This window comes from Thamnophis elegans, chromosome 10, assembly GCF_009769535.1.
Source record: "Thamnophis elegans isolate rThaEle1 chromosome 10, rThaEle1.pri, whole genome shotgun sequence".
NCBI classification, from domain to species: domain Eukaryota; kingdom Metazoa; phylum Chordata; class Lepidosauria; order Squamata; family Colubridae; genus Thamnophis; species Thamnophis elegans.
In genome coordinates this window covers 24618327-24762505 of record NC_045550.1, presented here as the reverse complement: position 1 = coordinate 24762505, position 144179 = coordinate 24618327, and the positions used below count along the sequence as shown (strand labels likewise).

Below are 144179 nucleotides of genomic sequence, written 5' to 3'. Positions count from 1 at the left end.
GCCTTCTTAGATGCAGTAAAAGTGGAGAAGACCTATTCAAAATGGGCATATTCAGAGTTCTTATTGGTGTCCAGTTACTTTTGTCCTTGATTTGAATACCAACCATGAGAATCATCTCATTCATTACACAGGTCTGCCAAAAAAAATTTTTCCAGAGCTGTTTGGTTATTCCATGTAATCTTTATGTTTTTTGGTGCACTGAATCCCAAAATGACCTCCATTTTGTCATAGGACATCACGTTTCCTGACAATTTAGGTAACTATGTTAAATAAGGCAATACCTCAAAATAAATGGAAATAGACTTATAAAATTAAAGTTTATTACATTTTCATGAAAATCCTTTTTTGAACTGAAATGAGCTCACCTACACATACTAAACTCGAGTCTTCTTCCTTGTGAGGCTCCTCTTGGTGCATTTACGCTTGTGAGTAGCATCTGGAATGTCTCTCTGAAGCATCCAACAGTAATCTGCCATCATTGTAATGCTCCATTTTCCCTGGTATCTCCTTTCCATCTCTTTAATGTCTTGGTGGAATCGTTCACCTTGTTCCTCACTCACAGCTCCCAAATTTTCCAGAAAGTAGTCAAGGTGGGAATGGAGGAAATGCACTTTAAAACTCATCAGGCAACCTAAAGCTTGAAATGCTTTCAGCATTCTTCTGACGAACTTTTTGTAATGAGGATCTTTGTTATTGCCTAAAAATTTCTGTACAACTTTTTAAAATGCAATCCACCCTTTTTTTTGAGGATCCGCCATGGTATTGACAAACTCATGATCAACTATAAGCCTTTTAATGTCTGGTCCGACGAACACACCTTCCTTCAATTTTGCCTCCGACAGGCATAGAAACTTGGTGACCAAGTATTTGAAGCATTCTCCATCTCTTGGAAGTGATTTTACAAATTGCTTCATCAATCCCAATTTTATGTGGAGAGGTGGTAGAAGAACTTTATGGGAAGGTACCAAAGTTTCTCGGAGGACATTTTTTTCACCGACTGTTAGCACCCTCGACTGTCAACTCTTCTTGGTACAGTGATTTTGTCGGTCTTGACTGTCCCATAGACACAGAAAACAAGGGTATTTGGTATACCCAGCTTGTTGTCTGAGCAGCATGCACAAGACCTTCAAGTCCCCACACACTTGCCAACCATGGTCTTCATATTTAAGTTTACAAAGAACCAATTCCAAGTTCTCGTAGGTTTCCTTCAAGTGTACGGAATGACTTACAGGTATGGAAGCGTAAAAACTGTTGTGGAGTAAAACTGCTTTGGGACTTCTTTTTGAAGAATCTATAAAAAGATGCCATTGGTCTGAATCATATTGGATTTTAAATTGACCCATCAGACCTTTAACATTGATGCAATAAACCAACTTGTCTTCCTGGGCGAAGTAAGGAACAAACTCCTTTTCACGATGTCTGAACCATGAAGATGGCACTCCTGGCAACAATAAATTCCTGCTTTTCAGCCTTGATCCGAGTAACTCAGCGGCATCTTTGGGAAGATTCAAGTCTCTTACCAAATCATTCATCTCCTCCTGAGAAAACAGTTTTGGTCTTGTATCATCTACAAAGTCAGAACTTGATTCATCATCTGGTTCAGGTATGACTTCACCTTCATTGGAGCTAGGTATCTCTTCCAAGGTAGCAGGGGGCTTGGGTACTGGTATATCTGCGCCATGGGGGATGGGACGAATTGCTGAGTGAAGATTGGGGTGTGAAATGGAATGTTTCCATTTGGAATTAAACCCTTTCACATCGCATGAACAAAAGTAACAGTCATCACTATGGTTCTTTTGTTCTCGCCATACCATAGGAATCCCATAACGGAAAGATTTTTTCTTACCCTTGAACCAGTTCCGGAGGTCCTCAACACACCGTTTGCACACTTTATGAGGTGCCCAAACTTTATCTTGATCTCTAATTTTTAGTCCAAAGTATGCAAAGTATACTTTTTTCACAAAGTCTGTAATATTCTGCTGTTGCTTCAGCACTGTATATTCACCACAGATGAAACAGAAACTGTCTGGCGAATTAATACACTTTCGCGGAGTCATAACATAATGGTTGAAGAATGATGAGCTAACATGAATTGCGATGAAAAAGTGTGAACAGCCTAGAACCACGCCCCCTACACTGACTGATGCTGCTGCTATCTGCCCTGTGTCTCCCTCCCACTGGATTCTTCAGGAAAGATTAACCCCTTCTACCATTAGAAGCACAGACTTAAAACTTGCTTAGCTTATGTATATATTGCTGACCATCAGATTTACAGTGCTATATTTTTTTTACATAACTCAGACAAACCCTTTAAGGTTTTTTTTGGCATTTTATATCTTAAATGCACTTATGTGAATTAATTAATAGTAATTTGGACTTTAAATTTGGTTAAAATTCCATAATATAAAAAAAAAACCCTAAAATTAAAAATTTGAAGACAGTGTTGTTTGTAACTAGTTGATCCAATCCCAGGTTAGTAACGGCATTGTGCATGGTTGTATGTATTGGTTCTGTTATACATTTTTTTAGGGTCCAATTAATAAGAGGTAGATTGAGGTCGCCAAGAAAGATAAGACTGGGACTTCCTGTGGTGACGTCATCATGCTTGGAGCTGAGGAACAGGAGTTCTCGTAACCTCTAACTCTAACTTCTTTATTTGAGCTCATTTCTGAGTGCTGTGGATCCTGAAGGGACCAGCAGATTAAGGGGGAAACTCTGAAGATGCTGGGGTGATAAGGCAAATCCCCCAGCGAGTAGGAGAAACCCACTAAACGCATGAGGATCTATCCTGCCACTTGGTCAGGACCGAAGCGATGGTGACCGCATATGAAGGAAGCAGAGAGAGAAAGCAGTTGAAATCAAGACATCTGTTATTATTATTGACAACCCAAAGAAAAGGAGGACAGCATGAAATTGTCAGAGAGGGTGATCTGGAAAGAAAAAGGCTTTGGGATGGAGACTGTTTTTGAAGTTCAGATTTTTGCCGAAAAGTAGTGAGAACTGAGATGCTGAGTTGGAATTGACAGTGTGATTAACTTGAATGAAAGTGGCCACAGTGAGAACGAAAACCCAGCGTGGACAACTGGAGTGGGACATAGTAACTGCTGAGAAGAATTGGAAAGCACATAAAGGATTGTTTAACAGTCGGGTTGGCTGTTGACTTTTTTCTTCTTCTTCCTTCTACTCTTTTGTTTTTCCAAAGAATAGCTGAACTTTGAGCTTTGAACAGTTTCAACTGTGAACAATAAACTCAGGTAACAAAGGGAGCAAGCGCTCTTTTTCTTTTTGGAGGGGACACCTTAGAAATATACGGTATTTATTCTCCTCGGAACTTGGAACGGTACCGGAGACAGTAGAGAGAGAATTGTTTTGGAACGATTAGAGGGCTTCTTTATCCCCCCCACTTTATTTTGCCTTTGCAGCTGGACTTGTTGTACTAACTGATTGTCACTAACAGTGATACTGAGGAGAGGGTGACACTTAGTGGATTATAAATTTGAACCGTGAAGTCTGATGCAAGAAAACCAACGGTGACATAAGCTGGAGTATATATATGTATGTATGTATGTATGTATGTATGTATGTATGTATGTATGTATATATATATATATATATATATATATATATATATATATATATATATATATATATATATATATATATATATATATATATATACTCCAAAATATATATGGAGAGAGAGAGAAAATAATTACTAGAATTGAGTACCTGTATAACTGATACAATTGAGAGATATCTATTTGTATGATAACAGTGCGATATATAACTCTATGATATATAATAATTAAGGATCAAAAACAGAATAGAATAATACATAGGAATGTTTAGATATTGAAACATGATATTAAGGAAGGTTAATTATTGTTAAATATTGAGATATATAATTATTGATACCACTGAGTGCTAGTAAAGTAGAATCTATATGCAATTGTGGACAAGGATAAATAGAGGGATAAAAATGGCAACTTCAATAAAGTTAGTGAAAAAAACAACATCCAATCTGTCTTCAGCAACATCCTTCCCCTCAAATCAAAGATCAATTGAGAGTGCATTGGGGCTGGAGAAAGGTGGAATGATGGCAGGAACAACGGGACCAGCACCAACAATGCAGAGTATGCAATTGATGCTCCAGATGATATAAGAGACATTGACGAAAAACCAAGAAGTGACAGCTACAAGGAAGAATCATGAAGAAATGAAAAATGAAATGGAAGAATTGAAAGGAAATATCAAAAACGTGGATGACAAAATTGAAAGGATACAGATACCTTAGCAATCAACGAACAGAAAATCCAGAACATCAAAACAAAAATAGAACAAACAGATCAGAAAATGGAAAAAATGTAGCTGAAATATAGAAAAGTTAATAAAGAATTAGAGTTATCAATAATTGAACTTGAAAATGAAACAGCTTTATTCTATCTAAGATTCAAAAACATTCCGGAAGAGAAGGAGGAAGACCTGTAAAGAAAAATGATCGAAATGTTCACTGAAATTCTACAGAGAAAAAAATAAGAGCTGAGAGGGGATATTGATGAAGCTTACCGTGTGCATACTAATTATGCCAGAAGACATAGGATCCCGAGAGAAGTGCATGTAAGATTTGCCAAAAAAACAACTAGAGATGAAATGTACAAAAAAACCAGAGAAGGGATGATTACATTCCAGGGAAAAGTGTTGATTAAACAGATTCAACAGAGAATTTGTGAACAACATAGACAATACCAATTTTTAACAAATCAGTTAAATAAAAACAGAATAATGTACAGATGGTTGGTACCAGAAGGGGTACTGGTATCTTGGCAAGGAAAAAGATATAAGATAAAGAATATAGAAGAAGTGCAGGAATTCTATGAAAAATACTGCACATGGGAAGAAGAACAAGGAAGTAAAGAGGACCTAGAAAGTAGAAGTCAAGAGGAAGAAACATCAGAAGACAAGGAAAGAAACAGGAAAGAAGAACTGAGGCAAGAAAGAAAGACAGCAGAAAGGGAAGGCGCAAGAGGGAAAAGTCAGATACAAACCAGAAGCAATAAAAAACACCCTATCTAAAGATGGACCAGGAAATAACAATTGTTTCGATAAACTTGAATGGACTGAACGCACCACAAAAAAGAGCGCAGATGTTTCATAAACTTAAAAAACTGAAGGTAAATATAACCTGTATACAGGAAGTGCATATTAAAAGGGAAAATAGGAATTTATTGGAAAACAAAAAACTAGGGAAATTATATACAGCACTGGCAGATAAAAAAAAAGAGGGATAGCAACCTATATAAAGGAAAAAAATAAACTCCAAAGCAGTCTACTCTGATGAACCAGGTAGGATGCTAATGATTGAATTGGAGACAACAGAAAAACTGATATTATTAAAAGTAATATATGCACCAAATCAGAAACAAGAGAAATTACATGGAAAATTACATAACAAAATAAACGAATTAGAATATGAAAATATTTGCTTAATTGGGGATTATAATGCAATAGTGGATAAAAAAATGTTTGATGTTTGATGTTGATGTTTAATAAATTTATAGGCCGCCCAATCCCGAAGGACTCCGGGCGGCTTGTAACAATACATTTAAAATAGAAGTTAAAAACACAAAAACATAGTTAAAAAGACCACAACATACACCCAGTCTAATCGGGGCTGGAACTCAATCGTGAGTTCAACAGCCTGGGGCCTGCCGGAATAGCCAGGTCTTAAGAGCCTTACGGAAGGCCATGAGAATGGGTAGGGTCCAGATCTCTGGGGGCAGTTTATTCCAGAGGGTTGGAGCGGCTACATTGTCTGGCTGACAGCACCTGGAGAAGGCCCTCCCTGTGTGATCTTATCGGTTGTTGGGAAGTATGTGGCAGAAGACAGTCCCGCAGATATCCGGGTCCTAGGCCATGTAGGGCTTTAAAGGTGATAACCAGCACCTTGAATTGCATCCGGAGACCAATGGGAAGCCAGTGCAGCTCGCGGAGGATAGGTGTGATGTGGGTGTACCTTGGTACACCCAATATCGCTCGTGCGGCTGCATTCTGGACTAATTGTAGTCTCTGAACACTTTTCAGGGGCAGCCCCATGTAGAGCGTGTTACAGTAGTCAAGCCTTGAGGTAACAAAGGCGTGAGTGACCATGTGAAGTGCCTCCCGATCCAGGTAGGGCCGCAACTGGTGCACCAGGCAAACCTGGGCAAAGGCCCCCCAGTCACAGCCGACAAGTGATACTCTAATGTCAGCTGTGGGTCCAGGAGGACTCCCAAGTTGCGGGCCCTCGCTGAGGGGAGTATATTTTCACCCCCCAGGCATAAGGATGTACTAATCGAACTGTCCTTGGGAGGCAACATCCATAGCCACTCGGTCTTGTCAGGATTGAGTGCGAATGGACTATGAAAGCAAAAAGAAAAATAAAACAAAAAATACAAAAATAAAACAAAAAATACAAAAATAAAACAAAAAATACGTTACCCAAATCCTTTTTTTGAGATGGCAATGGAATATAAACTACTTGATATTTGGAGAGAAAGGCACAAAACAAGAAAGCAATATACATTTTATTCAAACCCCCACCAGTCCCTATCAAGAACTGACATGGCTTGGATTTCATCTGGTCTATGTAATCAATTAGACGAAATTGAAATAGAAGCAAATGAGTGGGCAGATCATAATCCAATAAAATTAAGATGGAAAGGTCAAAGAAGAAAAAGATGGATGATGAATTCAAATATTGTAAATGAAATAGAATGCACTCAAAAGCTGGAGAAAGAATTAAAACTATTTTTTAGAATAAATAAAAAAGAAGACACCTCAATTCAATTCAATAAAATTAAAAAAGAAAAAAGAGATGATAAAACATAAGATCAACTTAATAACTCAAAAGGAATTAGCAAAGAAAATTAAAGTGGTCAGACAAAATTACTTTGAACAAGCCAACAAACCTGGATGATGGCTGGCATACAGATTGAACAATAAAAGAGAAAAAAGGATGATATACCAATTAAAAGATGATGAGGGTAGAATTCAATACAAAGCGGAAGAAAAGAAGCATATTATTCATAAATACTTCGCAAAACTATATGCGCAAGATAGTATGGAGGAAATAAAGATAAAACATTATTTAAACACAGAAAAGATAACACCAATCTCAAAAGAACAAAGGGAGGTGTTAGCCGAAGTGGAATTAGGCTAATAATGTTAGCCGAAGTGGAATTAGTCCTGAAAAACCAGAAAAATAATAAAACCCCAGGACTAGACCGAATACGGGTGGAGTTATACAAATATAATAAAATAATATTGGAAGAACTAGGAGTGGAAATGTTTAATGAAGTTTTAGGAAAAGCCAAGATGCCTGAATCATGGATGGAAGCAATAATATCGCTAATCCCAAAAGAAGAAACCAATCTACAAGAAATCCAAAACTACAGAGCAATTTCATTACTAAATTCCGATTATAAAATATTTGCAGCAATTATGACAGGAAGAATTAAACAGGTTTTAAATGAACGAATACACCCGGACCAAAACGGATTTTTACCTCACAGACACATTAAAAATAATACGAGAGTCATAATAGAATATTACGAGGCGCATCCAGAAAAGCAAAGGGTACTGGTTTTCCTTGATGCACAAAAAGCATTCAACAATGTAATTTGGAAATCTATAATAACACTATTAGATAGGATGAAATTTGGAGAAAAATTTACAAAAATGATAGAAAAACTTTATAACAGTCATACAGGCAAAGTTCTGATGAACGGAGAACTAACAGAGAAGATCAAAATAAAAAAGGGAGTTAGACAGGGATGCCCCCTCTCTCCTTTGCTGTTTATATTAACCCTGGAAATTTTATTAAATGAAATTAGGAAGGACCAGGAAATAAAAGGTTTGAGACTCAAAAATGAAGAATATAAGGACCAAGCTTATGCCGATAACTTAGTATTTGTTCTAGAAGATCCATTAGAATCCAGTCTGAAATTAATTAAAAATTAGAAGAATATGGCGAACTGGCAGGATTAAAAATCAATAAAGGCAAAACAAAAATGAGAACCAAGAATATGACAAAAAAGCAAGAAGAGGAATTGGAATCAGCAACTAGAATGCAAATAACTAAGAAAGTGAAATACTTGAGGATCTGGATGTCTGCAAAATGTTCCACAATTAAGGACGATAATTACAATAAACTAGTGACACAAATAAAGAAAGATTTAGAAAGCTGGAAAAATATTCAGCTATCACTAATGGGACGTATAGCCACAGTCAAAATGAATATTTTACCAAGAATCTTATTCTTGTTGCAAGCCGCACCTATTAACCTAGGTAAAACTTTCTTTCAAGAATTAAACAAAATGATGGCTAGGTTCATTTGGCAAGGACGAAAAGTGAGGATTAAACTAAAGTCAATGCAAGATAGCAAGGAGAGGGGAGTTTTAGCATTACCAAATTGGGAATTACATATACACATTAGCAGTAACAATAACATGGGTGAAAGATTGGATAGATCTAAAGAATAAAATAATTTTGACCTTAGAAGGCCATGATTTGCAAGCAGGTTGGCATACATTCCAATGGGATGATAAAAATGAAATGCACAAATACTTTCAAAAACATTTAATTAGAAGTGCGTTATTGGAAAACTGGATCAAAATAAAAAAAATCCACTATGTGAAAATCCCGAATTGGCTATCACCGACAGAAAGGACGATCCATCCAAATTTTATAGATATGTATAAAATGCTAAGATACAGAGACATAATTGATGGACAGGGAAATTTAAAAACAATTGAAGAATTGGCAGAACAAAACATGAAAGTTGACTGGCTAACCCACTTGCAAATCAAAACTAATGATACTAAAATATATGACATTGAAACAGAACCACATGAATTGGATAAAATAATTCATAGCTCAGATAGAAAGATGATAGGGAGAATATATAAATTTCTCCTGAAGCAAAAAATGGAAGAGGAAATCATGAAAGAACACATGATAAAATGGGCACAGAACTTTGGCTATAATATTGAATTGGATAAATGGGAAAAACTTTGGAGAACAAACTTAAAAATGACACTATTAGTTGCATAGAAGGAAAATCAGTACAAAATGTTTTACAGATGGCACCTGGCACCAACAAGGTTAGCTAAAATCTCAACAAATAGCTTCCCAAAATGCTGGAAATGTGAATCAATACATGGAATATACTACCACTTATGGTGGACCTGTGAGGAGGCTAAATTTTTTTGGAAAAGGATCAAAAAGTGGCTAGAGGTAATAACAGGTGTTAAAATAGAATGGAAACCTGAAGTTTTTTATTAGGAATAATGACTGTGAAATATAAAAAAGAAATTCAGTATTTAATATTACATATAATTACGGTGGCAAGGATTGCCTTTGCCTAGAAATGGAAAAATAAATTAATTCCAAGCAAAGGTGAAATAATAAGAAAGGTTATGGACGGTGCTGAAATGGACAAATTAACAAAAGAAATCCAGGGAAAAGAAGAAACAGAATACTACCAGATATGGGATAAATGGTATAGGTGGATGGAGGAAAGAAACAAGGATTAATGAAGGAAGACAACAAAGCCCAAAAATAGTAGTTAAAGAGAATTAACACACATATATGTATCCAAGTGGTTTAAACTTACTAGAGGTAATCAGCCAATATAACAGACAGAGGAGTAGGATAAGAGGGTTAAGAATGGTGAAATACAAATGAAATATAACAGAAGGGGAAACAATATAAGGTGAGCGATATCGATTGGAAATTGTTATTAGAAAGAACAGGAAGCTCCTGTTCGTATTGTATTGTGTAAATGTGGTGTACGTCTAAGTTTTGTGTGTGTGTTTTTTACATGTTTGTAAATAAAATTTAAAATAAAAAAAAGGATAAGACAATGTGGGCAAGAGGTTGCTCATGTTAGTGGTGAAGTTAGTTTGTTTCAGGGGTGGGTTCCTGCCAGTTCCACAAATCTACCGTGCTGTTTAGAACCAGTTCCAGCTCCCTCCCCACGCCCGTCCGCACCATGCTTAAACCTTAAAGTCTTAAAGCTGTCAAGTTTGAACATCCCTGGGGGTTTTTCCCCTAAAGGGTTAGGGGTGCAAGGGTCTTGTAACTTGACAGCTTTAAGACTTGCACACTTCAATGCCAGAGTTCCTGAGCCAACATGACTGGAGGAGGAATTCTGGCAGTTGAAGTCCACAAGTCTTAAAGCTGTCAAATTTGAACACCCCTGGGGTTTTTTTTCCTAAAGGGTTAGGGGTGCAAGGGTCTTGTAACTTGACAGCTTTAAGACTTGCGTGCTTCAAATGCCAGTGTTTCTGAACCAACATTTTGGTTGCTAAGCAAGAGCGTTGTTAAGTGAGTTTCACCACATTTTTACAAGTTGGCCATGCCCACCCAATCACATGACTGCCAAGCCACTCCCACTCAGTCACATAGCTGGCAAGCCACTCCTAGCCGGTCACATGGCCAGCAAGTCACTCCCACAAAGCAGGCCACACCTTCAGAAGAGGTTCTAAAAAATTTTGAAACCCACCACTGGTTTGTTCGCAATGTACAAGATCGTAATCAGGGGCTCTGTAACAAAGTAAGAAGCGAAATGTGGTGTTTAGGGACAGCTTGCATAAGAGTCAGGAAGAGTCAGGAAGAGGAAGCTGCTGTGTAACTTGAATGTTTTTTAGGTTAAGGGATTTTTTAATAGAAAATAGCAACACCACCCCTTCTAGAGATTTCTTGGTCGGACTGGTAAAAATGATAGTCTCTTACTGTGGTAGTGGAATCTGGGAGGGATTAATTCAGCCACGTTTCGCAGACAAATATAATGTTGAATATAACCATATTCAGTAAGTGGAGGAATTCTGGTATTTTATTTATGAGACTTCTCGTGTTAAGTAGCTTGCATTTAAGGTCTGTGGTGGTGGATCTTGAGGAAGTTAGGGGTGTGCATACCTAGTATTGGTTGTTGGGGGAGTGGTTGTTGAGGTGTGGGCTGTTATTCTTACTTTTAAAGCAGTTGGCACAGTAGTCAATGTATAAGTCAGTTTCTCCCTTTTCTGGGCATATTTTGAGTTTGGCGCATAGTTCATGGGAGCGGACTCATTGTAGTGTGGATGGGTCAGGCCTTGAGCGAAATTTATTATAGTTGGAGTTGCTTCCAGCAATTGAGTTGATAGTATGTACGAATTTGCATTTGCTGGTCTCATTTTTGCAGACGAGTCTGCAGAATCACATGACTCATCATACATTTTTATGGTGAAATTTAAAAAGCACTTTTTCATTGATTCTTCAAAAGAAAGATTTGTTGAAAAAATATTGCAATTGAAAAAAACTAGTCTTTCTGATGCTGGAAAAAGTAATTTCCAAACATATAGGCCTAAGTACATTTTTTGCTGTTTTTAGCTCTGGTTTTTGTTGCAGTTGCTTAGAAAGTTAAAGAAAAAGTTACTGTCTCTCCCCGCGTCTTCCTTTCCAATTGTCCACATCCTCCTTTATCTATTCAGATATTTGCAAACCCTACATGAGAATGGCTGTCAATCCAAAATAGTTGTAATTGGTGAACAAGATAGATATTTATTCATTAAATTTATATGGCTGCCAATCTCAGATGCAGGACTCTGAACAGCTAACAATTCAAACAGTAAAACAATAAACAAAACTGCACATAACCCAAAAAAAAAAAAAAAAGCAGCTGAGCAATGATACATAGGAAACATCCACAATCAATATGCCAAGAGATAGGCTTGCCCATATTATCCGGGCTCCAAGATGATAGCAAAAAAAAAGCCTTTTTTATTTTTATATTTTATTCATTTATAATATAAAATGCAAAAAAATGCAAAAGAAAATAGTGGGAAAGTAAGGGAGGCAAAGGAGAAGAGAAAAGTGTAGGGCAAAGGCAAAAAAGAAAGAAAAGGCATTGTTGTCTGACTCCCTTTGGTGCAGTAAAATAATTGCATCAAACTTCAACTTTTTACTTTTACCCAGTAATATAAATTGGCCATTTTATAACAACCAATCAGTATAACCCAAAATCAATGTTTCATTTTTTTTCACCTGAAGCACAAAATCCAGAAACGGTTTCCAAGTGGAAACAAAAGTACTCTCTGAAAGCCTCCGACCAAGCTATGCATGACCATTTTGGTGAAGGGGGCGGGGTTTCAGGAGGCAAAAAAATGCTGTATTCAGTGTACAAGACACACCCAGATTTTCAACCTCCTTTTGAGGGAAAAGGGTGCGTCTTATACTCCAAAAATAGAGTAATTGGGGTTTTTTTCTTTAATCAAAGTAGTCAATTTGGCCATCTCTGCTACCTCCATCAACTTTTGCAGCCATTCATCCATTGTGGAAATCAAAATGTCCTTCCATTTTTGTGCATAAAGTAATCTTGCTGTGGTCAATATTTATAACCAGGGTGTCAAACTAAGGTGACCAGATTTTCAGATTGGTAAAGAGGGACACCTTTGACCGGGGGGGGGGGGGGGCTTGATTAAAAATTTTATACGGAGCAACAAAAATTTTCATACACACCAAAAATAGTATTGTAATATTTTTTTTATTTCAACATAACTACAATTTACAAATATAAATTGTAACTGTTGCCAAACATCAAAATTTTGATCACGTGACCATGAGGATGCTGCAATGGTCGCTAAGTGTGAAAAATGGTCGCTAAGTGAGAAAAATGGTCATCAGTCACTTTTTTCAATGCCATTGTAACTTTGGTCACTAAGCCCATTATACCATCTTTCTTGTCACAGTTCTTAAGTGAATAACTGCAGCTGATAAGTTAGTAACATAAGTGAATCTGGTTTCCCCATTTGACTTTGTCAAAAGGTCACAAAATGCAATTACATGACCCCAGGACACTGAAACCATCATAAATACGAATCTGTTGCCAAACATCAAAATTTTGATCACGTGACCATGAGGATGCTGCAATGGTCGCTAAGTGTGAAAATGGTCGCTAAGTGTGAAAAATGGTCATCAGTCACTTTTTTCAATGCCATTGTAACTTTGGTCACTATACCACCTTTCTTGCCACAGTTCTTAAGTGAATAACTGCAGCTGGTATTTTGTATTTTGGATAGAATCTTTTTTTAAATAGTCTAAGACAATTAAAAAAAAAAAGAATCCACACAGAATAAATTGAAGTAAAACATTTCAAACTATTCCACACAGAATAAATAGAAGTAAAACTATTTTTAAAAATTCTATACACAATATATTTCAAAGTATTGTCCATAGAATTTTTTAAAATGGTTTCACTTCAATTTATTTTGGATAGAATCTTTTTTTAAATAGTCTAAGACAAATTAAAAAAAGAATCCACACAGAATAAAACTATTTTAAAAAATCCTATCACAATAAATAAAATATTATTTTAAAATACATTAAAAAAAACCAGCTCACTTACCAGCAGGCAGGCACTCCAAATCAATCCAGAATGATGTAGATGTTAATACAAAGAAATGAGCAAATTAAAATGGTGAAATTACTCCCAGGGAAATATTTTTCACCATTTTTCCCACACGAGCCGACCTCCAACCTCCATGCCCCTCCCCTCCGGGAAATCCAGGAAGGAGCACTTGCTATTTCTCTAGCCAAGTATTTCCTGGAGCTCTATGGTACTGGGTCATCTTTTCTTATAAAAGTAAGTAAAATGGGTGGGTGTGTGTGTCTGTTTTCTTGCTTTAACATTTTATCTTCAATGAAAGAACTGAGACATAGAGAGAGGTTAGACAGAGTGTCTTTTGTCTTGCCCCAGTTAGGATTTCTTAAGCAAATCCACTGGGCTTTCAACATGAAGCCAGAAAATCGGGACTTTTTTAAAACACCCCAGGACACGGGACAAATTGTTATAAATCGTGACTGTCCTGCCAAAATCGGGACATCTGGTCACCTTATGTCAAACTCAAGGCCTGCGGGCTGGACTTGGTGCGATGGGTGCTTAAATCTGGCCCATGGGGCTGTCCTGGAAACAGCGAAGGATTGGCCTGCGGTGTCTCCACCAGCGAAAACAGAGCTTGGGAAGGCTGTGCACTGACACCAGTGATGATGAGCTGGTCACGTCCACCCTGATCACACCCACCCAGCCCACTGAGATCAAACACAACTCTGATGTGACCCTCAGTGGAATCGAGTTTGACACCCCTGATTTATAACATCAAAGTTCCAATTTTTCCCCAAGTCTTTATCCATTAAACCCAAAAGAAAAAATTCTGGTTTTATCTTTATATTCACTTTGAGAATCTTCTGTATTAAGTTGTGAATCTTACTCCAATATTTCTTTGTTTTGTCACATGTCCACCATAAATGATAAAAGGTTCTTTTACACTTCCATTTCCAACATTCATTTAAAATGCCTTTATACATGCTTGACAAATCATCTGTTTTAAATACCAATAATACATCATCCAAAATTTTTCTTTTAAATTATAATATAGTGTACATTTTAGACCTTTCATCCACATATTCTCCCATTGTTCAAACATTACATTATACCCAAAATTCCTTGCCGACTGAATCATGAAATGCTTTACATATTTATTCTCCAAATTCAAATTCAATAACAATTTATAGACTTTAGCAATAATATGTTCATCACTACCAAGCAGTAGGATTTCCAATTCATTTTTCATAAAGTCAAACCTATAACTCTTTTTGTCTGATTTAAATATTCTTTCAATTGTAAATGTGTAAACCAATGGTAGACACATCCGTCTGATTCTGACTTCTCTTTAGATTTGAGGATAGGATCACCAAAATTTAAAGATATTAATTGACTTTAAGTCCATCAGTTTGGCTTCACCATCATTTCTTTCCTTAAAAAAAAAGCTTCCAGGTGGGGTGGGGTATCACACACACCCAAAAAAGCATCTTCACAGAGAACCGTGTTTTATATTTATTAAAACTCTTACGATATCAGGTCTAATAAAGTGACTATTAAAACCAACATTTACTTTAACCTTGTCAAACTATAACTAGTAAAATCAAGTCTTAAATAACTTGCAATATCAGCAGGATTGGAGCAAATTTGATCTATGTGTGTATGGGGGTCTGGAGCGTGAGGGTCCCAACTGAAAAAGTTCTCTTTTTGGGTTCTGCCAAGTGACATTCCTGTATGGACAGGATCCAAAGCATGTCTCTTCTGCCAGATCTTTCAGAATGGAGAGAGACCTCAGGGGAGAGAAAGTCCTGTAGTATCCCAGCTCCAAGCCATAACAGCAGTGGTGGGTTGCAGGAGGTACGCCCGGATACAGGCGTACCAGAGCCTGCCCTGAGCACTGGGTACCATTCTGGTACGGTGCTCTGGAGGGCCCCCCCACTCGCCTGTGCTCCTTACCTATCTTTAAAGCCTTCGGCGCTTCCATGCACACGCATGGTGCGTACAGTGCCTGCACAATGCTCCGCCGAGCAGCTGGAGCATCACGGAGGCTTGCGGAGGCTTTGCTGGAAGATAAGACGCATGCACACGCTGTGCATGTGTGCACGTGCACCGCGTACTTTCATGTGAGGATGGCGGACTCTGTTGCAACCGTACCGGTTGCAACGGGATCCGGAACCCACCATTGCATATCAGGCTTTAAAAGTAATCACCAGAACCTTGTATTATAATATCTGGAAGCAGACTGGCAGCTAGTACAGCTCATGGAGCAGAGGTTTCATATGTGCAATAGATGCCCATAATTCACTGGGTTGCCACATCTTGTACTAATTGAAGCTTCTAAATATTCTTCAAGGGCAGCCCCATGTAGACTGCATTGCATTGCAGTAATCCAAGCACAGTCCTATGTGGAGTCCATTGCATTGCAGTAATCCAAGCAGGGAGGTGACTAAGGTATGAGTGACTGAGTCTTCAGCTTTGAAATGTTGCTACGCTTGAATCCTGTAATTGTAATACAAGGAAATAATCACTATGAAAAAAGGAGTAGGACTTCCATCAATTGCCACTAGATGTCCCTTTTCTCCATCACTTTCTTAATTAGCTTCTTAATAACTAGTTAGGAATGTTCTGTCGATTCTGCTGAGTGCTTGTTGGATATAGAAAGTTAAGTGATCATCCCAGCTCCTCTGCGGAGCATATTCAAAGAAAAAATACTTATTTTTTTAAACGAATCCCCCAAGGCAAGAAATAAAATTTATCTAGACCAACACAATACTTTGCTCTTACCAGTGGTGGGTTTCAAAAATTTTTCGAATCTACTCTGTGGGTGTGGCCTCCTTTGTAGGAGTGGCTTGCCAGCCATGTGACCTGGTGGGAGTGGCTTGCCGGCCATGTGTTTTCTCTCTCTCTCTCTCTCTCTCTCCCTCCTTCCTTTTGTCTCTCTCTGTCCCTTTTTCCTTTTTTCTTTCATCTCTCTCACTTTTTCTTTCTTTTTTTCTTTTTTAATTTATTTTTTCTATTTTTATTTATTGTGTCAGTGGTGGGTTTCAAAAATTTTTGGAACCTCTTCTGTAGATGTGGGCTGCTTTCCAGGTCCACTGGTGGAACCTCTTCTAACTGGTTAGGTAGATTTGACGAACCGGTTCTACCGAACTGGTGCGAACTGGCAGGAACCCACCTCTGGCTCTTACCATTGTGCTAAATTATAATATTTAGAATGCATCTACTTTCTTTTTAACTATCTAGATATCTTTGGCTGAGTTCATACACAGTGCTAAACTAGGACTTTTAAAAACAATGGGTTGATATACTTTACAAAGTGTCCTGGGCCATAGATAATACTGAGCCATAATGTGTGTTTGGATGTACATCTTTGTACACGGCTTAATGTCACATGTGAACCAGACCTATATGTTAGATAATATCAGTAAAACCACAAGTTGGTAGCCCCATGTGATTTTGGTTGATCTTTAAAAATCTGACCATTGAACCTTGTTAGAACTTGTATGGGAAAATGCCAGGAAATTTCAGGGCTGGGAATTAGACTGGGAAGTCAGAAATACATTCTGAAAGGTAATGAGGCTTCCTCCATGTAGTCTCCAGGAGGTAGAGCATTTAAGAGAGAGTTTGCCTTAATCCAAATGATTGCTTCACTTCTTGCTAATTTCAAAAAGGAAGCAACATCTGAGCAGGCAACTCATGTTTTAGCCAGCTCTTCGTTTCTGATTCCTGCAGTCTTCTCTCTTTCATGCCCAGACCAAATCCCTTTCTTCCACCTTATTTTCAGAAACCATTCGCGCAAGTTCTTCCACTCCCCTTTCCTCCCTTTAAAAAAAAACAAATGCAGACTTCTCTAAATTATTCCAGCTCAGGAATAGGGCAGAGCTCCGGGTGTGCCAGCCGCTCCTGCAAATGTTGCCAGTGCAAATTTCGCGTGATGGTGGGTCTTTTTTTTCAGACACCGAGTGCTTTGATCAGTCGCAAATGCCTCCCGCGGGCGCTTTGTTTTCGCCATCTGTGGCTTCTCCTCTGCTCGGCCGGAGAGTGGGAGAAGTCACTTTGCACGCGCTCCGTTGCAGTCCAGGGCAGTTGAGGGAGTGCTTTGGAAGGAACATCCAGGGAGGCTCCAGTAGACGAGGAGGAGGATCGGAGGGGGGGGGGGGAGAAGCAGCGCCCCATTGGTCAGCAGGACCTGTGGAGTCAGACCATTGCCATGCCAACCTAGCACTGCCTCTGGTTTCCTGGCAGCTGCCTTGTGGAGAACTGGGTGTGGCGGAGAAAGATGTCATGCCAGGCAAAGCGACCAAGGATCCGAAAAGGTTTCCGCCCGGAGCGGGAAACGGTTGGCTGCTGCCCTCTTCCAGCAACCAGGACGGCCGATTAACCGCGGCGTTGTTGGCTGTCCGCTCTTTGCAACTTTGCTGGAAATTCCTGCTCCACGGAGCGTCCTGGAAAGGATCGTCGAGCGCTGGATTGAAACGACGGCCGCTGCCGGTCCCTGCCTCCGCCCCAAGGGTTGGGGCACACGGCGATCTTCCCCAGCTTTGGCTGTGGGCGTGTCTGTTTGTTGCCTGGTCATTTCTGCTCTTCTAGCGTCCCCGAAGCCTTCAGCCGATCTCAGTTGCATCTTTTCAACCAAGTCTAAACTTTTCATGCCAACAGATCAGAAGTCTTTGCCTTCAATGGTGGCTCTGACTTTCTTGCCTGAATACTGACTGTGTGATAGGCCAGAGCAGAAGACCCTCTTCTCTCCGAGTTCTACTAGGTTTCGCCTGCTCCTGAGAACCTGGGGGTCTACAGCCAGGTGTCCCCCCACTGCCACTGTATTGTTAATGCCATGGCTCATTGCCAGCAACGATGCAAGAAGCAGCTGGGACGAGCGATCCGTTTCTTCTACCAGTTTGTAACTGGGACCTTATATCAAGGTAGGAGTTCCCAGCACTCTGGAGGAGGGGTGGATTGGGACATGTGTCGTTGGAACAGAAGGAATAGGGATGTTGAGAGCCTACACATCTTTTGTGTTTGTGTGGTGGGCCTTAAAAAAACACCTGAGCTCTATAAGCAATAGAATGGGAAGGGGCTGTAGCTTGTCCAGTACCCCCATTGCAGTTGCAGGTTATTGTGGTTCTCCAGAGAAGGAAGAAAACAGCATACAGTAGACATTATATGGAGATGATGGGGAGAAAATTATAGATCTGAATTATACTGGATTTAGATAATAGGCATATTTCTGTTTTGATTCAGTACCAGACTACATTTGGCCTGGGATCACCAGGGTCAACTGATAATGTGGTAGAGATACTGTATAAACACCGCATTTCAGAATTCTTCTTTCCATACTGCGAGAACTGTTGTGTTGGCTCCCATGTCCTTTCTCCATACCACTCCCTACAAAGCAATTAGTCAACCTCTTCACTGATGGACCAAAACTTTGCTGCTTAAATGAATTTGCATCTACCCAAGAGATGTTCTGGGAGGAGAGCCAGGTTAAAAATCTCTTGGATCCAGTCTTTGGGTTGCAGCTCCCCTCCTTTGATGTTTACATTCAGTAGTCCATACTTTTGTTTTTATCTGAAAAAAGAAGAGGAGCTAGAACAGATTAGCCCTACTTTAGCTTCCTTCCAACCTGATGTTTTATAGATGCATTGGGCTACAATTCCCATAATCCTCTGTCTCTAATCCCCAAATTGAAGAGGGTAGTTGTTGGGAAATATATTAGCCTGTCCTCTGACCTACTTTATCATTTAATGCTGCATGTTTCCTTTATATTAATCTATCTTTGCCCTGATCTGCAGAATCGTTGCACTCTTACATCCTGGTTGTTTTCTCCCCAGACTGTTTGGTAATTTTCAAAGAATCTCCATGGCTTAATCATGCATCCTCCATCTTGTAAAGGAGTGGCAAACTATCTGATCACCCTTCTTCTCTGTTATCTATGAAGGGACCCAATGTTCCATGGCTGTATTAAGTATAGTTCTGGACCAATGGCAAATGCACTATGACCTATCCAGGCCCAGGCCCAAATGGGCTATTTTTACATGATATACTATATAGCTCATTGGTGTCAAACTCACCACGTCACGTAGCCGTCACATGATGTTTTGTGACGTTTTTTCCCTTTGTGGAGCTGGGGTGGGCCTGGCCTGGCATGACGCACCCAGCCTGCGGGCCACAAGTTTGACACCCCTGCTATAGCACAAGTTTGTCCTAGATTATGTGTGAACCCAGTTGATATGGTGATATTGTGCCTAGAGTACCATATTAACAGAAAATTGGGTTAGGAAACCATATCATGGGCAAACACGTGACACACACACATAGCATAGTATTTGAAAAACTGAAGGGCAGCTCTGTGTGTGCGTGTTTTAAAATTCTTCTGTTTGAAGCCTAATAATCCATCTGCGGTGTCTCCCAGCTCTAACTTTAGTATGCAATGTTTATTTTATTCCAAATATGAACAAACAATGGAAGAAATATATATGTTTGATGTATTACTCATATATACAAGTTATCTGTGCTTTATCTTGTGGAGATAGTAACTCCAATTTATCATGAGGGCTATTTTAAGTTAATTCCCAGGATCTGGAGAGTGAAATGGAAAGTCTAAATTATGGTGGTTGCATATCCAGCTGTATATGTGCTCATAAAGAAATTGATGCTGATTATCAATGCACTGTCGGACAGCATATCGCAAAGAAAATTTCGTGCCTTGTGTCCTATTGATCGCATACTGTGCTTTACAGTTGAACTAGAATAAACCTTCAATTTATTCTACTTTGTCTGTATCTATGCCACTGCTTGCTTAGTGCTCAAATGGTAACTGAATGTTCAGAAATGTGGTTTTAATCATTTGGGGTTTTGTTTTGCCAGGATCACAAACTCTGAAAGGAGCCTGTTAGACGTGTTACTGTGTTGTTTATTACCCAAAGTCCTCCTAGATGGATACCTTGATTTTCCTACTACTGAAACCTCAGAGTCAAATGCAGCCCCAAAAGACATAGAGTGTATGTATGTATGTATGTATGTGTGTATGTGTATGTGTATGTGTATGTATGTATGTATGTATGTATGTATGTTGTATTTGTGCTGATAAATAAATAAAGGGAGACTAGTATAGATCTATTTCAAGCTATTTAGGTCTCATCAGCTAGCCATACCCTTACTGGGAATCGAACCTGTGCTGTATTGCATCTTAGGCAGATGTGTTAACCACTAAGCCACAGAGCTCGACTCCTTATCAGCCAAGCCAGGGTGAAAGGTATCTATTTAGATTTACAACCCTTGGTATGCCCAAATATGGGAGGAAGATCACTACTTCCATTCTCTGTCCATTCTCTGTCCTTATTTATCAGCACAAATACAACAAATGTAACAAAAAGGCAACAGTAAAAATATTGGGTTTCTGTCTGGATGGTCTCTTGTGACGAGCCGAAGGACAGAGAATGGAAGTAGTGATCTTCCTCCCATATTTGGGCATACCAGGGGTTGTAAATATATATATATATATAAAATCAAATACAAGGGAATATATATATATACTAGTCTCCCTTTATTTATTTATCAGCACAAATAAAAAAACCATATATATATATATAATCAAATTACAAGGGAAATCACCTTGACTAAGAATTGTAATTGCTGTCATTTTAAGAGCACACACACACCATGCTATGATTTGTGCCCTGATCCCAGCTGGCCACTTTGGGGAAGTGGCCCCCAGCATATCACTCAAAATCCAAATGTGCTCTCCTGTCCTGAAAAGATTGGGCATCATGTTCTCATCCTGCGAGCCATTGGGGGATTGTCAGCCCTTTGAAATTTTCTTTTTTCTTTTGGGAAGTGAAACAGCAGAATCATTTTATTTCAATTCATAAGCAAAATAAAAGCACATGGGCTACAAGGGAATTCAGTGAATAAAATTTGGTAAGGAGAGTTCAACTTTATAAGGACACAAGGTGTACACATCAGAGTTTTACTGTATATACTCAAGTATAAGCCTAGTTTTTCAGCCCACTTTTTGAGCTGAAAAAAGCCGCCTCGGCTTATACTCGAGTCAGTGAAAAATTTGCCCGAAATGGAGGAGAAAAAGGGGCGGGGCCATGCCGCTGGGTGACGCTCGTGAATGGCCCAGCGCCCCTGAGTTTCCCCTCCCTCTGTGTCAGTTTGCCGCGCAGCATGCACCGCACCATCCCCCCTCCTCACGTTCTAATGTAATGCAGGGCTATCTTACGATTCCCCTTCCTCCCCCTCCTGCCGCTCTGCAACGATGTCCCACCTCCTTGTTATGGCAAGCAGCCACATAGCGATGTCCCACCTCCTCTGGTACAGTGATCCAACGATAGGAATCACTGTGCCGTGTGTCATAGGAGGCGGGACATCATCATCACAGCGGGACATCAGCATCATGAGGTGAGTGAAGTATTTCATTGAATACACCGGTATTGTGTGATAATAATTTGTTATGCAGAGCAAATTTTTACAATGGCTACTGTATATTTAATGGGCACAGGCAGGCTGTATATGTTATTCAATGGGCAATGGCATTATTGGTATCTATTTTTATTTTTGAAATTTATCGGTAGCTGCTGCATTTCCCACCCTAGGCTTATACTCGAGTCAATAACTTTTCCAGTTTTTTGTGGTAAAATTAGGTGCGTCGGCTTATATTCGGGTCGGCCTATACTCGAGTATGTACTCTTCAGAAAGTCATTGAGAAACATATATAAAGGTGAGAAGGAAAGTATATTGTGAGTTTGTTGCCTTAGAAACAGTGATGGGTTCCTACCGGTTCGGACCAGTTCAGCTGAACTGGTAGTGGTTTGGCGGCCTGGGTCACTGGAATCAATAGCGACCCAGGCCTGCCACGCCCCCGAACCAGTTCCCTGGGCAGCACCGGCATCTTGTTTTTCAGGTCTGCGCATGCAGGCTGCAACTTAACAGGCTCGAAGTATGGAATATTTTGTGAATGTGTTAAGTTGAATGTGATTAGTACATGAAGTATAGCATGTGTGAAAAAACAAAGTCCTCATTTAGTGACTGCCTGTACAGCAACCATGCATGGTTACAATGGAGATGAAAAAGTAAATTTGTCACCAATCCTTGCATTTATGCTCTTTGTGGTCCTCTAAAGCAACCCTAACCCTTAAAAAACCAGTATACAGGAGGTATACAAAGGCCAAAGCATACCAGAAATACAGCATTTAAGTCCTAGAGCTTCTAGAAGAGTGGGACTTTCCATTCCTGGGAGAGGGAGGGGGAGAGCCTCTTCCATATGAGGAAAACCCCTACAGAGAACACCTGATATGAACAAAATTCATAGCACATGAATGACAAAGCATAAACTGGATATAAAACTATATAATGTATGAGCAGCATGGGGAAACTATAATCCAGTTTTTAATATATAGGAGGGACATTCAGAAACCTAGGTATCACCTTTGAGAAAACTTTTAAGTGCCTCGGGAATGCCATTGCTGGGTTAGGATCTCTCCTCAGATCTTCTTTGCATTCTGGAAAGAATGGGAAACCCTCTGAACTTTTTTCCCTTTTGGCCCTGCATCTTTAAATACTTGATTTTGTAGGGAGGTGTTCCTGATCAGGCCTGCCTGACACCAAGATATGTGAATTAGGACAGAACTCTTGAGGTTGTGCTCACAGAGAATTGAGTTGCAGTTGTGAATGAGAGCAATTTGTAAAAGGTAAAGATACACACCTTCAGGCACTTGGTTAAAAGCTATATATTTAGTGTGGAGAATGGTGGTACCAGAATTGGCACAGACATCCCTTGATCTTCTGTAATCTTAAATCTCCTTTAAATTATGGACTGCATGAAGTGAAAAGTGATTTTTCAGATGCACTTTGCTCCTATTGGTTGCACACCTAAGGATACCATGGATTCTGTCCTAAATTCTTGTCTTTCTTTTTCCGAAAGAAGACTTGACTTATTAAAAGGGTCTACCATTAGCAACAGTTGTCTCTGCCCTGTTTGTGGGATTGATCATACTAGTAATGTGATAGACTCGAGATTTAAAAATGTAAGCAGTGTGCCATCCAAAATAACCAGCCTGTTTAAATGTAATTATTACACATCTTATTGTAACATAGTTTTCTGATACACATTTTCCTTCAGGTTTGCAATCTTACTTTATAATTACATCTTTACTTATCTGTTAAAAGAGCTTCAGAGTTGCTAACAGTCAAATAAGTTTAATACTCAGTTCTTTTTTCTAGTAGGATTTTTTCAGGAAATCTTATTTAACCAAAAAGGCTCATTCACTTTATAGTTAATATTAAAAAAACTCTGCATTTTGTTTTAGTATACATTCACTGGTTGTTGAATGGCAACCAGTTTTCCTGGTATTTCATAGTCCAGGCAGTCTTGTATCCTGCAGATTGCTTAGAATAGGTGACATTGGACAAAGAGAGAAGATTCTTAATTAAATAACCAGATTGAAGCAGTAACACCAGTGGCCAAAAATAGCCTTTTGCCAATATTTGGATGTACTTTTATTAATAATCGACTTTCACTCTGATCAGTAGTTCTATAATAAGATTCAACTGTCAGTGACCTAAATTTAACTGTAATAGTGGACAGATTAAAAAAAAGTAAAGATGATAATACATCATTAAATCACCTTAGCAAAGACAAATAATCTGGCTGAATGAGCAGCTCTGAGAAAAGAGGCTTCACGACAACAGTGCCTGCCTGCCCGCCCTCACATAATGCCTTGTAGAGGCTATGGAATTCCACGCCAGTCATTCCTTCCTAACATATTCATCCTAGTAATGGCAATCGTGGGACATGAAAAACAACATATATCGAGGGTAGCATAATGGAGAAGGGTGAGCTAACTATGACCAAAACAGGGTACAGTATGCAAGCAGTTATTATAGTGTCACTAAGTCTTGATCCATGTTGCAACTGAGCACTTTCTATGGAATCCATTGCCATTATATAAATTATAAAATGATGTGTAGATGGCAATACTCTTTTTGAAATAGTCTTGCATTATGAAACAAGATGTCCTGTCTTTCTCTGTGTCTGAGCACCGGTGTGCACACACAAGTCACTTCTTTGGGTTTTTTGAGTAGAGCCTGAGGGCCAGATTATGAAAATTTGACCTTGTTACAGATTTAGAGGGAGGATAATTTCTTCCCAGAGCTGTGCAATAAAATACGTTTATGACAAACTACCACCAGTGAATAGAACTTCCTGATACTCCCTAGTCAGTCCACCTTCATTTTTAGCTATTCTACCAAAATTTCTCCCTCCAGTTCATCCTGGGGGGTAGGGGAGATGCCTTTTGTCCCAAGCCCAGAAATAAACAACAAACCTCATGGCAATCTTGAAAGACAAGGAATATCTAAGAAACCATACTGTTTCACACGAGAAGATTTTAATGAGAAATCCTCTTATTAAATCAATAAAACCAAATCTGTAGAAAAGGGATTTAGTGTGAAAGAGAGAATGTAAGAAAAACAAAGAATTCCAATTTTTTAAATTTATTTCACTTGTTTATTTACTGACCCAATCTATATGATTATAAAATCTACAGTCAGCCTAGCTAACCAGTTATTTATTATGCTTGAAGAAGCTCTTGGATATCAGTGCCACATTTTCTACTGTGGGAAAATGGGAGGGAGGATTAGTTAGAGTATGGGTGATATATAGTCAAAATAACATTATTTTCCCACAGAGTCAAGGACACATTGCGCTGCAACTGTGATGATGTAACCACAAGGGATCTCCAGTTTTGGATGGTGCCTGATTGGATCATGTGATGGATATGTGGTTGCTGGGCAGGGACTTAAACTTTATTTTAGAAAAGAATGTTATTTTGACTATATATCACCCATACTCCTATCTAATCCCCCTCCCATTTTCGCACAGTAGAAAATGTGGCAGGCTTGAAGACCCAATGTAAAAGATGGCTTCGAGATCTGACAATCAGGATGTGTTTGGAATTCATTGCAAAGAGGATAGTTTTAAAAAGACCTTCTGGTTCTCTAGCCTGGATTTCAATAACGCCTTCCCTTCCTCCCCCTTCACAATTTACCTTTATACTCCCTTTGGAGAAACTGAGCTCTTTTGTCTAAGTAAGGAAGCTATGTATCTCTAGCCAAAGAAGTCAAGAATTGTCTAGTGGCTAAAGTTAATGACTTCATAATGACATAGTTATTAAAAGAGATAGAAAGAGATAGTCTAGTTTGTCATTATATAAATAGGAATATATGGAAGAGGCTTCTTAGGAAAACCAAAGCTGAATTCCATCTTGTCAGGCTGCAATGAGGCATGCTGGTACATATATCCGCAGGGATTTGATAAACTAGGTTGCCTGGATCCAATTATGGGTTCTTTAGAACCTCCACCCACAATCTCGCTGCCCCTTCTCACTATTTCGGGATGGCGGGGAAAGCCTAATCAATAAATGCTGCTATCAGCTTCTGCTTTTCTTCTTTTTTCTGTAGTTTATTGTACTTGGGTCATGTGATGAAGGCTAAATTCCTGGACTAAAAGGGCAGATTCATGAAAAAAAGTGAGACTTCATTATAAACATCAGGATTAACAAACTAAATGGAAAATGAAGCTGGGGGGGCGGGGAAAGAGAACTCTATAAGGTTTATCTCAGTGACTGCTCCTTCAGCCAATGCAGAACCAGGTAGAACAAAAGAAAACAATGAATAATAAAGGAAACACAACTCAGGTCATTCTCCATCAAATAAAATTCAGCACCCAGTTTCCACTTGGATTGCTGTACATTTCCTGGATCTCTGATTCCTCTCCTTGGATTTTCCCCCTCTTCTATTCAATTGTATCCAATTCTTAAAAACTGCCTGAGCAGTTTTCTTGGCAAGGTTTTTCAGAAGAGGTTTGCCATTGCCTCCTTCCTAAGGCCGAGAGAAAGAGACTGGTCCAATGTAACCCAGCTGGTTTCATGCTCAGGGCAGGACTAAAACTCACAGCTTCCGTGTTTCTAGCCTTATGCATTAACCACTACATCAGATTGGCTCTCTTGTTCTGGAAATTAGGCCAGTGTCTATATGGCTTTGAGCCAGACAGAAAAGGCAACACAAAGATAACATGAGCTTGATCTTGTTTTAAAAGCTGAGATTCTTGCTTCTATCTGGCTATGTACCATTCAGTTTTCCTAGTCTCTGATAGATTCTAGCTTCTACTTAGATTGACAGGTTAGATTCTGGGGTTCTTTTAACTCTTTTTTCTCTTTCTCTTAACTCTTTTGTATCTGAACCAGAGGTGGGTTCCTACCAGTTTGGACTGGTTCGGCCGAACCAGTAGTGGTATGCCGGCCTGGGTCGCAGAACTGGCAGTGACCCAGGCTGGCCACGCCCCAAACAGGTTCCCCGGTCACCGCCGTCACCATCTATTTTTGGAGTTCTGCGCATGTGCAGAACAATTTCCATTGAACTGTGCATGTGTGCACAGCACGCATCCAGCACACATGTGCGCAGGAAGCATGCACATGAGTGAACCAGTAATAATGCCGGCTAGAACCCACCTCTGATCTGAACCTTTGGGAATAAGGTTTGTGTTATTCCCTGCACAGGCTTACACATTCCAATCATTCAACTTAGAATAACTTACCAGATATTTTAGGGGCCACTGTGGAGCCATACCAAAAGCTATGAGTTAGTCAGTAGGATAATCAATTGTTTGGCATCTTTAGCTGATCCTCTCTCCATCTGGCATTGTCAGAATGAGACGGACTAAGACTCCTGTCTCTAACTAGCAAAGAGGATCAGAGCTGGTGGCTAGTGGAGGTTACAGTCCACTGAGTCTGGATAACACTTTGTGTGGAGAATATTTAAGCAGGATTCTTATGAGATGGTGGAAAGAATCCCATGCTCTACTTGACTTTTATATTTAATAGCAATGGCTTTGACTCAAAATGCCTGTGCCTCTCTGACAGGAGGGACTGGCTTGCAATACAGTCTAGGGTAGGCATCAGGCATTGTGGTACCCATCTGGGGCTCAGAGAGTTTGAAACCTTGCTTATGTGCTGCTTTAATTTTCTATTTATACCCAGACAGGTGGGTGACTGGCTAATTTTAGCTCTATGCCAGTGCTGTCTTGCCAGGGAACTGGTGGGTGGCTGAGTGTATGCATGTGAGAAAGAAAGTGATTACGTGCTTAGCTATATTTTACAGACGTGAGAAAAGAGAGACAGTAGCACCTGGTTCTTGGGTTTGAGCTCTATGTAAAGATGGACAGAAATTATTATGTCGCAATAAAAGGGAAAAGAAAAATCTGATTAAATTTAGTTTGTGGCTGTTAGGCTTCTCTAAACAGAAAGGGGACGCAGAAGGAGTTGGCTGAAAGTGACTGAAAGACTGTCTTAGGAATCTAGGGGCCCATAGTTCAAATACTGTTTCTTCCATAAGCTAGTTTTGTAGCGTTAGCTCATCAGTTCTCTCTGAACTTCAATCCTGCCACCTGCACTGAATGGAGTAATAATAATATTAACTGCATGTTGGATTGGGGAAATTGATGCTGCATAAATACAACATCTGTAATCCTCCCCCATAGCTGGGGTTACTGAGAGTTTAGTTCTGCAGTACCTGGAGCGTCACAATTGTCCACCTTGGTTTTGAGGTTATTGTATACTAGGATAGTAGGGCCAACTCTTTCATTAAGCAGAGTGAAGCAACTGCCCCACTCCGCTTAATGGCAGCTAAGTGGCAACTAAAAGCAGGTGGGTAAAAAACAGAGGCAAGATGCTAGCAAGAGGCACAGGTATCACATGACTTATCCCAAACTCTTAGATGTGTTCAGTGCAGTACAGTAACATACATGTATACACACTATATGTAATTATCTTACATTTCTACAATTATAGAAATACATGCTAGTACTATATATTACTTCAGTTGTAAAATATTCAACTTACCCAACATAATCATTATTTTGTTTGGAAATGAGTATCATTCCAGGACTACTTTTTCAGATCAATAGGCATTTCTAGCTATTTAGTAACATTTCTACTAGCTCTTTGCCTGAAAAGAGTTGCCTACATCTAGTATATATTAAATACATATTGTATCCACCTTAGTTGAATTGCATACATATATACATAGTCCTTGTGCTATTCCTTTCCAGGACATTCTGTGGAAAAGAAGGAAGAAATAGTATCTCCAAAAATTATTGGCATTTAATAAAAAAGGGAAAGAAAAATGCAGCTACACTTGTATTTATATCAATAGTACTCATTATATCTCTCTATACATTTCTGTTTTAGTAAACCATTCTTGCTTTTACTATATTTGTCCATTATTGCATACATTGTGTTCCCCCCCCCCAAAATGCTCACTGCTCTCTTTTTTTAGGATCTCTCTCATATTTTAAAATTTTCTTTCAATCTATATTGCTGCCTATGCACAAGCAACCATACGCAACTAACAGCATTAAAAATAATATCGAAACACAGAATAAAATATCCAGAAAAATAATGAGTTAAAAGAGCACAAACACAAACTCCTGTAGTATTAAACTAAAAATTAATATTACTAGATATGTGGAATTCCTTGATTATCCCTTCTTCTTAAGTCATTCACTCTTTTCTTCACAGATGTGCATTGAAGTTTGATCCTCACTTACTTTTTCTATATGATTAAACCACCTCTAACATATTTTCTTCCGTACTTCTTTCACTTTTATTTATTTATTTTATTTATTTGTTACATTTCTAGGCCGCCCAATCCCGGAGGACTTTTGTATTCAGTCCACCTTCATTTAGCACCCATTTAGTCTTGGCCTTATTTCTCCTTATTTTACCATACACATTTGTTGAAATGATCATTTTAGACAATAGTTTGTATCTTCCTAGAGATTAATACCCTCCCAACAAAAGTGTGTATAGTCAAGGCTATGGTTTTCCCATTTGCAATGTATGGCTGTGAAAGTTGGACCATAAGAAAGGCTGAGCATCAAAGAACTGAGGCCTTTGAACTATGATGCTGGAGAAGACGCCTGCGAGTCTCTTGAACTGCAAGATGACCAAACCGGTCAGTCCTAGAGGAGATCAACCCTGATTGCTCTTTAGAAGGGCAGATCCTGAAGATGAAACTCAAATACTTTGGCCACCTAATAAGAAGGAAGGACTCACTGGAGAAGAGCTATTTAATGCTGGGAAAGATTGAGGGCAAAAGAAGAAGGGGATGACAGAGTGAGGTGGCTGGATAGAGTCACTGAAGCAATCAGCATGAGCTTAAATGGACTCTGGGGGATAGTAGAGGACAGGAAGGTCTGGAGGAACATTGTCCATGGGGTTGTGATGGGTTGGACATGACGTTGCAACTAACAACAACAAAGAGGTTAACTGCCTTTCACTGTAGCAACAATGAAATAAAGGATATTTGTGTAATATAAATGGTGTGTTTCTGTGAACAAAGGAGAAAGTGATAACACCATTTAGTCTTGTGGACTGATCCATGATGTCTAAGTATTAACTCCAAGATATTTGCTATGCAAATAAATATTGCTGTTATTGCTGAAGTTCCCTCATGACCCTTTTAAGTATCAGCTAGATTGATTAACATTATCGCTGAACACATGCCAGAAGAAAGACATCTGAGCGATGTGAAAGCTTGATGAATGATTGCAAACATGAGACAGGAGAATTACTTTGATAGAGCTACTATCACAATTAACATAATTGATGCTTTTATTCTTTATTGAACTGTTTTTGTCCATTTGTTTAATTGTTATAGGTTAGATGCAAAGATTTTAGATATCTGGAGGTGACTGAAAATTAAATGATTCTGTGTATAAACATACTTGCATACGTAACTTTGCAAAATATTTCATCTGAATTTGTAACTTCAATATAACTGTACTAGCAGCTGATATGAGATTCAATCCGTAGTTTCTTTAGATATGGCTGAGAAAGAAGTCACAGACATATATTACTACTACTGAGCTAGTTAAAACATTGGTCTAACTTGATAGAATCTCTTTGTTTAGTAAATTTAGGTTCCCCCTTTCTACTACCATGAATTTCAGAGAACTATACATAAGGTATTACAACTGCTGACCAATTCCATGCCTGTTAGCTTAGGAAATTGGCAGCATCACATGTTCTCAAGCTATGCTGAGGGTATCATAGGCAACCTTCTATGGCTTTCTGGACCAAATAAGAGGAAAGTATTAATATCTGGATTTAGGATAGTGAACCAACTCACTATCCTGAGCTGTAGTATTAGGGACTATATGAGGAAAAATCAAATATGAATACTAGAGAAAATTGAGATTATATGGCTAGGGTTCTGGCTCCTGATCTTCACACCCCTGAGGGAAAATATTGCCCAGAGGGGAGAGTTATACTGTCTCCCAGAAAGGCAGAAGAAAAATAAGAAAAGCCCATTAACTGCCAAACATTTAAATTACTGAATACATGTCCTATCTTAAGATTTCTCAATTCATTATTATTAAAGCTCTCTAAAAACAAAGGGGGGAAATTCTGATCAGGCAGGCAGAAATGATTGCGGTGGAACAGAAAAAGGCTCAAGCATTAGAGAAATAAGAATGGCAGCCAATTCATAGAGGAAGTGTCAGTGGAACAGGGCCCAATCTTGATCCAATAACATATCTTCTCTTCCTATCTCTTGTACGCCCCCCCCACCAGCTCCCCCCGGGCCAGCCAGTTATTTTTAGATAGGCGCCATGTGTTGGAGGAGAGCAATTAACGTAATTGGTCAGGGGAGCCAGGTTCATGTGCATGGCTGTGAGCTCTAGATTGCCTTGGAGAAGCTAATGTAACAGACTCAGGGAGCCCAGGCAAAAGTAGAAGGGGGGGGGGACATACCTGGCATGGCGATATGGAGAAGGAATCTCCCCATAGTGACAGCCTCCTGTATGCCTCCCTGATCGTCATTCTCCTGATCATATCCTACTGGTTCACTACAAAATGCTTCAAGATCCTCAGTGGCATTGAAGGTAGGTGTGGGCTGGAAGGACCTGGCAGTGGGCAGAAAGGAATGGCTTCTTGCATAGCGGGCATATAGAGAGGCAGGCAGGCATGTCTGTGAAAGTGGGAGAAGGGCCCCCCAACCTCCTTCATTCTCAGTTTCTTTCCCTTATTTTTAGTCCTTTTTCCATTCAGAACTATCAGCATATTTCTTGTGTAACTACTTGTCTTCAGTAGCATCTAATCTTTCACAGTACCCATTTTCTTGGGAATATCCCCACCATGTAGGAAGCTAATGATCCACAAGGACTTGATTTCCCCCCCCCCAGGGATATTGATGGCATCTGATGATGATCATATCATGATCGTGCGTCAGTGTTTTGTGTTGAAACCAATGTTCCTCTTGCTATAGTTGCAAAAGTGCATCCTTAAGAGGAGGATATTTTACTTATACCGTATTTTATAGATTTTTTTCTGACTGGTCATAGTGGGAATAAAATACTGGGCTATGGTGGCCTTCCTTCTAAACCAGCACAATTCCCTTTTTAAAAAAACCTAATGCCAAACTGATCTATGGTCTGATGGACATTCTCTGTATCTTAGTTTCTGCATTTAGAATTTGTGGAACTCAGTTCCTTCTTTTGTTCTGAAAACCTTGAAATCTAAATTCCAGTATCAGTTGCCATGGGTGGGGGGGGGTTAAGGGGGAAGCATTCTTAATATGCCCTCTTTAGTTATTAATGACTGTGTTATGTGTGTTAAATGAGCTTAGCTTCTGAACTTAATGCTTTCTTATTCAGCTCAGACTTAGATCAACTCCTGGAACTCCACAGACTGAACTATATGCATCATATACAAATGTCTGTTCACTTTGCTAGGGAAATAAAGAACATAGTTTCCAACAGTTTGCCTGTAGAATTGAGATTTGTAGATATTATTTGCCATAATGTCTATAAAAAGCCTAGAGATGGGACTACAATTGTATCAATTTTCCAGGATTGCTTCAGCTGACACTTTACAGAGAGTTGCCATAATCTCTTCTTCCATCATGTTTAATGTCTATGATGCTAACAATATTGGAGAGGGGAGGTGTGCTCCTTTACTCTCTATTCTTTGAAGCAGCTCTTAATTTTATTATTGCATAACAAATTGCAGAAGCTTTGACTGCATTTTCTTTGCATCATTTTATTTTACAGTACAATTTTGTACACATGAACATACAAATGCACATGTAGAAAAGTGAAGTGAAACATTAATATTTAGAGATTGGGCATAGCCTGAAAGCAGCATCTCCAGGACAGGAATGAAAAAGCAAGAATGAAAAAGAATGGATGCTGAATGATCTTCATTGAAGGTTGAACCACAAGAATGCCTCCCTTTTCTAGCTGAATTCCCTTCTGAATATAAGGGAATTTTGGGAGAGATTAGCTTGGAAGAATTGTACCTATTTAAATTGTCAATTAATTGGAGAGTGGAAGATTATATCCTGCATCAATAAGATATCTCATTTCCCAAAGAGAGATCTATATTCAGTAAATTGAGGGCCACAGAGCTCAAGAGAAGCTACTGCATTAGTAAAATAATGAGGTATTGTGAGTCTATTCAAATTATCGGAAGGGATCAGATTATTGGCATATGGCTACTGCCTTCTCTCAGCCATTGTCATTCAGCACCAAGAAAATGACCAATCAGTACACCACACTGATTTAACCAGTACAGTTGTTGAAATTACCCTCACTTTCTCTTTTTAAAACATCCCTGAATTCCTGTCCACAGCTAGACTACCAATAGTTTCTTGCCCAAGTAATGAAAAACACTGTAAATCCAGGAAAAACATACCAGCTCAAGACTCCACACACACATCATGTTAAATCATAGTTTTTATCACCATAGTTTATTAAATAAATCACAATCAATAAGGGTCACTGAATATGTCACCACAAACCTAGATATGTGTATAACTACTTAGGCCACAACATGATGGACTAGTTGAAACTTCCAAATAGTCTTTGCGGGTAACACAGTGGGGAATGAGTTAAAGCAGCAAAACAACTAAAGCAAACCTATTCCACGCATAGGTGCAAGTGGTGCACAAGTTACAATTGTATAAAGGGTCTCCTGGCTACAGCTTTCATTTGCTGATCAAGCTATGAATACAAGTGAATCCCTGGATTGCAGTTCACCTCTGGCTTGGAGAATGAACTCCATTGCCTATCCTTGGAAATAGCTGTCTTTCAAATCCATCATCACTCCAACTCATTAGGATTCAGTTTCATTTCTCCCCATTCAGACTCTTAACATCCTCAAAGCACTGGCTCCTCAAGTCTGCCTGGCCCAGAGTTCAGATGTATACATGAGTATTATCAATACACTGACAATGCCTTATCAAAAGCTGATGGATGATTTCCTCTAGCAGCTTCATGAAGGTATTAAACAACAGAAGACTGAGAACTAAGCCCTGTGAGATCATTTAGCAGATTTCCTGTGGGCTTGACTTCTCCTTACTATCCCTACTGATTGGACTGACCACTCAAAAGAGAGAAGCACATCAAAACACTGCTCCCCCCCCCCAATCCTTGCAACTACCTGTAGCTCAGAAAGATTTCATGATCAGTGATACTGAAGGCTGTTAAGAGATCAGATCAGACCAGGAGACCAGGTATAACTAGGAAAACAAATGTTTGTTTATTTATTTTTGTTAAAACCAATATTAAAGATAACTACTACCAAGATCATTTTGGAGTCTTATCTCATCCTACCTAATTTGTAGATGTTGTGTTCCACATTATTAGAGCTATTTGTTGATAATTTATTTGTGAATCTGGTATAAAACATTCAGAGTAATCTCACTCATTATAAATAATCCGTTCACAGTTTCAGTGTGCCAAGCATTTTACTGTTCATTAGCTCATTGCTTCAAATATCTCTGTGCAGAAAGTCATTATCACTTCCATTATAAGGATGGGAATCTGAGACCAAAGATATTTCTGCATGATACAAAATGCAGATGTTTTAGAGGGATAGTCCTATAAATGTGCTCCTGTGCCAGGAACACTATTACAATTGTATGTAATGGAAGTGGAATTATCTCTTCTTTTTGAATGTTAATGCATAGTCCATCTTAGTAGTAGAGAAATTCTGAGGTACCATATAATGATGGGGAGGGGGGGAGTGAGCTGCAGTGGGGGAATTTAGTAAATCTTTATGCCTTGCTTCTAGTTTCAGCTTTTGGGGAGAAACTGTTATGAGTTAACTTAACTTAACTTAAACTAAGTTATATCCTCTTGACTGAGTCCAGAGGAACTGCAAAAAAAAAAAAAAGAGTGATACAGATACTTACCTTGTAGTAGTTCATTTCTAACCAGCATGTAGCTGTCCAAAAGACAGATGTTGCAGGAAACACAGAGCTGGGTAGAGTACAGAGTCAGTGATCCTGGAAACAATTAAGACAAGGCCTTATATTTCATGAGCAGAGCACAAGGAAGGAAATCACTACCATGTGCTGCCAAATGTATTTCTTTCTGGGGAAAGGGAACTGGGTGAGCAGGGAACTGGATTAGGTGATCTCATTCTATCATGTTATATGAAGTCTTATGTTGTTGTAGCTAAAACCGTTGTATTCTGGATTTGATGGATTCAAGGCAGCAGGTTGTTGCTATTCCAAAGTCACTACTGTTATAATGTGCATTATTTGTTTAGCATGTACACAAAGGACAATTTATTTATTAGATTTATATGTGCCACTCAATTTGCCTAAAGGCAACAATGCATGTTAGACCTTTTTTAAAAATAAAATTAATTAAAATAGAATTAATATTTTTTAAATAGAATTAATATGCATTCATTTTCATAAATGATATAAGGCACACTCACACTATCAGTTCTGTTCCCCAATTTTAGAAAATAATTTGAAGATTTTCTGCAATCAGAATTGATCTACTGGCATTGAAATGATGAGAATAAGGAGCAAAATTATTGCCCTGCCCTGAGCTGCTTTATGTCTTGCACTAATATAAGTCATTGTACTCCTCTACTCCTACTCCATGCAAAAAAGAGGAATAATTTGTAAATACACAGCCATCCATAACCTTACTCCATGTTACATTATAATCTATGCTGCCCAGAGTCACTTGTTGAGATGGGTGGCTATAGAAATCCATCCATCCATCCATCCATTCTTTTCTTTGCCATGGACTCTTGAACATGTTGAAATAACCCAGTGGCATTGATGTAAAGTTGCTTATTCGTGTTTGTTTTAATGACCTTAATGTTATATGCACAAAGTATATAAAGTAAATGCACAGATGGGATTTGCTTTTTACTAATGATCTATACCAGGCTTTCCCAATTAGATAACAAACTAGAACTACAATTCCCCGAATTTGCAGACAGCATGGCCAATATAAAATATTTCTCTGATGCCTCTACAGATAGCTTGTCCACTGTGTTTAGATTGCCATCAATTCTAATTTGATAATTAGAATCAGCTAAATCCTCATGTAAAGGTCAAGCATCATAAAAACGTGCTCAATTTTATATTAATTATGGTCATTTCTATAAACAAAATGAACCCACCTTGAGAGTAGAACTGAGTAAAAAACTGCAAAATCTGAGCTTATCAGACATGGTTCTTTTTTATTGTCTCTGTTTACTGTAAATTCAGTGGCTGTTCAAATCTAGTTCCTAATGAATGCTAATTAAGAAATGTCTTCCTTGTGCAGCCTTTTGTTCTAATTTGCAGTTTTATAAGAACGTCTTAACAGTTTCTACAGGCACTTGACTCATGAGATTACTAATTATACCTGAAAATAGGAATACGAAATGTAACACACATACGTCGCCTACTGCTTTATACACATGACTTAAATATAGATTTTGAACTAGTGGGCAGTGAGATAAACGTGATATTATTTTGTTAAAAGAGAAAATTCTGCTTAGCTTTCACTTAACATCAGGAACAATCTTACACGGCAAATCAATATGATACAGTAGATTAATCTACAAAGGTTTTATATCTGGGTAAGGATATAGCATAACTCATAAATAGGATGCCAATGTAAACACAATTAATATTGTTACAATTAATATGATGACAACTTTGTGCATTTTAACTTGTAGTATGAAAAACAAATTTCTCTTCTGAAACAAAGTTTCTTCTTTAATAGCCTTTTTATTTTGAGTTTGAATCAGTCATTTTCTCACAGTATGTATGTGTGTGTATGTATGTGTGTATGTGTGTGTGTATGTGTGTGTGTGTGTGTGTATGTATGTATATATATATATATATATGTGTGTGTGTGTGTGTGTGTATGTATGTATGTATGTATGTATGTATGTATGTATTTAAAGTCACAACCCCTGGTATGCCCCAATTATGGGAGGAAGCTAACTGCTTCCATTCTCTGTCCATCGGCTCGTCACAAGAGACCATCCAGACAGAAAGCCCAATATTTTACTGTTGCCTTTGTTACATTTTGTGTAGTATTTGTGCTGATTATATATATATATATATATATATATATATATATATATATATATATATATATATATATATATATATATATATATATATATATATATATATATATATATATATATATATCTCCTATCAGGTATGATTTGATAGTTACACCAATCAGACCAAGATATCCTTACTATTGCACTAAATCTTAATGAAAGGAGGGATGGAGAGAAAGAAGTGTGTCCATATTACCTATAATGCTCCCTGGTTTCCAGTCCATGGGAGTTGTAAATGTTTGTGCTGATGTTTGTGTCTCCTGCAGTTTCATGGTTTTCTCAAGAGGAGGTGCAATAGTGCAATAGGAAGGATGAATTTTTAGAGGGTATAAAAGAAATGCAATTTCTTTCAACTTAACATTGTTTATTATTCAGGTAGCTGCATTATCAAAATACTGAATCCTGTCATTGGAACAGGTATGAGCAGCAGTTTCAGCACCTTGGACACTTCATCTGCTGCATACTGTACAGTATTGTATTCAGATAGATGACCCAAATATTTTAATATAAAGAACACAATATAAAAGAAGCAGAAGCATTTACAAAATCTACAGTCAGAGTTGGAGACGGACTAATTGTCAGCCTTCCTAAGTAGTCCAGAATGGAAACATAACCAGAAGAGCTAATTCTACATTATTGCAAGGCTACATTAATAGAATCTTTCAAGTCTGATAGTACAAATACCCTGCTGTCTCTTTTTTGCTGAGAAGTTAGGGAGGTGCCTTTCTGCCCATTATGCAGCTGTGGACTGTGCATCCTCTTACTTAATCATTCCCTTGACAGCATTCCTTCCCCCTGTCTCTCAAGATCATTCCCACATACCATTTATACTAATGGAAGTTGAAATGTTTAACTATTTTTAATCACAATCCAAGACCTTTCTTTGAAAGATAATGTTTTTGCATAATTTTTGAGCATAATAAGCTTTCAAATGGAGAAAAGAAACAGGTAAAATGGAACTTATTTATATTCAGAAAGAAATTGTAAAAAGTCTTTTATTATCTTAAATGCTTTAACTTTTCTACAATCATTATAAAAGTGGTAAAAATCATACTTTTATGGGTGGCTAAAGTCTTAAATTAATTTTATTGATAACTACAGGAACGTGTGTTAAGAACCAATGTATTCAATTAGACTAAATTAAAAAATGGTGGAATATGTATCTATTAAATAGTATTATATTATTAGCAAACCAAAGTTACAGAATTCTCATTCTGCAAGCAGATTGGTGATTGGTGATTGCTCTGCTGTGTCCAAGAGCCCTAAAGAACTTTATGACAACATTTAAGAAGTGCTTAGAATAGTACGAGTAATCTGGCTTTGGGGTGGGAAGATATAACATAAACGTTTTGAATGCAATACAGATCAAATTAACTATTAAGTATTCCTACTAGAATAGCTGCTATTGCAGGAAACGTTTTTAAAAAGTTTTTAAAAAGTTTCAAAGCTGAATCTGCTCTTAAGAGAGGTCCATTAATTCTGAAGCCTTAAAGGTAAAGGTTCCCCTCACACATACTGTATGTGCTAGACATTACCAACTCTAGGGGGCGATGCTCATCTCCATTTAAAAGCCGAAGAGCTAGCACTGTCTGAAGACGTCTCTGTGGTCATGTGGCCGGCATGACTAAACACCAAAGGCATACGGAATGCTATTACCTTTCCACCAAAAGTGGTTCCTATTTTTCTACTTGCATTTTTACATGCTTTCTAACTGCTAGGTTGGCAGAAGCTGGGAAAAGTAATGGGAGTTTACTCTGTTACGCGGCGCTAGGGATTTGTACCACCAAACCTTTCTGATCGACAAGCTCAGTGTCTTAGCCACTGAGCCACTGCATCCTTGTTTCTGAAGCCTTATAATCCTCCATTTTTTGTTCTTGTAGGGCTGGAGATATGAGTAGCTATAGGAGATTCATCTTTGCAGAGGATGGTTCAAGACTTGGTCCATTATTGGGTGTTGAATATTAAATATTAAATCTGATCCTAGTGAGTCAAGTTCATTAAGTAACTGGTTCAAAACTTCAGATTCCCTTGTGGACATTAAAGACTCAGTCTAGTTTAGATACCTCCTGTACTTTGTAGCTCTCTTTTAAAGTGACTCTTGAAAGGGTATTGTAAAGGGGTTCACCAACCAAAGGGCGAATGACAAAAACACGCCCAACTAAACCGCGGTGACAAAACCGCGTGTTCTAAAGTGCTCCGACGAATGAGCGCTGAATCGCGGCGACAACAGCGCGGTGACAGAAGCGCGTTGTAAAACTAACCCTAACCCTAAACCTAAACCTAACCCTAAACATAATGCTAACCCTAACCCTAAACTTAATGCTAACCCTAACCCTAACCCTAACCCTAAACATAAACATAACCCTAACCCTAACCCTAACCCTAACCCTAACCCTAACCCTAACCCTAACCCTTACCTTAACTTAAATCGCCCTTCTGCCGACGCGCTGTTGTAAATCGCCCTTCTGTCGATGCGCTGTTGTCGGTGCGCTGTTGTCGGCGCATTGATGACGTCGCGGTTTTAGCGACGCGGTTTAGTTGGGTGCGGTTTTGTTCGCCCTTTTGTCGGGTCACGTTGTAAAGGTAGTCCTCAACTTACAACTATTTATTTAATGACCATTCAAAGTTACAATGGCACTGAAAAAAACGAGTTATGTCCAGTTTTAACACTTATAACCATTGCAGCATACCCATAGTCATGTGATCAAAATTCAGATGCTTGAGACAACTGACTGATATTTGTGACAGTCACAGTGTCCCAAGGTCATGTGATCCTCTTTTGCAACCTTTTGACAAGAAAAGTCAATGGGAAAGCCAGATTCAACAACCATGTTACTAACTTAACTTCTGCAGTGATTCACTTACCAACTGTGGCAAGAAAGTTCGTAAAAGGGGGCAAAATTCACTTAACAAATGTCTCATCTAGCAACATAAATGTTGGGCTCAATTGTAAGTAGAGGACTGCTGTTTGATACAAGTAATTACATTTTGATACCTTTGTTTATGCTTTCCTTGTATATTCTGTGCAATATTTTGCCAAAGTTCCTCCTGCTGGGAGTATAGAATGGGTGATTCATGTACAAAAGATCATGTGACTGGTGAGATACTTCTCATATATAATTGTGATATTTTTTTCTGCGTCCTGTGCCTGTGCTAATAATAGGACTAGGCCAGAGGACCTCTGCTTTTTTGGGGGGTGAGACATTGTATCTTTCAGTGGTCCCATCAACAAGACTTGAATAGCACAATTATTATTCCTTAAATTCTAAACCTCAGTTATGGAAATAACTAACATATGGAATACAGGTTTCCAAATCTGGTCGTGAAAGTAAAATAAAACATGCTGAAAGATTTTGAGGGGTTTGAAGGCTCCTATGAAGAATTGTTTAAGAAACTAGATATAGGAGAGATGTGACAGTAATTTTCAAATATTTGAAGGACTGTCACAAGGTAAAAGGTATAGACCATTCTCCATAATTCCTGAGGACAAGAATCATGGGTTGAAGCTTTACAGACAGAGATCCAAACTTAAAATAAGGAAGAATTTCCTGGCTGCAAGATCTATTAAACAGTGGACAGCCTACCACCTGGAGTCTTGAGTCATCATTGCAGGTTTCCAAGGAAAGTTTAGATAGCTATTTGTTTAGGATGGTATAAAAATACCTACTCAAAGCAGGAAGCTGCACTAGAAGACCTCCAAGGTGATTTCATAACATCAGAAGTTGTACGTGTGTATGTATTTTATAAGGCTATCCAACTTTAGAACAGTTCCAAATGGTGGAAATAATGAAATCATTACTAAAAAAATACAAATAAAAGGAACAAAGACGCTGGGAAGAAAAGCAATCACCCATTCTAAAAAATAGTACAGTATACAGAATCTACCATTCAGTGTATTCAAAGTCCCGAGGCAAAGCTAAACATGAACAGGGTGGTAAGCTTGGAGGAAATGCTTTTCCAGAGGGCAGATGCTGGAAGAGAAAAAAGATCCTTCCTAGATCCTATCAGATGACACTGTTTAACAGATGGGACCCAGAACATGCCAACTTTCCCTGATCACCCAGGTCAGACAGAAACTATGGAAACACATGGTGCCTTAGACCAGTGTTTCTCAACCTTGGCAACTTGAAGATGTCTGGACTTCAACTCCCAGAATTCCCCAGCCAGCGAATGCTGGCTGGGGAATTCTGGGAGTTGAAGTCCGGACATCTTCAAGTTGCCAAGGTTGAGAAACACTGCCTTAGACAACCAGTCCTTAGGCCATGAGATGACAGCTGGCACCTTGAATTACACCTGTAAACCTGCTGGCACTAGATAAATGGCTGGATTTTATATTTTTGAAAACAGAAGATCACCAGTTGTTTGGTTCTTTATTCTCATAATCCAACTGCAATTTGTACTTAGATGCAATTCTAGCACTAGCCCAATCATCTATAGGCCTACTTGGAGTTCGCCTCTGCCTATTTTTGAGTAACTGAGTTTTGAATTGCAGTCTGGATTTACAGGCATTCATTCCTATTCATACCTATTGAGAAGAAAACAGGCTTTTTAGTTTTTCCACTTCTCCCAGGATAGATAAATAGGATAAAACTATAGCCCAAATAAAAAAATGTGGAGGAATAAATGATATGGTGTGGATGGATGACATACAGCAATTACCTTCCTTTCTTATTTTAGGCAGTTATCTTTTCCCCCCAAAACACTTAATTCTTCTTGCTCATCTTGCAGCCGGCTATGCCAGATGGCCACAAGAGGCCGCTCTGCTATAGATACAATACAATACAATACAATATAATAGCAGAGTTGGAAGGGACCTTGGAGGTCTTCTAGTCCAACCCCCTGCCTAGGCAGGAAACCCTATACCATTTCAGACAAATGGCTATCCAACATCTTCTTAAAGACTTCCAGTGTTGGGGCATTCACAACTTCTGGAGGCAAGCTGTTCCACTGCTTAATTGTTCTAACTGTCAGGAAATTTCTCCTCAGTTCTAAGTTGCTTCTCTCCTTGATTAGTTTCCACCCATTGCATCTTGTTCTACCCTCAGTTGCCTTGGAGAATAGTTTGACTCCCTCTTCTTTGTGGCAACCCCTGAGATATTGGAACACTGCTATCATGTCTCCCCCAGTTGTTTTTTCTATTAAACTAGACATACCCAGTTCCTGCAACTGTTCTTCATATGTTTTAGTCTCCAGTCCCCTAATCATCTTTGTTGCTCTTCTCTGCACTCTTTCCAGAGTCTCCACATCTTTTCTACATTGTGGTGACCAAAACTGAATGCAGTATTCCAAGTGTGGCCTTACCATGGCATTATAAAGTGGTATCAACATTTCACATGATCTTGATTCTATCCCTCTGTTTATGTAGCCTAGACCTGTGTTGGCTTTTTTGGCAGCTGCATAACAGATATAGCGCCCTTGCTGACCTTAATGGGGACACTAAAGACACAGGTCAAGGTAGTTGTGATAATGATGACTCAAATAAGCAGGGGATTGTGGTCCAAAATGAAGAACTTTCTTTGGAAAGGCGAAATGGGGACCCAGGTATCACACATATCTATGTACCTGTTTCCCTGGTAAAGAATCCAGATAGAGTATTGATAGTATAAATACGTACTTGAAGAATGAAACATTAAGAGCTAGCTGGTTAATGTTTAGATCTTGACTCCTACAGCAATCAGTTTCCATGGGATAACCTGTCAGAATAGACAGTATTGCAATAATACGTCACAAGTTGCTCAGGTATTTCTGGACCAAAGGATGCCCTGGCACAGGAATAGTGAACTTTTTGGCACTGAGTGCTGAAAAGGGAGCGCACTTGCTCGTCTGGGCCACAACCCAGAATAAGAGCTGCTCAGGGCGCATGGACGTGCCAAAAAATAAACTTCTGGTTTCCGGCGCACACATGCGTGCCAGCCAGATAGTCTTCCAATTTTCTGGCATGACAATCAGCTGGCCAGCGCACATGCGCACACAGGAAAATGGAAGACTCAGCTCTTCCAGTTTCCATCACTGCTGCATGTACGAAGGTCAGCTGATCATCGTGTGCGCATGCACACCAGAAACCCAGAAGAGGAACGGGCGATGCCTCGGGTGTCATGTGACATGGCTTCACGTGCCATTTCGGGCACACATGCCATAGGTTCGCCATCATGGCCCTAGCAGCTACCTTTGTACAATATGCTATATTTGATTAATGCTATTGCTGAATTTTTGTTTTAATTTATAGTTAACACTTTAGTTGTTCTATGAACTTGGCATATCTGGTTAGTTATTTCCAATGTGTTTTGTGAATCTAAAAAATGGACCAATTCCATGACCAGGATTTTTTAATTTTATTTTTATCCAGCCTTTATTACTCGCATAAATAATTCAAGATGGTAAATGCTACCCAATACACCTTCTTTCTCCTGGTTTCCCTGCAACAATCCTGTGAGGCAAGTTATTCTGAAAGACAGTGGCTGGCCCAAAACTCACTTGGCTCATCTTTCATGCCTAAACGCTTGTAGCCTGGTGCCTTAACCATAGACAGAACTGGCTTTCTTTCTTGTTTGAATGCACTCATTATGTCTAAATGTCTTTTGTATGTGGTACATACAACATGCAACTTTTTAGATCTTCTTCTGTTAACCCTTCTTCTATAGGTAGTCCTTGACTTCTGACCACAATTGGAATCCAAATTTCCATTCCTAGGTGATGCAGTGTTAAAGTGCAATGTCACAAAATCACATCAATTAGTGATCCTGGCACTGCCTGTTGCCATTGTTAACCCAATTCTACCACTATTTAGGCAAGGATTCACCTCAATCCACGCCATTTCCAGCTTGGTCTCTCTCAGCCCTGAGAAAGATAAGGGACCGTTACTCTTGACATCCCCCAAACTGCCTATTCCACCCCCCACTCCCCACCATCTCTTCCTGCAGGGCTCTGGAGCTGCTTTTCATGCTGAGGATCTGTGATTTCTAGGCGTGCTGCTAATCTGGAGGTACAAAAAGCCCCCGAGTTGCAGCACAGTGCAAAACTGCAGTCACCCCAAGAAGCCCCTGCTGTCCTAGTAGCAGGGTGCAAAATTGCAGTCACTCTGGGAAGCCCCAGCCTTCCCCAGCAACATGATACAAAGCTGCAGCTTTCCCAAGAAAGCCCAGCCCAGCCCAACAGTGTGGTGCACAACCATAACTGCCCCTGGAAACTTCAGCCTTCCTTTACAGCACGGCACAAAACCTGCGGCTGTTGTGAGAAGCTCCAACCATTCCAACAGCATAGAACAAAGCTGCAGCCTCGCCAGAAAGCCCCAGCCAACCCCAGCAGCATGGCACAAAGCCATACCCACCTTGGAAAGCCCCAGCCCAGTCCCAGTCATCCTCACCACCCTGTGATTGGCCACCCCAACTAAACTTTGCTGTGTTATTGCTCCTGCTGCTGACAGGCATGCCTGCCCTGGCCCTTTGCAAAGCAACTGCTGGTCATCTTCATGGGGAAGGAAGCCTCCTGTGGTCGGCCGCTGCCTTGCAAAGGACCAGGCTGAGCATGCTTGGTCAGCGGTGGGAACAAGAAGATTGCAAAATTCAGATAGGGGCCAAAAACATCCTATATGTGGGGAGATAGATGGTTGGGGGGATTTGAGGTGCCTCTATTGTTGTAAATGCAGGTGGGCTGCCAAGCACCTGAGTTTTTATGACTTGACTGTGTAGGTGTTGCTGTGGCCCTAACTTTGGGGATCAGCTGTAAGTGCCTCCATTTAGTGCCACCATAACTTTGAATGGTTGCTGAATAAATGGTTATAATTCAAGGACTATTTGTACTTCAATTCCCACCAGCACCAGTGGTGGGTTTCAGGAAGTATGCCTTGGTACGGGCGTACCAGAGCCTGCCCGAAGCACCGGATACCGTTCTAGTACGGTGCTCCGGAGGGTCCACCTGCCTGCCTGAGCTCCTTACCGGTCTTTTAAGTCTTCAGTGCTTCTGCGCGCGCTCACGGCACGTACAGCACCTGCACAACAGTCCACTGAGCAGCTGGAGCATCGCAGAGGCTCACAGAGATGCTAAGATGCATGTGTGTGCTGCGCATGTGTGCACGCGTGCTGTGCACGTCCATGTGGACACCGCCGGGCCCGTTCCAACCATCCTGGTTGGAACAGGATCTGGAACCCACCACTGCACCAGACGTATTCTCTTCTTAGATCCCTAAATTGGCTTCAGTTTGTCTTGGTCCTTCATTTCATTACCTGCATTTCAGGTGTGCAGAAGGGAGCCTGCTGCAGAACTAAAGGGACCTTCTTGGCCTATTATAGATTGACTATAAGAGAAAAGCAATTTTTCTCTGGAGCAGATGAAAGAAGACAAATATTTGATGGATCCTATAAGAATATTCTCTTATGCTCATTTCTGTGAAAAAGATGAGCTACAAGCAACCTTTTACCAGCAACACAAGATTAGGCTTCATTCTTTTATCATGTTAAACAACCTTAATAACTGTTTATTAAAGAAGCTTCAAAGTTCTAACAATATAGAACATTCTGAGCACTATAGTATTGTTTGCAAACCACACCGGATAGGTGCATGCAAGAGCTGTGGTGGCGCAGTGGTTAGAATGCAGTACTGCAGGCTACTCAATTCTCACCAACTCAATAGAATAGAATAACAGAGTTGGAAGGGACCTTGGAACTGTTCTAGATTGACACAGCCTTCCTTCCTTCCAAGGTCGGTAAAATGAGGACTCAGATTGTTGGGGAAAATATGCTGACTCTGCAAACCACACAGAGAGGGCAGTAAAGCACTGCCAAGCAGTATATAAGTCTAAGTGGTATTGCTATTACACTTTAGCCCAGTGTTTCTCAACCTTGGCAACTTGAAGATGTCCGGACTTCAAGTCCCAGAATTCCCCAGCCAGCGAATGCTGGCTGGGGAATTCTGGGAGTTGAAGTCCAGACATCTTCAAGTTGCCAAGGTTGAGAAACACTGCTTTAGCCAACCAGCCAAGACAAGCAGAAGTCTGATGCTTAGATCTTGGCTCCCAAAGAAGCCGTATAAACTTAAGAAATGTATGAAGTCATGAAAGCTTCATTTAGTGTTTAAAATGTCTTCAGTTTTTAGAATTACAATTGATGCAGCCAATCTATTGCTGGGCCTTTTACTTTTAGCCTTGAGTGTTTTTGTAACGACCTCTATTGATTTGGCTCCCTGTTATTGCACTTTCAATTCTCACATGCTGGCTTTTGGCAACTTTGGCTTTACTTTTAATTAACAATGATATTTCTGTGCTGCAACATTGACTCTTGCTGTTCATGCCATCTTCTACATCTCCCTGGACCTCAGCCAAAGCTGGTACAGGAAAAGCAATAGCAGAGAATATACGTAGCTCAAGCAATAAACAACAGCCTAATCAAGGAACAACCAAGGAGAAAGCAACACCCCATCAACACTTAACAGCAGGTTGGTATATAAACAGAGAGCAAATCCCACTCATTTCCATCACTGAAGATGTTACCTAGTCTGGTAACAAAACATTTGCAAGCAAACAGCCAAGCTCAGAGAACACCAAGGAATCCACAGAAAAAGCAGCTGGGTGCGGGAGAAGATACGACTGTATAAGTTTGCCTTAATTGAAACTATTAAGAGTCTATCAACTTTCATGCTTCCTTTACTTCCTTTCTTGATTACCAGAATAAGCTGTAAATCGAGCAACTCTTTAAAAGTATTTGGAAATTGCAATTCATAAAAAATGTAGCAAGTAGGCAGCATTTTTATTTTTACTTTATGTAAGAAGTCCCTGTTTTCATTTGGTTTTATGATTAAAATTACTGTGGATGTTTTATAGTTATATCATGTACCTTATGTCACTACAAAGGATAAAAATTAAATAATATAACGAGTGTTGCAAAGGAACAGAAAACAAACTGCTTTATTGTAGTAAAGACATGTTTGCGCTGCTATTGTGCACTAGGTAGAAAATCAGGTGTTCCGATATCTTTCAGTACCAATTAACTATTCATCTTCCAGACAAAAAGGCCTACTTTCTCAAACTTAAGTTTTATGACTGCTGTTGCTCCTATTTTACTTACTCTAACAGGCTGCATCTTCCCTACAGGTATGGTTATTATAATTATTCTGTATATATTTAAGATTTACTATATCTCAGTTTATGTTTTTCACATATGGCTTTCCTTTGGCTTCATCAGCCGACCTTGTCAATGGAATATCCCATTCTTGATATTGGAACATCTAAAAAATGTGGCAAAAAACAAAGTGAAGATCTACTTACCTATCTGCCTACCTTCTGTACCTACCTGCTCACTCATTTTTCCAATGTTTAAATGCATTTTTAAAGATTTTTTAAAATCCAGTCTTTATTACTGTATAGGGTATGAATGTGTACCGAATACTCTTTCCTCTCCCTATTTTCCCCACAACAACAACCCTGTGAGGTAGGTTGGGGCCGAGAGAGAGTGACTGGCCCAAAGTCACCAAGCTGACTCTCATGCCTACGGTGGTACTAGAATTCACAATCTCCTGAATTCTAGGCCAGCATCTTCACTTCTACTCCTTTCTTCCTCCTATTTTATAATAGGTTATATTTTATAATAACCAACTGAAGTTGTGATGTGGGGGACCCTTGCCTTCCATAGTTGGGGCTCTTGTCTTAAGTTTCTTCTGCCTGCAGAGCTGACGCCAGTGCCAGCCTGGCAGCTTCCCCTGGGCTATGTTTATCTGAGTGATGTGTATAGTCTGCGTAGAGCCTCCCCCCCTTTTCTGAATCCTGGCACCAGGCCTGGCATTTTCTTGACTGTGGTGCAGGCAGATTCTTCAGCATACCGAATGAGGTGTCAGTTAGGCTGATAATTAGAAAACCTTGGGACTGCTGACACTTCAGTACATCTGTAGCTGTACAATAACAGCAACAATTTGGGGGGGGGGGGTTGTATCACACTGTAGAAAGTTGAAATAGAAGTAATAGGCTGATGAACAAGAAGGGGATCTTACAAATATTGGCACAATTATTTTGTGCTTAAAGAATTGTCAAATGCTGCTATTATTGTTGTTGTTGTTGTTGTTACTGTTGCAATTTCTTTTTACCATGCTGAAGAAGTGGCAGCTTTTAAATTTTTGGTACTGTGGATTTTGTGTATTAATTTACAGAGAGCAGCTGAAACAACATCAAGAAATATACCTCCCTATTGCCATTTATAACACCTTCCCCAGTCAGTTATCCCTTTAACTGCTAATGAAACTTTTTTGAACAGGAAACCCTGAAATCTGCAATACTTCTACAGAGGCCAGTTCTTTAAACTAAATCCCAGTCTGGTAGGGTTTCCTCTGTGTTTATCATTGGTGCTTTGACTTTGATGGATATTATATTTTAACTAGCTTGAAGTGTTAGTATTGTTGTCTCCCCACTAGGTGAGATAGCAAATATACTTGAAATGATGGAGAATTTGTCTAAGAGGATTATGAAGAACAACAGGAAGAAGAATTGGGAAGAGGCCACATGTAATAAGGTGTCAGTGTCTGTGTGGGATGTCTGTGTAGGCTGTGGGTATGAAGGAAATATGGATGACAAGCAGAGTGATGGGACTGTGCTGAAAGTTTGCAGGACATTACGTTCTTTCCTTTGCACCAGGAGTTGTACCAGAGCAGTCAATCTGGGCCCAAGTCTCTTCTCACTGGAGGGCTTGGGATTTGATATACTGAGGTGTCACACAAGGGAGGGACTCTGCATAACACTTCCTCCCCAATTATACTCCACCTCCCTGAGTGTAAGCCAAGATCCTCTTAACTCTCCCATCTCCTTAGCAACTGCATTAAGCAAATCGATTTAGTTGGTGTCATTGGCATGGGATGGGAGGGCAGGGCTCCTGCTGCGCATCTCTCACCCTTCCTGTTCTTATAAGCTTTCTTTGGTCTGCCACACTCCCTCCCGCTCTTTTTCTTCTTTGTAAGCCAAGAAAATGTAGCTTAAGAGTCCAAGCCTCTGAGCTAATAAGGGCAAACTCCTTCTCCTTCTCCTCTTCTGTGACTTCCTTAAGCAAAGTCCTTTGGGGAGGGCCAGAGATGCCCTAGTACGGATTCTGATGCAGAGAGATCTTCCACAGCAGGACTGAAAGCAGAGGCATTGGATGCAAGAATCCACAACTGTGTGGCTAGTCCTGCCTAACTTGGGGTGAGGGAACAGATTGGGTTGGACTGGGGGCTGGATGCCATGAGTCCTTCTCACCATGAACCTGGAAGGTCTGGAGATGATCGCTGTTTTGGTGGTTCTGGTCCTCTTCATTAAAGTGCTGGAACAATTTGGGCTCTTTGAGCCTGTCTCCTTGGAAGGTAATGTACAGGGAAAGTGGGAGGGTGAGGGAAGTAATTCCATACTTCCAGAGCTGGTGTCAGAGTCTGCTTTACTTAGTAAAAGTGATCCTTCTAATCAGGATAAATACTTTATTAAATAGTGGTGATACTTGCAGAGGTCTTGCTGGAGGACTTTAAATGGATGCTAAAGGATATAGAAACGGGGTTCAGAGCAGAGCCCATAGTGGGTGGAAGCAGCCAAAGGACATGCTATTCAGGGAAGCAGCAGCAAAGCCACTCTTGGATGAGAGAAATGGAAGCCAAAGTCTTTTCTTGCTATTCAGTATTCATTTGAGGATTGAAATGAGCTTTGAGTAAACACAATTTCAAAGCAGGCAGGTCCATCAAACAGGCAACCATCATGGCAAACTTTTAGGGCTGTACTTGGTGTCAGTACCTTCTCTAACTCTGTATCCGGTATGTGAATAGGCATGCCAAACTGGTTCTTTTTTTGATTGTGCTCACTCATTTTAAGGATAAATAGACTGTGTAGGAATAGGTGAAGTATATGGTGAAAATAATAATGGTTTTAATACGCATGTTTTCATTTTGTTAGAAAGAGATGTAGAGTAGTTGGACTGTCTAGAGGGAGTCTTCTATAATATTTGTTAATTGCTAGCAAGCAAATCTGTATACATTGCTGAATTTTTGCTCGGATCTCTATATCCTTCCATTTTTCATTTTTGTCCTCTCCCCCCCCACCCGAAAAATCAGGGAATTGTTTTTTTTTTAGCTAGAACTTCTAGAACATAAGCAAAGAATGGGAGTCCTTGTTAGTTCTCTAACTGGAAGGTTAGACCATACATTATAGAATGTATGGTCTCTCCATAAGTGAGTCTACTGATTTTCTTTAGTCCAGGAATAAGATATGGGGTAGAGCGCATAGTTAGCACTCTCATGATGATCTGCTTTTATGTTCTTGCCTGTGGTTTAGACAATTGCTTATTATGGACATGATCTAAAATCTTTAAATAAAATTAAAGAAGCAATTCACTACCAAACAATTGGGTAAATGAGACGGTTCTAGGCCAGTTTATATTTTGCTTGTCTGTTAATAACTGTATGAATTTAGATTCCATGTGACTTTTTATACTATTGGCATCAATTTCTTTTGGAATGTTACTTCAGTTTCTGAAGGACTTTCTTAAATAAGAGAATCCTGGATTTCTACTCAGCCTCTTCAGTTTTGACTGGATAATCAGTTTTAATGTATCTGAAGGTGTCCTGATTCCCAGTTCCTTCTTTTAGTTAAAAAAACCACCCTCTTTACCTAAGATTATATTTTACTGGGGCAATAAGATCTCCTCTTTGCCTCTATTTTCTTTCCTTAGCATTGGGTTTTGTGCTATTATATTATATCTTTATGCACATCTTGATCGTAGTTTTTTTTTTCTTCAAAATCCTATTTGATATTTTGACATTGGGATTTTCCAGAGATTTGTCTGCTGGAAAAGAACTTCCAATCACTTTCCAAGTGATTTAACCAGTGGAAACAGTATAGTTAAGGTGTGGACTAAGCCAGACTTTATTCTCAGGGTTTCTTAGGTAAATTTGATACCAAAATGAATGCAGTTGTTCGTTATTGCACATAGCAGCATTACCCAACTTGATGCCCTGAGAGAGTTGCATTGTACTCCCCATCATCCCCAACCAGCATGCTTATGGCTATTCTTTTTGAGAATGATGAGAGTTATGGTACGTTTTTTCAGAATATGTCAACTGATGAGAGAATTTGAATTTTGTATAAAGCATGAACACGCAAATTTGGACATAGAAGTGCAAAAGTAGCCACCCACCCATTTATTCTGATATACACATTTCTTTACAGCACATCAGAAGATATAAAAAATTTGCATTTCTAGATGGAGGTACCAATCACTCTGCAGAGCTCCATTCTCTTTTTTCATGCATCTTTATGACACTACTATATGAATTGGTTCATATGCCTCTGTAATTACAGACATCCACAGCTGCAGATCAGCCTTTTCTAACATGATTTTCTGTAGTTAAGTTGGACTTCATCATACTGAGTTACCAATAACTTAATTTCTGGCTGTAGATTAGGGTAGTCAGAAGTGAAAGGAATGGCAATTTGACATGTTTAGAATTGTCAGATTGAAATACAGTTAAATAGAGTCTGAAAAGCAAAATACCAAAATTATTTACTGCTCCATCATACCAATAAAATTTACTGCTCCATTATACACATAAAGTTAGTGACACGTTCAGGAACAACATTCACAGTTCCATGAATCTGTTCCCCCCTCCCCCCCAGCCAGTTTTCTAAAAAGAAATTCCATAAGTTTCCTTCTTGAATCAGACTATAATTAATTAAACACAGTGTGAACTTGCACTTCCTGCTAGCCACAGCAAAAGTACAGGTGGTGCCTTTATTTAGAAAAGAGGGGAGAGGCAGTTGCAAATTTCAGAAGATAAGCCCTGGACATTCCAAAGGGGATTAATTTATTCATACCTAATTCTTTGCAATAGGATTTTAAAGCAAATTAGATGACCCACGACCCGCTGAATCATCCTTTCAGAGATATTTCCTAAAAAGAGAAATAGATTGACCACGTACAAGCAAAAAATCAGAGGGAACAGGAGCAATTTCCAAATCAGGTGAAATTGAGTTTTGCCAAGTAATCAGAATAACTGTCTGTTGTATATGGTGGACTTGCCAAAAAGTTAAGGCATTTTGGATAAAAATATGGTGGATTATGCAAAATATCTTTAAAAGAAGGATAAAGTTTACTCCTCAGTTATTTTTACTAGGTATAAGTACTGACTTTACAGCGGTAGAGACTAACTTGATCCTGCACTTAATAACAGCAGCAAGACTGTTGGTGGCGCAATACTGGAAGAAGGAAGACCTGCCTACAACTCAAGAATGGACATTGAAAGTTACAAACTTAGCCGAGATGGCTAAAATATCGGCATATCTTAAAGATCACTCAAAAGAGAGATATAAAGGAGACTGGAAAAAATGGATTAACTATATACAAAATAAATACGGGACCAAGAAATTCCAGTTAGCCTATGCTTAAGATCAGGAATGATTTAAATTGTTTAAAGTTAGCTTAGCAAGAAGAAGCTAAGATCAATGTAGAGATGTTATTAATTTCTTTATTTCTTTTTTCTCAATAGATTTTAGACTGTGTTTGTTAAAAATCTATACTGTGTACGGGTTCTGGGAAGTCGGGGGGGGGAAGGAGGTGGGGGGTTGGGGGGGTGGTTGGTGGGAGGGATATATATTAGGCTAGACACGATGTGTTAGATCTCAATGCAATGTGACTTCACATGTATACTGTTTTTCTTTAATTTTTCTTTAAAAATAGGATAAGCCAAGTACATTAACATATAGTGGAAATACACCAAGGGGAGGAGGAGGAGGAAAGAAGAAAGATGGGTAGAGAGGGAAGGGAGAGAGGGTAGGGGGGAAGGCGAAAAGGAAGGGGGGAGTGGATCTGGAGAGAGGAGTGGTAGAGGGCGAGGGGAAGTAGGGTAGAGGGGGATGATGGAGGAAAGATAGAAAGTTGGAGGGTGGTGGAAGAAAGAGGTGTATGGAGAATGAAAGAGGTATATTGGGCTTTTATTTTCTGGGGCATTGTTGACAAGAGGAATTGATGCAATTATTGTTTAATACTGTATGGTGTATACATGTGAGTGTATGAAAATGAAAATAAAATATACTAAAAAAAAAAGAATTACTGTCTGTTGCAGTGTTTCTCAACCTCAACAATTTCTAAATCCTTATACTTCAACACACATCTTAGCATTCTGAAGTTGAGAAACATTGGTTTGTGTATGTGTTTGTGTGTGTATGTTTTCCACCAATACTCAAAAGATACATCCACTGAAAGAAGAGTACTTGGTACTTGCATTTTTGGCAGGTGTACAAAGGGTAAGGAAGGGATATTCATCAATATCAGCCTCTCTATTTTCTAAATATGGCAGAACAAGACTTGAACACAGAATAAGTAGTATGCCATAAGGACTGGTTTAACACACCATGGCAGTGGTGGGTTTCCATTTTTTGGTTCGCTTGTGTGTGTGTGCTCTTGTGTGCACGTGACACTTCTGCGTATGCACAGAAGTGTGCGGGCAGATGGGCAGAGCCCCCCGCCGCCGCTACTACCACTTCGCCCGATCCGGGCCGAACTGGGATCAAGCCACTTCTGCACCATGGTAAGGTCCAATCTAAAAACGCACAGGTAAAATAGAAAGGCAATTTCCATTTCTTATTTTCTCTTCCCATCACTGATAACCAAAGGTATATTGTTCTTGAATAGAAGGGTTCCACGTCACCAAAGAATTATATAAAACTGCTCTTCAAGGAAAAAGAAATAAAATGCACAGATAGATACAAAGGGTACAAGATTAGGTAACAATAGATATGAAATGGAACTTGGAATTGTAGGCAATTATAAGCTGAAAATGAATCATATAACTGCAAAAATGGCAACTACAAGAATTACTTTAATAAAAATACAGTTTATAAAGCATAGGAAGTAATTTTACCACTCTATGTTGCATTAGCTAGATTGCACCTCAGGTATTATTTTTACTTCCAGTTATTTATGCTAAGAAGGTTCTGACAAACCTTCTTAGCATAAATAACTGGTCAGAGGACAGAAAACTAAAGCCGGTGCTAAGATGCTGAGTGAAATGGGTAGTGTTGATAATAAATTATACATTGTGTTATAGGAGACGGTCAGAATCCGTTCTCCACTTCTCTATTTTATGATATTTACTGTTAATGTGATTTTTATATTTTTATATTTTTTTTATATTTTTTTCTGCAGGGGTTTTTAATACGTAGTTTTACTCATTTGTTGTGCACCACTGCAAGTTGCTTCAGTGAGATGGGCAGATATATAAACTTTATAAATAAATAAAATAAATCAGGATAGAATATGCAATTCCGACTAATAGACTCAAACTGTAGGAAGAAAAGGTAGTTTCTATGTTAAGAAAATATTGCTAAGACAAGTTTGATTCTGGAATCAATTGTCCTGAGAAGCAGTCTGCTTTTCTTTACTGGAAATTAATTACCCATATACTTTGGGGTAGGTTAGACAATTATCTCTTGTTTTAATCTGGATTCCTATATTGAGCTATGGGGCTGGATCTGATAATCTAAATGACTTCTTTGAATTGTATGATTCTGCCTGTCATTAGACAGAATAATGTCTCCTCATGGTTCAAATACTCTGTTGGGCAGGTAGAAGGATGGTGGCGTGATAGGGTTGTGTTGTTATCCATTTTAATCAGGTGCTTTATAGGATGTTTGAAACAAGCATCCATACTGAAACAAATGTCAGCTGCTAGTCTTCTGTTTATGAAATCAGTGTGGCATTTGGTCCACTACGAAAGTATGTTGTGTTAGTCCTGCTGAAAACAGTTTGAGATATTATTTATGATGCCATAAATATAGTCTACAACATCACTGTATTAGGAGTGATCAAAGCTTTATTCACTCCTAAACCTGGCGGAATTGCTTTCTTCTGCATTATTTTTCCCTGGTAAATATTACCCTGATAAGTTTATCTGAGAATCTGAATCCCTAGTTAGTGAATTCTGTGGATTCTCTTTTTACCAGAGTTAGAACAAAACTGTGCAGCATTTTTATTTTTTATTTTATTTTATTTCCACAGAAGATCTTTTGAGGAAGGAGAAGTGCCAGTCAAGATCCTTTCCAGATTTTGTGTTTTTTTATTATATATGTATGTATGTATACATACATACATACATACATACATATATAATAAAAAAACACAAAATCTGGAATTGGATTTATTACATTTATATGTCGCCCTTTTCCCCGAAGGGGACTCATCTGGAGTGTGTGTGTGCGTGCGTGCGTGCGTGCATACACACACACACACACACACACACACACACACACACACACACACACATCAGATGAGTCCCCTTCGGGGAAAAGGGCGGCATATAAATGTAATAAATCCAATCCAATCCAGATTTCTATGTCCTATATGGACTTCCTTCTTCCCAACAAGGAAGCACATTGTTGGAGAGTCTTAGGGGACACTTGTGTAGGTCAGTTTCTGCAACTGTGCCCAAACTGATTCTCATGTCTCCGGCAGCCCAAAACTGTCTCTACCTCTCTCCCCGTGTTATTTTTGACCATAAGAGTGTCCTAAGCATTGCTGCATCATGCTCCCCAGTGAAATAAAAAACCCTAATGGCTTATAGACTTTAATAGATAGAATCCCTTCATCAGCCCACCACAATCAATCACCCTATATCTGTGGTTGTGCCAAAGAGTGGGCTGTTTTTGGTTTTTTCCCTGACTGCTGCCCAACAGAAAAAGGGACAAAATGAGGAAGGTGAGAGATGCTGAATCAGGAGACTGTTGGTGCAGCAAGAAAAAAAGAGGAAAACAACCAAACATCTTCCGATACTATAAGTTTCCAAAGAGTTTTTTGTGTTACTCTGATGCATCTTAAAGCATCTTGAGAACTGATACATTTGGTTCCACTACAAAACCGCGATGCCCTTATCCGCGCCGACATAAGTGCGGAGGCAAATCCGCAGCGTCCAAAGCGCTAAGAAAAAAACGACCTACCGCCGCGACAGCGCGGTGACAGAAGGGCGTTCTACATGCTTCGTTCTTTGCCTCCAAAGGTAGCCCTCCTCCTCCAGCTGACAGCGGCAGCAGGCATGGGGCAAAGTGGGCTGCCCAGCAGCAGCAGCCCGCGGGAAGGGTCCAGCTCAGCCGTGGGGGGCAGCAGGAAGCGGAGGAGGACGTGGCAGCGGCGGCGGCTGAGGCTCTCCTGGGCCGGCGAAGCGGGCTTGCCCGGCAGAGGCAGGCTGCCCTCTTCTTCCTCAACAACATCTCCTTGGACGGGCGGCCTCCGCCGCCGGCGCCTCCCCCGGAGGAAGAGCAGGGCGGGCGGCAGCGGTGGCTGAGGCTCTCCCGGGGCCGGCTTGCCCGGTGGCGGCGGCCGCCCATCCAAGAAGATGTTGTTGAGGAAGAAGAGGGCGGCCTGCCTCTGCTGGGCAAGCCCGCTTCGCCGGCCCCTGGAGAGCCTCAGCTGCCGCCGCTGCTGCGTCCTCCTCCGCCGCCAGTGTCGGCGGCCCTGCTCGGGCCCCCCGCGGGCTTCCTGCTGCCCCCCCGTGGCTGTGCTGGACCTTTCCCGCAGGCTGTTGCTGCTGCTGGGCAGCCCGCTTTGCCCTGTGCCCACTGCCAGCTGGAGGAGGAGGGCTACCTTTGGAGGCAAAGAACGGCCTTCTGTTGCCGCGCTGTTGTCCCCGCGGTGATGACGCGCGGTGATGATGTCGCAACTTTAGCGACGCGATTTAATCTCCGCTATTTTGCGTAGCGCGGTTTTGTCGTGCCACGATACATTTTGTTAAACTCCTTAGTAAATTGAGTTCAGCTACATAATGTGTCTAATGGGGTCCCCCCCCCCGCCAATGAATGAACAACTTGAGGTCAGCAACAAGATATTCCGGGCTGGTAAAATGTTGTCTCATTTATATTTTTTGAAATTATCATTTCTGATGTCTGATTTCTTTCTGTTCATTATTTTAAATAGACCTTGAAAACTTTATACAGTGTAGTCCACAATATTGACATGATATAATCATACTTGTATCAGAAAATAATGGAAGTTGTATTTCATCTGGAGGGCACTACTCTAAGAATACACCATAAACCTTTTTTGTGGCCCAGCAGGAGCCGTTGGAGCTGCCACCAGACTCTGACAGCGAGGGGCCCTATGAGTCGGCTCTGGAGGATGTGGAGGACCCTGGACAGGGTTCCCACTCCGAGCAGGGCGCAGAGAGGCTGGTTGGCCATCAGGAGGCACCTTGGCCTTGGACCAGTGGGGGGAGACAAGGGAGAGTGATCCGGACGCCAGCAGTGAGTTATTCCTGGATGCATGGCACCGAAGAGCTAATAGGCATAAGGAACAGTTGCGCAGTTACAGGAGGTAATTGCACTCAGCTGGTGGTCCTTAGGCTCCTCTCCAGACTATAAAAAGACTGCTTGTGCACACGCCCCTCTTGCAGAAGTCAATGCAGGAATTAATGTCGGAGAACATTATGGTAAGCTTGGCAGGCTGGATTGCTGCCAAGCCTTGTCTGTGCTGGATTGCTGCCCAAGCTTGTCTGTGCCGGTTTGCTGCCAAGGACCTGTCTATTAATTAAATGCCGTAACTTATCTTTGGCTCGGAGTGTGTGTTGGTGTGGGACGAGGGGGGTCAGAACAAACCTTTATCTTTACTGTAACCATTATAAGCCAAAGACACTTTATTATGATGCAGCAAAAAACTTTTTCCAGATTTTCCCAATGTTTTTCTTTTCTCTACCAATCTATTAATGCAGAGAAAATAGTACAATTGTCACTGCCAGATTATTGAACAACAGATATTTTCACTGCATTTTTTTGACATTGGATGGAGATTAAGAAGGTAAGGTGTAATTACTAAAAGGCAGTTTAGTTTGTTAGTCATCGCTTATAATAGCTGCTGAAAAACTATACAGGTAATTCTTGATTTATGACTAATTGAGTCTGAAATTACAGTCATAGGTAGTTGAAGTTATAAGTCAAGAAATCACTTGACTGAACCATTTTTTTATTTTTGATGGGCATTAGGTGAATGGCATAATCATTAAGTGAATGCCATGGTTGTTAAATGAATCAATTTTCCCCAACATGCGTATTTTTTGCCAGAAACTGAAAGTAAATACCAGAAATCAGCAAAACACATTGCAATTCACATTCATTTGATCACTGCGGACAGTTGTATAAGTACTCAGTTGCCAAGCAACCAGAATGCGATCATAACGACCATGTGTGTTGGGGGGGGGCGTTCATAACATAAAAATAGGTTGTAACTAATTTTGGGGAGGTCTGTCATAACTTTAAATGGTTAAGTGACTGATTATAAGTCAAGGACTACTTCGAGTTCTTTAATAGGCAAGCTGTGAGTATAGGCTAATCACACAAAAACACTAACTTTACACAACTTCTGATAAAAGCTTTTTGTAAATAAACACAAAATGTTGTGTTTTAATAGTTTAGGAAGGCTTCACCACAAACCATGCCATGCAATGCCAGGGATTAATGGTGTCTGGAGTGGTGTCCTTGGATCCCATTGCTCTGAAGGACATTGCCATCTTTGCTACTATCCATAAGCCTCAAACTGGCTAACTCATTGGTGGTCCAAAACCTGACATATTAATAGGAAAAGAGTGGGACTATAGGGCAGATTGAAAATCTGGTGTTATTGATTGTGGCTCTTAAAATGCTGGCATCAATAATTCAGAAGAAAAATTGGCAGGAAACAGAGTAAGTGTGTGCCTAAGTGAGGCTGTGACAAGAGTTGCAGGGAAAAAAGATAAAAGTCCAACTACAAGAAGCTTCCACATAATCAAGTCTACAGTTGATACCAGACAAAAGTCCTGATTGAAATTAACATGGTGATTCTGTGCAGTGGAAGAAGGGGCCCAATTAGAGAGCCAGCTGTGGGATAAAAATATGAATAAAGGTGATAAGAAGCTACCAGTAATAAGGGGATTATCTTCCCCCCTTTACACTTCCCAGCAACTTCCAAAACATCTTGGATAAGGAATGGGAACGCTGGCATATATCTACCACTTGCTGGAGCGATCAGAGGAGGGGCTTCCAGGATCTGCCTTGTTTTTTAAATGCAGCTTTCTTGTTTGGGTTCATGTTCAACATAAATATTGATAATAAGGTTGACTCAGCCTTCCATCCTTCCAAGTTGGGTAAAATGAGGACCCAGATTGTCTTTGGGCAATAGGCTGACTCTGTAAACCGTTTAGAGAGGGCTGTAAAGCTCTGTGAAGGGCTATATAAGTCTAAGTGCTATTGCTATATTAGGCACTATGAACCTTCTGAGAATAACTTGATCCACAGTGTGAAGCAGCTTCCTCTTGTAATGCCTGCAATGAAATCCAAATTATAAATTTAGTAAATTTTAGGGTAGACTAAGCTTCTCTTTAAAAGAAAAGTACATACATTTATCAGAAACACCATTGTCAGTTAGTGTGGCATGCCTTTTAGCCGTTTTGATGCTTCCTATTTGTTTCATGTCCACTCTTTGGAATCTATTTTCATGGAAAATGAACTAAAATATAAAAAATACCTTTCTCATCTTGTTTTGAAAATGCAGCATATAATTACTGAGAACTCACATACACTTCAAAGAGGAATTTTTATCCATATCAAAAAGCTGCCAAGCCCAGTTGCGAAGAGCCAAAGCAACAATGAGAACTTTAAATGAGATAATGAACACTATACACATTCCAGGTTTGTTCTCATTTGCTTACGCTGAGATTTCAGTTTATTTTAGTCTTATCAGCTTCTTGGCAGTATGTTTGTCTTCTTTGTCTATCACACCCGGGATGAGATGAACAGTTTTGCAAGGGTTCATTTGGGGAACCCCTTGGTGCCACCTACTCTGTATAAGCTGATCGTTACAGCAGCATTAGATGTTTTGTAAAGGTACTGACCAATGTTAGTGATATAACATTTCTTTAGGAGTTAAAGTAATATTATACCTTTTTGCCTTTCCAGCAGTGTAAAAATATATAGGCATAGTGCTTTTCACCAGCCATAAGTGGTGTGAAACAGAAGAAACCTAACACTAGAATAAAAGTTAGCACAGAAAAAAAAGAAATACAATTGTAACATAGACAGCAAGAGGCATGAATCCTCATTTAGGTAGGAATGGGATAATGCACTATCATTAGTTTATATTTTCAGGATTGAAGTCATGTGGAAGTTTAAGGGATGTATAAATACTGCAGAAAAACTGGAGTAACTTAACCTCTTCTGTTCCATTGTTTGTAGTGATCTTCACTACACTGTAGTGTTATTCATATGCTTTATGTATTTTAACATGTTCATTTATAGTCATCAGAATAGTCCGTCAGTTAAAAATGTATTTAAAATATAAATACTTAATATAAAAATAAGGGCAATGACAGAAGCAATAAAATAGCAGTATAACTCATAATGAAAAATAAACAATTAAAGCATTTAAGAATCATAGTGTCTTTATCTGGCATTAAAAATAGGTACTAAATTTAGTGTCAATAAATTATAGTCAATTGCTTGGATGCCATAATGAGTCAACTGAGTAACCTATAAGGCCACACCTCCCATACAATATGTCTGAATGAAAATGACCAGCAGTTTTGGTACTAGAATTTAGGGTACCACAGAGCAGGTTCCAGAATAGAAAATGCTCGTCTCCTGAATCCCATCAAATATAACGCCCTAAAAGATAAGGGCCCACAATAGGCTTCTGCTAGACCTGATGGGCTTGGCAGATGTAATCAGGAACAGTGGTCCCTCAAATAACCTAACCTAACAACATGAAAGGCTTTAGCACCTTGCATTGGACCCAGAAGCAAACTGGATACTAGTGCAGCTCACAGAGCAGAGGTATAACAAGTGCCATTCCAGGGCCACATGTAACTGCCTGCATCATAGCATTCTGTACCAGCTGAAGCTTTCAGTTACTCTTCAAAGGCAGCCCCATACAACTCCTTATCCAGGAGTTGACCAGAGCATAAGTAATCATAAGCTAAGCCTCCCAATCCAGACATGGGTGCAACTCCACACATGAAGTTGTGCAAAGGCCCTCCTAGTCATGACTGTCACCTTGTCTTCAAACAGGAGTCATGAGTTCAGGATGACCTTCAAGTAGACCCCCAAATTGTGCACTGGGTCTGTTTTGAGTATGCAACTCTACTCAGGAGGAAAGATGATATAATCCCCAAATTGGTAGGTCCCAAACCCACAGCCACTCAATCTTGGCAGGGTTCCACTGAAGTCTTTTGTGCCTTATCTAGACTCCTGTCACCGTGACAGGCATCAGGATATGACATCAACAGAATTTCTGTTTGCCAGGGGCAGACATGTATAACTGAGTATCATCAGGGAAATGATGATACTTCACCCCATGATGTTGGATGAGCTTATCCAGTGGTTTCCTATAAATATAAATAGGAATGGAAAGAGCAATGCTCTACAGCACCACACACAGTAGGAGTCGAGAGCAGGCTCTCCCCAATCACCACCGATTGGTGTTGATCCTGGAGAAAGAAGGAAAACCAGCACAATATTACAGTAAGTTTAATCCATTCTATTCTTTGAACATATTTTCTGGGGTAAATTACATTTTTATTGGCTGACCTCAGAGGGATTATAATAACTGTTCAGATGGTCATATATCATTAATTAGTTAGAATTCTATCCATTTTTCAAAGCTTAAAGCTGTTTACCTGGGAATTTCCTTTCCTTTTATTCACATAATAGCATTTGAGATACATGGGTTAAGCTAAGAGAAGAGGACTGGCTGAAAATCATCCTGTGAATTTCCATAGCTAAGGATGGCCTTGAATCTGGGTCTCCTTGGTGCTAATTCACACTTTAGCCACTGTATTACAGTGGCTTTATCACTTTTATAAAGCAAATTCTACTTAGGAAGGAAACTCTTTTCACTATGTTCATTGAAAGTGATACGATTATGACTCGGAATGTACAGATACTTACATAGCTGTGTTCCTTTTGAAGTTTTATAGTAAAATCTACATTTGGCATCCCAGCTTCCTTTAAGCTGGTGATTAGTTTTTGATATGATCCCATTCATAATATTTTTATAAGTTTACTTTTTAAGAAGGTGAACACAGAATTCAGGTTAGCTGAGAGTTTAAAGTCTATGCCATGAAGCAAGCAATCCTATAATAAGATATAGAAGCATGTATTAGAAAGGGATAATGCCTCCCGCCTACACACTAAATATAAGGGTAACATCAAAACTGAAAATAATCCAAAGGTCCAATCACCAGAGCTAACATTTGGGTAGCATTACAGGAGACTAAACAAAGGATCAGAGATAGGAAAAAAGGCATGAAAGAAGAGGCCAAAGGAAGAACATTCTGCTATTCAAATTCTTTTATTCAGGTTACTGCTAAGAAATGTGGTGGAAATATGTTCACAGCCCAGGATTAGCAAGGATGGACAGATAAAGACATGTGGTAGACTTCTGTTCAAGATAGCAAAGGGATAATTTAGCTCTTGTAGCCATTTCTGAACATTAAAGATATAGTAGCAAAAAAAAAAAAAAGCTCACTAAAGTCATCTCTTTAAGATGTCCCTACATAAGTTATTAAGCAACTTACAGGAACTCTAACCATGGAACGTGAAACTGGCAGATTCCTATGCAGTACTTTCTAGCTAGAAAATGCCGACCAGAATGAAGCTATATTTGTTTCTGGGCTGATTTATTATTTATTACCCATTTAGAGGTTATTTTCTGGGCAATTTGATCATAAAGCTGTGTGGTCATCAACCGTTGCAAATGCAGCTAAGCTTTCCAGGTGTGTGCTTATAAAAGGGTGACTAATGATGTATATACTCTGTGTAGGAATCATCTGTCTCTTTCTAGTTAATATCATGAAGAAATCAACCAGTTTAATATGTGCATAAGATCATAATAAGGATAAAAATGTGTGCATGTGTGAAAGAGAGAGTGACTAGTTTTTAAAGTTATTTCAAGTGCAATTATTATTTGAAGTAGCTGCCAAGAGAGTAGATAATGAACTAATGAAAGCCAGGACAGCAAAAACAAATGAAATGCAGTGCAAGTGATTTCCTGTACCATTTATTCTTTTGAAATGCATGATCAGTTGCTGCATTCTGTGTTTTTGTTCAAATTAATTACTATGTTCTTTTTAATTTTTGTTTTAAATCTTTTTTACACCTGCTCCATTATATTCCTAACTGCCTTTTAGTATTCTCAAGTGTAGAATTACATTTTAAAACTAAGACCTGCATCAGTATGGACATAATTGCAGTTTTATGCCTCCTTAAAGTACAACACTACAAATGGCAGGAAGAAGTGAATAAGTAAACAAAAAGCCACCTTGCAATTGTTTAATTTTCATGCCTGAGTTGAGAATGTGGCAGGATTCAACTATACTGTTAATTTTATTAACTATCTAGCAGTTATGCAGCACGGCATAATAGTATGTTTCCAAGTATCAATTCCTTGATTCCACAAAATCTGTTAGAATGTACTGCTCTTGGGACGCCCAGATATGAAGTTTTTTTTCATGATGTCACTGCATGCTCAGTAAGACTGTTAAATTGTGACTTCTAAATGCTACTGGGGGAAAAGAGGATACATAAACATCTGTGCTCTTTTCCTTTCTCATCTTTTTACTGTACAATTTCCTACAATCCATTTTGATTGAGAGGAATGATTGTTTTAAATGAGTTTTGCGCTGTAGGATTATTATTTTTTTGCAGCACTGAGATTATGCACGTTTGTCTTCTCTGATTTATTCCATGTTTATTATGACTGACAGTTAGGGAATGATTGGGGTAGATAAAACGATGCCGTGATATGTTAATTCCTTGTGGCGATTGTCATTTTTTTGCAGGCAATCCATCTGGTCATGCTAAAAAAGCCCTGAAGCAGCGGTTCCTCAAGCTGCTCCCCTGCTGCCGCCAACCTAAATCCATCCCCTCAATCAGCGAAAGCAAGTGATACTTTGTGCCTCTTTATGTTCTCTGTGCTGTGACATTATAATATCCAGGAAGAGGGAGAAAGGATTCCCTCTGTACAGAATTTATATAAACCGTTAGATAGCTCTTTTCTTAAAACAAACTTTAGATCAAATATATATTGTAATAATAATGATTTGCTAGTAATACCTAAGATACAAAATGGATACCCAAGGCAGATTTTCTAATTTGAGCCACTAATATTGTACCATTGCTTTGAGGTGGAATTGGGTCTTTGTTACCTGCTACAAGTGCTTACTACTGTGTGCAGAACTATTATGGGCATCAAAGTTGTGTATTTACGGTAATCCTAAACTACTGGCTTATTCTTGCTGTGAGATGGATCCTTTCCTTTGCCTATTTGTAAACCAAGCTTTGTAGACAGGTTTGTTGTGTTATTTATTAATATCATGCCAGATACAAGTTAAGAATGTGCTTAACATCCACATTCATCGGATTGCTCAACTCACTGCCAGTAATAATAGTTGTATGCTACTGTCAAAGCCTGGCCTATTCTTCCAGGATGTTTTGGTCATTTGTGCAAAGTTTAAATAGTCCAAATGATAAGAAACAAACTGCTCTTCTTTCCACTGTTTTCTGATTTTTAAACACTATTTTATCCTAGCCCATTTGACTCATTAGGGAGCTTTATAATATATCTATTGTATATGGATTTATCTGCACTCACACATTTTCTTTCCATATATACTGCAAGTAATGTACTGAAGATTGTCTTAAACTGAGAATACAAGGGTTCTTTTGCAATTTTCAATAGCTTATTAAGTTCATTGTTGTGATGGACTAAATATCCTTGAGAATCTCTGTGACTTACAGATGCCAATATGCATAGTAACTGAAGGATAAGCATTAGAGTTCCACAGCTTCAGATTTCTATTTACATATTTGTATTTCAGCCTAGAAAACTGGTGGAGAGAGACAAATATAGCAATGCTTGTATGTTGCGCCTCTAACATTTATTCTCTTGGCTATCATGAATTAGTTAATGGTTTTACTTGCCTTGCAACTAATAAATGATCTATCAGCAATTTAACAAAAAGTCTGAATGTTTTTAATGCCTGAAACTTTCTACTCTTTGTCTTAGACGATTAGACTTTTCACTTTTTTTTTGTTTGCATTAAATCACTAAGAGACCGTTGAGTTTGGTCTTAGTGCAGAGTTGGATAATGCAGGGATATCTTTCAGATGCAACAGCTCTTTGAGTATCCAAGACATATTTGTAGCTTTGCTGCCTGCTCTAAATATTTCTCCCACTTGTTTGTACATTTAGATGCCTTAGGTAGTCTAAGAACATTCCATGTTTTTAATGTGTTTTCTCATCTAATTGAATGTAAATCCCTGAAGTTCTTATTGTACAGGGAAGTGGCAAACATATATTATTTATTTCTTATTCTCATGGATGACAGGATCAGCTATAGCCTCCAGTTGCCATATAAACCTGTCCTGAAATTTATTTTTCTCATTTTGATTCCTTTTAATCATAACAAACAGGAGAACTTGGTTGATACAGCTCTATTATGAATAGACTAGAAGTCTTCCTCTAGCCTAGGGTGTGATTACTGGGGCTCTGAATTTCTGACTGTGCCTCTATTTTAAGACTGTATCTACCGAGGTTCTGTAGCATATTTGAAGTATGTTCTTCTATTAGAAAATGAAGAAGAGTCATTTAGTCTTACGTTCTGTCAAATATAATGAGCCTTTCTGTGTCAGTGTGAGGATTGGGGGGAAAATCCAGTATTTGCAAGAGGAAAGAAGATGGAGTTATGGGAAGGGAGGAAGGGACTGAGGTTGTGTCTTGCTATACTTCTGAGGTTGTTCTTTTTCCTGCAGACAGCATAGAGGATGAGCTTGAGCTCTCTACGGTTTGTCATCGGCCTGAGGGTCTAGAACAACTACAGGAACAAACTAAGTTCAGCCGCAAAGAGCTACAAGTCTTATACCGAGGCTTCAAGAATGTAAGTTGAGAAGACTCTTCCCTTTCTAGCCAGCATTTCCTTCTGGTTTGATTGCTTTCTTTTCTCCCTTGAGTTGTTTTTTTATTATATGAGCAACTGTAAGTATTTATTTGCTATTTATTATAACATTGGTAGATTTCGTATTTACATCCTAAAAACTTGAACAATTCTGCAAGCCTTTTTTTGCAATAAGATATTTTATCTGTATTATCTAACTTAACACCACATTCTCCATATTACTTTCTGTCTGTATTTGGACTCCCAACAAATATATCTTCCCCTCTTTCTGAAGGTCAAACTGCATTCAGCTACTCTTTGTTTTACTTTACCCCCAGTCCCCCACCCCATTATCATCAACATTTGGAGACCTAAAAATAATCATAGTATGCAGATGCAGAAGGATTATTTTTCTATTTGTAGCATCTCATTTTCCCTCTTCAGTTTAAAGTAACATAAAAAAACCAACCTCCATTGTTGTCAATTTTGTTTAGATATTTTTCAGAACATGAAGGATGGATTTTACAAAGGGAGTGGCAGCTGAAGGAGGCAGCATAAACCTCCTTGTTCATTTTAGTCAACATAATGCACAGCAGTATAAAGTGAAAAAAACCTGAAGCCTGCTATTTATTTATCGCTTTAAGTTGCTTGAAGACATTATGGAATAGCATAAAATTATACAATTATTATACAAATGGCTTTGTACTATTTTTGTATTTTTTTTCACATAAAGCTGCAGTTACACCACTTTCCTTTGAAATATTTAGTTCCATGTAATTCAATGATCTCCTTTTCTTAATTTCTTCCATGGTATTCTCAAAAGTCTTCTGCAGTTCCAAAAGCATACATATTCTTTCTATCCTATCTATTCAAAGTCCAACTTTTGCTTTCATAGAGTATCACAGGGAAAACCTGTTTCCACACAATTCTGAATTTTGTAGGTATAAACATAATGCAGCCTCTAAATATTTATTTCAAGCTTTCATTGCAATCCTACCAAGTTTGAGAGCCAGTTTGCTGTTGTGATTGAGACATCAGGCTAAAAACTGGCAGAATCTAACTTTTAATCCCACTTTAGGCATGAAGCTAGCTGGGTGACTGAGACAGTTATCCTCTCTCAAACCTAAGGCGGCAGCAATGGCAAAATTCTGAATCTGGACAAGAAAACTGCAAGGATTTGTCCAGGTAGCCATCAAGTGTCAAAACTGACTCAAAGGGACAAAACAAACAAACAAACAAAAATCAAATCTTCATGGTTATCCTACCAAATGCTAGTCTGCAGCATATTTCTTGACTGCTGAGTCCTTTGCTGTTTATAGATGATCCTGAAATATAGCAGCTATCCCCCACTTCAACAACTTCATTGTCAATGCTAAGGTTGGTTGCTACACTTGTGACCCTTAGTTTGACCTTCCCATTTGTTCTCTGCCAACACCCTAGGAGATAACTAATCAAAAGGAAAGAATTCCTCTTTCTGTTATTGTTTGATGGAGAAACTAAAATCAGTTTCTCACAGATTACAATGCATGCCACATCTGGGATATTGTAGGTTAGCAATTCCAACTGGTGAACAATGTACACTTTTCTATTTGGTAGGAATGCCCTAGTGGGATTGTTAATGAAGAGAGTTTCAAACAGATCTACTCACAATTCTTCCCACAGGGAGGTAAGTCCTTCATCAAAAGAGCTAATATTTTGGAAAAGTTGCAAAGCTGGGAAGGAGAGTAAACTGGCAGTTGTTGGAAATAAAAGAGAATGAGAGACTTTTCATCCTCATTATAGCTTCCTTATCTTCATTGCCATATATCCCTAGAATCATCCTCTGTTTCCCTCACAGGACAAACATAAAGTAAAAAATGTGAATACTGTTCATTGGATCATATATCAAAGGAATAGTGACTGTTGTCAAGTCAACTGTGGCACTTTTAAATACAGCCACTTTCTTTGCCTGATTTTAAATGGACATTTTCCTTATTTAAAAGATATACATAGTTGTTCAACTCATATAATGACTTTGGAGAGTGTATATCACATATAAACCAAACAAGCAACAATTACAGGAAAGAAACCATACAGAATTATGTTATCTATAAACAATGTATCAGATACATCAAGTTAGTGGCAGCCAAACACACTCCACCTCCAGAAGACAGGTTCATTAATCATCCTGACTCAATAATTGGGGCAGAAAGCAGGTTTTAAAAGCTTTCTGGGAGGCCAACTGTTTGGGCCATTTTAATCTCAGAGGAAGGAGATCATTTCAAGGGGCAGACAATGCCACAGAACAGGCACAACTTCTAGATCCCAATAGATAACACTGCCTCAGGGAAAGGATCTGGAGCTTGCCCGACATGTGAAAGTGGATGGGATGGGCATAAATGTTTAAAACCCAGTGATCCTGAAAATAACCTGGCCCTGGGCTTTGTTTTGAAATCAATTTCATTGCTACGTATCACAGAACAATTCTGTAAAAGTGATACACTAAAATTTTGCCATAGTTAGATGTTTTATTCACCTCTTCTAACTTACCTTTAATTAAAAGAAATTTAGTATGCCAGTTCTAACCTGGCATAACTATTGATCCATATTTAAAAAATGAGGGCCTTAAGGTGCAAAATTATTCTTGGAATACTGTATTCTCGGTTCTAATGGAGTATAACCAGAATAGCAATGAAATTTTCAGCCACTGCTTTGGGAACCTTCTAGTGGTGCCCTTATACTCTTTCTATAGATGTCCTTTCTGGCATGATAAAGATAGTACACTATATTGCGTGGCTCTCTCAATTAGTTTCATAGAAAGTGAAATAGCAGAATGCTACATTGGTTGCTGATACAGTTTTAATAGTACCGTTTCACTGTTGCTCACTTGTTGCTAAAACTATTCTTAATTTGATATGTATTTGTATTAATACATTCCCTTGTGAATACAAAAGAGGAGGAGAAATGTTGAAATAACTATATCTTTTGTAACTAAGAATGAGAGATCATCATGTTGTGGCATCCAAAATTTCAAAAAAGTTGCAGCTTAGCTATTTTCTCTAATAGTTTCCTAATAACCAAATGATTCAACAAAATCAGCTAAAATATGTATACACTGTAGTTCTTACTATGTTTGACATATCTGTTTTTAGATTCTAGTACATATGCAACTTTTCTTTTCAACGCATTTGATACTGACCACGATGGCTCCGTCAGTTTTGAGGTAAGATTCCCTATACTTATTTATTTATATGTGAGCCCCTATAAAATTATCCGGGCAAACTACAGACTAAAAGCAAAAGTATCTACACTTATTTATTATGAATTTGTTTATTTATTTTTCTATGGCTGCCCATCTCACCATGGTGACTTTGGGCAGCCAACAGCAATTAAAAAACAAAAATAATAAAAATAAAACAAAATGAAATACATAACTGTCAGGGGGAAAAAATTAAAAATGCCAATAAAATAACCATCTCACAGGCTCTGAAATACTCCATGACTGGGAACACAACCACTTCTTCAAGGTTTTTACAAAACCCAGCAAGGTTGGGGCCAATCTATTCTTCTAGCAGAATGATGTTCCAAAAGGGATGTGTTATAATAGAAAAGGTTCATTTCCTGGGTCTTGCAAGATGACACTCCTTAATTGATAGGACCATAGCATGTCTCTTCTGCTGGATCCGATTAGGCAGGTAGAAGTTATGCCTAAGGATAAATGTATTCTGCAGAGTAATTAATATTTTTGAAGAAATTTTATATATCTTACCAGTTATATCCAGGGCTCTTGTAGGCAAATTAAAACATAAATAACAGAAATTTGCAAAAAAAAGCAGTAACCTCCCTTTAACCTCACTCCAAAAAGATTAGTGAATTTTTTTTTAAACTCTACTGCTGATGAAAGTACTTTGCCTTCCAGGAATGTTGTGTTCAACTAAATACCATGTCTACCGTTAGAATTTTTTTTAAAGGAATATATGCTTCTGTATTCTAATTTTGAACCATGCCATTCAACTAATCATTGAATAATAGGCCATCTGCTGGTACTAACAGAATCTGTATTTCTGTGCTTCAGGGTTTAACAGATGACAGAATGCATATTTAAAAATATGACAATACAAGAACAGGATAAAAACTATGCTAAAGATTTCCAGCAATTCTAATTAAAGGAGAGGTTGAAAATAATTGCCCATAGCTGTGTTATATGTTTTAAATTACTGAATCTTGAGCAGTTGTATCTTCATCTGAATATTCTTCTCTAAGGAAACCATGAATGGATACAATTTATCAACTTTTTACTGTAGTCACTGGATCTATGTTACATTCCTGTAGTATATATCACAGCTGCAGTAGTGCTTAGAATGTATTTCATCCTTTTTTTCATCACCTTGTCTCTTGCAGGATTTTGTAGCTGGTTTATCCATTATTCTCCGTGGCACTGTAGATGATCGGCTCAGTTGGGCCTTCAATCTCTATGATCTGAACAAAGATGGCTGTATCACCAAAGAGGTACAGACAGTAGCAGGGCCAGATGATGAGGAACTTTGCTAAATCTGCTTAAGTAAGAATCCACTGGTGACATTGGCTAATAATTCTTTCTGTGTTTTGACTTTCAGGAAATGTTGGATATAATGAAATCCATTTACGACATGATGGGCAAGTACACTTATCCAGCCATGAGAGAAGATGCACCCCAGGAACATGTGGAAAATTTTTTCCAGGTAAGCTTAGTATCAGAATATTTCCAATTAATATCCTGTACTTTACCTGTGAAAACTTTTTCATGGTCAAGAATATGTATTTTTTGTCTGCTTTTGAGGAAGACAAAGCCTTCCTCTTCATACTTTTCCCTTTCCTTTTGATTCCTTCAGTTTTAGTACTGACCATAGTATAATTCTATAATTATGTTCACAAACTTTTTAAGCAACTCAATTGCTTCTATCTCCTTAAATCAGTTGTGTCCAATCTTGGTAATTTTAAGATTTATGGCTCAAGTACCATGCTGTTTGGGAATTCTGAGAAATTCTAGTAGTTGAAGTTCACAAATCTCAAAATTCTGAAGCTTTTTCTGGCTTAAATACTTTTAAAATAGTAAATGAGATATAAAGCCATTTTCTACTGGTGGGGCTTTTCAGATCATAGACATATTGCCAGACCAGCTGCCTCTAGGCTGGTGATATGTTGAGTTCAGATATTATAGGGTGCTTCTCTACGTCTGAAGGTCCTCCTAGGAAACTAATCTGTTTCTTCTTCAATTTTCATTTACATTTCAGAAAATGGATCGGAACAGAGATGGTGTGGTGACCATTGATGAATTCATTGAATCCTGTCAGAAGGTAACACCATTGTCCTCCTGGCATTTTAGTTCTTTATAGCAGTGAATAAGGAAAAAGTGCATAGCCAGTCCTATTTGCTCTATAGATGAGAACTTTTTATCACCACTATCAGTGAGATCAAGATGTGATATTTCACTACTGGCTCTGGATTTATATTAATATTAATATTATTGTGACACAATTGGAGGAGTACTCCAGAGCAGGTTGTGAGGAGAGAGCTAAAAGAATATTTTTAGTAATAGTAAGCTATACCTTTTTAATTTCCCATGTTTTCTAAGGCCTTGATTCCATCTTTTCTCTGGCAGGATGAAAACATCATGAGTTCCATGAAGCTTTTTGACAATGTGATCTAGCTGACCACATCTGGAGCCAAGACCATCATATACACACCAGGGCTTCTCTCCTTGGTGTATCCTGAGGCACTCTTCCCTTGGCTGCATGGACAAAGCAGGCCCATTTTGTGGAGACAATCCTCATGTACTCAAGATCCAACTGGGGTGGGATGGGGAATCCCCTACAAGGGGAATGAAATGGGAGTCTTTGTCTAGATTCAATAAGGATAGGCAAGGTGTGTGTCCTAGAATTTACAAACTCTTATTCTGGGAAATTAACTACAAAATGAATTGTCGCCTCCCCACAAAAACTGCACTGACTGTTCACTATATAATGTGCTTTTCCTTAAGACTTCTCAAAATCACGGCAACCCCATGATCCTGCATTAGGGCTTTCACACCCTCAAATGGCAATGTAAGCATCATTTTTAAAAAAAACCTATTGTAAATGCACTCTTACCTTCAAGGAAGGGAGTCGATCTGATCTGCACCAAGGTTCTCATAGCACATGGAGTATTATTCTGATGTTTCCAACAAGTGGAGGCAATATTTTTCAGTCTTAAGCTATCCTGCAGTTCTGCTGTTACATTCAATGAAGAAAACTGCAGAAGAATGGTATTTTGTTTTGAAAATTCTTTTGTTTGCATCCACTCAAAAAACGTGCGGGTACTTTGTATCACTCCAGACCAAAGTGGAAAAGAACCATTCACTTTTTTTTAGAAATCAGGAGATAAAATTAAAAATTATGTTTGGATTGCTATTCAGAGAAAAAGTATTTAAGCAAATAATTGGGTCAAAGATTTTCACTGCTCCCTGTCTTAGTAAATAACGTGCAAACAGAAGTAGAAATAGAAATCTACTTAATGGAAATATTTAGGTCAGAATGCAATCTAAACCTGTTTCTATGTGGCCTCACTGGATGTCTCTCCAGATGATGTTGTTATGATCTTATTATTAATTACTTTATGCACTAGATACACAACAGAAGTACCAACAGCTCCAGCATCCTTAAATGAAAAACAAAGAGATCAGCTAAAAGTTTTGGATAGCAATATGCTTAATGCCATGGTAATATCTACGTGTGAGGGCTCTGGGCTCTTGTGGCATTAGGGCGGAATTCAACATTGTGCCTTGTCTTTGAATTATATGTATAGGCAGATTACAAGCAGAAGTATTGTTGGATGGAAGGGGCACCATATGAGAGAAGTAGGAAAAAACATACAGGGCGGGGCATAACCTTTTCCTAGGGGGTCACAGCAAGATCGACAGCAGTTTACAACTTCCGCGACACCTCATTTTAAAGCCCATAAAAAACTGAATTGAATGAGCTATTAAATGTTAAATTTGCTTTAAGAATGGCTGGAAAATTCGATTCGGAAGAACAAAGGATCATTGACAGAATAAAATGCATTGCCTTTCGAGAGGCTCGCGATGCTGGAGCCAGATCTCAATTCGCCAGATCTCAATCCGGCAGAGAACATTGGGGCCATAATTAAGGATGAAGTGGAAGCTCTGATGATTCAGGAGCAAGGTCAAAATCGATATTCGGTTGAAACTTTGAGAATGAATTTGGAAACTGTGTTGAAAAATCTGGAAAATCAAACGGAACTGTTTGAAGATTTGTTGTGTTCTTATCCACCTCGTTTGAATGCTGTTCGAAGGGCTAATGGTGGTCATACTGACTATTAAATCGTGTCAATAAACTCAGTTTTTGATGGGCTTTCGAATGGTGTATGAATTATTTGTGTTGTTATTACAAGTGTTGCTGTGACCCCCTAGGAAAAGGTTATGCCCCGCCCTGTATATGGGAAAACAGAGGGAGATATACCTGGCTGTTCCTTTTCTGTGCCAACAATCTCCTTTTTCTGCAAAGGAACTTTACCTTAACACTTGCAAAATGCTATTTCCGTGATTTTGTCTGCTGGTTTTGTTACTATAGCATTACCATGATAAACAGCCTATAGGCCCTTCGGTTGTCAAAGCATTACAAACAACGAACAACTTCAGAGCATGCTTGCTCCAAGGACATGCCAGGTTCTATACAGAATATAACAGCAACAAGGGCAGGTTGAATAGGCACAATAGGGATGCAGTAAAAAGATAGTAATGGGGATGTGCTAGGCTAGGGAAATCATTAGTAGCGGAACAAGTGATAAAAAATGTAGGTCATTTATAAAACACTTTGAAAAAAAGTGAAGCCTTTTTTCTATCTGAAAAAGGAAGTGAAGCAGTATAGTGTAAAAAAAAAACAGGAAAGAGGAGAAACTTAACACTGAATACATTGACAACAGTCAATTTAAGGGAAAATGTAATATGGCAAGAGATGAGACCATTTTGGACATTCTTAATAGATTGGAAGAAAGATCCCCCGCAGGATAAAATGAAGTAATGAAGATATTAAACTGAATCAAGAAGAGAGTAATAGTTAAATAGATAGGCTTTGTTATTTAAATTCAAAAGAAAACAAGCAGCAAACATGAAAATTCTAACAGAGGCAAAGCTGAATCATAACAGACAAAGAAGATACCAAAGTATAGTTATCACTATATACTACCTTCCTCAAAAATGATGCCCACAAATTGACTGGCTATTAGACATCTAAAAAAATTGTTTTGGACAATATACTGTTGTATCTCAAGAAACTCTGCAGAAATATTACAACAGTAGCTTTTAAGAACTCCCCATCAAGCATGGTCATGTTATAGAAGTTGCAGTATTAATAACTGAAAAGCATCAGATTGGGAAGATGCAAAGGTAATATTTAATAAATGGCTTTTTTTCACCTTAACTCCACTGAAATAAATGGTTTGTTCTAATACACAAATATTACCTTTAATCCACATTTCTTTTTTAATGGCAGACTCCTCCAGTATTTCCTCTTAATAACCAGCCCTGATAACTTCTGATGTTTCTTTTTCAGTTTCAGTTTCCCCCTCCCCCCAGCTATTAATAATCATTATGGTACCTGGTCACACAAAGCAAACTGCAGGGATTTCTGTAGGAACTGCAAGAGGAATAAATATTTCAGGACTCCAAAAGAAGTGCAGGAAATATTGGATTGAGTCTAGAAAAGGAATAGGCTGGCTCAGGATTTATTAGCTATGCAAACAGACTGCCATGCGCATTGGAGCCACATATGGCTCTTCCCTTATTGAGATTATTTTACATTTTGCTAGTCCATTACACCATCATATGTAAATTATTAAGGATCACTGGAATCTAGTTCTGTAGACCGAGTTCAGTATCACCCATTAAGATGTTTTATTTTAATTTTTTTCAAAGAAACATTTTCTTAATATTTTGTAATTTTCTCTTTTGTTTGATATAAAAAAATCTATTCTACTTACAATATTTTCTTAAGTTTCCATACTTCATTTCTGCAATCTCCTTCAATACTTCTGTTGGACTAACCTCAGATGAAAGTCGGTTCAATGTTCTTTAATTCTCAAAAGCACAAAATAGTAGCAAGGGAGAGAAAAAAAATCACTTCAGTTCCCTGACCATCTCCAATGGCCACTCAGGTCAGCCAAAAGAATTGGTATTGCCTTACTAAGAGCTGTTTATTATTCTCTAATTTTCCTTACAACAGTTGCCTAAAGAGATATGTGCTATAATTGGTATATGATGTCATGGGGATTAGCTGGTTCTATAGTGGCCATTCAATTTAACATGCACAGCTTATTACTATTAGGTTTTCCATACTGATAGGAAGAGAAATGTCTTGCTGTGATATGGAAGCTCAACACAGCACAGCATGGAGGGAATCTAGACTTTATATTTCATGATTAATATGGAGAAATGCCACATAGTGGCAAGATATTTAAATTGGTGCTGATAAATCTCTGGCATTTGAATTAGAGGAATTCCTCAACCAAGATGGATAGAAATATGACTGCTGTGTATCATTGTTATATTATTATCAAAATAATTTATTTTTATTTTGCCTAACTGGAATATATTTCTTATTCAAAAGCATGTAGGCTTGCCAATACTTATATAGCCCAATCTGCCATCCAAACCATTGCAGTCTTGCCTTTTTAATCAGCAGAAGACATTTTCCCACTCCCAAGTAAATAGTTATCATATCATTGTAATATTGATTCTTTGGAACTAAGAACAACACAAGTATTTACTCACAATACTTTTTTTGTTGCTGCTCTATAGACAGGAATCTTGGCAGACTGAAATACAATCTGCATAATGATTAAATATACCCTATGAAAAGTTATGGAGGTTCCACTCTGGCCCTCTTCCTGCATAGCAAAGATTCCAGAATGATTTGCTCCTTGGGAAAGATCCCCTTCCCTCCTGCAAGCCTGCACCACATTCTACCACAACATCTCACTTATAGGAGAGAAGGGAAATGAAGAAATGTGCATTGTGATGTCATAATGTAAATGCCACATTTTATTTGTGTCAGATATTGAATCTTAAGCGCTGTACACAATTGCCACCTAGAGTTGCCATGTGTGAAATAGGTGGCTATATAAATCTGTTAAATAAATAAATGAAATATTTGCAACATTTATGTGATGACACCATTATGCACCTATCATCATTTTGGCATCATCAGAGTTTGTTGCACATAGAGGTGAACTCATTCCTCTATTTTCTCTTAATTTAGATGCAATTTTAGATCTATGGGAAGTTATCCTGGGAGCAAATAAGGAATTCCTCATCAATTTTCTAATCACAAAGAACTACAGATCTTTTGCCATCAGGTTAAAATAAGGGCTTCTATCCCCATTTGAGGAAGCAATTCTCCATGCAAGGGTATTTCACATTTGAAAATAGTGTCTTAGGCTACATATAAAATTTCAGTGAATGCAAATTGTCTTCCTAATATCCAGTAAAGTAAATTTTCACAATTATGGATAATACAATTTATGAATTTACTCATGATCACTTCTGCAATGCATGTTTATGGGTAAAGTGAGAGTTTCAACTTGCTTTAGAGATTATGACTACATAAACTAATTCTTTTATAAAACATGGTCGTGTGCCCTTCTCATCTGGCAATACATTTGCTATTTTCCCATCATATTGACCTGATTTGGTTCATAAATTGACTCTGCAAACCTACAAAATTCCTTCTGAATTCTTATCATTGCCAATCAGCAATCCATTAATTAGACAGGGATGATAGGATTGATAGCTCAATACAGCGGGAGGGATTAGTTTGCAAAATTCAATTTGGTTCAATATGTCTCCATATTATTTACTGATAATTGCAATTACAGTATGCTTTTGAGTAGATGGTAAATACATGTGTGGGACTATATTCAGTTCTGGAAGTTGGAGACTGATAATTCTGTTGACTGCTCTTTACTCACATACTAGCTGCTTCCTTCTACCTGTCTGTCATTACAATCAGTAGTGGGACCAAGCAGCCTAATTCCACTGCACAAGCTCTGCTATCAGCTTTGCATTTTCATCTGTATATATTTTGTAAAATAACAATCAGATATAACAATAAATGCACACGTAATGGCTATGCACAAACACCATAGCCTCTGCTATTGTTTGCTTTGCTATATTCTTTTCACAATGAGTTTTTGAGATATATGTCCTTCAAAGGGAATATATACTGTACTCTTCCCTATTTTCTCTTTCGTATCTCTTCTGCCTTGGTTCATCTCCATGTTTCACTATAAGGTCGTGAGATTTTCTAACAAAAATTCCACCTAAAACCTGCTTTTAAAAGTATAGCACAATGCATTATAATCAGTTTTACAGATTCTATCTAAACTTGTTTTAAAAACCTTTTGGTTGTATTTATAGTTCTCTTTGCCCTTCGGCAGGGAGTACGTAACTGTTTTAATATTAGATTCTGATTCTTTTGACAAGTGAAACTTCTGGTTCCCCAAATTAGAAGCTAATAGGTTCTAACTATATTTTTTATTGGAATACTGCTATCACAACCATAATTAGAACGTATCTAATATATGATGAAACACAGATTCATTTTGTACTTTTAGACATTATCAGTTCAGGTATAATCAATCTCACAATTTTTCTGCAGAAAGAGTAAATATTTAGTTTCAAAACATCTCAATACAGCATCTACATTTTTCTAGGTAAACATCCTATGTCAACTTATGAAAATATACATATGATCTCTATAACAAACATGTGGAAAGTATGCAACCACAACTTCTTTTTTCCTTTTTGCCAGGGCTCATTAAAAGATGTGAAATTTTATTTCATATTACAATTCAATATTTCATTATTTTACTTCCTATGCATTAAATCCCAAATGCATAAATCATGCAGATGCTTAAGTTTCATGATTCTTTTCCTCTAATAAACTATGATCTATTTTATTTCCTTTAAAAGTATATTTACAGTACATTTTTGTGAAATATGTTGGTAGTGTTGGGTTTTATCTAATCAAATTGCTAAAACTTACTATGTTCTGTTGCCTTTTGAAGTACCTCTAAACAATTTCTGAATTTGAATGTTTTTTTTTAATTTATACTCTGACAATCCTCTAGAAACTCAGGACAGAATACATGATATGATTAAATTTCTCATGCTGCAAATACATTTTACTTTTACAGCACTATGAAGTAGATTAGACGGACTCAAGGTAAGATATCCAAGCAGCTTCATGGCAATCTGAAGAATTCTCTAATAAGTATCCAAAAACAAATAAGATGCAAGTTCTTGGTAGTATAATATCAAAATCAAAGAATGCAAAAACGAAATAGCTACGCTGTCACAAGCTGGTAAAATTTCTGTTGATCTAAGAATTAACAAGTCACTTCTATTTTCAAAACTACAACACATAAATCTGTACTCTGGAGTTATTCGACTGCAATCCTAGGGATCTAGGAGAAGATAGACTATTTCTATTTTCCTTTTCAGAACTGGAAAATAAGTGCCAGTCTAGACTATAGTCTAGAAGGAAAAAAATCAACTTTTCCAGCTAAATTTTATATAAATTATATAGGATGCACTCTGCAACTGCTGAAGTGAACTACAGCTCACAAAAGTTTATGCCTTTTAATAAAATGTATTAGTTGGAAAAAATGCTTACTAGATTCCATTTTTTTTTAAACCTGTTCTGAATTCTCAACCTTGAAAAGTCAAAGAGTTGCACAAAATTCACAAAAGAGTTGAATTTAGGTGGGGAACATGGAGACCCAGGAGTCCAAAGCCACTCACTCAATGTAAGTAATTTGCAAGAAAATAGCAGCCAATCTTGGAGGATTTCTTTCTAAATTAAGGCAATGGCATATTACCTCCAGATTACCAATCTTCCAAGCAGTTTTTCCAAGGATTGATTTCTCCCCCCCCCCTCAATTGTAATATATCATCAGTACTTAATATTGGACAATATTTATTTTACTTAAAAGCATTTGTATCCCTGCACCATTGAACCTTGGTAACTCTATAAAATTACTATATATCTACATACTATAAACAGTATCAAGGCTATTTTACCATTCTCGCTATTTATTTGTATCTCACTATTGTTTTTATAAATAACTCGAGTTGGCGAAAATATCCAACATACTTTCCAATCCACATATCCAAGGATCATCAAATTAGAATTGAATTAACTAGATTGGTATGGTTGTTACTAATTAAATCCTCGATTCTCTCCTCGTTCCTCCTAATCCACCCAAAGCACTATAGTTTTTATCAGCATTGCCCTTTCTCTCGCGCAAGGAAACTCGGGGGTTTGTGTGCGTAGTCGGCAGAGAAAAACATGACAGAAGGCCATTGCGAAAATGCCAGAAACATCCTGATTTTTTAACGGTCGAGCTAGAGTCGGACTCGGAAAGCTTACATTTTTCCGGCTTCGACAGGAATAAAAGATAATATATTTGGACAGCCCATTTATAATGGAGAGGAAAGCCTTTCGCCGAAAATTTGAAACAGGGATATAATTGAATAAGCGAAACAAATTAACGCCCCTTTCCAGGCTTTGGGACAGGATTTTTTAAAGGCTTAAAACACGGCAACCGGAAAGCTTTCTGGTTTACAGGTAAAACACAACATTTCTAGTACGTATTGCTGAGTTATTTCATTTTTTTTAATCTTGTGGGTTAAACGGTCGAAAGAATGCAATATTTTCCTTAGGCGCCGTCAATGTTGCTCAGCAACCAGACACAAAGTATGTACTGTAAGTAACGCCTCCTCCTCAACCGCAAGGAAACCAAAGTAACGCGGAACGACAGCGCTGAACTTTTCGGCCTGCACAGGACTCCGCCCCCTTGCACATTATTAGCCTAAACAAAATTACACTCCCTTTCGCGCTTTAAATTCTGCGCTTGCGCTTTAATGCCGGCGACTTTGTTTATTTTCCTTCTCACTTGCGCCGTTCCGCCCCCGGAGTCTGTCCGCTAACCACGCATGCGCTGTAACGCCTCGCTGCGAAGCCAACGCCTGTCATATGCGCAGTACAGCGAAGCTTCATTTTTCGCGCGTGCGTACAGGCGCGTCCCTGCGCCTCTGACCCTGTTAAGCATGCGCAGTTAGTAGCCTGCGAACCCCTCACGCCTGCGCTGTAAGGTTTTCCCGTCAGTTCTGCCCCCACCCTTCCAACAGTCCGTTCGTTCTCTTGAAGCCAGTGTTGTGCGTGAGTGCTTCGTTCGCCCTCCGTGTCTCTGGCTGGCGCGCGGAAGGAAGAGAGGTGGAGCTGCACGTGCTCAGCAACCGCGGCCCCGGTTGGAAATCGAGGTTGCGGAGCGGTTGGTTCCGGCTTAGACCAGTTGGGGCTGGTTTTCTCCGCGCAAGCGCAGCCTACCCTGGTTAGAGTGCAGGGAAGGGCGATGGCGGCGGACGGGAGCCCCGGAGTGGACCTGGCTGGGATGGTGGCCGAGACGCGGGGGGAACCTCCGGGCACCTCCCTTCCTACTTCTACGACCGTTTCCTCGCCCCGAAGTGAATCGCCCCCGACAAGACCGGACCCCTCGGGCCCAGAAGCGGTTCCCGAGAGTGGCTCCGGGGCTGTGGGCAATGCGGGAGCCCGGCGGTTCCTCTGCGGCGTTGTGGAAGGTAATGGCAGAGAGGTCGGACCCGGGAGGGACCCGGGGCTGGTCACCAGAAAGGGCGCTGAAAAAGAGGAGCCGCCATTCGAACAAAGCGTTGCTTCCCCCGCCTTCCTTACTCTTCAGCTCTTTGTGTAGCAGCGCCTGACTCCGCCCTAGCAGTAAAAACTGGCGGCGGAGGAGGAGGTTTTAACTTGGCTCCTTTCTCTCCCCCCGCCCCACAGTTTCAATTGATTGCTTTCTGTGAACTTGGCCGAAGCCCGATGATTGACATGCCATCGGGCGTGAAATGAAGCCTTTAAAAGAAGAGTCACAGATTGAATTGCTTGCGAAGCGCTTTTTGTGTACAAGCTGGGGTTTCGTTTTTTGTTTTTTTTTGTTTTTTTAGAAAAAAGGTTACAGCAATATAGATCAGTTATGTTAGTGATCATATTAAACTTCTAGGTTAGTTTCCAAAGTTAATGTTGGGTGCATGGATGAAAACGCAAAATAATATAGAGGTAGGTGCGTCCTCTGAAGATTATTTGAGCTGCAAACTTTCTGGGAATATTTAGCAGATTGTTCCCACTAGGCTATAGTGTTAACTACATCTAATAAACATGGTTGATGCAGGTAGATTTGTGCTCTCCCATGATGGCCTGTGAGACCTGATATAAAATCTTAGATAATAACTGCTCATTCTCTCAGACTTTTTCTTAAGCAAAAGTGATGAATAATCTTTGTGTTTGTTTTAACCAATTGCTAAAAATACTAAGATTTTCTTATTTGAATTCTAATATGTATGTTGTATTCATATTTTGTTATCTTTGGTATTTGTTTTTTCTGTACATTGAAAGCAATGACTTTATTTTTAAAATGATAATCTCAAGGTGCTTTCATTGGATATGTGAAATACATAATTGGTATTTTAATATTAAAGGTCCATGTGATATAATTACTAGAATTACTCTTGCTTACAAAAATAGACTACTGCAGATTTAGGAAATATTTTTGGGTAGATACTGTACTATTTTCTATTCTAGAGTGAGTCTAAAACATTTAGCTAAGGATATCATTCAAATCTTGGATTGGTTTTCTTTCTACCCACATAGTAACCATATTGGTTGCAGTTACAGTTTGTTTTATTGGTTTGCGCTATAGCAGAATATTTATATCAAAACAGAGAAAAGCAGTGCTATATAAAGATGAAAAATAAGCTTGTGTTCAATTATTGTAATATGGTTAATATGGAGGAAGATGCATCTAGGTTAATAGCTTTGTGCAATATTCAGGAATAATAGAATTTGGATGATTAGCAGATATTTCCAGATGTGCAGTTAATATTACACCAATCCCAGTATATTTCAAACCATATTGAAAATACTATTAACAATTGAAACTTTAATATAGTATGTGTTTATTCAATTGCAAATGTGCTAAAGCATAGGTAAACTGGAATACAATGCATAGATTTAATCCCTCCCCTTGCTTTTTTTTAGAATAAGAAACTTTTGATAAAAATGACAAGATATATGGTTTTGACAACCTGAAAGAAACATAACAGCCTCCCATGCTAGCAATTGTTGAAATGTTTGTGCTTATAACTATAGGAACTTAAAAGATTTCAATCTATTTTAATATAATATTTCTGTAATACAAGTAGCATTTATTCTGAATTATGCTAGGATTTTATGAACAGAATGAAGAAAAAATACAGAATAGATTTACAATGGCCATTAAAAAAAGATGGTAAATAATAAAAACACATTTTTTTTGTTGGTGAAGTGATGTATATATAAATAGCTGCTCCTCCCAGTTTTGGGAGATGGAGTTGTCTCTAGCTATTTGGATTGAGCACCTTATGGTGATTGTGATTCTATTTTGAATATTCACATTTTTGAGATTAGCCATCGCCGGAGGGGGGGAGCTGCGCGGAAGCACAGGAGCAAGTGAGGCGAGGAGGAAGAATCCCCCGCTACTACACCACCTCCGCCCCCTCCCCGAGTCAGCCGTCCCCTCAGTGAACGCCTCCGCCTCTTTCTCTTTTCTCGCCTCAGTTGGCTCGCCTGGAAGCGAGGCGAGGAGGGGGCGGACCATGCGCTGGAAGCGGAGCCCTTGGAGGCCCTGGTGGCTTCCCCGCCGGTCGTTGCTGGCCGCTCTATTCTTTTTCTCGCTGTCCTCCTCGGCTCAGTCGTCTCCGAGTTGCCCAGGGAGGGGCGGCGCGCCCGGGACGGAGACGGCGCTTCCCCGCCCGGCCTTGGCTTGTGAGAAGGAACGGCGGGAGAAGTAGAGAGAGAGAGAGAGAACGTCGGGCAGCCGAGGGCGGGGGGGGGTCTTTTGAGGGGAGATGGGGGGTGCGCCGCCTGAGGTGGTGAGGGGCAGTCGCCAGATTCAGACAGCCGCTGCCGCTATTGCAGCGCACCGTGGAAAAGCGGCGGTCTTGCCCACCCCTTCCCTGCCTCCCGCCCGCTCCAGTTGCCGCAGCCAGGGGTGGGGGCTCGGTGCCTGAAGTCTCTTGCAAAATTTCGCCAATGGGCATCGGTGAAGCGCGCTCTTTCTCTTCCTCACAAAACACATTTCCTTTCCCCCCACGCGTAGTTATTGGCGATATGGACTCTTGGACTCTTACCCAGCCAGATCAGTATCAAACATTTCCCTGACCTCAGCAGAAGCGAGGTTTTTTCTTCTCCTTTCTCTCCTTAATACTGTATTCTTTTTACATTGCTATCCTCTGGCTTATTTAATTTTGCCCTTGCTCTTTTTATCTTTGACCTTGATTAATTCAGCTGTTTATTCCTTAAAATCTACATACAAAATGGAAGGTGGGATATGATTCAGGTGTTGAATTGGGAAGGTGGATTTAAAACAACGCCCCCCCCCCACCCCTGTGCGCACTCAGCGGGCCACGGTAAAATTATCAAAGGCTGACTGGTCCGTGGCGATAAAAAGGTTGGGGACCACTGGTCTAATGGATCCAGTCAGGACAAAATACATACCCGGAGAAGCATAATCTGTGGTTTTGGAATCATGGAGAAGATACTCTTCCACTTTCACCTTAGAGGACCCTGACAATGCTAGAGGCTTCCATTTTTAATGGATGTTTGCTGGACAACTTAGTATCAAAACAAGATCAGAACAAGAGAGGTAATCTCTGAGAGTTACATCAAGACTTGTAACAATGTTAACATTTTGATTCATTCTTTCTAGCCTAGTAGCCACATGGAGGTCTGTGGTAGAAGATGTGGCTATGGTAACTAATGCCAATGTCATTAGAACAGGTTTTCAGATAGACATTGTTTCAAAACCTTATTAATTTTTATTCATTGGGACAAATCCTAGTGAATAATTTTTATACAGGAAAGGTTGGAGGATGTTCTTATGTAATCATAATAATTTATATAGATTAATTCTCCAGTGCCTTTTAAATTATTAAACCTTACTATTAGTGTATTCCTGAAGTGTATGTGCAATTTTGCAATAATGTTGGCTCAGGCTACTGTTGGAAGATCAGGTGGCAGCTGTATATTCCTTAATATACCTTAAGTGTTTATTTTTGTTATATAGGGCTTCCCTGAAGTGTTTAAAAAGTACTGTACAGGTAATACAAAATATGGCAGTTATATTGTTGACTGATATGTGTTTTACAGGATGTGTAATAACAGTTTTGAATTAGCCTTAATCAAGGTTGCCTTTGAGCTCAATTCATTTATAGAGCTCTAAACTGCTTAGGGCAAAACTTAACCTTTTTAAATGAATCTTCCCATAATTTCTTGAGTGTTATTGTTTATTTATTTATTTTAAAATGATAAGCATCTTCAATTTGCCTTTATCTGCCTAAGATAAAATTACTGTGTTTTTTGGAGTATAAGACCCATCAGAGTATAATACACACCAAGGTTTTAAAGAGGCAAATTAAAAAAAAATGTAGGTAGGTAGATAGAGAGGGAGAGAAAGAGAGAGAAATACAGTAGGTAGGTAGGGAGAGAGAGAGAGTAGGTAAGTAGATGTTTCCAGGTGTATTTATCCATGTGCTGGAAAAGGAAATTGCTGACAACCTGCAGCACCTAAGACTTGTTTCTGCTCGCACAGCACTTGATCAATGTAATTCTCATCAATCAGTTAAAGAGCTTTCCAAAAGGAAAAAAAAAATCTTTTTGCACTCTGAAACCCAAAACGGCCTGTTTTTCACGAAAATGGGCCCCTTTTTTCAAATAAAAGGCATGAATAGCCTTGGGGGGGAGCTTGTTGGGTGCTCGGGGGGATGAGCAAAAAACGGCCCATTTTTCATGAAAATGGGCCCGTTTTTTGTCAAAAAAAATTGCATGCATAGCCTTATGGAGGCTTATAGAGTGCTGCTGGGGTCTGGGGGGGACGATGACAAAAAAGGCACATTTGTTTGCTCATTTCTGCCCTCCCCAGCCCCCAGAAGCTGTCTGAAAGCCTCCATAAAGGTATGCAGAGCCATTTTTGTGAAGGGGCAGGGCTTTGGGAGGCAAAAAAAATGCTGTATTCAATGTATAAGACGCACCCAGATTTTCAGCCTCCTTTTTGAGGAAAAAAGGTGCCTCTTATACGCTGAAAAATACAGTAATCAAAAAAAGCTGGGTGACTATGGGCCAGTCACACATTCTCAGCCCAACTCATCTCATAGAGTTGTTGCGGGGGAAATAGGAGGAGCAAGGAGCATTATCTATGCTGCTTTGAGTTACTTATATGGTAATAAAGGGAGGATAAAAATCTAATAAATAAAAAAACTAAAAAGTGACAATTCGGCAATCTAATAAAACACCCAAATACAGATGAATCATTTACCTTTTTTCAAAAAATAAAATGATAGAATCTTTTAGATTTTAGTTTAATACATTACTAAAACAGGGTGCTATTGCTACAGAAAATATTTATCTCACCCATCTTAAGTACTTTATAGTATGGGTTTGTGAGAAGGAATACTCTCATGAATCTTAAACTATTGGTAAGTAATATGGATGAAGCAGTGTTTCAAATAACAGTTCAAAAAAACTTCAGTAATAATTACACTTTTGACAAATAATTCACATGACACAGTAAAAAAAACAATTATGTGGCCCTGATCAAATTAAGAGAAGTTTTGCGGTCATACAGCATATTAAAATGTTCTTGCCAGATATGCTTGGGTAACTGAGGTTAAGATCAAACATCTTCAAATAAAGTACTTGTTTAGCATAGAGTTATAAGAAGGGCAAATAATTTTTGGCTGCTAGTATAATCTAAACCATTTTAAGTAGCATTTAATCCAGGAAAATTCCTAAATTCCAGTATTGTTCTTCAAAGTAGTACACTCCCATCTGCTGTTACAACTGTTTATATAAAATATGTTTCAACTATTTCTCACAGGTGCAGAAATTAGCTAGGCAAAGCAAGATTATAAATTCTATTTCATATGAATATTATGAAAACAAGCATTTGCTCAAAGCTTTCTGTTGTGGAGGTTGATTATTTCAAAATCATTGTAATACCTAAATTTATACCTTCAATATTTCTTACAGGTTTTTATGGAAGACCTTGGGTTATGGAACAGAGAAAGGAGCTTTTTAGAAGGTATATGACATCGTGCTTGTTCTGCAGTTTTATGCTATGTAATTATTTTGTCCAAAAATGCAATTAAATCATAGATTTAGAGAATCAAATAATAAACAAAATTCTGTAATTCTTGTCTTTGCTAATTTGTAAAAGATTTATAAATGGATGTCACTTTATGATTAATAAATCTATTACTTGTGGTTTAAAAGCATAAAACTGCTTTTACTTTTTCTTCCCTTATTTTTTTTTTTAAAAGCAGGTTCAAGCAAATAAAGTTCAAGCAATAGTGTACCTTATGCTTCAAAATTGTATTTCACATTCCAATGGATTACATTGGTTTCAAGTGATATGGAGAAATTGGGGCAATGCTGTTGATGTTAGGGACATAGAGCCGAGGTGGCGCAGTGGTTAGAGTGCAGTACTGCAGGCCACTTCAGCTGACTGCTATCTGCAGTTCAGCGGTTCTAATCTCACCGGCTCAAGGTTGACTCAGCCTTCCATCCTTCCGAGGTGGGTAAAATGAGGACCCAGACTGTGGGGGCAATATGGTGACTCTGTAAACCGCTTAAAGGATGTCCCATCCTTCACTAATGTGATACATATTTTTTCATTGCCTCCAACCACAATAAATACCCTTCTTGGGAGTATTCTGCTGAAATAAAATTTAATTCAGCTACGATTCTTATTTTTGGCAACTCAAGACTTTACCATAATAAGCTTAATCAAGATAAGATCAGATCATAATGCTAAATTGGTAATAATGCAAATCATCAGTATGCTAAATTGGTTATAGAAATGTCTGTTAGGAACAGAGTTCTCTCTTTGCAATATTAAGTATGTGGGTTGGTAATGCTGCCAGATTGGAATGACTCAATAATATGAAATACGAATAATATCAGTAATCTGAAGTGATATCTATTGTCCAGAATGATTTATTCAGCTCCAATTTATAAACTGTCTACATATTCTTGACTGCTATTAATCACATTGTTCTAGCTTTTAAATAAGTCACTGTACCGTAATATTCAGTGAGGGTTCCTTTACTGAAATTTTCATCCTATTTCAAAGAGCTGGTTGTTGGTTTTTAAAGTTATGAATAGTCTGGGACATTATATCAAGCAATCTACTGGAACTTTCTGATTTTTTCTTAGTATTTTTAGTATCTTAGTATTCTATATTACATTTTGTTGATATAGGGTTTTTTTTCTGTTGCATCTATGATACTATGAAATCTGTTTCCACAATGTTTATTCAGCTCCTGGCCTTGAAACAATTTGGGAAACAATTATTTTTTTCCTTTGAAAAATAGTAATGATTTGACCTTTCTATGCCGTGACCTGAAGAGGGCTGTGCACAGGAAATGCACTCATAATCTGACAGATTTGGAGAATTTGTGCAAGGAAGAGTAGACAAAGATTCCTAAGGCAAGATAGGTTCCTACCCCAAAAAACTGAAGGCTGTCATAAAATAAAAAGGTGCTTCAATGAAGTATTACCGTATTTTTCACACTATAAAACACCCCGGGCCATAAGAAGCACATTAGCTTTGGAGGAGGAAAACAAGAAAAAAAAGCTGCCTCTGCCTCCCAGCATCCATCCGGAATTCATCTGGCTAGCAAACACTTTGCAGCAAACAGCCTGCCTCCTCCGTGTACGCTGCCTCTATTGGGGAACGCTGGAGCCTTCACTGCTGAGGAGCTGATTGGCGGTTGGATCAGCCTCCCAGTATATTGTTGATCAGTTGTTCTAGGCAGCGGGGATCATCGGCGGCGATGATCCAACCGCCAATCAGCTGCTTGGTAGCAAAAACTCCAGTGTTCCCCGGTGGTGGCAAATAGCAGCAGTGGTGACAGGCAGTGGCAACAAATACCGCTGCTGCACCAATCTCCCTCCCCTTGGCATAATATTCACTATATTAGATGCACAGACATTTCCACTCACTTTTTTGGGAGGGGGGGGAGTGCGTCATAGTGCAAAAAATATGGTAGTTGGATGCAACACATTGTAAGATTTTTATTTTTTCCTCTAAAAGATTTCAGTTTGATTTTCAATTGAATTGTTCGATTTATATGTTTTATTAAAGGTGGAAAAAATTCTGAAGTAATTTATCGATGTAATTTTTTTAAATCTCAAAAATCTGGTATTAACAAGGGTGTGTTTACTTTTATATCCATTGTATAGTATTGTATAAATAGTATTACAACTGGTAATTACAACATAGTTGAAGAGCAGTTCCATTCTCATCTTTATACTTTTTATAAAATCTTTTAACCTTATAGACTTCAGAAATGGGGACTAAATACTTACCTATATGCTCCAAAAGATGACTACAAGCACCGTATGTTTTGGCGAGAAATGTATTCCGTAGAGGAAGCTGGTAATTAACCTCTTTGTATTTTTAAAAGTTATTCAGTAAGAAGTGATAATGAAAGAACAGTGTTATCTTAGCATAAATGAACATTATTTATAGGTAGTCCTCAACATTCAATAACAATTTTCACTGGGATTATCAATACTGACCAATGGGATCGCAAAATGTGATGTCATGTAACTGTGCAGCTTAAGGATGGCAATTCTGGCAGTCCCAGTTGCCATTTTAAATGAAAAGTATGCATGTTTTCAAATGGCCTCATGTGACCACAATTTCCAATTTCCTGCATGCTGTTTTAAGCTGACCCTGCTTGTGGGAAAGCAGCGGGGAATGTTAAAAATGCAGTTGCATGACTGCTAGGATGCTAGCTGCAATGGCTGAAACATCAAGGATCAGTTGTAAGTACCACTTCAGCATCAGCATAACTTTGGTCACTGAAGAATTGATTGTAAGCTGAGACTTACCTGTATTTCATTATTCATTCTCCCATCCCTTTGTTCAGTTCTCATTCTGGCACTTGTCAGGTTTACAGGGTTTTTTGTATTATATATCAACAGATGTGTTGCTATAATACCAGGAAAGAAAAACCATATGTAACCATGTCAACTTTGTAATGTCTTTCAAATGGAAAAAGGCGAAGAGCACAATGCTGTGGAGCCTGTGCTTCTAGCTGACATCTTTTCTGGCTCTGAAAGCCCAAAGCAGATGTAACATTAATATAACACATCTTCTTAATGTGTTTCCAAAATACGCATGCTATAATCCGTGCCTAATTTGAATATAAATTTATGTGCGTCTGCAATCAACCAAAACTACACAAATGTACTCTGACATGTTCTGTCATACAAACATATAGCTGGGCATCTCGGCGTACAACTTACCAAAAGAACCGATCAGGGAAAAATAAAGGTTTACAGATAGTATTTGTTTAGTAATCATAGTTGGGACCCACAGCTCTGTCTTTAAGTGAAACAGTTAAGTAGGAAATCATGTGACCGTTTCCTACAGTATTTCCCCTCTCTCTTTAGAATGTTTTCCCCAGCTCACAGCTGCTATCTGTAACTGACAAGACTATAGTAATCAGTTTTCACGCTTTTGTTTGCCTCTTAACAATTTTACTTCAGCTTCTTATTTCTCTACATTCCTGCTCTTTGGAATGATCACCCTTGTAATCTTTACTGTGCCTGACCCATGAACACCACCACCCAAGCAGAGAGATTGGAGAGGAAGAGATTACAATAGAATAAGCCGGTACACAAAGGGAAATACATTGGGCTGTATATGTAGTGGGCTTATGGCTCTAAGTGTGCTCAGGGCTATTGGGACCATTGCGTTCATTTTGATGTGTGTTCCCCAATGTGTGCCTGCTTATTGCAATCCCTTCCTCTCCAATCTATCTGCTGTTTTAAAAGGGAGGGGGGATTCATGTACAGGACAGAACATACTGACAAGTGGCAGTCACATGAGTAAAAGTGCTGCAAAGATTATAAATGCAGGTATTGGTCATAAAGTTATTTTTTTAGCATCAGAATAACTGTGAAAGGTTGCTGCATGAGGCAGTCTGTTAATACACTACCTGGGTTAAATGGCTGCAAACACTCCACCATTCCATTAATACAGTGATGGCAAACCTTTTGGGCTTGCATGTCAAAACTTAAGTAAATGTCTGACTTCACTTTGCTGGTGTGTCATTCCATCCCCCAAACAAAAGAGAAGCAATTCTACCCATGTGTTAGAACACCAAGATCTGCTCTGCACCTCTTGTTTTCAGGTGATGTTCTCGTTCTGTTGACAGTCTCTTATGGCCTACTCATGGCAGCTTCAGGTTGCATGGGGCCTTTGTTCTTGAAGCAGCTGTGGAGAATGGTTTCCTGTGGCCTTTGCAACCTCCAAAAATAGTGGAAAAGCATGCCCTGTTCTCCCTGTTTGATTTTTCAGAGGCACCAGAGTTCACACAAAAGCACGTTCACCCATTCTTATGCAATCTCTGCAGCCTCCAAAAATATTGTGAGCATGAGATGTGCTTTCAAAAATAGTTGTTGTCAGGTGTTCGTAAACACTGGTGTGCCACCCAAAATATTGTGATGTGTGTCCTTGACATGCGTGTCATGGATTCACTATCAGTGTACTAGTACAATATATTGAGAAAGTGAAAAAAGACAGTAGCAAAATCAGTTGACTTCAAATTAGCTAATTAAGCAATCACAGTCTAATGGAATATAGAAAAATCAAGATACTGAAACTCATTGACATACCAGTTCAATTATTAAATTTACCAACAGATCAAAGGGACCTGAATGAGACCCCTCCTTTATGTTAATACAACCAATCTATAGCATAATCAAAAAAGAACAGATAGAAAACCAAATAACCTAAACAACCACACATTTGATGGAATCATTTTAGTACAAGAAGCAAATACCTAACTATATTTTTTGGATATTGCAATCTTACACGGAAAATGACCCAAATACAACAAGACCAGCATACCTATACCCGTGAAAATCTACGAAAACATATTATATGTGTTTGTGTGTGTGTGTGTGCGCGCCCAAAGTCCAAGAAAAGTTACCCATATAAACCAAATGTAATAGTTAAATTCACCTGCACATTAAAAAAAAACTTGCATCAAAATCATATGAGCCACGGTGGCGCAGTGGTTAGAGTGCAGTACTGCAGGTTACTTCTGGCTGACTGCAATTTGGCAGTTTAAATCTCACCAGGTTCAAGGTTGACTCAGCATTCCATCCTTCCGAGGTCGGTAAAATGAAGACCCTAATTGTTGGGACCAATAAACTTACTGTAAACAGGTTAGGGAGGGCTGTAAAACGCTATATAAGACTAAATGCTACTGCTAAATGGGTTATAATATATTGCAATACAAAATAACTACAACATAGAATTACTTACTTGCCAAACTTCCTTCAACGCAACTGATACCCACGCAACTTCATCAGAAAGTTGTTTACCTAATTGAATGTAACCCAGAAATCATAATTCATCAAAAGGATCGTCCTCCCTTACATCAAAGGTGTTTCAGTATTACAATAGGCTTCTCCAGCCATTTGTAATAACTAGCTTAATATTCTTTGCAAACCCCAATATATTTCTTAATCACTTTTAAAATATATAAAAATAAAACCAGTTATCTACAATTCATAGTAATATATTCAACATGACGTATATAATATATTTAAATGCACTATATGCTATGTATATATATATTATCACAATATATTTAATTTGATGAAATAAATTAACATGGTCAATTATTGTTAAAATAATTGGTTTGTATTTCTAGAACAGCTCATGACTCTGATTGCAGCAGCTCAAGAATATGAGATAGAATTTATTTATGCCATTTCTCCTGGTCTTGATATTACTTTCTCAAACCCTAAAGAAGTATCTACATTGAAACGCAAGCTAGATCAGGTATTGACCATTTGTGCATATTATGTTGTTTAAAATGTTAATGATATCATAATTAAAGTGTAATTATAACTATTCATAGGAAGCATTGTTTGAAATACTGGGCACTATTTTGCTAACTTGCAATATGGATTATTGGTTGCAGCTTAGGCCTATTGTTGCAGCAATGGAAATTTGACATGAATGAAATAATTAGAACAATTGTAGTTATTTTTATAGCGAACAGGCTTGAAATTTATTGTATATACTTATTAAATACTATCAAGCAATATTCTGTTTTTCTTTTCTTCCTTTATTCTTCCTGTGTAAACCTATGTGCAATTGAAATGGGGGTGGGGGGAGTCTTGGCTAGGGAGTGAGGTTATTTTTAACCTAAACTATAGAGGTAAAAATAAAATAAATTACCATTGGAATAGGTTTGCTAATTCTTACTTTCAGTGCTCAGAATTTTGTCTTTCTTTTAGGTTTCTCAGTTTGGTTGCAAATGTTTTGCATTATTGTTTGATGACATTGATCACAATATGTGTGCAGCAGATAAAGAAGTGTTCAGCTCCTTTGCCCATGCTCAGATTTCAATCACCAATGAAATCTATCAGTATCTAGGAGAACCAGAAACATTCCTCTTCTGCCCCACAGGTAAGCTGCTAAGTCAAATTCTGAATCATAGGAAAGGCAACTCCCTTTTAGGATGGTGCATCAAGTAGAGGTCCACCTGAACTCTCTGACCAGTTTGCACGATCCCTTGCTGATAGTTATTCAGGTGGGCAATCTCTTGATTCTTCATGGACAGATTCTGTGGTGATGAAGCACCTTGACATGTTACTTGGAAGTCATGTTAGCCTACGGACTCACAGAAAGTGAAGATGGTGCTCTCTGATACATACTCAACCACTTGTTGCTTGGATTCCCTTCCTGATTCCTTGAGGGGTCATGTACATAGATTATTTATAGCTCATTTCAGAGCAATGTTATCTGCAACCAATGCTTGGTTGATTGTTATTGTGCATCTCTGAGAATCTTGTAATTGCAGTTTGTAGAAATATGATACATGATATATAAATAAATAAAAATAGAATAGCCAATTATTCTGTTGTATTTAATCATTTTATCTTTTTTTGTAGACATTTATGTTGTTGCTAGATGACTACTTTATAATATCACAGCCTTTGTCTCTACATCTTTGATTAATATTAGAAACATACACTGTTGTGAGATTGACATCTCCCCCAACATTGAATCCCCAAATTGGGGGGGGGGGGGATCTTTTCTCTATTCACTCCAGTAACTATATTCATCAACTGATCTTTTGGAAGACATTGAAAACAATGTTTACAAAGAGCAGATAATCTTTAATGCTATCAAAGTTGTTACTCTGGAAGGGCTTTTATTATAATTTATATGAAAGGCTAGTTATCCACGAAGGATGGAGCAGAAAACAGGCATATTAAGACTCCTACATCTTGGAAAGTAGCCTGTCTTGACTCAGCTTTGCATTCTGATAAAAAGGAGAGGCCTTCTTTCTTCTCACCTTCATTTCAGTCAACAGGCAATAGGAAATAAAAAGGAGCAGAAGATGAAGCAGCTTTCTCAGTCTCTAAAGTAGATGGTAATACTGTTTGTTTTCTCTCTTTACTCTCTCCCCTTCTAGCCTGGATGGCTCCTCTTCCTTATCTTTTTGCTGTACTGAGTTGGTGTTCGTTTTCTGCTAGAGATCCTATATGAAATCACAATATCTATTTCTATAGTAGAAGAGGCACAAGAAGAGCTTCTTCAGTTGTGACATGATAGAAAGGATCCATCCAATAGGCCATAGAGTTGCCTTTAGCCATCCTTTGGAAGTTCTACAAAGCTGTAGACTGATATGAGGCATAGCTGCAGTGGTATGTTGGTTGAAGCCTGAACATCATTAATTCCAGTAGCCTATTCAATGTATACCATTGTCCCTTCTTAGGGAATAATAAGTGATTCCCCTGCCCCCGAAAGAGATCTAAGTCCACCCCTACCCCAACCCCTGAAATCCATTGGTGCTTATCTGGTGCCAATTTGCCTTGACAGTAGCATGGAATAAACTTGCAATGCTTTTGATCTCTGTACTGGCTTCTGATTTGAGGGTGGGTGAGATCATTCGGAGGCACGGAATAAAATACCATCAATACGCGGACGATACACAGTTGTATCTATCCGCCCCGTGCCAACTCAATGAAGCGGTGGACGTGATGAACCGGGGTCTTGAGGCTGTTAGGGACTGGATGAGAGCTAACAAACTGGTACTCAACCCAGACAAGACCGAGTGGCTGTTGTGTTTTCCTCCCAACAATTTGGCCAACGTTCCACCACTCAGGCTGGGGGGTCAAAATTTATACCCTTCAGACAGGGTCCGCAACTTGGGAGTCCTCCTGGACCCACAGCTGACTTTTGACCATCATTTGTCAGCTGTGACCAGGGGGGCATTTGCCCAGGTTTGCCTGGTACGCCAGTTGCGGCCCTACCTGAATCGGGAGGCCCTCACAACAGTCACTCGAGCCCTTGTGATCTCTAGGCTGGAATACTGCAATGTGCTCTACATGGGGCTGCCCTTGAAGAGCATCCGGCGACTTCAGCTAGTCCAGAATGCGGCCGCGCGAGTGATCGTGGGTGCACCACGGTTCGCCCACATAACACCGATCCTCCGTGAGCTGCGCTGGCTACCTGTTGATCTTTGGGTGCGCTTCAAGGTGCTACTTACCATTCATAAAGCCCTCCATGGTAGTGGATCTGACTATTTGAGAGACCACCTTCTGCCAATTACCTCCCTGCGTCCCATCAGATCGCATAGAGTAGGCCTCCTCCGAATTCCATCCGCCAGTCAGTGCCGACTGGCGACTACGCGGAGGAGAGCCTTCTCAGTTGCAGCTCCGACGCTTTGGAACGATCTCCCCGTGGAGATTCGCACCCTCACCACCGTCCAGACCTTCCGCACAGCCCTCAAGATCTGGCTATCCCGTCAGGCCTGGGGATAAGACCTGAACCTCCCGAAATTCCCACCCGAATGCTGAATGAATGTTGTGTTTTACTGGTTTATTTTTTTATTCACATTTTTCTTTTTTTCCTTGTGTTCTGTCTTGCACTCCCTCCCTATTAATTGTAAGCCGCCCTGAGTCCCCTCAGGGAAAAGAGCGGCCTATAAATGTCAAATAAATGACTAAAAATAAATAAATGATTTCTTGCACCTGACAATGTTTCAGAGTTTGGATCTTTTGATGCTCCTCTTTATTATCTACATGAAACCACTGGTTAAGGTCATTTGCCAGCACAGGGTATGCTCCCATCAGTATGTTGATGATACCCAGTTATACCTCTCAATTTCTAGCTGGGCAAGTGATGCTATTTCATTTCTGATACAATGGTGGAGAGTTTGGATAGGAACCAGCCAGCTCCAATTCAATCCTAGCAAGACAGTCTGGGGGGCGGGGGGGGGGCACACCAAGATCTGGTGATGTGTTATTTCTGACTTTTTCACTGCATAATTCATTGGATTTTAACAAATTTACAAAAAAATAGAGAAGATAAAGTAACTGGACATATATTTTTAATTTTTAAATTCCCTTTCAGCCTATAAAGTTACAGAGGTAAAACATCTTTCACTATGCTATACCATATTTATTACAGTAACAAAATTAATACAGCTGTTAATTATAAAATTGGGTATATGCTTTACATTGCTTGTTCTAGGAATAGTTTTTCACGTCTTCATATGTTTCTTAGAATTCAGAAAAAACTTGCAAGTTTGAAAGCTTAAAATATTTTTTTCTTGAAATATTTATTGTTTTCATGTTTCTGGAACAATTGACAAAACTATCAAGTTATAATTTAGATATTTATAAATTATCTAAATTTATATCTACTATGAAAAGATCCAAAAATGTGGAGTAAGTGAACATGTTTCTTGTTTGCAAGGATCCTTTTGTGCATGGAATATTTTGTATATCCTATTTTTAACACTGAAAGCTCACTTTACTTAAAAAATTCTGAGAATAAACTTCTAGAATCTCTAAAATAATAGCCAGAATGTCTATTCTGTTCTTGGAGTTGTTCTCAATTCATTCAAAATACAATATTGATGCTTATTTTTTTGTCTGTATATTATTTTTATTTGTTTATTTATTAAAGTTATATGCTGTTTATCTTGCAGTGTGATTATATTATAAATATTTAGGCAACTTTAGGTAATATTAAGATATATAGATACATAGTTTGTATATCTGATTACCAATACTTACAGTAATTCTCTTGGCAGGATATCTATCAGTACCTGAAAGTACTCTGCCTGTTTTGGGCTTTCAACTTAAAAATGTTTTTTTCCCCTCTCTTCCAGAATATTGTGGCACTTTCTGTTATCCAAATGTTGCTCAGTCTCCTTACTTGCGAACTGTAGGAGAAAAACTGCTACTAGCAATTGATGTATTATGGACAGGTGAGCATCAGTATTCTGCTCTAATTTGAGCAAGATTACCAGCTCAATTTAACCTTTTAAAATGAAAGTTTAGTGTAATTTTAAAATGTTATTTAAATATTACTTTTGAATAAACCATGTCCACATTTTTTTAACCCACCTATTTCCATTTTAGGTCCCAAAGTGGTATCTAAAGACATTTCAGTGGAGTCTATTGAGGAGGTTTCAAAAATAATTCGCAGAGCTCCTGTTATCTGGGACAACATTCATGCTAATGATTACGATCAGAAAAGACTGTTTCTTGGGCCCTATAAAGGCCGATCAACAGAACTCATACCACGCTTAAAAGGGGTCCTGACTAATCCAAACTGTGAATTTGAAGCTAATTTTGTTGCAATTCACACTCTTGCAACTTGGTACAAATCCAACATGAATGGAGTGAGGAAAGATGTTGTGATGAGTGAGTTGATTGAATTGATAATGCACACTGTCTTGTGTAATAATGTTTATTTATGTATCTAATTTATATAGCTGCTCACTGAAATCAACTCTGGATGGCAAACAAAGATTTATAGGAAGATTTACATTCAAATAAAATGGGTTTCTTTAGGAAATATGATGCATTGTCTAACATGAAAATACATTGTTGATAGTTGGCAAGGAAAATTTTGCAATCTAGTTAATATTTAAAAAGGCTGTTAACTCTTTACCAACTATGGTAAAGAATGAAATGCAATGCTCAGAAATCGTCCAGATAATGCTAAATTAAACATGTAACATGACCTGGGTTTACTGGCTTAAAATTATAGCTGACATTTGGCATATGGTGGCTCCCCAGAGCTGATATTAATGAAGCTTCCGAGCATGTTGAAAAAGAAGAATAATGAAAGGGGAAAATAAACAAAAGAAATTAATAAATGTTATTAGTGAACATGATTACAGTTTAGACACCGGTTTCTTATTAGATCAATCATTTGACAAAGATGCAGATTAGAAATTGTTAGGCTTTTAATATCCAGTTTATTTTTATGCAAAACACCCACATTCTATCTATTCTGGAATTATTAATTTGGAGCAGATTTTATCTGGCTGCTGTAGGACTGCCTTGCATAGCCAGTTTAATAACTTTAAAGGTCAAACTTTACAACAATTGCAAATTATGTTACTTTAATGCAGAATTATATTAATCTTCTTAAAATGGCAGGTGGTATTAACGATTAAAGGAGTTCTATTTAAATGCAAACACAGCAATTTTGATTGTAGCTTTCACCATTTAATATGCTATTTTCTGTGTTTTCTGCAGCTGACACTGAAGACAGTACAGTGTCAATCCAGATTAAATTAGAAAATGAAGGAAGTGATGAAGATATTGAAACAGATGTTCTCTACAGCCCACAGATGGCTTTGAAGTTATCACTAACAGAATGGTTGCAGGAATTTGCAGTACCTCATCAATATAGCAGTAAGAAAGATTTATAGCTTTGTTTCAGCTTTAAGCTTAAATGGAATGAAGAATGTTCTTCAGATGAACAGTGACTTTCATGCTCTCGGGAAACAAAACGCTAAAGGAAATTCCTGTGCTATTATTTTAGTTTAAAATGATATATTATTTATTTTGCATTATATTTACAGTATATCCTATTTTCCTATTGGGAATTTTATGGGAGCATACATGACAATCTTTCATTTTACCTCACAAGATTATTTCAAGAAAGGTTTGATCAGGATATATAGTGGATGAGCTAAAGTCATCCAGTAAGTTGCAAGTTCATTTCACTCTTTGTCTCAAAATTGTACCTATTTCTCCAAAGGGAAAAGAATAAATAATAAATAGCTACAGTAAACATGTCTGGTTTCATTAACCCTTCGGAACCTGATAAAATATTATCAAGCTAAATCGAACACAGTATTATACTCAGTCATAATATTAAGATGGAGAGAAATCCAAGGATTTTTATCTAGTTATCAAATTGAAAAAGGTATCATTTAATTGTGTATTATTGTAATTTGTTAGAGTTTACAAAACATTTTGAGCTCAAAAGAGGATAAGGTGTGCTATGTTGTGTGTGCTGCAAAGGTAGGTTCCTACCAGTTCACGCCAGTTCGGTAGAACCGGTTCGTCAAATCTACTGAACCGGTTAGAAGAGGTTCCACCAGTGGACCCAGAAAGCAGGCCACACCTACAGAAGGGGTTCCAAAATTTTTTGAAACCCACCACTGACACACACGCACACACACACGCACATAGACAGACAGACTCACACAGAGAAAGAGGAAGGAAGGAAGGAAGGAAGAAAGAAAGAAAGAAAGAAAGAAAGAAAGAAAGAAAAGTGAGAGAGAGATGAAAGAAAAAAAGGAAAAAGGGACAGAGACAAAAGGAAGGAGAGAGAGAGAGAGAGAGAACACATGGCCGGCAAGCCACTCCCACCAGGTCACATGGCCGGCAAGCCACTCCCACAAAGGAGGCCACACCCACAGAGTAGGTTCAAAAATTTTTTGAAACCCACCACTGATGTGCTGTGTGTTCTTATATCCAAAGCTTAACTTTTTCAAGCCACATAAAGACTCGATTTAAAGGTTATGTCAGTGCTGCCATGTCCTAGACTTAGTTGAGGGGACTGTGGAGACAAAGGAGATTCAATTAAGCAAAATTTATTCCTAAGAAAAAGATTTCTTTATATCTAGTACTTTTGTTTGATAGATTTGTAGAATACCTTTTCCTCCAAAAGCTCAAGGTGGTGTTTGTAGGCTTCTTGCTCCAACGTCATTTTATCTCCGCAATAGAGCTGTTTAAAGTAAGATGAACTGGGAGATCTAGTGACTTTCTGGGGCTAAGGGGTGGACTTGAACTCTGGTACTCCCAACCCTAGTTTGAAATTTTAAACACAATAACATTCATTATAATGATTTTATGGGTTATAATATAATGATCCTTTAGTGCAGTAGCCCCCAACCTGTTGGGTACTAGGGACCAGTTCCATGGAGAGAGGTTTTTCCTCAAACCAGAGGGGGCTTGGTTTTGTGTGCTGCCTGCATCCAGCAGATGGGACTTCGCTTGTTTGTGTGGCCCAGTTTCTGGCATGCCATGGACTGGTCCTAGTCCATGGACCAGAGGTTGGGGACTCCTGCTTTAGTGTTCTCTGTTGTGCTTTGTTTTTTTGGTTAGGTAGCCAAATCTAAAATTAAGCAGCGTGGTGTGTTTTTTAGTACATGTGTATAGGGCTAAGGGCAAAGAGTAGGCACTATGTAAGAATGTGGATGAAGAAGAATCTTCAAGCAAACAACCAGAGAAATGTAGTTGTGCTGTTACCATATTACTGATGGACAGCATTGAAATGGTTAGTTTCTTTGCTGGACCCAGTTCTGCAGATCTTTATGCAGGTGCTGGCTGTATAAACTGCTCAAATGTTTCTAACCCTGCTGGTCTGTAAATTCTAAAAATGTTTACATTTTGTTTAAAAATACCTCCTTGGTAAGGTTTCTGCAGAATTAAATGTAAACACTTGGCTTTGCAGTCCAAGGGCAAACAGAGGGGAAGCTTTGAAAACAAATTTTCTTTTGTTTTTTATCATAAAACCATGCAAAATATTCTGAATTTTATTTGAATTGTTTGAAGTGGAATTATTTTGTAACCTACAATTCTACAGTATATAGATTTGCTATTGTTGCTTGCTTTTCTGACTTCTCAGACCCTGTCATAACAAGAATGGATAGAACAGCAGATTTTCCTACCCTATCCTGCTTATCTGACAGGCTGGTTCTTTCTAAAACCAGGGTATGCAATTGTTGAAAGCCCCAAAAGAGAAAGGGAAGGTACTGCAACCCTCTGTCCCATAAGCTCTTGCCACACGTAACCTATGGGAAAGTCTAAATACATTCTCTTCCATTATTTTCAGTAGAAGAGAAATGTTTTTAGAACCAGGAAGAGGTTGAAAAAAGAAGTACATTATTTCTTCACCATTTTTATATTTCTGAGAAAGTTACATAGCTTGATATCAAAAAGGCTCAGATTTAAGTCACAATATTCCAAATAGATCATATTGCATTTTTATATATAAAGAATTAAGAAAAATTGCATGACGTGAAATCAAATAATTGGGATTTTTTAAAAGAATTTCAATAACAAAATGAACACTCCATATTCATGTTTTTGTACAGGTGAAATATATGAAGGAAAATATTTATGTGAAATAGTTGAATAGGTAGGAATAAAAAATGCTGGTCTTCTCTGTTTTCACAGGTAGGCAAGTGGCCCACAGTGGAGCTAAAACAAGTGTGGTTGATGTACCTCTAATTGCACCATCCACTTTAAATTCTACCACAGTGGTTACTACTGTATATCAGGAGCCCATAATGAGTCAAGGAGCTGACCTAAGCAATGAGTCACAGACTCTGGTGAAAGAGGAGGAAGAGAAGAAGCAGTTAGATGAGGAACCAATGGATATGGTGGTGGAAAAGCAAGAGGATGCTGACAAGAATATCAGCCAAATATTGACTGACATCTCCGAAGCAAAAATGTCAGAAGAGTTAAAACCAATGGATACCGATAAAGAGAGCATAACGGAATCAAAATCTCCAGAGATGTCAATGCAGGAGGACTGTGGTAATGATATTGCACCAATGCAGACAGATGAGCAGATTAACAAGGAACAGTTTGTCCCAGGGCCCCATGAGAAGTCATTATATGCTATTGAGCCAGTAACTCTAGAAGATCTACAGCTACTTGCAGATTTGTTCTACTTGCCCTATGAACATGGACCTAAAGGGGCTCAAATGTTACGGGAATTCCAATGGCTCAGAGCAAATAGCAGTGTTGTCAGTGTGAATTGCAAAGGAAAAGATTCTGAAAAAGTGAGTGACTCTTTTATCATCTTTCAGTATTGTGGATGACACAATAACAAAGGAAATTAAGGAAAGCTTCTGAGATAAACTTGATGTAAAGAGAAAATGTTCATGCAGACATGGATGTTCATTTCCTTATCCTATAATTCTCAACCTGTTGCTCTCTAGTTACACTGAGCCTACAACTCCCAGAATTCCCTGCTATTAATGTCTAGTCAGGAAAGCCTGCACTATAAAGTTTGTCACACTTTGCATTAATTGCCAACTCTTTGATTAGCTATATCTGATGATAGGTATGGAAGAGATAGATGAATGTTTAGTGAATGTTCCTTGGTGGCAGATATGCAAAGTGGATAGAGTCCTCAATGTATGGCCAAAATTGAGCCCAAACTTTACGATGGTTGTTAAATGAGTAGTGTTGTTAAGCAAATCTGGCTTGCTCTCTTGACTTTGTCAGAAGCCAGCTGGGAAGGTTATAAATGATGATCACATGACCCCCGGACAGTGCAGTTACCATAAATACATGTCTTGCCAAGTGCTTGAAATCCCATGGCTATGGGGATGCTGCAACAGTCATCAATGTGAAAACCAGTCACAAGTCAATTTTTTCAGTGCCGTTGTAATTTCGAACAGTCCCTAAATGAATGGTTGTAAATTGAAGGAAACCTGTATAGTTGCTTGATAAAAATGGAACATAAATAACTTGAATGAATTTTATTAGATTGAAGAATGGCAGACTCGCGCAGCAAAGTTTGAAGAGATGTGTAGCTTGGTGATGGGAATGTTCACTCGCCTTTCCAACTGCGCCAACCGGACAATCCTTTATGATATGTACTCATACGTCTGGGACATCAAGAGCATCATGTCAATGGTGAAATCTTTTGTGCAGTGGCTAGGTATGTTCTCTAGGAACCAATTATAGTGTCGGGTAGCATATGTTTGTCTTCAATTAGCCCACGGGAAAAAGAGAATGCCAAATGTTTTCATATTGGGATTTGTTGTACTTAAACTACTTCTGTTTTTGTGCATTATTTATGGTTTCATATTAAATTGGTAATAAAAGCACAAGTGAACTTACACTGAATAGCTCTTGATTTATATATTTTTTTCCTTGGGCTAATTAATCTGAAAGTTTATCTCTGAAATATGAGTGTTGACTCAGACTGAATGCACACTGGACTACGTTATTTTGTATTTTCAACTTATAGCAAAATTGGAAACGACACTATGAAATGTGACCATACCTCAGCTCTCTGCTGCTTGCTCTGTTTCAATAATGTTATTGCTGTCTTCAACAGAACAGTTGCAGATGTGACCTTTCACTGGGCTTGGCCAAGAGGGAGCCGAGCTTTCTAGCCTTTCTCTGCGCATGCGAGCTTTTAGCATAAGGCTATTCTGGTGCAAAAGTGATTTCCTTTGACACTTGCAAGGAGCCTAATTTTGGGCAAGGGCAAGAAATTACAGAGCTCTGGTGTCTTTATGCTAGACTGATGGTTTCTGAAGCCAAAACCAAGAGCTTTTTTATGTGTGTCTGCAGCTTTTTACAAATTAAATATTTTTGGGAATAGCACCAGCATGGCCTGGGTTCCTCTAGTGACCTCGTTTCACTTTCAGGTTTCAATCCAGCTGTGAGGAAATATGCTGTGGACTTGTTTGATGTACATAGCAGGCAGCAAAACTGATGGTTTCTTGTCACAATTTCTGTAGTAGTCACAAATGTCTTCATAAACTCACTGCTCCCTATTGGATCAACCTGCAGTTCTTGGATCACATAAGTCATTAATATTATAGTCATAAAATTATATTACAATAGCCATATAAAATAGAATCTTGGGTTGAAAATTAAGGTAGCCAACACTTTTGAGTTTTTAGTGTAGATATTCAGTAATGGGAATATTTTTTTCCCAGACAAAAAAGGGAATCATTCAAAGTTACAGCATTATAATAGCACATGCTGTGAATACATTTTTGTGAGGAGTTTGACTTCTTTTGCTTCCACTTTCTCCTTGTATTGGGTATAGAGATTATTGGTCTCAGGCAATCCTTATTGAATTAAAGATATTTTTCCTATTATAATGACACACACACACACACCAGTTAGGAATAGTTACACAGTTGGATAAATAAAGTTATTCTCTGACAACTCATTAAAATTGTCAGCTAATTTGCTAAAGCAAAAATAGCACTACATGGATATGTCGGTTAAAATATATGATTTCTCTTCAAGCTAAAATGTCTCTACAGCCACTTTACAGAAGTCAGTGACATACTAACCACATCAAAAGATTAGGCTAGTTGAAACAAGATAATAGCTAAGTCTGTTCTATAAAGATAACAATGGCCAATATAAGGGACTAGAAATATAAACTCTCCATATGATAGCATTGTATACTGAGGGGAATCTAAATGACAAATCTATGCTGCCAAACAGCATACTGTGTAATTTCATAAGTACAAATACAGGCACACAGTCATGGAATCCCTATGCAACATAGAAATAGTGGCCTGGTTTCCTTAGGGCAGAAATTGAAATAGAAACGAATGGCTTGGGCATAGGATTCCAAAATACAAGGCAGTATTATTTGAAGTAACTGAATAATGTGCGTTACCTTCTGAATGGAAGATGCTGGGAGCCTATGTGGTCATTAAAATCAAGACACTAAAGTTTCCTAGCAGTGATTTTCTTAAATGAACTAAATATGAAATTCTATTTTTCTGTGGAGCTAATCCAGGCATAATTTTAATAGCGAGCAAAATAGATTCTCAAGCTACTAATTAATTCTTGGAAAAAAAATTTAAATCTAAAAACCAAGGACTTTCAGCATCTCTTGTCTCTTCTTCACCCAACATCTGGAAGCACATAATTCCCCCTTTTCTGTTCAGGAGCTCAAGCCATGTGATGCTGTCCACCATTAAACCATCCTAACAAAATTTAAAATAAATAAATCCACCAGAATATACATTCTTTTATATTTTAGCTGTATAGATTGCTCCACTAGATGCTCTTTTGACAGTAATTGATCACCAATTTTGTGCATTTCATGTTCTACTCTACACTTTACCCCTACAAGGGGTTAATGGTGAATTCTCACTGATACCGATGGTTAATGATTTTTAGTTAATTTTATTTATATAATAAAACAATTTTAAAGTTATAACAACACATAAAATATTAAACTACAATGAACAGAAACTTAAATCAGAACAGTATCAGTGAACATTCAAATGCTTAGTGGTCCACTGAAGGCTGATTTTCTTACTTTTTCTTGCAATCCAGCTAGCATTCAGTTTATATAACTAGCGTAGATAATTCTACTATGGATTACTAATGCTTCTACTGTCTTCTTCCCCAATGTGTGCAGATGGGAGAATCTTCAGCACAAGTGTCTACTGCTATTGGATGGACCACGCCAGATGCTTTCAGCGTGTCGTGATTAATAAATTTAAGATGGGAAAGTTCTGATTGTGAGGCAGTTCAGATTAGGGTTGTAGGCATGGGCTGAAGTCACATTTGCGCAGCGACTTAGGCATTAACTCTTGATTTTCATTCATACAGCTCTTCATTCATGCAGCTCTATAAAATGTACAATAGTTGAAGTGCTAGTTACAGTGTAATCTCAAAGGAGAAGTATTTCAAGTTACCTGTGAAGGGGTTCTGTGTAAAGTCTCTGTCTATGAGAGACTAGCAAATAGAAGCAGTTGAAGCTCAAACTGAACTCTTTGGGTCACGTCAAGCTTGCTGTGTTAAATGCTTGCTTTTATAATTTGAAACCAAGGAACAATATTTAGCTTGATTCGCTTTGAGACTGCCTGGCTAGCATGATGTGTGTGACTACTGATCTGAGATTGTTACTTGAACAGGAAGTAGATCGCTGTCCACAAGAAGAAAGAAACTTGCGCAGCTTATCTTATCAGAAAACTAGATGGGTGATACACGCTTCACATCATTTATTTATCTCCTTAAATATACTGATTTGTTTTCTAATGTCTTAAACAGAATTTTCCTCAGAATTGAGCCATAGTTTAAAGTTTATAGCTTCATCCTTGATTGTGCCAAAAATTTAAAAGCATACGGTAAGGCTGGCTATCAGAAATTATAGCATTTCTAGTATAATTGTGGAATAACTGTAATTTAAGCCATTGTTGCCTTTCTTGGTCATGAGGTACTTGTTGTGTTATGTGGTTGAGAAGTAGATAATATTGGTCTCTAACCTCTGAAAAAAAGGCTTTTGTTCTACATAGCTGTTTGGGCTATATTATCCCGTACCCCAGACCTAGTTTTCTGGCAAGATTAAAACCGTATGAAAATGTGACTTCAGACAGGTCCAAGTTTTTTTAAAGGGCTGTGGTAATGGCTAGTAACTGTATGTCCCTTACTGGGTGAAATTAGACATTTGTTTCCTTATATGTTGTATATTTCATGTATCAAATGGAGCATCTTAGAAGCTTTTAGGAGTAATAGACTGTCTGCGCTCTGAGGCTATCATTGTAACATTCTTTTGATTTTATTAATGAAGAACACAAGCACCTTATGATTAGGAAGCTATTTACTGTGCAACATTATTACAGCCCAGCAAGCTCTTGGATAATAGCTCAGTTAGAGAGCTTTTCCCACAAAGTATGTGTTAGCTTGTTGGACATTTTAGTATCTCAGGACAATCCCCCTTCTCGTAACGTTCTCCGCTTGGATCTGATCTCCACAGGGTGTCGTAGTCAATCTTCAGCACAGTTCTTAAGTGGAGACCAAGAACCCTGGGCCTTTAGAGGTGGTCTAGCAGGAGAGTTCCAGGTATCAATATGAATTCACAACTGAATGACATTGTCTTTGTTTTGAGAAATCTTTTTTTTTTGCACATCGGAGGGCTGGAAGGCTTGGTCTGCCGAAGGCTTTCTGGTTCAAAACCCAAATAGCCTGATAGCTTGTTTTAAAATAATTTTCCTCCCATTTCTACAGTAATATCCCAAGGAGATGCTGCCATTCCCACGCGCATGCGAAGCGCTGCGGCTTTAGTTGTACATTTCACATTGTTTCTTTGCAGGTCGCACAGCGTTTTTATCTGCGCCCGCAATTGCACAATGCGCGCCTGCTTGTCTTCCAGTGAGAACTCCATGAGCAAAGAGATTGCCATGCAGTGTAGTTAAGAACTCTTTCAAAGCAAACATTGGTTACATACTTGACAAATCAATTGGAAAATCAGTTTTAAAAGTTGGTTTCTTCTTGTGTTTGAATTTGCTCATGGATTTTTCAGGGGCTTACTTTCTTCCCCCTCACAGGTGCTCTCTGCGCACAGCAATTGAGTCAGCACGTTGTTTTGGGTTAGTGTCTCTGGCCAGTTAATCCTCTTCAGACCAAACCTTTCCTCCTGACACATGGCTATCTTATGCTGAGAACATAGATGAGATTTGGCAAGATAATGCTAAAAAATGAGTTTAATGTTAAGTGCTGTAACAGTTGTGTATCTTAGACTTCTATTCAGATAAAATGGTCCTTACGTTTGTAAAGCCTGCAAATTCCTATCTTCCTTTGGGGTGCCTGCAATACCAAAAGTTATCTTGGGAGTCTGCAGTGCGCACCCAAGAATGTATTGTCTCTTGCTTCTCACTTACGTTAACTTTTTATTTTCACAGCGTTTGCTGCCTATTGAAGGAGCAAATGACCTCTTCTTTCAGCCCCCTCCTCTGACTCCTACTTCCAAAATCTACACCATCAGGCCCTATTTTCCGAAGGATGAGGTAACCTAAATTCTTTTGTGGTCTTATGCGAACTTGATTTTTAAGAGAACATCTTGATCGAGGCAACTGTTTCCTTTTTCAAGAGTCTCTTGAATGCCTGAGAAATGTATGGCTTGAATAGGAAAGATTATTGAAGTGAGTTTAAATGATTCATTCCAGGTTCATTGTAAATAACATGCAGTCCTGGCATTATTTATACCAACATTTTCCCAAATTGTAGAATATAGTTAGCTTGATCCTATTGCTTTTTAAAAAAATTGTAAGTATTCTTGATACTTTGACTGATTGCCTTGATAAGACTCCTGAATCAAAGCTTCACATACTCCTGATACTTGGGAAACTAACCCTGAATTAATTTTGTGTTTTGTAATATCAGATCAAATCAAAGAGGATGGGAGACTAATATTGTAATTAATATACTTTGAATTCTGTCCCTTGTGTTTTATTACTATGTGGGGTTTTGAAGAGTAATTTTTTTGATTTATATAACATTCTATTGTCAGTAGTTGCAATATCTGTGAAATATGAACTGTTATGGAACCATGGTTCTAATAAATGAGCATGTCTGTTTCATATTAGAATGCTATGACTCCCAAAGAAAAATAGCATGTTGGCACAAAGTTTAAACATATTTTTTGTGTATTGTGTGTCTTTAGGCATCAGTGTACAAGATTTGTAGAGAAATATATGATGATGGAACTGATCAGCCTTTTCACAGTCAGCCAGACCTAATCGGAGACAAGTATGCATTACTTTGATAGAAATTTGATTGTGTTGGCTATATATTCTATTTGTACACCTCTTGCTATAAAAATGTAATACAATTCATTGTATATTACATTTGTGCATTGTGAGATTTTTGTAGTTTTCACAACTATGGTGACATAGGGTTAACTAAGTATTGGTAATACATTACACATGTTTAAGATTCCAGTTTCTGAAAGCAACAAAAAATCTCAGAGAAAAATCCCTAAAAGTTTTAAATCTTGTATCTGACTCTTGAGAAATAGTTAAGTAGTTAGAAGAAAACAAATTTATATAACATGGACTAGGAATACAATGTAAACATTTATCCTGAATTTAACAAACTTTGGATGACTTGCAAAGCCTAATACTGCAGTTGACTTTGAGAGGACTATTTACTTCAAATTGCTAAATTGAGGTGGGAATATTTAGTCGTTCTAGGGATGTGTAGAAAGTTCCTTGCATGGAGCAACCAGTTTCTGGTGACCTATTCCTGAATTAAAATTACTTGGTGCAGACATGGACCCCAACTATCTATGTTCCTTCCATATAGAAGCATTTTGGGGTTGAAGGGAAGAATATAGGTAAGGTTGTCAGCTGTGGTTAAAGGATGATGATAAAGTGTTGGGAATCAGGAAGGAGTGTTCAAATTGGTTGGATATATTAACCTAGAATCCAGGAGTGGCACTTACTAAGAATAGGTGGGGAAAGGAAGATGCTGGAAAGATAGGTCGATGAGCCTGTGCATGTGACATACAGAAGGGAGTGAGAGAAAGGGTCTTGCTTTATTTATTTTGTAATGAATCCATCCATATACATTTTTTTCAGAGAAAAAGTAATACTGTATTTTTCGGAGTATAACACGCACCTTTTTACTCCAAAAAGAGGGTGAAAATCTGGATGCGTCTTATACTCCGAATATGGCCCCACCTACTTGGTCCACGGATAGGATTTTCAGGTGGTTCCAGGCAGCAGGGATCCTCACTTCCACACGGAGCCTGATCCCCGAAGTGGCCCAGGGAATTGCATTGAAAGCCTTTTGAAGGCTCCCTCATGAGTCACCAAGTGCTTGCCCCCTCTCTGACACCCGCTGAGTCTCCTCCCACCGCAGATGCGCTTTCTCTTTTCCCCTGGCCAGATCCGCCACCTGAAATGTGAGGATCATGGAGGAAAGAGCTTTCAGGTGGTAGCGCCTTCTGCACACATTGTTATTGGAATCGGGGGGGGGGGGGGGGGGGGGGGGCGAGGCGGACCTGAAAATGCTTTCTTCCACAATCCTAATTGGTGTCAGAAGGGTGGCAAGGGCTTGGTGGCTCCTGAGGGGGTTGAGCCTTCTCCGCTCACAACGTCATCGCCCTGAGGGTATCGCTGGCAGCCACTTCCCGCAACTCAGGAGGTGTACACTCTCCTGCTGCCGCTTGGCCTGAAAACACTTTCCTCCATGATCCTCATGTTTCGGGGCAGTGCTCATCTCTGTTTCAAAGCCGAAGAGCCAGCACTGTCTGAAGACGTCTCCGTGGTCATGTGGGTGGCATGATTAAAGGCCAAAGGCGCATGGATCGTTGTTTCTTTCCCACCAAAGGTGGTCCCTATTTTTCTACTTGCATTTTTACACGCTTTCAAACTGCTAGGTTGGCAGAAGATGGGACAAGTAATGGGAGCTCACTCCGTTATGCAGCACTAGGGATTTGAGCCCCTGAACTCCTGACCTTTCTGATAGACAGTGTCTTAGCCACTGAGCCATCATGTCCCTATATAGATATATACAGGTCTTAATTTTAAAAAATGAAGATTCATATTAAATAAGTTTGATTTCTGAAATAAAACCTTATCAAAAAAGGTTGTTTCATTATTAGGTTATTTGGCTTAAGTAGAATTATTTTTTTCGTCCCTAACTGGAGCCATTTGAGATTTGTCCCAACCAATGCTCCCTCTAAGCTGCGTGGCCGCGCATGTGGCAACAAAACACCACGCAGTGGTTATTGTGAGACGCCTTTCACCATAATGGGAGAGGAGAGCCAGCCTGGAGACAGCAATCAGTTCTAGGTCCACAAGGCAGAATGTAAGTAGCTCAGAGAAGGGGTGTGGGGGTTGGGAGAAAGCATGGGATGGGCTCCTAGCAGCGGGTGCTCAGATTTGCCAGAGAGGGAGGGAGGGAGAGAGAGAAAGAGAGTATCCCTCCTTCCTTCAGCCCAACACTCTCGCTGGCATCCCGGCCAGATGAGAGGGACTGCAGAGGGTCTCCTCGAATCTAGGGCACTGAGTCATTCGATGGGAAAGTTGCCTCTTGGAATGACCCAGATTGGCTCCCGCTTCATCTCTCCTGCTTCGTCTCTCCTGCCTCTTTGCTTCTCCGTTCGGTCTTTGGGCGGCAGATCAAAAGTGGAAGCCAATCCGGGTCATTCCTTCCAAGAGGCAACTTTCCCATCGAATGACTCGCTGTCCTAGACTCTAGGAGACCCTCTGCAGTCCCTTTCATCTGGCCTGGATGCCAGCGAGAGTGTTGGGCTGAAGGAAGGAGGGATTCCCTATCTCCCTCTCTTGAGAGAGAGAGAGAGAGAGTGAGTGAGTGAGTTAGTTGGTGGGCAGACTTAGCACTTTGTTAAGTTTGTTTCTCTGTGTGTTGTGCATATATACATGTCTCCATGGGTGCAATTGTGCAAGCATTTTTTTCCTCTTTAAAAGAATTTTTGGATTTCTCCACCAAACCTTTAAGACTGAAAGAGTTAGAGTTGAAATATAAAGAGATTGTCAATTGCCATACTGTTAGATTGGTAGGCAATTATGGACTATCTTGATTATATCCTCCTTAGAAACAATATGCTACTGTATGGTTGAGAAAAAGACCAAACTTCATTCCATGGAAACCAAACAAAGTTCATATGGAGGGTTTCTTTCTACGATGGGCTTCTTGGGTCAACAGTGAATATCAAAAATGTAGGTAAAAAGTTAAGCAGGCAATAGGCAATTACAAAAAGGGAAGCCAACTTTCTGAATTCTGTTTCTTTGACTTAGTGACTTATAAATAGTAGACTAATGTTCGTGACTTAAATTTCTATATATTTTAAATAGCTGTAAAGCTATGCTGAAAAAGTTGTTCTCAAGGTATTGTGATAAATTCAATAAAAAGAAGGAAATTCTTGATGAACTTAAGGAGGAATGGGAGTATTGGATAGTAAATGGACAAATAAAATTACCAATCAAAGAGAATATTTGCATCTCAGGTTTGAAATGAGATGTTCTCTCTTCCTCTTTCTTCTTCCTCTCTCTCTGTCTCTCTCATCCTCTTTCTCTTTGTCTCTCTTCTCTTTCTCTCTTTCTTTTCCATTCTTCTGTCACTTTCTCCTTCTCCCTTCTCTCTCCTCTTTGTCTCTTTCTGTCTCATCCTTTCTCTTTGTCTCTCTTTCTCTCTCCTTCTTTCCCACTCTTCTGTCACTTTCTCTCCTCTGTCTCTTTCTGTCTTCCCTCTTTTTTCTTCATCTCTCCTACTCTTTTATCACTTTCTCTCTACCTCCCAACCTGTCCCCATACTTATCTTTGACTGATCATGTTTGCAATAATTTACCTTCTTTTCTAAATAGGCACAGTTCCCTTACCGGATCCCTTGCTCACTCACTCAAACACACACACACACACACACACACACACACACACACACACTCATGCACAAAACCATTTTTCTCCCATTCCAATTCAGATCCTATAAATCAATTGCTCTGTGAAACATCTGTGAAAAAAATTCAGGTGCTCAGATATGAAAATGTGCCGCTCAAACACTATACTTTTCCACACACACTGAAAAAAAATTAGAAGGAACATTGGTCCCAACTAATACCTATTGCTTTGTTATTTTTCTGCTGGTTGTTTTTCTTCAAGTAGAATGTCATTAGGATAGTATGCATATCTTGCAATTATAATTGTTCAAATCTTCTATCACTATTCTACATCTGGGACTTAATATTAGAATGCTGAGATTGGTACAAAACATTGGTACAAAAGGCAGATTTTTTTTTTTAAAAAATCACTCTTCAGAAATTTCTTCCATGTTACCTAGGGGAAATAGATCTAGTTTTACTAAAACAGTAAAACAAGTAAAACACTTGTCCTTTCCGTTTTCATGCTTGGTCCAGAATTTCAAGTTTAAGAAATGGTTGGTTCAGTTCTGTTTTCTCACTGTTTAAGGCAGCTTTCTCCAAATGTTCTTTAAATCCACTTTGACATGGATTTTCATGGAGTGATATGGCCTGATCTCCTCGTTGCCATTACCTCTACAGTTTGTTTGTTTTTTCAAAATTTCCCATAAGATATTACCAGATCCTTTAGGTTTTTAACATGTATTGTATTGTATTGTATTTGGTTTATTTGCATACAAATAAACCAAATACAACATGTAGTTTCATTAGAAAGCATAACACATACCCTACTGGCCTAATGTTTTTAGTTTCAAGGTATTATATAATATGCAGTTTTTATTGATTTCATTCATTAATTCATATCTTCCTGTTCCCATGTATTATATTAATGGTTTTGCTTTTCTGTAGATATGTTTTGTGATTGTTGTCTATTTAATATAGTTTTTGTGATTTGAATTTTTGTTGCTTTTGTTCTCATTCACTATTTCTTTCCTCTCAGGTTGGTGGGTGGCTTGCTTTCCCTGAGTCCAGATTACTGCTTTGTTCTGGAAGATGAAGATGGCATCTGTGGTTATGCACTGGGTACTGTTGATGTAACCCCTTTCATTAAGAAATGTAAAATTGCCTGGATTCCTTTCATGCAGGAGAAATATAGCAAGCCAAGCGGTGATAAGGAACTATCAGAGGCTGAGGTTAGTCGTGCCAACTTATGTATGATATGAACAAACAATATGATACATGTTTCAGTTCAACTTTAGTGGGAACAAATTATGCAGGTCCTGTCCAGTGTTACATTTTAGACTTACAGAGTTTATAAATGCATATGATAAAAAATATGATACATATTTTTTCTGTTTGCCTCAAGAAATCTCTATTAATATATATCTTCAGTTCACTGTTTGAGTATGAATTGAAGAGGTTGGATTTCATTCTTAAAAATTACCTTGAATTATTGTCTGTCATAGCAACCACTTTTTATAGGGATATGTAGCATTTTCCACAAATGGAGCAGCTGGTTTTGAATGGCACAGGCAGAAATAAGTCAGCATGAGGGGAAATGGGGAAAAGACCTAGGGCTGATGACTGGAAGGATGTAAGAAGGCACAGGGAAAATGGGAGCTCCAGTGGAACACAGTTGATCCTCAATTGACAACAATTTGTTTAATGACTGTTTGAGGTTACAGTGGCACTGAAAAGAATGGCTTATGTCTAGTGTTCACACCTCCAACCACTGCAGCTTTCCATGGTGGTGTGATCAAAATTTGGGCACTTGGCAACTGACATATATTTATAATAATTGCACAATCATGTGATCATCATTTGTAGCCTTCCCAGCCAGCTGCTGACAAGCAAAGTCAGTGGGGAAAGCCAGGTTTACTTAACGCATGGTTCACTTAACAATTGCAGTAACTCACTCAACAGCTATGGCAAAAAGTCGTAGAATGGGACAAAACACATTTAACTGCCTTGTTTAACAACATAAATTTGGGGCTCAATTTTGGTTGTAAGTTGAGGACTACCCATATGCTATGTTGGAGTACTAAGGGAAGTGAGTATATGCCCCAGCATTGCCCTATTTGCTCCTGAATTTGGTTTCTCCGGAATCAGAACAAGGAAAGCATTCTGAGTTTTGCTGGTCTATGGTAGGCTCAAAACAGTTTGAAAGAACTTGTTGGTGCAGTTGTATTTGATTATGTAATTATTGAATAGTCAAATAGTATAGGTTTTTTTGTTTGAGCAGGAAGCTGGACTAGAAGACTTCCAAGGTCTCTTCCAGCTTATTGTATTCCTATTCCCATTCTCTATTCTATTCTTTAACAAATCTATATGGTCATCCATCTGCCTGAATTTGACTTTGGGTGGTTTACTACTAACAATTAAAATAATGCTGCAACCATTCAATCTCGCTTTTTCTGAAGCGAGATTGCATGATTAGAACTGATGGGATGGGTACATGTGTTCAGGAAGAATATTTCATAAATGATTCAGAATATGTCAATAGTATAATACTGTCATTATGCAGTGGATGCAAGAGAGCTGACTATATAATTTGGATCATTTGCATAATAATTCCATGGCAGTTCATGAAAATGTTGCCCATTACATGCAAGGTCCGCTCTATCCAGGTTATGAAAACTTTATACCTTATGCTTTTGTGTGTGCATGACTCTGAGTTGAGTGTTGAACATAGTTTTTAAAGGTTGATGGCAATATTTGTAAAAAGGTCTAGGAATCTCTTGACAAGACCTCTGCCAGACAATTTAACATAATATCCTTATTAAGACATTTATATTTAGACATCTGTATATGAGTATGTTTTAGATTAATCATTTCATTATTAAACAACACCCACCTGCACATATTTCTCTTCCCTCCTTCCTTCCAACAAAATAATTTTAAAAAACAACACTGAAAGTGAATAATGAGGAAGCAGAATTGAAATCCTTTGGAAAGGAAGTTAGGAATTAGAAGGTATAACAAGAATATGGATAAATAGGTAAAAATAAGGGTATCCATATTCCATAACAATTCTGTCTGCAAACATTTATGTGTTATACTGCTTGCTTCGTTTTTAACAGTTTTTCCCCATTTTTATAAAGGGAATATAAGGTTCCTCCTATCCATTCACAGTAAATATTTTTCATGAGGAAGCTCCTGCAGTTTTTCTAGTCTTGAGCATTTAATTTAAAACATGTTAGATCAATTGAAGAGAGGGATATCTTAGCATTCATAGCATTTAGGCAGTATAGCATCTTTTCTATGTGGTTTGTTCAATGTTTTGGCTAACAAGATGCTATTACAGCCCTTGTTTAGCAGGTGTGGATAATGTTTCTAATGTATACTGTTAATAGTAAAATACATATTTTGTATATTACAGAAAATCATGCTGAGCTTTCATGAGGAGCAAGAAGTTCTGCCAGAAACATTCCTTGCCAATTTCCCATCACTGATAAAGATGGATATTCATAAAAAAGTGACAGATCCAAGTGTCGCTAAAAGCATGATGGCCTGCCTGTTGTCCTCTCTCAAGGCAAATGGTAAACTGCCGTTGTTACTTTTCAGGTTACTGAGGTATTAAGAGCAGTAACTACATTCTGCATTTCTGGAAAGGTTATAACTTTACGCCAGGGGTCCCCAACCTCTAGACCATGGCCCAGTACCAGGCCGCAGCCTGTTCAGAACTGGGCTGCACAAGCAGTGGGAGAGCATGTGTGCACACATAGGTGGCCCTTGCACACAAAGCTCCCCTTGCTCAAGGGGGGGGGGGGCATCTTGTGTTCACAGGCAAAGCTCCCTTCCCACAAGCAGCAGCCACTTGCACTTGTGCACTAAGCTCCTTTCATGTGAGCTGCAGGCACATGTGCCTGCCTCTCACACAAATGAAGCTGCGCGCCCACGTGCCACTCACAAGAAACTATTCCCTCCCACCTGCCTGGCTGCTAAGCCAGGAAAGTTGTGGACCGCTGCTTTATCAGGTGGGGACTGTAAATAATCAGGAATGGACAAACTATATTCCCTGCTTATTAATACTTCCACTACAGAGTAAAGAGGTCAGATTTGTAATCTAGGAGTGATGTGTAATATTTATGCTTAAATTATTGCAATGAGTTTTACATGAAACTACTTTCCAGAAATATTTAGCAATAGCAACTCTTCCAGAATTCAATACTTTAATTTCTTACTTGATGTTTGGTAGCAATAACATGAGGAAGATTTATTATTGTGTGCCTCTCCATCACAATACCTTAAAATCTATCTTGGAAAGCCTACTAAGCTATCTGCATCTGAGATTCTGTGAGATCAAGAGGGGGTCAGTGGTTATAATCTTCATGTGGAACAGTGTTCCCAGTTTCCTTAAGTATCTTGGTTCAGATGGGCTTTTAGCTACTTAATATCCTTTGGAGTTGTAAATACTAAAAGGCATCTGTTAGTAGTATTGCCAATGAGCTTGTGGAAGATTTATTCTTAATGACTTTTTGTCATAAGCCATTGCAATGGAATAAACTCCATATTATGTTTCCATTCACAAACATGGACATCTCTAATATGTAACAATCTAGAGTTGAATCGTTGCTGGTACTAAGGCAAGATGCATTATTTTTGGGTTGCTACTTCTTTTAATATATAAAAAAGAAACAAAAAGCCCAAAGAAGCTACCAGGAACTTACTCATCATAGCAAATTTAAGGAGTTGGAGATTACATACAGAAAACCATCAACTGATATAGAAAAGCACCAAAAAAGGTTGTGACTGCAGATTGGAATTAATATATTATATTACCTTTGTAGGTCTTGAATATCTTGTTCACTTTTTTTTTCTTTAGCTTCTGAGAAGGCCCAAGTCCATGATTTAACCGAGGTGCATAATCCAGTTACAGCTAGTTTCATATGCCCAGGAAGTTTAAACTTTATGTTTTATAGGAAACCCTGAAAAAGATTCCAGAACAATTTATAAGAGCTCCGGGCATGCCCGAAGTAACTTTCTGGATGCTAGACAATTTCATGAAGACTGAAAAGCTGATCATTCTGCTGTGCATGATTGGAATTTGGATCAAACTATAGGACTAAATGCACAATGATCTGTGCTGTTCTCTGTTCAGTCACCAGTCTAGATTCTCTCTGCTTCTGTTCTCTTACCAAATGTTTTCCTTTGATTTTATTCATTTGCAAATCGTTTTGCTCTTTTTTAGGCTCCCGTGGGGCTTTCTGTGAGGTGAGACCGGATGATAAAAGAATCCTGGAATTTTACAGCAAGCTGGGATGCTTTGAAATAGCCAAAATGGAAGGTTTTCCAAAAGACGTCGTTATCCTTGGAAGAAGTTTGTAAGGGATTTTTTTTTAGTGAAGCTGTTGAGACTGGAGCCAACCAATGGTTGGAGAGTAGTGAGCCTGAGTTTTGTTATTCTCTGCCCTTTCTATGGCAGCAGTCAGCTGGCCTGACAGGAAAGAACCACCCATTTCATTCTCCCTTATGCTGCTGAAAAGAGTTCGAAGAATGGTTACTGGTCATCATTTCCTGGTCTTACATGAAGTGCTAAGGGATATTGCATATGAAGTAGCTTCAGGAAAAGATTCACAAGAATTCTCAAGAGAAGGATTGGGGGCTTCTCCATCTCTGCATATCAGCAGAGAGGTCGACTCCTTTGTATCATGAAATGGGATGCAATATGGAAGTGGGATCCCTGAATAGAGAAACACAGGGTACCTGTGCAGGTCATGTTATGAAAGATGAAAACTCATGATTGTGTTTGCTGTTTTGCTTATTAGTAAGGAAATGGCCATCACCTCTAAAGAAAATTGATTAAGCTTTGTGCTTTGTAGGGATAAATTGTGCATTTGTCTGTGGCAAAGTCACTCAGTGGCAGAAATGTAAATTTCAGTGTGTAAATATATACATATATAGATATATAGATATATAAACTTGCTGAATGCTGACGCTTTGTGTTTTAATTGTTTTTGTATTTTATTTTATTTTTGCTTTCCAAAGCAAAGTGGTATTTTTCCTGAGACAGCACCTTCAATTTCAAAAAAGACATTATTATTACTATTTTTGATCTAGACTGCTATGTTTCATGCCCTTTACTAGAATGCCAGTGTGAAAGCATATGAAAAGTGCTGATCTAGAGGGATCAATCCTTTAGAGAAGGAATTTTCAGGAAATGGGTAAATATTGCTTCCTACCAAGAAAAACGTATCGACAGTCACTTCAATGATAGCTACTGAGTTGCTCACCCGTACTCACAATGGGTGAATGGAAAAATACTACAACTTCAGCGCCCCATTCTTCCCTGTTCCGTCTCATTAAATCAAGGTCTTCAAGTCATACATATTTGTTACAGACTTCTGGGGGGGGGGTGAAATAGCAAAAAGCACATTTTATATATTATTTAAATGTTACCTAATTTTAATATCACTGCCTGTTCCAAACATTTAAGGTTTTTACTGCAATCTGACAAACTCTATGGAGCTGTAGGAGGGATGATGGATGCACTTCTTTTGTTCTAAGAAGCTGTTAGCCAACATAATGCTTCATTATTTTCACCTATTACAAGAAACTTATCTTTTTTGTTTCCTTTGAAATTATTTCTTTTTAATAAAGATGGAAATTGAACTGATCCTGTTGTTTTTTTAAAAAAACTTCAAAATATCATACTTTTTAAATGACATTTTACTACCATTTCAATTTGCACCCATTTCCTAGAAGCTAGTGTTTGGCCTTAGTTATAATTGCTTATTGATATTTTATTTTCACAATGAAAAGCAGAAAATTTCAGCTGCATCAAATGCATTTCATTTGAGGAGCAAAATGATGGACAAAAGGACTCTCGTGGATTTTTTTTAATGCTTTTGAGTTTGGCTTTAACTAGGCAGCGTGTGTATATACAGTACAGTAGTTGGGTTTACTGCAGTTTTGTGGGGAGAGGGCATCTGGATTTTTATACTGTTAACAAATATAAATTTATCACTGTTATAAGTTAATTCTGTGCATCTTGAAAGTTTGAGTCAGTTGCTTACTCTGAGTGTATGAAGCGTAGCACTGACACAACTTTCAGGGTTACGGTATCAGTTGGAATGCAATTTTCATGACTGTCTTTCGATCTGCTGTATCTGTAGCAAAACAACAGACTGTAAAATTGTATTTGGAAACCATGTGAAAAATAGAATAAATTGCAAAGTCAATGTAAAGGCATGTTTTGGTATAATGTTAGAGAATGAGGAAAATTAGTGGAGAAAAATAATTTTCCTGTTGTGTTTTATAACTCTCTAATGAATGTATGGTAGCATTGGATAGTTTATATTTTGGCTCCACAGTGCAGGTTTGGATAGAGAAAATCTGCCTCTTGTGTTCATTTCTCTTGGGCGTGCTTTTCTGTAAATACAGATGGACATTTCTAAAGGCTACTGAAATAGGTGTTTATTCTTACTGAGATTTCACAAACAATATCTTCTAATTTAAAAGACTAGTAATTCCTGGTAATATATTCCTTTACCACTATATATGATTAAGATCACTGCTGACAGCAGAAGTGTATAATTTTGCCCCTCCAAAGCCCTAAAAAAACTCCCAAGGATCCATCAATTAGCAATTTTCAATGTGACAGAATGGAAAATGAGAGTAATAATGTTATGTTTAATTAATTAAATTAAGTTAAAGTGAATTCCACTTTTTCTTTGCTCCAAATAATATGGATCCTAGCCTACCAATAGAGAAAATATTATAGTTTAGGATTGAATTATGGGGTCCTTGGTGCTCTTTGAGTTTGGTTGCTTCCTTGCAGACTTTTCATTACCAAACTAGGTAACATCAATTGTAGTAGTTATGATATCTAGTTTGGTAATGAAATGTCTGCAAGAAAGCAATCAAGCTCAGGGACCCTGGTGGTCAAAACCTAACATAACTTTTTATTGAAATTTATATTTTGCCCAATAATTCTAGATAGCTGAATGAAAAATTAAGGAAGTGGGGGGAAGCTGACCTGATGTTTAATACTAGTCCTATCCTTTTGATTCGATTTTAGTTGATATGTTTTCAAACCCTTGAATTCCATAATTACTAGATAAGAGAGGAACAATTTTCATATAACGTGTCTGGATTTTTTAAAAATTTATCCTAGAATTAAGTATTTTAGCATGATGAATGGAATATTTAATGAGTAAATTTCTATTCAGATAGTCGAAATGTGTTACATATGAATTAACATTTTTGATATATATCATTTGGGTGCCATTTCTGTTCTGCAGTACAGTGGACAGTGTGGTAAACATCAATACGCTTCGCAATGCAAGTCAGTTCACTAGCCTAAACTGATTAGGAATTGTGGAAATTATAGCCTTAACACATCCAGATACCTGGCTTAGTCAATTAAGCAAGGACTTCAAAGGCATCATTTGCTTCCTTGTTTAGATCCCAATTATGTCAGTTGCTCAGTTTTCCAGATTTAGCTGTTTTATATATCATACTTTTTATCTCTCAATTTTATATTGTTTAAACAGAAAAATTTTTTTAATTGCCTTCTTGAACTTCATAAAGGTTGGGAATAGTATTAACAGGCTATGTGAAATTGAAACTGTCATGTCGCTCTTTCGTCATTTGTCTGATTTTTCTTGTTCTATATTTTTAATTCTTATTTCTAAGTTTAATAAAATATTTGACTTGGAACTTGGGGATTGAATAGGTATTTATTACTGGCCCAAGTATTTGTTTCTTGAATGTCTTCCTTCTGTGCTGCAGGTCTGGACCAAGAAAGATATTTTAAAAAATTGATTTAGATCACAATGTAATGACAGAAGTGAGACAGTAATTATTGCCTTTGGTTGAGGGTTAGTTCAAGCATTTTTACATGCTCTTCAATGTAGAGTAGAAAGTTTAAAACCAATGACCTGCCTATTACAATCATGATGGTAGTAAAGTTGCATCATTGACCTTAATTTTTAAAATTGCTCCAAACATTGCTCCAAACATTAAATCTCAGGCTCAGCATAGCTACTGCCTTTACAAATAATAAGGCCAGAGGTGAACATTATCTGTTTTCAAAACTACCCAGAAAAAACAAAATATCTTGCCATGACGCTATATGGTAGGTAATTTAATAGCTCTTACCTCAAATGTTTTTTTCTGAGAAGGGAAATTATGATTGTCTCAACAGGTGGTCTTTAGATATGTAAGGTAACACTGAGATAAATAGATATGTAAGGTAACGCTGAAACATTTATGGACCATCAAATTTCCCCACGTTTTGACTAGATCATGTAGTCTAAAATGCAGTTACCATAGTATATTATAGGTTATTATTTAGAAAGAGTGTGTAGTATGTTATATATCAGAGTATGTTAACTCTTATTCACACAGTAATGTAGACAATGGTTATTTTTGCATTCTGTATTCTCTAATATTACTTTTACTTTTCCCAGAGAAAGTGCAAAACACAAGAAAATCCTTTTGGAGCACTTTATCCCTTAATATTTTTTCAAACATTTCCTTATTTCTCTTATTTTTAGAACATCCTGATCACTGCATGAAAAATAAAAAAAATTAGTTACTCCTAGTTTTGTATCATGTGCAGACTTGATCATTATTCCCCACAATCTCTTCATCTAGGTCGTTCACAAAATTGATTAGCAGAAAACTCTGTGAACTCATCTCAATATTATGCCATGGCACTTCTTCCAATCTATTTTCAAGCAAAATGTAGGAAAATGAGACTAACTAATGACTAGTTTGCAACAAGCCCACTGTGGCTTATGTTAATTGTTGCATCTCTATTCAAGGGCTGTTTTATATGTAAAATCTGCTTCAGGACTTGTCCAATAAAGATGTCAAGTTGACTGTGAAATTCCTAGATTTCAGATCACAAAAAGTTTGGCCTACATCTCCATGGAGAACTGCTTCAACTGAATCATATTTCAGAGTTTTATAACCTAAATTGTTCATTTCAGTTCTTGCCATATTTCTGTTGGATTTAGATCTCAACCTTGACCATTCCAAACATTGAGTTTCTTTTTTTCATCCATTCTCCTATAGACTTGCTTGTATGCGGAAGCAAGTATTGGAATTGGAACTACTGTCTTTCTTCAGCTGACAGACAGATGGCCACATACTCTCCAGGCGAAGTCTCTGATACAAAGCAATATTCATGCCTTGTTAAGCAAGTACAGGTTTTTCAGGTTCACAGTACAGTAGTCAGTAGTCCTTAACTTAGAACAGTTCATTTAGTGCCCAAAGTTACAATGGCTTTGAAAAAAGTGACACAAGACCACTTTTCACACTTAAGACTGAGGTAGCATCCCCATGGTCATGTGATTTACATTTGGATGCTTGACAACTGGTTCCTATTTATGACAGTTGCAGTGTCCTGGGGTCATGTGATCACCTGCAACCTTCCGAGAAGTAAAGACGAAGCCAGATTCACTTAACCATGTTACTAATGTAACAACATCAGTGATTCACTTTAAGAAATGTGGCAAGAAAAGATGTAAAACGGGGCAAAGCTCACTTAACTAATTTCTCAACATAAATTTTGGGCTCAATTGTGGTTGTAAGTTGAGGACTACCTGTATTACCATTTTCATGCTTGATGGTAGGAAATTCTTGACTGACTCATCCATTAAGCCTCCAAACTTCCACTTTGACTCATTCTTCCAGAACTCTGGGGAGTTATATACATAGTTTTTGTGAAACCTAAGACAAGCATCAATGTTCTTAATAAGGAATTGCTTCCAACTTGCTACTCTCCTGTGAATTCTATTTTTACTTATTGTCTCTGGTGTTGGAATAGTAAATGCTGATTTTAGTCAGGATGAAAGGCCTTTAGCAAACAGATCCTTGGATGTTATTTTCATTAAAGGTGTGATTTTAGGAATGATTTTGACAGGATAACCACTTTTTAGTTCTATTCTCCGTTTTAAGACACTATCATTGATATGTGGATTGGTGGATCCCCTTTTTATGACCCTTTTCCAAGCTGATGAGCATCAAGACGTTTCCCCATACTGCTTCTGATCACAATATGAGTGTGTGGTGAGAACTTTGCCCACCCTCCCTTTAGCAAGCCCACATAAAGTTCTGATAATGCTCATTGGTAAGGAAGGAGTAGAATCGGAGAACTTCCATCAGCTACATATCCCCTTTCAGGAAGTTTTGGATTTCAATTTTGGGACCTTAAACGCAGAGAAGTTCAGCAGAGGAAAGCTTTGTTTCCCACAACAGGACAATCTAATCCCCTCCCTTTCCACGCTTGCATAGTTTAGTTTCAGAATCTCACGTGGGTTTTCTTTTCCTTTTTTTTAAGAAAGGGAAAAAAATAAAACACTCCAGAGAGACCCGCGATTTCTGCCATTTGTACTGAATGAACAAGGCCTTATCTGCCTTCCCTTCTGGAGCGGACAAGCTTGTCATTGGAGAAAAGCCGCGTCGCCGATTGGAGCAGCCCCGGCGGGGCGGGCAGCAGGCGGAGTTAGCCCCGGAGCGTCTTCCTGCCGTCCCTTTTCCCTTTCTGCTCGGCGCTTCCTGGCCAGACATGGCCTCTTTCTTGGATCTGGACAGCGTGGACGGTGAAGCTGCGCCGCCGATTTGCACCAGCCGTTTCCTTTTCGGTTGGTAAAGACGTGTGGGGGCTTCGCGGGCCGGAAATTTTGCCTGGCGGTCATATTTGAGAAATGGAGATTGGGGTGGGGGGGAGGCTGGAAAGGGGGATGGTTCTTTGCTACGCCCGGAGTAGCCATCGGTTGGGAGGATTTGATCGCTCTGGGAATGGCTTGAACGGGGCTTTTAATGATCGTATTAGAACAGGACGTTGGACCGCGTGATTAAGTAACCGCAGGTCGGGTTTTTATTCTGGAAAGCTGAGCACATGGAGGCACCACGTGCTTCCCTGTCCCGATTTCAGTTCGTGCTCTCCAGCTCGGCCTTTGCAAGCGGCTTGGCTTGTTGATTGAAAAAAAGGCCGGGAAGTCATACAAGCCACGTGTTGTTTGCTCTTCTTCGGTTGCAAGGAAGTGTTGGAAGAAATGTCCTTCTGGGTTCGGCTCCAAGTGGGGGAAAAGACACTGGAGACATGGAGGCTGCTTGGAAAGATGGTTTTAATGGTGGGCAGGACCACATGGCTTGAGTCCTGAACAGAAAAGCTGATCACATGTTTCAGTGTTGGTGGAGAAGAAGAGAAGGAAGGACTGAGATGCTGAGTCCCTGGTTTTATGCCCTCTCTGGCCTTTGATCTTATATTCTGATTGGTTGTCAGACTCCCATGGAGCCATGCAGGCTGCTTTTTGAATCCAGGTTTGGTTGAGTTCTTAGATGCCATGTGGGGAGTTGGGTAAAGTGCCAATATTATCATGCCTTAATCCCATTGCCCTGGAGCTAATGGGGAGAACTCTTTATTATGTAAAGGGACTGGCTTGGCCTTCTTAATGGCCCATTGACAAAAAAAAAAGGTGTGGGGGGCAGGAAGCTGCAGGAAGTTTCTCTTTAAAACGTTTCTCCTTTTCACATCCAGGGAAATATAATATTCTGCCTTTTTTAATATTTCCTAGGATATTTCATTTTTCTGGGAAAGGGTTGGGTGATAACTTTCCACAGAAGGTTGAATTTCATCGATCAGGGTGGAACTTAATGTGTATTCCACAGGGCAGCATGCAGGTCTCACTCCATTCCAACTCCTGTTGGAGTAATTGCATAGCAAGGCTTTCTAACATTGGTAAATGAAAAATTAAAGCTGTTAAAATTTGTCGTCTGTTGTGGGGTTTTTTTCATGCAGCCTGGAATACTGAAGTGAATGTGCAATAGAGATTGTTCTGCCTGTTTTCATTTGTTTCTATAAAGGTTGATGGAGGGGATTTGAAATGCAACATGTCACTCAAAATTATCTCCAAAATTTTTCATGAAAGATACGTTTGTTGGGCAGCAACTTTGAAGTACCGTAATGAACAACTAAGAATGTGTTCCTTTATATAACACTAAAACATCATTGGTTGATTTGCAGATAATTCTGAAAGTCAAAAATACTTGTTAATTCCTTTGGCTTTAGAATCAAATATAGTACTCCCATCATTTCAAGTTGGAGGAAACATAGAGGATATCAACACAAAGCATGTTGAAAAAAGCATCACATAAGAAGACAGTGGCAAACTGTTTTTATATTTTGGCCTAAAAAGAGAGATGGGTATTTCCATGAGGTAGCAGAAATCAAGCTCAGCTCAGAGACCAAAAGTTATCGGCTTTTGATCATGCTGGATTTATTTTTTGGCTTCTGAAGAGTGAAAGCATGTTGAAATGTGTAGCATTCCTGCAGTTGGAGAAACTTGCCTCTTCCTTTTAAGAAAATGTGTGCTATTTTTTAAAAAAGTGTCTTGTTATAATATCCATTTGAACCCCCCCTAGGATGTGAGCTGAACAGCAGTGCACGTTCCTATACTTTTAAAGTTTCGGAAGAAGATGATTCAGAGCATTTCTTAGCTCTAAATATGGTAAGATATTTCACTTCATTCTGAAATGGGGAGACTAGCTACAGGCTATTTCCTAGCTAGTGTTAGTGTTAATAAGGTAGAATTTTGTGCAGATTACCATGAATGAAGCTGCACATCTTCTGTTGCAAACATTGAAGTAAAGTCTGTTTATTTCACATAGTTGATAAAATACTTTGTTGGCAAAGCTGGTTTAATACCTATCTGCTTGGGCAAGATGGCTCTGAGCCTTTGTATTTTTCTGCATTATTATGCCACAGAACATAACCTGTGCATTTGCACACACGAATACACAAAAATCAAATATTTTGGGCTGAAGGCTTCCTTTTCTGATTGTATCATCCCAAATGTTACTTGCTTAAAATCATAAAGCAAGATTTTAAAGCAGAATCTCTTAGGTGTATTGTGATTCTGCATACTTCTTTTAATTAGTAAATTTAGCACTAAAGGGAACTTTACCACAAGAAGATTAGGGATATATATATATATATATATATATATATATATATATATATAAATCCAGTGTTGTTTGACTGTATTGTTTCCTCTTCTTATACCTCAGGGTATTCCAGAGGCATCCCAAATACCCCTGAGCAGATTTTTGGGATAGGTACATTATGAAGGCTAGAGAATTGATTTAATGGGATGAATTACATAGCCTGCAAATTGGCTAAATTTACTGTTTTTGATTCTGTTCATGTTTGTTACTAGATGATTTTGTTCTAATCCTGCTTCCAAATGCTTATTGGAAGAGGTTCATCATTAGAGCTTAAGATAGCATTTCATTCTTAGCTAAGCATTCCTCAGTATCCCCCTTCAGTTTTATTTCTCCTTCTCTTTTCAAGGCTTGCCTGTCCGCGGGTGCCAAAGAAGAATGCAACATTGTGGAGGTGGTGGGTCATGACTATCAGAACAAGGAGGTTGCTGTGCCTGTGGCCAATCTGAAGCTGTCGTGCCAGCCCTGGGTAAAATAATATTTTGGGAATATGGGTGTCTTGGTTCCAGAATGTTGATTTGAAAGACTTTCAAACACAATTGGACATACTTGGAATGGCCCCTCTGATATGCCATGGTGGCTCAGTGGTTAGAATGCAGTACTGCAGGCTACTTCTGCTGATTGTCGATTGCCAGGAGTTTGATTCCTATCTGTTCAAAGTTGACTCAGCCTTCCATCCTTCTGAGGTTGGTAAAATGAGGACCCAGATTGTTGGGGGCAATAGGCTGACCCTGTAAACCACTTAGAGAGGGCTTTAAAGCATTGTGAAGCAGTATATAAGTCTAAACACTATTGCTGTACTCCAAAGATTGAGGTGTATCACTAGATTTTCCAGAGCCTGCCTTCTATGGTTTCTCCAGAGTGGGCCAAAGAACGCTCATCCTGAGTGAAATATTTGGCATTTGAAAATTTGGTATCAGAAAATCTTTCTTGACCCATGACTTTCTAGATCATATCTTTTTAATCAGCTTAAATAGGGGGCTTATAATAATGAATATAATAATATAATAATGAATCATTAGAATAACTGGATATATTGCACCGGTTTAAAAGGTGTTAATGAGTTCTCTGAATCTCCATAGACGTGTTAATGAGACTTACATTTGCAAATTAGGAACACAGTATTTCTCTTTCATATGAGAATGTCATGGCTCACATCCCCCCCCCCAAAAAAAAAACCAATAGCCACAGATGCAACAAAGCATCTGAATAAACCTCAAAACCTGTTAAACTAAATGAGACTTGGGGATATCCATGATGTTTCACAATTGCTTTGTCTCCTTATTTTTCCACAGTTGTGTTTAGATAATTTTGAGTTCCAGCCCCCAGTGACCTTCCGTCTGCGCTCAGGATCTGGCCCTGTTCATCTTTCAGGACAACATCAAATCTGTAAGAATCCAGGAAAGGGATAGAAGAAACTATTGGGTACAGTGAGCATGTCATAGTAGTTCAGGGACATAGAAAAGTAGTAGTACTTTCTGGAGTCGAGATCACAATTCCAGGTTGAGTGTCTTTGGCTACCCCAACTAGCATGGTCAATATTGTGGATTCTGGAACTTTTCCTGGTATAAGCTGTTTTTTGTCATTTACATGGAAAAGAGATCTGCTATCTAACAGAACCAGCATTTTTGCCCACCTTCTGCTTTGGAGCAGTGCAAACCTCTGAGGATATTGGGTGAACTGCTAAATATGGGGGGCTCTACCAATTTAAACTTCATTGTTTTTAGACTGGAAATTAATGGTTAATAGGAAGGATAGAGGCTTGAGGAATTCTCTGGATGGTATAAACAAGCCAAATTGTTTCTCAGTTCACAGAAAGGATCTTTCAGATGAAGACGTCAGTGATGATGATGATGATGATGATGAATCTATTGATCAGGAGGAAGAGCTTTCACCTATCAAGCCAGCCAAGAAGAAACAAAAATCATAGCTGAGCTTCTCTGTAGGTACCTGTTCAGTTGCCTGAGAATGCTCATCCTGAGAGGAATATTGTAGAGTTCTTGTTTTTATTAATTAAGCTTGTTATATTCTTGTAGGATACCATGGACAGTTCTCCATTCACACCATTAGTACTGACCTCCTGAAATCGGCCTTTTCATTTAAAGGCTCTGGACAGGAAATGTTCTACAGATTTTTGCTCATTAACCCCATCTCTGATTTTATATTCTAAATAGTATGATGTATTGTGGAAAAGAGCTTACTATTCCACATGGACAAGGAAAGTAGCTATCTCCAATACTACGGTAGGGACCCTCCCGGATCCAGCTTTCTTTGTCAAGGGAGTGTTACAGACCTACAGTATGTGCTGATCTTGGAAAACTGGTAGCAGCTTAATGAAGTTGGTCTGGGATCTCTGCTTCTCCCCAAGATGAGAGGGGCGGTAGAACCATCTAGATGTGGTTAATTGTGGGGCTAAAAATAGGTGCCCATATCTTGGATGTGTTTGCTGCCGTGATTGAGATTTTTGTTTGTGAGAAGTGCTACAAATTTTACTTTATTGAGATGCATCTGGAGCTGAATCAAATAGGTTACTGAATCTGGTGACCTTTAGAAATAGATGTTTCTTATTTGGGGGGGGGAATCTGTGGAGTTGTTGGAGAACTGCAAGCGTGTAACTTCCACTCGGGGAAAAAAATCAATACTGTGATCAAGAATTTCTTGATACTAAGAAAAGTATCCAATTATAAGCCCTTTGCTCCTGATATTATTTATTTTTTTCCAGGTAAAAAATAGGGTGTGTTTTCCAAATGTTTTATATCTGTTTTTAAGGTAACATTTTTTTAGTGAACATTATCAACTTCTCAGGGAAAGTTACTGACTCCATTTTGCTAACGTTGGGTGGCTCTTAATTTTGTTTTGATATGAGCCACATTCTCTGCAATGGTTGATATATTCCATAATTATTGAAGATACTCCCTAGATTCACTTTCTGAGAAAAAAATTAAGGTATATTTTTTATTTAACTTCATAGAGTTTGAAACATTGTTCGCCATTGGCCAGACGGAGTTTATTACAATTTATAATTCAAGACAAGTTTTTACCCTTGATAGATAGCTGAGAATGCTGCCTGTATGTTTTGCCCTTGTTACTGGTGTCCTTTTTAAAAAAAATAAACACATTATACATGTTCTCTTTTGCTTTTTATTTTCTTGAACAATGTTGAGTGTTGAAAAATACAAAATGAAGTACTGTTACTTCATTTTTCTATCATTTCTATTCATTCCCTTCCTTAAATATGTAATGGGTTTAATGAGAATTTCTAGCATTTTCTAAAATAGGCTACAATTATAGTTACTGACTATTTGGATGGTGCTGACACAAGTAGGATTGTTTCAGCCTTGCAAGGATGTATTTAGCTGCTCAACAATTACAAAAGTAAAACCTTAGTTTTAATCCGAATTATTTGCTACTCTTTTGCTATTTTAGCAAGCTTTCTAATCCCAAGCTTATTCCTATTAAACCTGGTAGTTTATTTACATAGTGCTCTGGCTTTAGGTTTCTGTGCTAAGTCTCCTATGCTGCTTTCCTCTTCCGGCTGTGCTTGAAGAATGCAAACAGTTGTCTGTTGAATCCAGCTCATACCCAGGCTCTACCACAGAGTGGCTCATTGTTAGTTCCCTTCTTTTCACTTTCAGGCTGTGCTACCCCACTCTTCCCCAACCAGTATTTTTTTTAACCCAACCAGTGTTTTCTCTCTACTGGGTGAGTCACTTTAGTAGCATCCTTCAATCTTCTCTTTCCACATTGCTTTCTTGCTTATAATTCAGCCTTTTCTTTTCTCCAGACCTCTTGCCTGCCTTATGGTTTCCTGAAGGTCCAGCAACTCCTGTATCATCTTTCTGGGTTTTGTATTGTCTCCTTTCTGTTGAGAGTAGTCTCCACATACAGACTCTCATACCTAATCCAGCAGCACTGTCTGCCAGAGACTTTCTGATAGCTGGCTGGCAGCGACAGAAGCAGAGACGCTACAGAGATTGAGTTGTGAGCCGCCCTGAGTCCCCTTCGGGGGAAAAGGGCAGCATATAAATAAAATAAACATTCAACAAATAAAATAAACATTGCAGTCTAGAATGACCGTGAATCGGAGCAGGGATTGCGGCTTCCAGAAGGTCTGGATTCACTGCTGGTAGAGAAAAGCAGAGCAATCATTCTCAGGTGGCTGTAAGGGTTGGACCAGCATGGCTGGTTCTGCATTGTTCAAAGGGCATTTGGGAGGGTGTTTCTTTATTAAAGCAATCAAGGAAGAAAAACATGAATTCTTAACATGGTCCCTAAAATGAAATTATACCCTGTTACTGAAATTTGTTGCTTATCCTGGTTTTGGTGAAGATAACAAATTGCTTCAGTGTGGAATTCCCCTGTCTCCTTTTGGGTATGTATATGGATGGGGCATTGAGGTACAAACATGTACATAAACATTCACCAGCAAAATAGGTATATTTTGAGCAACAAATCTATTTAATTCCTGTTCAATGATTAAATTGGATTCCAGATCTGAGAAAACACATTTTGTTGACTGGAGTTCTTTTACTTTGGCCGTCCCCAGCTTGGGGCTTCTGTTGAACTATCAATTTGCATCATCTCCAGCCAGCACAGGGCGTGTTGGTTGAGGGAAAATGAGGGCTAGTAATTCAGGGCATCCAAATAGGGTGAGATTGAACCCACTATTCAAATATTTATTGGATATTTGCCCAAGAAAGAGATTGCAAAAGAAGTATAAACTTGGGTAATAATCAATTTTTAGCTCCATTAACTAGAGGCTTGGGTTGGATCCTTAAGGACAATAGTGCACAGAGTTGAATAGTTTCTTTGGTCATTTAGGTGATCAGGTGTGTTCTGTGGTTCTAATTGTTGAAATCCTTGAATGCCTGACACATCTTTTTATCCGACAAAAGGAGACATATTCCTTTTGTATCTGATCACACTTGGTCAAATAAAGTATTCAATTAAATTCAAATCTAATAAAATAACATTTCTGGGACAAAAAGCTTTGGGAAAGATGAATCGGACAGATTAATAGATGGGTGATGCTGATAACTTGATGTTGGAAGCCTTTGCAAGAAAGCTAGAACCACAGATGTTTCTCTACACCTGTTTTCAGCTCAATCTCCAAATCAGCCTCCCCAGTCTGGTTTTTTCTAGATAAGCAGACCAACCACTTAGAGTTCCTCATACTAGGCTGGGAATATGGCAACAGTAGGGCAAGAAGGTCTTCAAGTCATTTATGATTCAAATGATTTGTGGAATGGGGTGACATACTCAACAAATTTCCTGAAAGCATAGATTTTTTTCCCTGCAAGCAAAAAAGTGTAGTTCTCAGTTTTAAACAGCTCTTCATAAAAGAGCAGATTCTTCATGCAACCACAGGATGGCAGCCTTATCAGCAAAGACAATTTCTTAAATTTTGTTTCTTTCTAGGGACTTTGAAGGGTTTAGTTTTACCCATTCTTCAAAGGTCTTGGGTGGAGCTCAGGGTGTGTTAGAAAACTTGTTTATGATGCAATAAAGTTACCTGCACATCATTTTAAGAGACTGAGAAATCTATACTGGTTATTTCAGCTAAACTGTGCAAACAGGTTGCATTGGTTTGAACATTCATCAGATTTGCTGTTGCCTGTTTGCCAGCACATTTGAAACTCTTTAAAAGCTGCTTTACACAGCTTCAGTTCCAAAGCACCATGTGATGACCTGAATACATTGGTCTATCAATGTATCTTCTGTCAACAGATTCTCTCATAAAACTAGACAAAAGCCTTAAGAAGACCAGACCAGTGACTATTTCCTATAAACTGTTTTGAACAATAATGAGATCCTTTAAAGACGGTTAATAAAGTTACAGTCTTTTACACTGTTTTCTGTGTTGAAGTGTTGAAGAAAACTGAGAATGTGATGGACAGCCAAGAAAACAAAGGGATCATGAAACAAATCAGTCCTCTTGGGGCACAAGTGATCAGACTCATATTTTCCTCCTCTGAGGAAGATTCTGATGCTGGCAAAGGTGGAAGGAAAAAGAAAGGCTAGCAGCAAGTGAGGTGGGCACAATTGCAGTGGAAATGGATGTAGCTTTGAGAGACTTGAAGGACCAGTTTAGAATAGACCATCTATGTCAAGGGTGTCAAACTCAAGGCCTGCGGGCTGGATTCAGCCCGTGAGGTGCTTAGATCTGGCCCGTAGGACTGCCTTGGAAACCGTGAGGGAACCAGCCCATGGTGCCTCTGCTAGCGAAAATGGAGCTTGGGAGGCTGTGATGGCCTCCTGCAACCCTCTGCCCGCAAAAAAAGGAGCTTGGGAAGGCCGTGTGCATTTTCGCTGGTGGAGGGTTGCAGGAGGCTGTCACAGCCTCCCAAGCTCTGTTTTCTCTGGCAGAGTGCTTGGGCCACCACAGGCGCCCCTGACATGAGTAACATTGAACTGACCATGGCCACTCTGATTCCAAGCACAACCCTGATTCGGCCTTCAATGAAATAGAGTTTGAGACCCCTTATATATGTGGTTCCTAAAGGTTGGTACTGGCATGATGGTGCAGAGTCATTGATCAAGAGAAGATTATAACTGTGTTAGAAGAAAAGTAATAGATGATCCTACAGAATCTTGAATAGTTGTCGGATTTCTTTTAGAGATTTTTACCAATCTGCCTCACTGTATATTCCTTCCTTTTTTTTGATGTTATGAATCTATTGCATGGCATCTTGAGTAGTTTTTAAACAGGTGAAATTGCAAATTGAACAAATTGTTATTACAGTACTGAGGTTATTTATTTACAAGCAGGAAGAATTCATTGAATCACAATGGTGCAGAACCAGCTGCTTCTACCTTCTCACATAAATCTGTCCTATCCTGTTTAAGCTGTTCTTCCTCCAATTCCACTCTGTCCAAGCTTTACACCATTCTCTTCCCTGGGAATACTATATGTAAAACCAGGTAAATATGTATAAGTCTTCCTGCCATATTTCTGTCCATCCTCCCAGTATTATTGTTTCCTGAAATTGGAAAGCTTCTATAGTGGATTTTTTCCTCTTAAAAACCTTCATTTGTATCAATATTTTATTAAACCATTTGGGTAGGCCCAAAGGAAACCCCCGATGCCCCAGGACCATAATATAGTTCCTGAATATGTCAATGAGGCCCCCAGTTGAGATTTTCCCCGATTGTGTTTTTATATGACAAAATGGAAAATTATTATATTAGATTTTTTTTAAAAAAGATGTAGAAAAGATGTGGAGACTCTAGAAAGAGTGTAGAGAAGAGCAACAAAGATGATTAGGGGACTGGAGGCTAAAACATATAAAGAACCGTTGCAGGAACAGGGTATATCTAGTTTAATGAAAAGATTAAGGGGAGGCATGCGACCAGAGGACCAGGGATGACATGATAGCAGTGTTTCAATATCTCAGGGGCTGTCACCAAGAAGAGGGAGTCAAGCTATTCAAAGCATTTGAGGACAGGACAAGAAGCTATGGGTGGAAACTAATCAAGGAGAGAAGCAACCTAGAACTAAGGAGAAATTTCCTGACAGAACAATTAACCAGTGGAACAGCTTGCCTCCAGAAGTTGTGAATGCTCCAATACTGGAAGTTTTTAAGAAGATGTTGGATAACCATTTGTCTGAAGTCGTGTAGGATTTCCTGCCTAAGCAGGGAGTTGGACTAGAAGACCTCCAACGTCCCTTCCAACTCTGTTATTCTATTCTATTCTATTCTATTTAATTCTATTTATATCCCACTATACAAGTAATCCAAAATGGAGAATATACCGTACTTAACTCTATTTTCCCCAGAAAAACAATCCTCTGGGGTGGGGTGGGCTGAGAGAGCGACTGGCCCAAAATCATCCAGCTGGCTTTCATGGCTAACACAGAGCTAGAACTGTGATTTCTAGGCCAGCACCTTAACCATGACACCAAACGGGCTGTCATTATTATTCAATAAGGTAAAGTTGATACACAATAGTTATATATATATATTTTCTAAATTTACTTCAACTTAAAGTGTACATTGATCTTCATTTTTCATCTTCCCATTACTTTTTGGAAGGCAGCTCTCCTCTCTCATGCCCACCAAACTTAGACATGATTATTGTGGGTTTGTTGCCAGTTTCCAAGGGGCTGAAATTTTACTGTGGTAACAAAAATCTGCTCTGGTGTTAGAGAAGGAACGGAATGTAGAATGGAGATTGGTGAATTATACTATGCCAGATCCCACCTGTTTTCAAATGCTACTCAGGGCTTTGATCAGTTTAACCATGTTCTTTATAGCAGTCATGATTTTGTGTTTGATGAATCCTTGGAGCAGAGAATTAACGTATCAACGCTTTTCATGAATGAAATGACTGAAGCTGGATCCTAATGTGACAAATTTCCTGGTGTATCAACTGTGATGTCTATATGAACACTTTTATCAGCAACCAACTCTTACATACTAAGTACCTAAAGTTAATATTTAACCTTTGCAGATTCAAACATCCATACTGAGATTGTCATCAAGAGAGAGAGGAAGGGAGAGAGTGCGTATAAGAGAAAGAGAGAAAGATTAGTTATACAGACCATGTTTAAGGGGAAGAATAGGATTAGAGGGTCAGGCAGGGGCAATGAGTTCTTCTGTAGAGATGATGCTATCAGGATAGACTTAAATACCTTGTGCAAACAAAGAGGATTGTCTAGGAAAAGGAGATCTTAATGTCACAGATTTCTTGTTGCAAACCATTCCAAGGAACGGTTAGTTTATTTTTCCCAAAGAAGGACAGATGCACATGCGGGTATATTTGTTTCTATTCTATTTACTAGGACTAAGAAAACAAATAGAAAGCCTATTTTTCTCCAAATAAATATGGAGCTCTATAAGTGCTCTGAGCATAAACGTCACAGCACAAAAAGATAAATGTAATCCCAGGGTTTAAACAGACTTGTGAAATAAATTTTTACCTCCTGGTTTATAAAAAAAATATTACTGGTCTTGCAACCCCTGTCTAAAAAAAAAGTATATGGATATATCACAGAGAATCAACTAATGTTTAAAAGAAACTGAAATTACCATCTTGAAAAAGTGAGATGAATTCTATGAAGATTTTAAAACAAAATTTTATGAGAAAAGATACCAACATTTTAGGGATCGGTAGAATATTAACAAATTATAAATATTTAAATTAGAAATAATATTTTCCCCCATTCAGCAAAATGTATCACCAATGGCCTCAGATGAGATGGGGTGAATTTTTCAATACAGTGGACTTCCAGAGCAAAAGTGGGATCCTACATCACCCTTATAGCGATTAAGCATAAATGGGTATTAATTGGCCAAGTAAATTCATTATTACTTATTTTGTCAGAGTAAATGAAATTAATATGTAATTTCCTTCTAATTATTACTAGACCATAGTTTATTAGGAAGTGTGTAAGAATTTTCAGTGGGCTGGCTTTCACTATCATTTGCAATTGCTGTTGTTCGGGCTGTTTCTGAATACAGATACCCTTCTGGAATAACATGAAATCCACATCCAAAAGAAGCCCAATAATTAGCTCTGGTGTGGCACAAAAGTTTTTCATGGGTGAGTTAAAAGGGAACCTAACTATCAGATGATCCTCATATTTTTTTCAGATAGAGGTTCAGGTGCTAATTTCTTAAACCTCTATCCAGAAGTGTGCAGGAAGCTTGCCTTCTCTGTTGTGTTGCTTTGGAACAGTTTATCTCCAAGCTTCAGATGGCTCCAAACTATTAGTGTTTCATAAGGCTCTGAAAAACTTGCTTTCCCTTGGGCACTGGACCAGAATATGGAATGAATCTCTAGCAGGCACAGTGGCATATTGATTAGCATCCTTTTAATCTTCTTTGTTTGTTCTGATATACATTGCTTTCATAACATAAGGTACACACCACAGTTATGAAATGGGCAGCTATCTCAAATTGACAGAATAATATAAATACATTTATATATAAAGCAGTCCCCTTTGAATGCAGTGTGCATAGTATTTGTGCTGGGCAAGAACCGATCATTCATCTCCAATTGAATTCAACTGTCCAAAATACTTTCGCCCAATTAAAGGCAGTTTTGACAGAGGCCAAACCCAATAACCTAGCCATCTGTGAAAATGTGTCTCCAAACCCACCTCATCCCACATTAAGGAGAGTTATGATTACCCCCACAGCAGGTGGTGACATTTGGTTTAAGAGAGAAACAAAGTCATGGAATCCATTACTGCCTTTAATACAACATGTCCTGTACATTGTCAAGATTAGCCATTTGTATGATCAGACTCCAGTTTAAAAAAAAATACTGCATTTGAAATTACCCCAGTTAAGAAGAAGTTCTGTTTGTGTCGTATCTATAATATTTTATTCACATAGGCATTTCACTACTTGAATAAATGAATATACACATGTGAACTAGCCTTGGGATCTGCACTAACAATGGGAGATTATTTTTTAAAAAATGTGACTTGTTAGCATGTAAAAATATCATTAAATGTATTTATATCAGGGGTGAAATCCAGCAGGTTCTGACAGGTTCTGGAGAACCAGTAGCAGAAATTTTGAGTAGTTCAGAGAATCGGCAAGTGTCATCTCTGGCTGGCCCAAAGTGGGGTGGGAATGGAGATTTTGCAGTATCCTTTCTCTGCCACGCCCACCAAGTCACGTCCACCAAGCCACGCCATGACCACCAAGCCACGCCCACAGAACCGGTAGTAAAAAAAATTGAATTTCACCACTGATTTATATCATATTATCTCTAGCATAAGACAGCACATTTTTAAGGTCAAAGTTACATGCAGATATGAAGGAGAGAATTTAAAGAAGTAAGGAGGAAACTAGGTACAGTAAAACCTCTGGTTACAAAAGCTTCTGACCACGACCAAATCAGGTTCTGATCAAAAAATTCGCAATCTTTTTTTGGGTGGCCGATTTCCCCTTCTGCGCCATTTTTTTGTAAGTGCCAAATTTCCAAAATTAGGTTCGTGTCATGACCAAATCAGTTTGTGACCAAAGTTGTGGAATGAATTATGGCCGTGACCAGAGCTTCTACTGTGTGGTCAAACCTTGTAGTGTATGCATGTCCAGAATAAAATCATATTTATCCATCTTCTCCAGCATATCAAAAATCATAAGCAGGAGGAGATTCCAACATTGTACTTCTTTGTATAGAGTAGAGGTCTCCAAATTTGGCAACTTTAAGACTTGTGGACTTCATCTCCCAGAATTCCTCAGCCAGCCATGCTTATATTTTTGCAATTGTGCAAGAGTGAAACTGAATATAACTCTAGAGGGCTTTTTCTCCAGTAAATATAATGACTCTAACATTGAGCATTGAACTAGGAGGTCCCGCTTTGGTTCTCAATTTGTGAACTAAGCAAAATTCTAAAGTTTGGTGGATCCCTTATGTATCTATAAGCAGGAAATGTCTTTTTGGAGTATCACAAGAGTCTCTCTGTTAAATGTTGATTGAGCTTAACATGCTTCCCATGTGTGATGAAGTGGAAAGTATGGTACTGCAGTGAGGAGAGAAGAGGACGGAGAATTAAACAATAATGAGGAGAATCATTCAAAGAAATCAATGCCCTGCTGAAAAAAAATGCACAATTAAGACACTAAAGGGGAAAAGTGAATTTAAAAAGAAATTCCAGTTAACAGGCAGTGGTGGGATTTAGCCACTTCTTACCACTTTGGGAGAACCCGTTATTAACTTTCTGAGCAGTTTGGTGAACTGGTTGTTGGAAGAAATCATTAGGGCAGAGAACCAGTAGTTAAATTATTTGAATCCTATCACTGTTAACGGGTTATTTTTCACAATTAACATTTATCAAACATTTTGAAAAGAATTCAGCTGAACTATATACTACCATCTAACTTTACGTTTTTAGTTTCCCAAGTGTCTTTAAGAGTCAATTTGGTATAGTGGTCAAGTCTATTTTGCTTGACATAATTCTACCCAGAATGCCCAATTTAATGATCATTTGAACAGTCTAAAGTTCCAAGAAGCACCTTTCAGGTCTCCTTGTAGAATTTCTGCTTGTATAGAATATATAGAGCCAAATTATAACATAAAACTAAAGATACTTTCTCACCTTGGGGGTGGGGGGATTCAGATTTCCTTAGAGATAAAAACGTAAATCTTAATCAAGAGAGATGGACCACCAGACTAAGAGCAAAAGCAAAACAAGCCTCTCATAAGAAAAATAGCACAAATGCTATGATTATGTTGTACATTTCATTTTCCTCTCAGTTAAAAACAGAGAAAATAGAGGATTAACCAGTCAGCCTTAGCTAAAATGGACTTACATTTCCAATAGAATTTTTTGTGTTTTCTCTCAACGTTTTCACTTTTCTTTCAAATCTCTTTTTTTTTGCATCTTATTTATTTTTGCCATTTTTCTTAATTTGGAGATGTTGATATATTTTTGCTTATTCTCCCAATCCAGGAATTTCCAGGCTTTTAACATAAGGAAACAGATGTGCACCTCTGTGATTTGAAATGGACAATGAGAAGCAGCATCGCCTGCAGGCTAAAATGTCTAGATTGAAGCACCAGAGTTTTACTAATTCATGTGTTCAGTAAATCACCCACCAATGTGGCAGGAGCCCTAAAGGTTCTTTGATAAAGTTTGTTTAGGCTTCTTTTTAAAATACACACACAGGTCTCAAGTTACAGTTTTCCTCATAGTGACATTTGTCTGAACCTTTCTGTCCTGCCCGCCTCTACATTTGATGACTTGAACATACCAAACATTGTCACTCTGAAGGAGGCTGTTTCTCTAGGCAACAGCCTCAATTCTTAGTGGCTAACACTGTGAAATAGGAATTAGACTGACTTAAAATCATTATAATTCAAAGTGCTTTCAGACTGGTTTTTTTTTTTGCTGAATTGTCTTCATATGCAGTTTTTTAAAGCTTACTATTTTATATGCTGCAAGTTAGAGGTGGAAGGAATGGTAGAGGTATGAATGGAATCTAAAAATTCCATTATTTTCTCCTCCCTGAGTAATTGACTTATATAATAATATAATAACTTGATCCTTGGGCAGTCTTGGAGATCCTTGGCTATTTAGCAATTGTTTCTATCCATAGTTTATGAGCCTAATGCTGGGAAAGATTAAGGGCAAAAGAAGAAGGGGATGGCAGAGAATGAGGTGGCTGGATAGAGTCATTAAAGCAGTAGGCTTAAATGGACTCCAGAGGATGGAAGAGGACAAGAGGGCCTGGAGGAATGTTGTCCATGGGATCATGATGGGTTGGACACAATTTCGCAACTAACAACATCAGCAAACATGGAATCTTGTGGCATTTTAAAAAAAAATCAAGAAATGTATTACAACATAACTTTTACAATTCTACACATTTATTGTTTTTTGCTGCAACAAACCAGCGCAGATAGAATAATGAAAAGGGTTTATAGGGTCACGATGGGTTGGACATGACTTTGCAACTAACAACAACAACAACAACAACAGTTTTATGAACATAACACTCATTTTCCTGTTTGTTTTTTAATACTTATGTGATGGTATGCTTATGCCTTATGGCTCAAAGAGTATATACATAGATGCAGACTTCGTACAGCTGGATGCCACCCAATGGAACAAGAATAGCTCCTATATATGCAAAGATAACTAAATACTTTATCCCCAAAAGAAACATAATCTTTAATAGTATCGAAAATTGGGAAAAGGTCCTTTAGAGCAGTGGTCCCCAACCCCCGGTCCGCGGACCGGTGCCGGGCCGTGGAGTACCTGGCACCGGGCTGCGCAGCGGCCGGGGGCCATGATCGCTGCAGCGGCCGGGGGACATGATCGCTGCAGCGGCCGGGGGACATGATCGCTGCAGCGGCCGGGGGACATGATCGCTGCAGCGGCCAGGGGACATGATCGCTGCAGCGCAAAGGCTCCTGGGCCGTGCGCAAAAGCTCCTGGGCCGTGCGCAAAGGCTCCAGGGAAGAGAGCCCCGCGCAGGTACGCACGTGTGGCCCAAAGCTGACGTGTACCTGCGTCCCTGCAGACGTCTCCCCAGTCTCCCTGCGGCTCTACAGAAAACGCCTCGCTCAGAAGACGTCTCCCCGGTGTTCCTGCGCCTTTAATCAAAACAATCTGATATATAAACAATCAATGTGTCGTCGCGAACAACGCCCCCCCACCCCTGCGCGCGCTCAGCGGGCCACGGTAAAATTATCAAAGGCTGACTGGTCCGCGGCGATAAAAAGGTTGGGGACCACTGCTTTAGAGCAACGGTCTCCAACCTTTCTGGCTTTGTGGACCGGCGGGGGGGGGGAGGAGAGGGGGGGTTCCACATGGGCGGTAGGTGGTCACCTGCCAACTGTGTGCGCAAGTGGAGCTGCCCGTGCGTTTGTGCTCGCCCACTGCTTCTGCAGTTCAGTTCTGAAAGGTTGAGGACCCCTGCTACAAATCATCCATTTCACCGTTTAGTTGGACAAGTGGCAGTATATCTTCAGTTTCAACATATCCAATGAAAGGATCCCACCACACCTAAAGCAATTAGCTACACTGTTAAACCACTTATCTAAACAATTAATCCAGTCTTATTCTAAACCAGGGGACTCCAACCTTGGCAACTTTAAGCCTGGAGGACTTCAACTTTCAGAATTCTGGGAGTTGAAGTCCTCCAGGCTTAAAGTTGCCAAGGTTGGAGACCCCTGTTCTAAATCATTAAACCAGTCTTATTCTTAGGAAGCATTTCTAAAAAAAATGTGTCTGTAAACATACAGTAGGTTCCCTCCCACATGTAAGCCAAGTGCTGATGAAATCACTTATTGGAAACTGCCTTTTTGTGGAACTGCCTTGCTATAGACTGCATGCAAAAGCCAGCCCTGTGACAAATGAAAGACGATATGTGACATTGCAACTCTGTGATGCATTCCAGATAAATGTGCAGGGAAGCAATCATTACCTGCGTTATTTTGGGAATCGATATTAGGAAATGGTCTTGTGTTCCTCTGTCCTGACCGTGGAAAGTTTTTGGCTCACTTTGGGGTTAATCCTTTGTTCTGGAATCCAACATACAAGCAGAATGAAGAAAGCCAGTACAGAAGTACTGACATTTTCACGGGTGATTCCCCTGCTCTGAAAATACCGGCTATTGTGTGTTTTCTTTCTAATAATCAAAGCAGGTAAATGAAGATTTGCTCCCATGAGTGGCTGTTGCTGCCCTGGGGCCATGTTTGTGCTGTGGGTACAAACAACAAAGTCATTCCCATGGAGTATGCCCTAGAAGGCTGGGGAGGGAACACACTGAGCCTGGGAGAGGCATTGTTAATTGGTCTTACAGCCTTGCCTGCGGCAACTGGGAGTCACCCAGCCATAGCAAAGTTGTGCTGTTGTCACTAAAGTGTTCCATTAATTTGGGTCTCCTTTTGTAGAGGTGGTGGGAGAGATCATTGCCTGCGCTGTGAACTCTGAGATTGTTTTTGTTGACCCAATCCCATCAGTTGTCCAGGTACTTCCTTGCCTAAGGTATATATCTACCTTGATTTCCATGTGTCCCACATTTTGGCTTATTAAGGAAGAGGGAAGGAGAGGGGAAGGGGGAAGGGGGTAAAGCACAGCAGTGGCCAAGAAGACCAACCGTCATTTGAGATGCTTAGTCTTTGGTTGAACTGGATGTCTGTTTTCAGATTGCCCTTGGGGCCAAGGCCAGCCCAAGGTTTCTTGCTGCCCAAATGATGCTTCCCAGTCACCCAAATGTAAATTAGCAAAGCCAGCCAAAGTTTTAGTCAAGGTAGCAAATCCTGTTTCTTACACACACACACACACACACACACACACACACACACACACACACACAGATACTCACACAGACACAACACACACCTCATGCTACTTCTTTTGGGGGTTATGTAACAAGAAAAGGGTAATAAATGAGAAGGAAAAGTAAATAATCATATTTATATATCTTGTTCTGAACCCCAATTAAAATTGATCTGATCCTGTGCTAACTCAATGCCTGGAGGAAGAATCGGGTTTTTAAGGTTTGGTTAAAGGTAAGTAGGGTAGGGATCATAAGAAACTCTGGAACACGGGTGTCAAACTCGTGATGTCACGTTGTCGTCACTTGACCGGCCGGGTGCATCATGCACAGGCCATGCCCACCCCAGCTCCGTGAAGGGAGAAAACATCGCAAAAGGTCAAGTGACGGCAGCGTGACATCACGAGTTTGACACCCGTGTTCCAGAGGGCAACAATAGACAAGGCCTATTTCCTGGGTCCTGTTTCACATTACCGCTTAAATGAAAAGTTCTGAAGTAAGCCAATGCTGTTGCCTAATAGAAGACAGACAGAAGCTATGGATGGTAGATGGTCCCTCAGGTAACTAGCACTTTGAATCAGAACCAGAATCTTACTAATAACCCGGCCTTTTGGCTAAGATCAAGTGTAGTAACCCATGTAGCTCACCAACAGGAAAAAAAAGACAGCTGAAGGTAAAGCCATCAGAAAAAGATCATACAAGCTCAATTACCTCCAACCCCCATGCCTGGGAAAACATCCAGATCTTGGATTTATGGAAGGCCAGCAAGGTCAAGGCCAATCAATCTTGAGTGGAATGGTTTTCCAAAAAGCAGGAACAGCAAGAGAAAAGGCTGGCTTCCTGGCTCCCATCAGAGGACACTCTTTAAGTGTCACTCTTTAAGTGTCAGGACCTGGAGCATGCTCCTCCTGTCAGATCTAACAAAATGGGTGGAAACCATTGGAGATAAGTGCTCCCTTAAATATCCTGGTCTCATGTAATAAAGGACTTTATATAGGTGACAACTAACACCTAGAATTACATTTAGAAACTGGGGATTCAGTGCAATTCATGAACCAAAAGTGTCACACAAATGTTTTAAGGCACACCAATTGCTTTCACGGTATTCTCTAGCAATTACATATGTTCGGCATGGGTTGCCCCATTGCATAAAGCCAGGAGGTAACCAACGCAAAAACGACTGTGTCAGGAGTGAAATCCAGCAGGTTCTGATAGGTTCTGGAGAACCAGTAGCGGAAATTTTGAGCAGTTCGGAGAACCGGCAAATGCCACTTCTGGCTGGCCTCAGAGTGGGGTGGGAATGGAGATTTTGCAGTATCCTTTCCCTGCCACGCCCACCAAGCCACACCCACAGAACCGGTAGTAAAAAAAAAAAAGAATTTCACCACCAGACAGTGTACAATATTTTCTGATCCAGGAAGAAGCATAATTGACGCACAGTGCAAACATTGTGCAAAAGCCCTCCTGTTCACTGCTGCCTCCTGCTCTTTGAATAGGACCTGCAAATCCAGTAGCTGCCACCCGAAATGGCACACTGGTTCTGTCTGGAATGATGCAAGCCCATCCAGAACTAAAGATGAAAATCACTAGATTCAGGAGGCCTTAAAACTCAAAGCCACTCAGTCTTCTTGTGTTTGAGATGGTTGGTTGTTCCTCATCCAGATCCCCCCCCCCAGTTGTTTGCTCACACATTCTAGAAGTGAATAGCTGTATGTCTTCCATTTTAGCAAACACTGTTACTTCCAACTTTGTGATTCTATTATTCTACGGAAAAAATAGATAGGTTTCCTTTATAATCTATTAAAATTAGCTTGATATATCTATCACATAATTGTTAATTTTCTGTTGCAGATAATTTGAATGTTCATTTCCTACTTTTTCCTTCATAATATAAATGTCTAGGATTTTTATTTAGAGTGGCAAGTGGATACTCTTAAGAACAAAATATTTATGTCGTGGAATATTCATAAATATACAATATAAGAGAAACAATATCTATCAAAAGTGGGTATGCAAAGAAAACTATCAGGAAAAGGTTTATACATGTTAGTGCTTCTTCCAGAGAAGCATTTCCAATGTATCATTCATGCTGATCCTTGTACAAACTGAAATGGAAACCAGAGAAGCACATAAAATGAACTGAGTAAAATGAGCTTGGCAACACTGTGTTCCCTAAAAATTACGAGAGATTGACTCCACTCTGGGTAGCGTGACATAAAATAAGGGAATGCACATAGCCCATTCAAAATCCATGTCTCAGTAGTTATGACTAAACCAACCCTGTTGACACAAAATATGAATGAATTTTGATTTTTTCCCCTCATGGGCTGATCTAGAAAGCCAGCAACCATGTGATATTATGCAACAATGTGCGGGGTGTTGTTCTATTCTGCAAAATGTATTCCAGGTTACGCATATTTTGCAAAATGTCCTTACCAGATAATTCCCCTCTGATATGCACCCGATTTTATATGCAAAGGCACTTGGGAAAAGGAATCTCCTTTACTGGGTTAGAATAGCCTTCTTTTCCAATTTGTCCTTTGTTCATTTGTGAATTACTGAGGAGGGGAGTTTCCCCCCCTTTTTTTAAATTGCTTATATGATAATTGGTGTATTTTTATATTAGTCAGTGTCAGATTCAAGGAACATCTTAATCCATCCATCCACCCAGTGCTACACACATTCTCTGGTTTCCCTCAAATGAGTACCAGCAAAGGAGGAACTGTGAATAGTCTCATATTTTAATTACAAGTCCTACTTTGATGCAATTTTATAACAGATTGTCGTATATTTTAATATCAAATACCTAGCTTTGTCATGCAAGAGGCATAGAACTCATGTCATTAAAGTAGCCTTTGCAGGGATTCTCCTGCTAACTCTGGTTGTCATGAAAATAATTTGGATTAAAATAGATGAATGCAAACTAGAATAAAACTGAGAACATAGGTTTGTTCAAAAGGAAATAGCTTGCCTTGAGATGAAAATACGGATAAATACAAGCAAGCAAAATAATTCTGGTAATTGAAGATGCACAAATATGAAGATGCCTTATGAATCATATTGCAAAAAAGCTTCAAAAAGGAGCTAAACTTATTTGAATTTTGCCGTTTGTTTTTCTTCAGGTCTGTAAAATGTCTTTAGAGGGGCATGATTGCCACCTGGTGGACAACAATAGCTTACAACAAAAGTACCTTATGCACATAATAGTAAAATGGGCTTCCCTAACAGTGATTTCCATGTCTGTGGAATTAGTTTCCATCCTACTCAGAAATCAAGATTGTGGCATGATCTTGGAAATCATAGGAACCATAGTCCTATTTACAAGAGTTCTCTATAGGTTTGTCTTGTATACAGTATTGCTTGTCGTCTCCCCCATCACCCCCATATAACCAGTCTCTTCTGTTTCCCAGC

At 38.8% G+C, this 144179-nt stretch overlaps 3 protein-coding genes across 5 annotated transcripts in view; all 3 read left to right on the top strand.

Annotated features, from left to right (window-relative positions):
- KCNIP2 (potassium voltage-gated channel interacting protein 2) overlaps positions 1 to 71913 on the top strand; it is a 125302-nt gene extending 53389 nt beyond the window's left edge. Inside the window, exons 2-9 of one of the 3 annotated variants that reach the window (XM_032225508.1) lie at positions 63610 to 63708; positions 65582 to 65706; positions 67300 to 67369; positions 68835 to 68905; positions 70084 to 70191; positions 70299 to 70403; positions 70956 to 71018; positions 71324 to 71913. In XM_032225508.1, the coding sequence (XP_032081399.1) occupies positions 63610 to 63708; positions 65582 to 65706; positions 67300 to 67369; positions 68835 to 68905; positions 70084 to 70191; positions 70299 to 70403; positions 70956 to 71018; positions 71324 to 71371 (689 nt within the window). In that variant the 3' untranslated portion in view covers positions 71372 to 71913. Of the gene's footprint in view, positions 1 to 49037; positions 49141 to 63609; positions 63709 to 65581; positions 65707 to 67299; positions 67370 to 68834; positions 68906 to 70083; positions 70192 to 70298; positions 70404 to 70955; positions 71019 to 71323 lie in introns of those variants that run through there. The other 2 variants (XM_032225509.1, XM_032225510.1) reach the window with 2 other exon arrangements.
- A 7954-nt stretch (positions 71914 to 79867) lies between these two features.
- On the top strand, positions 79868 to 118666 carry OGA (O-GlcNAcase). Its single transcript, XM_032225714.1, has 16 exons — positions 79868 to 80356; positions 85854 to 85905; positions 88166 to 88263; positions 91559 to 91689; positions 92151 to 92322; positions 96041 to 96139; positions 96294 to 96578; positions 97422 to 97580; positions 100359 to 100969; positions 101682 to 101856; positions 105664 to 105749; positions 106589 to 106693; positions 107350 to 107435; positions 112070 to 112262; positions 114449 to 114608; positions 116261 to 118666. The coding sequence occupies exons 1-16, from the start codon at positions 80131 to 80133 to the stop codon at positions 116395 to 116397; spliced, it is 2775 nt and encodes a 924-aa protein (XP_032081605.1). The 5' UTR covers positions 79868 to 80130; the 3' UTR covers positions 116398 to 118666.
- A 3871-nt stretch (positions 118667 to 122537) lies between these two features.
- NPM3 (nucleophosmin/nucleoplasmin 3) lies at positions 122538 to 128155 on the top strand. The gene is made up of 5 exons (XM_032225816.1): positions 122538 to 122663; positions 124447 to 124532; positions 125375 to 125494; positions 126321 to 126414; positions 126834 to 128155. Exons 1-5 carry the CDS (start codon positions 122588 to 122590, stop codon positions 126953 to 126955), a joined length of 498 nt encoding a protein of 165 aa, XP_032081707.1. The 5' UTR covers positions 122538 to 122587; the 3' UTR covers positions 126956 to 128155.
- The last annotated feature ends 16024 nt before the right edge of the window (positions 128156 to 144179 follow it).

Excerpts from the sequence above, each read along its gene's own strand:
- NPM3 (XM_032225816.1), top strand. The coding sequence starts at position 122,588 with ATGGCCTCTTTCTTGGATCTGGACAGCGTGGACGGTGAAGCTGCGCCG. Across the intron at positions 125,495-126,320 it reads AGCTGTCGTGCCAGCCCTGG|TTGTGTTTAGATAATTTTGA; the intron begins GTAAAATAATAT and ends ATTTTTCCACAG. Across the intron at positions 126,415-126,833 it reads TTCAGGACAACATCAAATCT|TTCACAGAAAGGATCTTTCA; the intron begins GTAAGAATCCAG and ends ATTGTTTCTCAG.
- OGA (XM_032225714.1), top strand. The coding sequence starts at position 80,131 with ATGGCGGCGGACGGGAGCCCCGGAGTGGACCTGGCTGGGATGGTGGCC. Across the intron at positions 96,579-97,421 it reads GAGGAAAGATGTTGTGATGA|CTGACACTGAAGACAGTACA; the intron begins GTGAGTTGATTG and ends TGTTTTCTGCAG. Across the intron at positions 97,581-100,358 it reads AGTACCTCATCAATATAGCA|GTAGGCAAGTGGCCCACAGT; the intron begins GTAAGAAAGATT and ends CTGTTTTCACAG.